The sequence below is a fragment of the Rhododendron vialii genome, chromosome 4a, assembly GCF_030253575.1.
Source record: "Rhododendron vialii isolate Sample 1 chromosome 4a, ASM3025357v1".
Classification (NCBI taxonomy): Eukaryota; Viridiplantae; Streptophyta; class Magnoliopsida; order Ericales; family Ericaceae; genus Rhododendron; species Rhododendron vialii.
Genome location: NC_080560.1, coordinates 6,987,527 through 7,130,802, shown reverse-complemented (window position 1 = coordinate 7,130,802; position 143,276 = coordinate 6,987,527). Strand labels below are relative to the sequence as shown.

The 143,276-nt window shown below is 38.8% G+C and overlaps 9 protein-coding genes and 1 non-coding gene across 16 annotated transcripts; 4 read left to right on the top strand and 6 right to left on the bottom strand.

Annotated features, from left to right (window-relative positions):
* Positions 1-4,198: 4,198 nt before the first annotated feature.
* Positions 4,199-11,104, bottom strand: LOC131322970 (probable LRR receptor-like serine/threonine-protein kinase At3g47570). Its single transcript, XM_058354583.1, has 3 exons — positions 8,262-11,104; positions 7,590-7,924; positions 4,199-5,834 (listed from the first exon to the last, which is right to left on the bottom strand). The coding sequence occupies exons 1-3, from the start codon at positions 10,987-10,989 to the stop codon at positions 5,799-5,801; spliced, it is 3,099 nt and encodes a 1,032-aa protein (XP_058210566.1). The 5' UTR covers positions 10,990-11,104; the 3' UTR covers positions 4,199-5,798.
* LOC131325028 (small nucleolar RNA SNORD56) lies at positions 9,725-9,804 on the bottom strand. The gene has a single exon (XR_009199594.1). It is a non-coding gene; the product is annotated as a small nucleolar RNA SNORD56 (small nucleolar RNA).
* A 25,451-nt stretch (positions 11,105-36,555) lies between the features above and the next one.
* LOC131322966 (probable lipid-A-disaccharide synthase, mitochondrial) lies at positions 36,556-42,361 on the top strand. Of its 4 annotated transcripts, none has more exons than XR_009199024.1 (9): positions 36,556-36,756; positions 38,329-38,575; positions 39,026-39,125; positions 39,268-39,373; positions 39,475-39,698; positions 39,881-39,959; positions 40,367-40,605; positions 41,581-41,927; positions 42,030-42,255. XR_009199024.1 is itself a non-coding variant. In XM_058354577.1 (9 exons), the coding sequence occupies exons 2-9, from the start codon at positions 38,340-38,342 to the stop codon at positions 42,214-42,216; spliced, it is 1,398 nt and encodes a 465-aa protein (XP_058210560.1). In that variant the 5' UTR covers positions 36,560-36,779; positions 38,329-38,339; the 3' UTR covers positions 42,217-42,361. The 4 variants fall into 4 exon arrangements, 3 of the variants coding, with proteins under 3 accessions (XP_058210561.1, XP_058210560.1, XP_058210559.1); XM_058354577.1 differs by having other exon boundaries at positions 36,560-36,779; positions 41,581-41,807; positions 42,030-42,361; XM_058354576.1 differs by having other exon boundaries at positions 36,561-36,756; positions 41,581-41,807; positions 42,030-42,361.
* A 6,934-nt stretch (positions 42,362-49,295) lies between these two features.
* On the bottom strand, positions 49,296-57,722 carry LOC131322965 (protein-tyrosine-phosphatase IBR5). Its single transcript, XM_058354575.1, has 5 exons — positions 57,123-57,722; positions 55,343-55,442; positions 51,129-51,186; positions 50,684-50,790; positions 49,296-49,948 (listed from the first exon to the last, which is right to left on the bottom strand). The coding sequence occupies exons 1-5, from the start codon at positions 57,357-57,359 to the stop codon at positions 49,644-49,646; spliced, it is 807 nt and encodes a 268-aa protein (XP_058210558.1). The 5' UTR covers positions 57,360-57,722; the 3' UTR covers positions 49,296-49,643.
* Positions 57,723-59,423: 1,701 nt separating this feature from the next.
* LOC131322963 (tRNase Z TRZ2, chloroplastic) lies at positions 59,424-70,017 on the bottom strand. The gene is made up of 8 exons (XM_058354573.1): positions 69,447-70,017; positions 67,133-67,295; positions 66,964-67,034; positions 66,396-66,491; positions 66,209-66,322; positions 60,606-60,674; positions 60,304-60,378; positions 59,424-59,683 (listed from the first exon to the last, which is right to left on the bottom strand). The coding sequence occupies exons 1-8, from the start codon at positions 69,807-69,809 to the stop codon at positions 59,594-59,596; spliced, it is 1,041 nt and encodes a 346-aa protein (XP_058210556.1). The 5' UTR covers positions 69,810-70,017; the 3' UTR covers positions 59,424-59,593.
* Positions 61,298-62,829, top strand: LOC131322964 (uncharacterized). Its single transcript, XM_058354574.1, has 2 exons — positions 61,298-62,431; positions 62,746-62,829. Exons 1-2 carry the CDS (start codon positions 61,984-61,986, stop codon positions 62,778-62,780), a joined length of 483 nt encoding a protein of 160 aa, XP_058210557.1. The 5' UTR covers positions 61,298-61,983; the 3' UTR covers positions 62,781-62,829.
* A 1,018-nt stretch (positions 70,018-71,035) lies between the features above and the next one.
* On the top strand, positions 71,036-79,782 carry LOC131322961 (uncharacterized). Its single transcript, XM_058354571.1, has 11 exons — positions 71,036-71,180; positions 73,450-73,583; positions 73,914-73,995; positions 75,345-75,415; positions 75,539-75,640; positions 75,752-75,841; positions 76,513-76,587; positions 76,685-76,717; positions 76,820-76,900; positions 79,123-79,179; positions 79,263-79,782. Exons 1-11 carry the CDS (start codon positions 71,117-71,119, stop codon positions 79,443-79,445), a joined length of 972 nt encoding a protein of 323 aa, XP_058210554.1. The 5' UTR covers positions 71,036-71,116; the 3' UTR covers positions 79,446-79,782.
* A 1,276-nt stretch (positions 79,783-81,058) lies between these two features.
* On the bottom strand, positions 81,059-123,111 carry LOC131322960 (protein IQ-DOMAIN 33). 3 transcript variants are annotated; one of them, XM_058354568.1, is made up of 7 exons: positions 123,108-123,111; positions 83,857-83,969; positions 83,235-83,585; positions 82,910-83,116; positions 82,105-82,218; positions 81,638-82,018; positions 81,059-81,373 (listed from the first exon to the last, which is right to left on the bottom strand). In XM_058354568.1, exons 2-7 carry the CDS (start codon positions 83,926-83,928, stop codon positions 81,233-81,235), a joined length of 1,266 nt encoding a protein of 421 aa, XP_058210551.1. In that variant the 5' UTR covers positions 83,929-83,969; positions 123,108-123,111; the 3' UTR covers positions 81,059-81,232. The 3 variants fall into 3 exon arrangements, with proteins under 3 accessions (XP_058210551.1, XP_058210550.1, XP_058210552.1); XM_058354567.1 differs by lacking the exon at positions 123,108-123,111 and adding an exon at positions 84,088-84,231 and having other exon boundaries at positions 83,857-84,012; XM_058354569.1 differs by lacking the exon at positions 123,108-123,111 and having other exon boundaries at positions 83,235-83,440; positions 83,477-83,585; positions 83,857-83,988.
* Positions 88,882-142,299, top strand: LOC131322958 (transcription initiation factor TFIID subunit 6). 2 transcript variants are annotated; one of them, XM_058354566.1, is made up of 13 exons: positions 88,887-89,263; positions 90,306-90,392; positions 91,583-91,684; positions 91,786-91,894; positions 92,000-92,106; positions 92,209-92,346; positions 92,438-92,533; positions 93,305-93,429; positions 93,516-93,648; positions 94,444-94,569; positions 94,663-94,774; positions 142,098-142,229; positions 142,260-142,299. In XM_058354566.1, exons 1-12 carry the CDS (start codon positions 89,138-89,140, stop codon positions 142,199-142,201), a joined length of 1,365 nt encoding a protein of 454 aa, XP_058210549.1. In that variant the 5' UTR covers positions 88,887-89,137; the 3' UTR covers positions 142,202-142,229; positions 142,260-142,299. The 2 variants fall into 2 exon arrangements, with proteins under 2 accessions (XP_058210548.1, XP_058210549.1); XM_058354565.1 differs by lacking the exons at positions 142,098-142,229; positions 142,260-142,299 and adding an exon at positions 95,198-95,667 and having other exon boundaries at positions 88,882-89,263.
* On the bottom strand, positions 98,803-104,055 carry LOC131322962 (two-component response regulator ARR18-like). The gene is made up of 2 exons (XM_058354572.1): positions 104,046-104,055; positions 98,803-99,660 (listed from the first exon to the last, which is right to left on the bottom strand). The coding sequence occupies exon 2, from the start codon at positions 99,633-99,635 to the stop codon at positions 99,189-99,191; it is 447 nt and encodes a 148-aa protein (XP_058210555.1). The 5' UTR covers positions 99,636-99,660; positions 104,046-104,055; the 3' UTR covers positions 98,803-99,188.
* Positions 142,300-143,276: the final 977 nt, after the last annotated feature.

The following is a 143,276-nucleotide window of genomic DNA, read 5'->3' as shown; positions in this document are numbered from 1 at the left end:
TATCAAGAATAGATTGGCTCAAGAGGATTTCAAAAGAAGGGATTACATGCTTAACCACTTATCTCGATCCAACGGTAGATTGCCAAAATGCAATGCATGAGTGCTCTACTAGGCTGAATAAAAAGAATAAAAAATTGCATGTACCGAAATCAATTTAAGGCATGAAAGCTACTAATATACTCTCCTAATCTAGATTCCATGAACAGCTAGCCTTATGCGTTAATCTCACCCCAAGAATTTGATTACCCGACTTTATTAAAATAACCCCAAACTCCATTCACATGCACACCACGACACAACTCACCAATACCCACCGGCTACACACAGCCACCACACATGCACACAACTCTCTCTCTCTCTCTCTCTCTCTCTCTCTCTCTCTCTCCTACAAATAAGAACCCAACCAATCCTACATATGCAAGAATTTCATTAACTATATTGATCAATAAAGGAAATGAACAAAAAGGTTGAAGAACCTACCTCACAAAACCAACAAGAGGAGTTGTACGCAACCGTGCCCAACGTCTCCCACTGCCGCTGCCCTCTTTCGTTCTCATCACTCTCTCACAGCTCTCTCTAAGGAAAAAAATAATAATACTCCTTAACCCTAGTCCCTCAATATTTATAAATGCATAAAGGGCCCTCTCCTCAATAATTAAATACATTCTTACTAACTAGCCTTGCCCGAGTTTAAAAGTTAAATCCAACCCAAATAAAACTAATGGGCCCAAAAATATAACATGCACACATACACACACACAAAAATATAACTTATTCGAGATTAGAAGAATTTTTGAAATAAATGCAGTTTATAATAATCTATGTCTTTTCTTTTACTAGAAAGAAGTTTGAAAAAGAAAAATGAAAGAATTACTGTAATTATTTGAGTCAAAAGTATTTCTTTCTTTTTTTTAAGGAAAAAGCGGGGTGTCACATCATTTCTCTCTTAAAAAAAAAATTTCTTCCTCGAAATTAGTAGAAGATATATACAAACTTATCAAAATGTCATGAATTAAGTATTAACAAACATAGGAGTATTACATTGAAAACTTTTACTTGAAACATCAAAAAAAAATATTTTAACAGATAGAATATATAGCTTTATTTCCTAGTCATGACAACAAAAAGATTAATACACATGCGACAATACACTTATCCACAATCTACTAGGAACCACAGTAACAATTTTTTTTTAAACCCCACACATATGTATCATGCCGTTGAAAAACATCATCATCATCATCATCGTCATCTTCTTCTTCTTTTCCTTTTAGCAAAAGCTAGATACAAATGATACTTCAACTAAAAATACTTATTGGACTCTGGGCACTTGGACTTCTACTAAGACAAGATGCAAGAGTAAAAATCGAAACCTAAGCTCTGATACCACTCTTGTCATGCCCCAAATCCAGGAGCATGATCAGCCGTGCACCATGAAGCAATCAATGGACACGAAGCCTAATTAAAAAAATATTTTTAATTAGGCTCCGTGTCCATTGATTGCTTCATGGTGCACAGCCGGTCATGCTCCCAGATTTGGGGCGTGACACCAGTCCATTATAAAATCGAATCAAGAGTACAAGTCTTTTCGTAATCTCTCTGAGACCTGCGTTTTCTCCCTGCGTTTTCTCTCGCCTCTCTGTATAAAAACACGTTAACCTAATTACATACAAACTGCGGTGTAAATAGGTCGGGTCCTATGTGAAAATTACACCCCAAGTCCTTGAAATATTATTTTCACTGCAGTTCGGTGGTCTTGGTCTCCCGAGAATAGTCTTGGTAGAAATAATTGATCTAGTCAAAACCAGAATATATGGCAATCTGGATTAAAGGGAAGTTTGATATCAAGGAATATTCCATTATATACTTCAAATAGAATCTGACAGCGATTAGGAAGTTATAACTATAAGGTGTTTTCAGCTTCTGGTTTTGGGTTGGGGCTTTTCAGGCAGGGTGGCTCTTTGTGTCTGGTATGGTGGGTGGTCCTGGGTAGGTTTAGTCTGCTTTGGGAGAGTTTTGTCTTTGGGTGTTGGGTTGTTCCTCTGGTTGGTGTGTCTTTTGGTTTGGGGGTGGGTTTTGGGGTCCTATATTTTGCTTTGGGTGTTGGTTGGTGGATGGTTGTGTGTCCGGTGGCTGTTTTTGTGTTTTTTATTTGTGTGTCTGTGTTTTGTCTTGTGTCTGTCTCTTGGTGTCTTGTTTGGTCTATCTTCTGTGTCTTTCCAGTCTGGTTTGGACCTGCAGTTGCTACTTACTCTTTCAACTCCATTTCTGGAGGGCTAAGAGTATCTAAAGAAGTTGTTGGATACCTCTTCTCAACTCCTAGTTTAGGAGGGCTAAGAGGTTTAACTACTGAGATCTCAACAGCTGTTATAGATTGCTGACTCTGCCTACTTCAATCTCTAGACTTGACCTGCTACCATGATTTGCGGTCTTTCTCGCTTGAAAGGAATCAATTTCAGTCTATGAGCTTGGATGGTGTGTGAGGTTGTCACGGTCAAGATGTTGAGGTGGTGTGTCTGTTACTCTTTCAACTCCAAACTGTGGAGGGCTAAGAGTCAAGGTTAAGGTCAAGGTAATTTCGAAGATCTTTCATCTCCAACTTTAGAGGGCTAATTTAGGTGTTCAAAGTTCATCCATATGTATGCTGGGTTTCCTATTTGCGCTATCAAGCTTTCTTGTGCAGTCGTTTTAAGGAGGTAGTATTTTGGTTATTTCAAATCCCGATTGTAACTGATGCTGTATCCCAAGTGTTATGTTTTTGCAACTTTTAAGTTTGGGAGGGTTAAGAGACAAAGGGGACCATTTGTTGTTTCCCCTTCCTGCTCTGTTGATGTTGCTAGTGCCGTGGATGGGTCCAAGTTAAGACTATGCCTGAATGCCCTTGATTGCTGCAGTTGTGCCTATGATTTCCATGGTGCTGGTTGTAAGCCGACTTGCTGCCATTGCTACTGCTGCTTTGTTAAGTGAAGGTCTGCCTAGGTTGCCTATGGAATTGGATGCCTATAGATGTGCCATTGTCTGCTTTATGTGGATTGAATGTATTTTTTTCACCTTTCTTTTCTTTCTTTGGTCTTTTACGTTACCTCATTCTCTGTTGTGATGCCCTGACTTTTATTTCCTTATCTATAGTTTTCCGTTTAGAAATTTGACTTTTATTGTTGGGGTCGATTTGCGGTAATGGCATTATTGTGGTTTTGGAGGTATAAGATTTATTTTAGTGAGTTTAGTTGTATAAGTTTACTGATTTATATATAGTGCGGGTGGATAGTGTTATTATCTTTATTTATTATTTAGAATGTTATAATAATCCATTGGCTATAAACGTGGGTTTTGGTTAGTCTCCCACGCATACACGTACGTTGAATTATAGGTTAGGGTTTTGGATCTGAAAAAAAAGGGTATCTAGAGAGAGAGAGAAAGAGAGACGTGGCGGTCGACTTCAACGATTTCCTCGGCTTCTCTCGAAGGTAAACTTGCTGTAATACTCTTCCCATTATATTAATTTTATTGTTGGTCGCTTTTGGTCATGGGCGTCGGTAGACTATTGAGCGAAAATGTGCTTGGAGGTGTCCTGTGTGGCGTGGATTTTGTGTCTTGGCGGTGGTAGTTCGATATAGGTGGTGTGTGGTGCACGATGAATGGTGATTTTGGTGTGCAAGAGAGAGAGAGAGAGAGAGAGATCTCGGCAGGTGCTGTGCATATGCTGTCATGGTTGTATAAGGTGAGATGGCACATTGATCTGGTGTTGTTGGAATTGGTAGTGTTGGAGATTTAGGGGAATAGTAATACTAGTTCTACATGTGGCAGAAGTGCTATTGGTGAGTAGATTATGTAGTCCTCCCTCGTCCCGTAATGTTTGGCACTTTTGTGCTTTTTCTTGTCTCATAATATTTGGCTGCTTTGAAAAGTCAATAGCAAAATTAGGTGAATTTCCCATTTTACCCTTTTTTTTGCACTCTAAACAACAATCTATTCAAAATTCAAAGAAACAAAAGTACACTTTTCAATTTGGGAGCCACAATTGCCGCCAAAACTTTTTGGTATCCGGCCCAAATTTGAAAATTTTCAAATAGTGTTGAAATTACATAAGGATAAAATTGGAAAATTAGCTCATCAATTGTACATCAAAATTTTTCTCTTAAAAGTGAGAATTCCCAAAAGTGCCAAACATTACGGGACGGAGGGAGTAATTCCTACGTGAACAAAGTCTATTTGATAAGAGTTTGGGAATTGGAACAGGTGGCGCATGGCTACGTGGGAGAGATAGTGCTGGGAACCGGAAATCAAAGTTGGATGTTATAGTTTTGGCTAGATACTGATTTAGTTAGTATCTTAGATTGAGGTTGGGTAGTTTATTAGTACATTGATCCCTTGCTAGTTTCATGGTTAGCGTTATATCTATTTTAGTTAATTATGTCCCTTTTGTTCAGGTTAACCTCATTTCATGTTGTTACATTATCTTTGGATTCAGGTGAGTAATTAAGTATGTTACGTATTTTCGAAAGTTCCCCGTGTCCCATAAAAGTATTTCCTTCAGAAATTTATAATGTTATTCGGAGACTCAAAACTGTTTATAAGTTGTTTTATAAATTGGCATGCGATGAATTTTCTAAGATCAATTGTTAATATTCCTTTTGGTGAGAACTTGGTGGATATTAATAGAAACATTTATTTCGGAAGTCCAGGAAAATTATTCCTTCTCGTGTTGGTCACCCTGGCCATTGGGGAAAAGACCGTGTTAGGCCGGTGACCCTAATGCTCAACGGCTTTCTTTCGCCGGATTGTCTTAGGGAAAAGTACCATGGGCTGCCAACCCTGGTGACTACTCCAAGTTCGATATTGGATCCAATTTTGATGAGATATATTTTGACCATGGTACTGTTTGATTGTAATTCCCCATTGTTGATGAAGTTAATGTTGTAATCACCACCAAGAATATTTATTTGGTTAAATGCTTCGTTGATTAATTTGTTATTCTATTGGACACCTCGTATGCCAAACTATGATTTAATGGTAAATTATTTTAATCCCCGCTTTCAACTTTATTTATTATACATACTTTCTATTCACTGAGCTCGTCAGCTGACGGATATATTCCAACTCCTTTTCCAGGCAAGTTGGGGATTTAGGCAAAGACTCTGGTGGCATCTTGGAGATTTCTTTTTATTGACCTCCATAGGATATTGCATTTAGTATAAAGATTTTAATCATCGCTTCAGCATTTTGTATAGCTTTTGAGTAAAATGGGATTACTATATTGTTGGTGGTAAATTTTTATTGGCTAGTTCATGGGATGGTTTTGCCCCATGTTTATGATTGGGATTTATTTGGCTTTGGATTTATTTAATAAAAAAAAAATCATTATTGTTCGACAACTTATTTTATTCTAGGCTACGTGTTCCATGAGTTGGCCTTGTGGTACACGGTCGGTCACTTATCATTTTTGGGGTGTGACAACGATCATCTGGCTGTGATCTCCTCTTATTACTTCGCCTAACTATTCACTTCCCCTAGCTGTCGGGGCACTGTTTGAACCACATGTCATTAATAGCGACGAATCCTAAATTATCCGTTTTCATATAAATCATGGCAAGTTTAAAAGATAGCATGCGTTTCTTTTTTCTTCACGTGGTTCAAAATCCTTATAAAATTTGGCATATTTGTAAGATAATAGCACAGGTGAAACAATAAGTTCTCCCATTAAGCCAAAACAAAGCATGCATGCTTCTCATCCGAAAATTCAAGCAAATTAAGGAAGGCAAATAAAAGACTCACCTAGAGTGTGCCGAGCAAATTTGTCAAACGTGCGAGCTTCGGATTCCCGATGTTCGGACCTAAACGCATGAAACCAAACCTATTAAGGTTTACGATACGTAAGTCACACACAAGTGATAAGTATGTTAAGCGACAAGAAGTTTATCTATAACGTGTAAGGCTCGAGCTATATGGTATGGTTTCTAAAATAGAGCAGTCTCGGGAAACTGATGAAAACCCAAATCAATTGAATTCAGAAGTTAATGTAATCCTACAAGGACAGGGTTAACGCTAGACATATTCGTGCATGTACCCATTTTCTCTCAATATTTTGTAAAAATTCAACTAGCAAATGCATTTCGTGTGCCCCAGCCTCTAGCATAAATAACATCATTACTAGCCACGCACACAGAGTCACAAAATTCTCTTTATATATATATATATATATATATATATTCTCTTTATATATATATATATATATATATATATATATATATATATATATATATTTATTTATTTATTTATTTATTTATTTATTTATTTATTTATTTAAAAACTTAGAAATACTAATAATTTCTATATATGCCAATAAAATACTGGGTGTTACAACCCAATAAAACTATGTGTACACCATTTGATGTACACTAAATGTACACCGCCTTCCTTGGGTATTCACTTCAAGGTCCCATATAAATAACCGGAACGGCTCGATATTCTTAAAACACTTTTTTAATGGTTTCATAAAAAAATCAGCTCTTTCTAAAATTGTTAAGGGCTTGATCAATTCTATGCCCAATTTGCTAGCACGGTATTGAGCAAGTAGTTGATCAAGCTCTTACCCATATTTGACTGAGCTTATTTTTTTGCAAGGACACTTTAAAAAATATTTTAAGAATATTGAGCGGCTCCGATTATTTATGTGTTATGCCGAAGTGGATCCTACCATATGTAGTGTACAAATGGTGTGCACCAAATGGTGTACCCATAGCAGGGCTTGTTAAGGAAATAGAATCTCACATTGCTTGGGAGTGAAATGGGTGATCACTTAATAACATCTGGAACCTCTTCACTCATTGCCAATTGGTCTTGAGTTGGATATAAAGTTTCTACATGGTATCAGAGCGGGGCCCGTTCCACCCCACATTTTAAAAATTAACAATCCACACCCCACGATAACAGACCAGCACAAAGGCTGCACGATGATAGGACCCAAAAAGTGGCCACACGTGACAGACCTCAAATGCGGCTGCACGTGAGGGGGGATGTTAAGGAAATAGAATCCCACATTGCTTGGGAGTGAAATGGGTGATCACTTAATAACATCTGGAACCTCTTCACTCATTGCCAATTGGTCTTGAGTTGGATATAAAGTTTCTACTCCAGCCACTGCACGCACAAAATTTTCTTTTTCTATATTTATGTATATATACATATAGATTTTAAAACTTAGATTAGAAATACAAAGAATTTCTAGCCAATAAAATACGGGGTGTTACGATCTATCTCCTTTAGAATAATTCCGTGCTCATAATTTAAAGTAATGTAGTCAAAATAGATTTAAGTTACACAAAATATTTTTAGAAAAAAAAGTTTTTAACCTATGTAACTAATTTAAACAACTCGATTACTAATTTAATCAATCCAAACACGGGTCTGATCCTCACAGTGCATATGCTGGTTCAAACACCTGAGTTACCAACAATGTCTAGCGATTAATGTTGCATTACAAAAATAAAACCATAGAGGATTGAAGCCGATATCTGAGAAAAGGAGAAGGTTCAAAACCATAAAAGAATGAATTTGCAAAATATTGACTAAGATCTTCAACTGCTTACCTTCAAAATATTGTTCTTGACCAGATGAAGCTCATGGAGTGCAGTATTTATATTCATTCGATCTTTTGGGGACTTTGTAGAGCATGTCAATCCTATCTTGATGAGGGAGGTTAGATTTTCCATCATTTTGCTGCCATTTGTCACCTCGGTTAAAAGCATAGGGTCTACAATCTCCATCACACGTTGAGGCAAGGCAATTCTTGCAAAGTTATGAAGATTAAGGTCTGCCTCAAACATTTTGTCAGTAGGTCTCTTCCTTGTTAACATCTCCAACAACAAGATCCCATAACTATAAACATCTCCGCTAGTTGACATCTCGCTTCCGAGACCATACTCTGCAATTCGCAAATTTCAAACTTTAACACCAAAGGATCCTGTTTTCGGATAACAAAAACGATACAAAAAGCAAGAGAAAACTTTCTTTCAACACACCCTGTGAGTTTTCTAATACAAAACTATGATATTTTACATTTAATACGTGACACTATTTTCTAACAAGTGAATATGATTTGTTTCACGATGAGACAAAACGAAATTCAATATCTTGAATGGCATGGACAGAGCACAAGCCATTTGACATTTTCGTGGTGTCTAACTAACTACCCTTGTGCTGAAATTTGGTGAGTTGATATTAAAGAAGAAAAAGGGACAACGAAGTTAATTTATTCTTACCTGGAGCTGCATATCCAATGGTTCCCCTTATTGTAGTTGAACTACTAGTACTTGGAGTGGTGAGCTCTGCACGAAATTTAGCTAGACCGAAATTTCCAACATGGGCAACCATGTCACCATCAAGAAGAATATTACTCGGCTTTAAATCACGGTGAATAATTGGCATTTCACATTGGTGATGAAGATAATCGAGTGCACAAGCCACGTCTATGGCAATGTCTACTCTTTGTAGAAGATCGAGTCCCACGAATTCATGTTCCACATTATTTGCTTCTTGAATAGGATGCAACCAATTATCTAGACTTCCATTCGGCATGAACTCGTAAACTAGAGCTTTAAACTCATTCCCTTGAAAGTCAATGCTAGAACAAGAAGTTATGATCGACACCAGGTTTCGGTGTCGAATATTCCTTAAGGCTTCACACTCAACCATGAAACTCTTGGTAGCGCCACGAGTTTGAAGGTCAAATACTTTGACCGCAACATCTAACTCCCCGTTTTGTTCAATAACACCTTTATACACACGGCCAAAACTACCAAAACCAAGCAGATTCGTCGAAGAGAAACCTTCAGTTGCATTGAGAAGTTCTCCATAAGAGACTTTCAAGAATGGATCTTTCAGTAATGAAACTGTAGGTTTGGTCTTTCTTTTCTTCTTGAACAAACTTATGATCAAAGACGACACTACGGATACACCCACGAGTATTGAAGCTACAGTGATTCCTAAAGTTCGTGAAAGAAACTTTCTATTTCTTGGTTTTTTCGTGGTGCACCGAGATAGTCGTAGTTCAGAAATTCCACCACAAAGCCTATAGTTTCCGGCAACTGATATTGCACTTGCATTTGTAAAAACACCATTCATTGGTAACTCTCCTTCGAAATTATTGAAAGACAAATTGAGATTCTTCAGGGCAAATGTCCCTAAAAATCTCGGAATTTGACCAGATAAGTTGTTGTGTGAAATGTCCAAATTTTGAATACCTTTCAAGGATTCCATTGATGAAGGAATAGATCCTTGAAAGGAATTTTCCTGCAAATACAAGTTTTCAAGGCTTCTACAGCTTCCAAGAGTCCCAGGAATTTTACCAGACAAACCATTCTCGGAGATATCAATTTTTGCTAAATGTTTGAGGTTTCCAATCTCAAGTGGCAAGGATCCAGACAAACGGTTGTGAGAGAGATCCAACGCAATTGATAGAGAAGAGACCATCAAAAGTTGTCTTGGTATGCTCCCATTAAGGTTATTTTTATTTAGTAGTATTTCTAACAAATTACGACAGTCCCCAAGACTCGACGGTATGGCTCCCTCAAGTCTGTTTTCCTCCAAGTAAAGTTTATTCATCACTGACATGTTTCCAATCGACTTTGGAATTTCACCTGAGATTTTATTGTTTGAAAATGCCAATATTTGCAACTTATGCAGATAACCTATGATACCGGGAATTGGGCCTGTGAATAGGTTATCATTCAGACCTAAGATTTCAAGATTCACAAGGTTTCCTATTGTAGAAGGAATAGATCCATACAATTGATTTCCATCTAGTGCCAAGAAAAAGACAGAGGTTGATAGATTGCCCACAGAGTCCGGCAATACCCCTCCAAATTGACCATTCTCCAAATCTAACCTCTTCAAGTGGCTACAATTGGTCAAAGAACTAAGAAAGGCAAGTCCATCAGATCCTTTGGTCTCAAAATTGTTATAACCTAGAATTATGAACAGGAGATTTTGCAAGTTTCCGAAATTGTTTCTTACTTTTCCATTGAAATTGTTATCACTCAAATCCAGGTTTTCCAACTCCGAAGAGTTGGATATTGAAAGCGGAATTGGACCATTAAATTGGTTTTCGTATAGACGAAGGATCTGAAGGTGAGGGAACATGAGACCGAAATTCGGCGGAAGACTACCCTGAAGTCGATAATTAGAAGGCACCGACAATATTTGTAGCAACGATAGGTTGTATAAGGAAGGAGGGATGGTACCTGAAATTTGAGTGGCATCCAATCCAAGTTTCTTTAGGTTTCTCAATTGACCCAAAGCATTTGGAATACTTCCTCCCAATGGATTTTCTTTGGCTCTAAAGTTTACCAGAGAAGAAAGATTCCCAATCTGTGGAGGAATCCCTCCGGTTAAATTGTTCTCATGAATGTAGAGTGATACGAGTCTCAACATTGAATAAGTAAGTTCTTTTGGAAACTCTCCAACTAGCTTATTTTTTTCTACACTAAGGAACCTGAGATTAGAGCAACGAGATAGGCTTGTTGGAATTTTTCCTTCGAAACCGTTAAAGCCCAGATGTAGTTTTTGTAACCTGAAAAGATTACCGAGTTCAATTGGAATTGCACCAGTGAAAGTGTTGTTAAAGAGGCTAAGCTCTCGGAGAAAACTGAGGTTTCCGATATAAGGAGACAAAGAACCCGCTAGACCTCTGGAGGTGAGGTCTATAATGGTGACTCGTTCGTGTCGACGGCCACATTTGACACCTTCCCAATCACATAAATGGAGAGATTCATTCCATGAGCTCAAGGCCGGTTGATATTCTAGGACTATATTTGACTTGAAGGCCAATAAAGCGTGGAAATCAGTCTCGTTGCTAGCATTATTAATGGTGTTAACAAGACTATTAGATGATGTTGTGTCAAGGGCAAGGGCTTTGATGTGAAGCAATGGGATGAGGGAGAGAAATAAGGGTAGGAGAGAAATAGAGAGAGATTTGGTTACGAGACTCATCTTGGTGTATGGTTTGAGTTCTCAATTGGAGTATGTTCGAACTATATATAGCAGGAACATGAACGCCCAAGTCCAACCACATAATTCTAGTCGTCTCATTGGTGCAAGTGTTTGCTTGGACGTGTAGAGTTTGAGGGAAATATCTAGTGGCTAGCTGGGGTGTCATTGATACTCCTATTTGCTCTCTCTTTAAGCTAATTGACGAATCATTGGATCATCTTCTTTTTGAGCGCTCCTTTTCTAAGCAAGTCTAGAACATTGTTGCTAAGTTGAGATAGTACATCCCTGCGGGTCCTACGCTTTACTTCTAGAAAGTTGCTTGTGGTTCTGTTCCAATTTTGAAAAGAGAGATTTACCTAATACTCTTAGAAGGCTTGCTAGCTCTAGATGCTATGGTCTGTTTCACTTGGGAAGAAAGGACCAACAGAATCAAAACTATTTTTTTTCCTTTTATCAGCAAAAGAAAATTTTGTGAATCTTTGAAAAGGATTACAAAGATTTAACGGATCAGGGACACACCAGCAAAACATTATCCAAGAACCAAACCCAAAGGAAGGCAAGGAGGCCAACCAAAACACCACAGTGAAAACCAAAACCGAAACCACTGCTGAAACAACCCAAAACTTACCAACAGAGGTTTTCTCTTTTCAGCCCAATAAAGATAAAAGACATTCATCTTGCCTTCGCTTGTGTTTCAGCCACTACGACACATTAAGCACGAAATGAATGGAGAAATACACCCACAGTACGGGATCATGGTGGCCATTGCAAGAAGATTGGATTCATGCTTGCTCCAATAGTTTTCTGGCTATCTATCCTATCAAGGTAAAACCAAAGGAGAAATTAAACCGAACGTCAAAACGACACTTTATGAATTCCATTGAAGATAGGCTAAACATTGAAAAAGACATATTCAATTATGTCCCTCCAAGAATCTTGTCCATTCAGCTCATGGAGCACTAGTTTGTTCCAGATTTGTATGAACATCCTGTTTAGAGTTGGCTTTGTCCGTGTTACAAGTTATTAGGAGTCGAGTATCATTGTTGGGGTTTTCTCATGGAAATGCAAAAGGGAGACATTGTTAGAGTAGATGGCAATTTTCTAAGTCATCCACCAATAAGTCCTCAAAGTCATGTTATGTGATTTCGAAATAAATTGAACTGAGGCACGCACCATAGTCTCTAACTATTCGGGTCTTTTCTAAATTAATGTAATCGTGAGGGGGGATGTTAAAGAAATAAATCTCACATTGCTTAGGAGTGGAATGGGTGATCACTTAATAACATCTGGGACCTCTCCACTCATTGCCAATTGGCCTTGAGATGGACATAAAGTTTCTACATTGTATCAGAGCAGGGCCCGTTCCACCCCACATTTTAAAAATTCACAATCCACACCCCACGATGACAGACCAGCAAAAAGGCTGCACGATGATAGGACCCAAAAGTAGCCACACGTGACAAACCTTAAACGCGGCTGCACATAAGGGGAGATGTTAAAGAAATGAATCCCACATTACTTGGGAGTGGAATGGGTGATCACTTAATAACATCTGCCAATTAGCTTTGAGATGGACATAAAGTTTCTACAAGAACATGTCAATTTTAGGTGATCTGTTGCCGTTTTCTGTTTTTCTACTTTGTGGTGCAGCTTAGTTTTAAAAGTCTATGGGGATCCGTCTGTGATAAAATTACAATGACGGCTAGCTGGGGACTCTTATGAAACCCGTAAAAGCGAGTTTGAAAGAGTGGGATGGGGTGATCTTGTAATTTTTCAAAAGCGAGTTTGAAAGAGTGGGATGGAGATACCATTAATATTGTAAAAAAAAAAAAGTGTCAAAAATGGGTGATTATTAAGAGCTCTTAGAGCCCACACACCATGTATGATGGGAAAAGTCTTTGGAGCACAATGTGACAGTGCTTAAGACACAGAAATTCTTCGCTGTACTTGTCAAAGACACTTCGAGAATATTGCATCAAGAATTTTCACAAATCTGATACCATGATATTAATGGCCAGTAGCATCTACAACTACCCAACCACAGGCGCCGCCGCACCGCGGTCAATATCTTCCCTCTCACCCACATCTAATCAAAGTTATTGGGTTGGATTTTTTTGAATTTGACCTAAACTAATAAGTGGAGCCACTTGGAAGATTCTACACCACCACTGATTAGTGAGGTCAACTCGAAAACAAATCGAACCCAATAATGTTGATCCTTTGTGGGTAAAGGAAAATATAACTTTACGCACCTGCCCCATTAACTAGTACTACAGTATATGTCTCTCGCTACATAATAAGATGTTTGAAATTATATGAGATAATGCTAATGACTATAATAGCACGGTAGACCATCTGAAATCAAACACTATCATGGCCTCTTAGTGGAGATGCCTATTTCAATTTCGTTATGCTGTGCTCTTGTTTTAAATTTGACGGTACAAGATGGTTTAATTCTAGTTGTATGTATGATAATCCCGTAGCTATTATGAGGAATGCAACTACACACATTCATCGTCCGCCAATGTAAACAAGTTTAACAAAAGTTATGTCAATAATTCATAATTTAAATGGGCAAATTTTCGTAGTCATCCCTCTAGTTTTTTGGTTGTCTCAAGTTCATCCCTCCAGTTTCAATTGCAACCAAATAAACCCTGTAGTTTGTTTTATATTCTAGATTGGTAAAATCGTTCACACCGTGAATGAAACTAATGGAAAAATTGGTTTTAGTTTCAGGGCTCTCTTAGGATGCCCATTGAAAAGCCTTAGAGCCAAAAATCCATTATGACCATTTAAGATAAAATGATCAGAAAAATAAGAGATTGATTAGCACCTAAGATTGTAAGATCGTGGTGCTAAAAGTCTCCTAGCTTGTGGTGTTTTTAATTAATGTCGTTGTTTTTATGCAATTTTACTCGTAAGGTAGTTTGTTCAGTGTTTCAGGTTAAACGTCTTTAAAGGGGCGTGTTTTGATCGTAAGACCAACCCCATGTTAGTTCATGTATCCACGCCCGGTGGAACTTATGCCCGGGAGGCCTAAGAGTGAAGGCGTGAGGCATTGGGCAAGGCAGGGAGACGTCGGGTGCCAAACTGGGAGGCTGGCTTGAAGAATTGGAGATAAGCTACGCGTATCGATACAGCTTTACTTTGTATCGATACGCATTAGCTTCGTGGCAAGGCAGAGTGTTGTGTATCGATACGGCCTTAATCCGTATCGATACGAGGAAGCTACGTGAAAATGGCCCTTTTCAACTTAACAGCGTGGTATCGATACTTTGATTATTTTGTATCGATACTGAGAGCCTTCGGCCAGATATTTGTTGCTTTTTGGACTTTCCACTTATGGAATAGTTGCCTTTAGTAGTCTACTTTTCAGATATTTGATGAGAGAGAAACCCATTTTGTATAAATAGGGGTGTCATCTCTCACCTTTGGGATCTAGCTCATTACATACTTAGGTTTTTTCTCCATTAATGTTCTTGAAGCTTTTCATAGTGTAATCTCTTAGAACTCAAGTAAGTAATTCTCATTTGTTAATTTCTCGTTTATTAAAGTTGTTCCTACGGACTAGATCCTTTATAAAATCAAGTTTATTTTCGTTTTTGTTGGTTAAAACCTATGTCTCATTTTTATGCTTTGATTCACGCTTTAAGTATGTGTGAGTAGTCGGTTGGCTAAGTCTCGGGATAATCTTTCCCAAAGACTTAGGTTGTTATTCGGTTCTCGAATCTTTGGGCCTAAAAACATGATTCTCGGAATAGGGCCTAACTTGCATTTTTGGTCTAAACAAAGGGGTGTTAACTCCTTGGTAAGGCGTTTGTCAAGCGGTCTTGGCAAGCGGCTCACCGAGAGCTTGTGGCCTCCTATGTGTTCGATAAATTTGTCAAACAAGTTGGCTCGCCTCCGTTTAATCACTTCTTTCATGTAACATAATCGTTAATGCTAAATTGCCCGGGCGTGAGCGCGCGGTCGTGACTCTCGCCTGAGTTATATTGAAAACCAGTAACATCCTTTGTCAAGGGTTAGAAGATCCTTAGACTTGCCTCCTTTAAGTTAATTAAGCGTTTTTCCTAGTCTTTTGTCTTGGCAATTTTCACCGTTTAAAGCAAAACCAAGTTGGCCTTCTTGAACGCTGCATTCTACCATTTAAAACCTACAATCCGATTAAGCTATCTTGTGAATTCCCTGTGGTACGATCCCGGTCTTACCGGTTTATTATGCTACCGACGACCTAGCCCTACGCTTGGGATTTTTCTCAACCTTATTTGAAGGCGAGGTTGGAAGGCTAAGCAGAGATCTTGGCACCGGTTCAAACAGATTGAAAATTGGACCACTTAAATTTTTAATTATACTTTTTAATATATAAACGGTGTAACAAAGATCATTTTACATCAGATATGAAGTACATAGAAGAAACCTGGGACACTCATCAATTGTGAGAGTCCACGAGGCAACCAAGCCCGACAGCTTAATCAATACAAGAAATATGCCCATTATAGGGTAGAAACAAAGAAAGAAAGGAAAAGTCTTCTAAAGGAAGAACACTCATACGCAGGTAAGCCCTCTAAGGGAAAAACACCCACACGCAAGTGGGAAGACTCGAACTCCTGACCTCCTAATGAGATCAGGGCCGGCCCAATGGGGAGGCCCAAGAGGCCACCGCCTTGGGCCTCCACATTTTGGGCAAAAAATGGGGCACCCATTTCTAGATAAGTATATATATTTTCCGTGTGCAATTATAATACAAACTTCTTTGGTGGTTCAGTGGTAGAGTGTTTGCTTTTCTACATAAGATGTTTGGGTTCAAATCCTGATAGGGTATTTTTTTGCAAAAAAAAATTCCTTCTATGTAGGGCACTATTCCACCACTTGGTCTAAGGCATCCAAATACCTTGGGCCGTCCCTGAGTGAGATGCAAGAGTTCTGGCAAACTGAGCTAGCCCCAGTTAGTTGTTGGAGACATTCAAGAGGATCCTATCCTAGTGTGGTTGGTTTTTTACTCGATCTCCTCCCTCTTAATGGAGAGGTTCTGAGTTCGAGTCTTCTTGAAGGTCCCGACTCTCGTTGTAACCACTAACAACCAATCTCTAACATCCTAGTGTTTGGCAAAAACAAAAAAAAAAAACTCAAAGAAACATATTGAAAAACTCAAAGAAACATATTTCCTCTAAGCTTTCTCTATATATTTTTCACTTAATTACTTGCTTTTCTCTTTTACTTTTTTTGGGGCAATGTACGGTGTTCCGGGTCAGCTTTCGCACACCTTAGACCAATCTCTACAGCTTCTTCTTTAGCTATTTCATAGGCTTATGCGTGGGGTGAGGTGACCCCAAGAGTTTGTGACAAGGAGGATCAAAAGAGACTTTGAGATGGAGCAAACACCTGAGTCTCAAGTCAAGACAACCAGGCTAATCCTTCGGGGGTTTTTCTCCTTTACTTTTTTCTCCAATTTCTTTTCTACTTATTTTTTATCCAATTTTCCAAACAGGATATTTTTTGCTCGAGAAACATCTCTGGAGTCGTAAAAATCGATGTCTGAAGTACTCCATTCTCTAATTTCTTTGGCAGTACATATTTTTTCCCTCAACTCTATTTAATTTTGTTTCCTTCTTCATTTGCACAAGTTTCAATCAGAGTGTCACTATATCCCCGCAAGTCCCCCTCCCCCATGCCATCGTTTTCCTTCAACAATGCTACATAAACAACATTCAACAATAATGCCAACCACAATACTCTCAGTTGGGATCCACATATGAGTTCAACATGTGGGTCTCAAATCTGTATAAGTATTGTAGTTGGATGTTGAGTACATATCTTTATGGTTCTTCTTACCATTTACTTACACCATCAGTAAGTCCTCAAAGTCAAGTTATGTGATTTCGAAATAAATTGAACTTAGGCACGTGCCGTAGTCTCTATCTAGCTATAAAAGGTCTTGTCTAAGTTAATAATGTAAGAACATGTCAATTTTGGGTGATCAGTTTGCCGTTTTCTGTTTTTCTAATTTCGTGGTACAACTTGTAGTAGTTCTTAAAGTCGGGGATCCGTCTGCGATAAAATTACAATGACCGGCCGCTAGCCAAGGACTCGTATGGAACCCTCAAAGTCGAGTTTTAGAGAGTGGGATGGAGATATCTTGTAATTTCAACATAAGTACAAACAAGTTTCGGAAATAAAAACTTCTTTAATTGTGTAAAAGATGAATGATTAGTCTGATCCCGTTTAAGTGTGGAAATACCTCTTATATTGTGGCAAAAAAAAAAAGTGCTAAAAATGAATGATTATTAGCTCCTAGAACCCACATCAATGTATGATGAAAAAGGTGCCTGGAGTTTACCAAAAACTTCAGTAAAAAACATCATAATTTTTTTTTACAATTCTATAAATTCAAAGCTCGAGTTGTAAGGAGTATTGATATTTCATTTTGGTTTCGTCCTTTTCATCGATTTAAAAAAAAAAAAGCTCGTTTTCATATTTTTAAAATTTGATAAACAAAACAATTAGTTTTTCGTCAAAAGTTTTAAGAGCTATCATTCATCTCACGAAAGGTATCATAAAAGTATTAAAAAATGAACTCAAGTTTAAAAATTCAAATAAGACGACACTAAACACCAAAAACATAGTTGTTTCAAACTTTTTCCGTCTTTAATGAACTTTTGGTTGTAAGTTTTTACCTTTTAGACTACTTTCGTCTAGACAAAACATTTGTGGGAAATGTATATAAAAAAAATTTCAGAAAAAGACGAAGGGAAAATATACCAAAACCAGTAACTTAGGAAGTGTCTTTTTTTTTTGACATGGAAGTGTCAAAACTTAGGAAGTGTCTTATGGACTGCTAATTTGCTAACTTCATTCTACCCGTCTCATTGGTGCAACGTGCAAGTCTTTATTAATTAATTTTTTGCTAAGTCAGTCTTTATTAATTATATTAGTACGCGTTGAAGTTGACTGAAATATATAGTGGCAGACAGGCATATTACTAGTAGTAAATTTGTAAATGGGCCCAGGGTAGGTGCGTAAAGTTATATCGAGTTGAGTTTTCGTCACCCCTCGAGAGGATGGACACTATCTTTCTTCTTCTAAAGTAATGTCATACTTATCAAAAAGTATATTGCATGGTAAGCATGACATTACTTTGTTGTGGGATCTACATTATTTCAACTAATAAGAAGGAGGATAATGTTCACACTCCTGTAAAAATGGTGAACAAAAGAGGATAAACTTTATCCTCCCTCTTATTGGTTGTCCGTCAAAAAAGGCTTTGGAGTTTCCAAATGTAATAAATTTCCACAAGTCAGTCAAAAGGGGTTTGAATTTTCCACACATAACAATTTCCACAAGCTCGTCGAAAACGCTTTGGTTAAAATATACCAAGAAATTTCACAAATCTGGTCACCAGTGGAACCATGATATTAGGCTCAGTTTTGTTGACATGAATAAAAAAATCAGGAATGCAGGCAAAGTCCACTAATACCTCCTATGATTTGAGCTATGAGCGGATACAGTCCCTCAGGTTCAAATTCGTACTTGTGAAAACGTGCAGATACATTCAATTCCGTCCATTTTCATGGTGGTGTGTCTGACATGTACACCTCTTCAATCTAGCCAAAATTTAATCCTAGTCGTCCATTACGTATTAAAGAAAGAATAAAAAGCATCTCCGTAAAAAAATTAAAAATGGTGAACAAAAGAGGATAAACTTTATCCTCTCTCTTATTGGTTGTCCGTCAAAAAACGCTTTGGAGTTTCCAAATGTAATAAATTTCCACAAGTCAGTCAAAAGGGGTTTGGATTTTCCACACATAACAATTTCCACAAGCTCGTCGAAAACTCTTTGGTTAAAATATACCAAGAAATTTCACAAATCTGGTCACCAGTGGAACCATGATATTAGGCTCAGTTTTGATGACATGAATAAAAAAATCAGGAATGCAGGCAAAGTCCACTAATACCTCCTATGATTTGAGCTATGAGCGGATACAGTCCCTCAGGTTCAAATTCGTACTTGTGAAAACGTGCAGATACATTCAATTCCGTCCATTTTCATGGCGGTGTGTCTGACATGTACACCTCTTCAATCTAGCCAAAATTTAATCATAGTCGTTCATTACGTATTAAAGAAAGAATAAAAAGCATCTCCGTAAAAAAATTAAAAATGGTGAACAAAAGAGGATAAACTTTATCCTCTCTCTTATTGGTTGTCCGTCAAAAAACGCTTTGGAGTTTCCAAATGTAATAAATTTCCACAAGTCAGTCAAAAGGGGTTTGGATTTTCCACACATAACAATTTCCACAAGCTCGTCGAAAACGCTTTGGTTAAAATATACCAAGAAATTTCACAAGTCTGGTCACCAGTGGAACCATGATATTAGGCTCAGTTTTGATGACATGAATAAAAAAATCAGGAATGCAGGCAAAGTCCACTTATACCTCCTATGATTTGAGCTATGAGCGGATACAGTCCCTCAGGTTCAAATTCGTACTTGTGAAAATGTGCAGATACATTCAATTCCGTCCATTTTCATGGCGGTGTGTCTGACATGTACAGCTCTTCAATCTAGCCAAAATTTAATCCTAGTCGTTCATTACGTATTAAAGAAAGAATAAAAAGCATCTCCGTAAAAAAATTAAAAATGGTGAACAAAAGAGGATAAACTTTATCCTCTCCCTTATTGGTTGTCCGTCAAAAAACGCTTTGGAGTTTCCAAATGTAATAAATTTCCACAAGTCAGTCAAAAGGGGTTTGGATTTTCCACACATAACAATTTCCACAAGCTCGACGAAAACGCTTTGGTTAAAATATACCAAGAAATTTCACAAGTCTGGTCACCAGTGGAACCATGATATTAGGCTCAGTTTTGATGATATGAATAAAAAAATCAGGAATGCAGGCAAAGTCCACTAATACCTCCTATGATTTGAGCTATGAGCGGATACAGTCCCTCAGGTTCAAATTCGTACTTGTGAAAACGTGCAGATACATTCAATTTCGTCCATTTTCATGGCGGTGTGTCTAACATGTACACCTCTTCAATCTAGCCAAAATTTAATCCTAGTCGTTCATTACATATTAAAGAAAGAATAAAAAGCATCTCCGTAAAAAAATTATGTTGATCAGACATCAATAACTCAGTGTCAGTGACCTTATATACTAGTAAAATCAAAATGTAATTTTAAATTCGAAAATTTACTTCGTCATAAGTTCCATTCGCCCAAAGAACGATGTCACCCTCCCCGTTTAACGTGGCCCATGCTAGTCACCGATAGAATTGGTCTTTCATTTGAAGTGAGAGTAAGTTAGCCTGAACACCCTGAATTATAAAGAACAAAATGTCATAGTAACACATGAATACTTGCGCTTATGTGATATGATCGAAATCTCAAAGCAAACGACGTATTTCAAAGTACAATCTCTTGGCTGAAGATGTGTCATGTTACAGAGAGTTTCGGGGACAAAAGACTGGGTGTCTAACTTGTCCAGCCATGACATATATAAAAGATGATCGAGAGATGAGGAATTTTTCAGTGCCGGTTGGGTATGACGTGGTGTCCGTTCGGCACATCGAGCCGTCTGATGCAATTTTGGAAGGCTCGGATTTAGATAAAAAAAAAAAAAGGAGAGAGAAAGAGGAGGGGAAGAGGAGAGAGAAGATTTTAATCTAAGCCATCTAAAAGCACATCGGACGGCTTGGGAGTGCCGAGAGGACAACACGTGGGATACACCCACCCGGCACTAAAAAATTTCTCTCTATAGATCTTTTCTTTTGCGCAATTAGTTAGAGAATAGTTATTACACATTTATATGACAACAAGAAGTATATTAATTAACTAGAACTGGACAATTAATTAGTTACTTTTGTTAAAATTAATTAGCAAGTGCAAGACACCAAACTTCATGAGAAATTGATCAGTAGCGGGCCGGGCTTGTGTTATAATCAGTGGTGAGTATCTATAGTCATGGAGCCTAGCTTGATCGACACGGTACCTATATATATTATTTAACGCTATAAAGACCTAACAATTCATCTTGTATTGGTTTATGTTGTGAGAGCTAGTGTGACTGTTGTGCCAAACACGAAATTGAGAATATAACAAATCAACAAGCGATAAACAAGAACACAAGGATATACGTCGTTTCATTCAAGCACAAAGCAAGAACGTACTCCACGGGGAAAAGAGCAAGAGGATTCACTATAAACGGGGAGAAAAATAAAGAACCGGCTATACCCGTAACTCTACTTGAAGCACCAAACAGATATCTAGGGACAAATTTCTGATGGAACCTAAAAGGAAGACACAAACCCTTGGTGGAACCCTAAGAGCATAAACAAAACCCTAATATCTAAGCCCTTGAACAAAAGACCATAACCCTAGGAACCCCCAAGGTCCCTATTTATAGGAAAATACTAAATAAACCTAAACCGAATAGGAATAGGAATCCTAGTCAATTTAGGAATTCTAGGCAATTTCCAACAAATCTCCACCTTGACTTGAATTCCATCGAATTCAACACTATAGGCAATCCTCTCCTTTAATCGCTCATCTCCCCAAAAACCCGCCCCCCCCCCCACCCCCCGCGGGGTGATAAGCACCCGAGAATGTAATGCAGGGTGCGCTAGTATTTAGTTTTAGTTAAATTTAGTTACTTATTAGTTATTATTAACGTTGTTTGCTCGTATAGTGTCTAGTCCTATTTTGTAGGTAAATCGCCAAAAAGGGAGCTTTCGTTGCACTAGACAAGGTTTTGCCCGAGCAGAAGTTGACTTGCCAAGGCGGAACCTGTCATCGCCCGAGCCGAAGCAGATTTGCCCGAGCAGAAGCCCGATGGCCAGAGCAGAAGTTGAAGTTGCCAAGGCAGGAACTCATTTGCCCGAGCAGAAACCCGATGGCCAAGGCAGAGGCAGAGTTGCCCGAGCAGAACCCATCATTGCCCGAGCAAGAAGCAGATTTGCCCGAGCAAGAGGAAGGCGGCCAAGGCAATGACCCACTATTGGCCTCGGCAGCGATGTAAACTTTTACATCCCATCGATGCCGATCCCCTTAGTGGCAAATACCCCTTAACCACTTCGGCAGCGATGGGACAAATCATCTTCCATCGATGCCGAACCCCATAGTAGAGCATTCTAAGGCCGTTGCCATCGATGCCGAGGGGCTTAAGAGCGGATTTTCTGAGCATCTTGGGAATATTCCAGGCGCGGACCTTCGGAGTATAAAAGCCTTTGTCATTATTTTGTACAAACAAGTAGACTTAGATTTGCTTACCTAATTTTAGATCTAGAATTAGATTCAATTTGCATTTTGAATTGTTCTTGCTGTTCTTCATTTTTCCAGCACTTATATTTTAATTTTCTGCCCTTAGTTGTTAATTTTTGTTATTGTTGCCTTAATTAAAGTTGTTTATTTTCTCCCGATCTATCTTAGTCTCTAGTTTAATTCAAGTCTTGTTATTTCATTATGGTAGCTAGATTTTTGCTTGCTCCTATCTCTCTAGATATGGGTGAGTAGTTTCAAGGGTTAGGTCATGGGATGATTAGCATCTCATGGCCCGGGCGAAAATTGCATTTTACACCCAATAAAGCTTCAAACTTTGATTTGAAAATTGATGTGGGGTTCGGGTTTGTTTGATAAATCACCGAGGTGTTAACCTCTTTGATCTTGTGTAGGTGGGAGCGTCGACTACCCACCACATAAGATGCTTAGAGCTCTTTCGCACGAGGTATTTGTCAAATGAATTCTAGAGCTAGCTTGGTTCTCAAATCATTCGATTTTCCGACTTGAGAACTTTAATCAAGTATCTTAAATTGTGTAATTGGGTGAAGAGTGTAGTTTAGCTCGAGTCTTGGGTGTTAATAATTCCTAGACCTAGCCTATCTTTTCCCTAGTTAATTCGCTTTAATTTAGCCCTTTTATTTCCACCTTTCAAAGTAAAACAAAGTTGGCCGTCTAAAGGCCGAAAGCCCTTACTTGCATCTACAAATCCGACCAAGCCATATAATATTTCCCTTGGGTACGATCCCGGATTTCCGGTTTATTATGCTTCAACCGACGTGTTAAGCCCTACGCTTGGGGTATTATTCCGCATTATTATTATCATCGGAGCGAACGAAGCATTTTTGGCGCCGTTGCCGGGGATCTCTTATTATGGCTTTCTTGGAGGTTCGACAAACCACTGTAAGTATCCCGCTTTCGTTTAGTAGTAGTAGTTTAGTAGTTTATGTGTTAGTAGTTCGTATTTAGTTTGGTGGATACCTCTAACCTAGTTCATCTAAACTTGAGGTGTAACGAAGCCAGGCTAAATATTGAATTTGTTTCTTAGTTAGTTTAGCGTAATTAATCTAGTTAGTTAGCTTTAATTTGATTGCATTGCTTAGCCGAGGTGGTGGCATAACCCCTCGCATATTCTGTTTGTTGAGTTGAGGTGGCGGGATGGCCCCTATGTTGTTAGTTAGTTAGTATATTTGCTTGTGTATGCGTGTTTACCGGAGCCCAATTTCAAATCGGCTTCATCGTTCTTCGTCTCCGCCAAAAATCCGTAGCATTGCCAGGGCGTATCCTGCCCACTCTCCGCCTCACAAATTAAATCGCAATTGCAAAGGCCCAATGGCCGAAGAAGTTCCAGTTCGTACTTTGCGTGATTATCTGAATCCAGAACGGGCTCCTCAAGTATCTCCTATCGTTATTCCGATTCCGACCGCTGGGAATACATTTGAATTCAAGGCTGAGTATCTTCGTATTATTCCAGAGTTTCGGGGGAGAGAATTGGAGGATCCGTATTTGCATATCCGGGAGTTCGAGAATATTCTGCACTCTTTTGTTACAGTTCCGGGGCAACTTGACCAAGCTCGTTTGAAGTTGTTTCCATTCACTCTCAAAGACAAGGCAAAACAATGGTTTAATTCTTTGAAGGCACAATCTTTGCGTAACTGGGGAGAAGTTCAGGATGCTTTCACTACCAAGTTCTTTCCAGCAAGCAGGACAAAGTTACTTATCGATCAGATTCAATGTTTCAAGCAAAGGGATGGAGAGACTTACCACAAGTATTGGGAGCGCTACAAAGATTTGCTTATGTCGGTTCCTCATCACAACCTTCCGTTGTATCTCAGAGTTAACTATTTCTACACCGGGTGTTCTCAAGAGAGTAAACAGCTTCTGGATACTATGGGTGGCGGTGATTTTATGGGGAAGACACCGGAGGATGCATGGGATTACTATGAGTCACTAGCTGAGAAGACTCAGTCTTGGCAGTTTGCAGATCCGGGAGATAGAGCAATGTTCAATCAAGGTCCTACAGGTTCAGGGAAGTTCTCTATTGCAGAGCATACAGCTTTTGAAACTCGTTTGGAGGAGATTGCTCGGAAACTTGACAAGTTGGAATTAAAGAGTGCTCAATCTCAAGAAGTGAAAGCAGTGCGCCAAGTGGAAGACGTGTGTGTTATTTGTGAGATTGTGGGCCATTCTACAGAAGCGTGCCCCAATATTCCTGCTTTGAAAAATGTAATTAATGGAATTGCTCCAGAAGAAGTACAAGCTGTCCAACGCTTTGACCCTTATTCTCAATCTTATAATCCGGGGACAAGGCAACATCCAGCTTTCCGTTGGAATCAATCTAATGAGGGGGGTTCTTCTCAAGCTCCACCGCCCGCTCCTCAATTGCCTTGGAAGCAACCTCAGAATGCTTTCCGTTTCCCTCAAGCTCAAGGTCCACCTGGTTTTGCTCCTTCTACTCCGTTCCCACATGCGAACCAATTTCAACAACAACCTGCTCAGTTCCACCAACAACCACCAAAGCGTTCTTGGGAAGATCAATTTAGTGCTCTCTTGCAAGGCCAAACAGCTATCAATGAGCAACAAACTCAAATGATGAATGACATCAGAAACCAGTTGGGCAAGTTGACAACTACGGTGGGTTTGTTACAACAGGAGAAAGGGAAGTTTCCTACTCAACCTCAACCTAATCCGCAACCGAATTCCAATCCTACTTCTCAAGGTCTTCACTTTGCTAGCTCTTCGGTGACTTTCCCCGAGCAAGCAAAGGCTATTATTTCTCTTCGGAGTGGGAAGATAGTTGATAACCAAGTGGTGATGCCTCCGGAACCGTCTTCCTTGCCTCCTCCTATCGAACGTTCAATTCCAATCATTGGGGAATCTCCCAAGGAAGCAAGTAAGGAGACTCTTGTTGAAGAAGAAGGAAAGGATAAAGGCAAAGCGAAGGAACAAAGTGTACCGGACCCTCGAGTTATTTCAACACCGGCACCGTTTCCTAGTCGTTTGAGGGCTTTGGCGAAACCAAATTTGAATGAGGAGTTGCATGAGTTGTTCAATCAAGTGAAGATTAACATTCCTCTTATGGATGCAATTAAGCAGATTCCGTCATATGCCAAGTTTCTTAAAGATTTGTGTACTCGGAAGCGCAAGCTTAATGTTCAAAAGAAGATATTCCTTACTGAGCAAGTGAGTTCTATCATTCAAACGAATATCGCGCCGAAGTACAAGGATCCGGGGAGCCCTACTATCGCTGTAACCATTGGAGAGAAGCGTATCGAACAAGCTTTACTTGATCTTGGTGCAAGTGTCAACCTGCTTCCGTTTTCTGTTTATCAAGAACTTGGGTTGGGGGAGATGAAGCCTACTCGAGTCACTCTCCAATTGGCCGATCGAAGCGTTCGTACACCGAGGGGAGTAGTAGAGGATGTTCTAGTGCAAGTTGGCCAATTTGTTTATCCGGTGGATTTTGTGATTCTCGATACCAATCCGATCGACTCTTCTGCTGCTTCTACTCCGGTGATTCTTGGAAGACCCTTCTTAGCCACGGCAGATGCAGTTATTAATTGTCGAAATGGACTCCTCAATATGACCTTCGGTAACATGAAGATGGAGGTCAATGTTTTTAATGTGGGTAGCCAAATGGGAGATGACGAGTACGTGAATGAAGTGAGCCTTATCGATACTCTTGTAGAAGAACACGTGGATGAATTGCTTTTCAGTGATCCCTTGGAAGTTACTCTTACGATTGAAAAGGATGAATTTCTTGAGTCTTCTGAAGTGAGTTATTTGAGTTCATTGCTTGGTAAGGAAGATGCAGCTTGCGCTATAAATTCTTGGACTCCAAAGTTTGAAGTGTTTGAGGAGCTTCCACCAATTGAGAAGAAGGTTCTCCCATCTAGTGTTGAGCCACCAAAATTGGAGTTGAAGCCCCTTCCTGATACTTTGAAGTACGTTTTTCTTGGAGACAACGAGACTTACCCTGTGGTTATTTCCTCCTCTCTTGGGAATCTCCAAGAGGTGAAATTGATCAATTCTCTAAGGCGGCACATGAAGGCTATAGGATGGACAATTGCTGATATCAAAGGGATTGATGCTACTCTTTGCTCGCATCATATTGCTTTGGAGGATAATGTCAAGCCGTCTCGTCAACCTCAACGTCGTTTGAACCCTATTATGAAGGATGTAGTTCGTGCTGAAGTTTTAAAGCTCTTGGATGTTGGAATCATTTATCCTATCGCCGATAGTAAATGGGTGAGCCCAATTCAAGTTGTACCAAAGAAATCCGGAGTTACAGTTGTGCGAAATGAGGAGAATGAGCTCGTACCTACTCGTGTTCAGACTGGATGGAGAGTTTGTATTGATTATCGTAAGCTCAACGCAAGTACCAGAAAGGATCACTTTCCCTTACCATTCATTGATCAGATCTTGGAGAGGATAGCCGGCCATGCATTCTATTGTTTCTTAGATGGTTATTCCGGTTACAATCAAATTGAAGTTGCTTTAGAGGATCAAGAGAAAACAACTTTCACTTGCCCCTTTGGAACGTTCGCTTATCGTCGTATGCCTTTTGGTTTGTGCAATGCTCCGGGGACTTTTTCACGATGCATGATGGGGATTTTTAGTGATATGGTTGAGAAGATAGTAGAGGTTTTTATGGATGATTTCTCTGTTTTTGGCGATTCATTTGATTCATGCTTGGCTAATTTAGAGAAAGTTCTAACAAGATGTGAAGAGAAGAATTTGGTTCTGAATTGGGAAAAGTGTCACTTCATGGTCACTCAAGGGATTGTCTTGGGGCATATTATATCGTCGGATGGTATCGCGGTGGATAAGGCTAAGATCAATCTTATTTCCAATCTCCCGACTCCAAAATGCGTGAAGGATATCCGTTCATTTCTCGGGCATGCCGGATTCTATCGTCGATTCATCAAAGACTTTAGTGCTATCTCTCGACCCCTGTGCCACCTTCTTGTCAAAGACGTTCCGTTTGAATGGACCGCCGCGTGTGAGCAAGCTTTTGTTAAGTTGAAGGCTAGTCTTACCACCCCGCCTATTGTGCAACCACCGGATTGGAGCCTCCCGTTTGAGCTTATGTGTGATGCAAGTGACTATGCTGTAGGCGCTGTTTTGGGGCAAAGGAAGGACAAGCATCCGTATGTTATCCATTATGCAAGCAAGACCTTGAATGATGCTCAAGTGAATTACACTACCACGGAGAAAGAGTTACTTGCGGTAGTGTTTGCTCTTGATAAATTCCGGTCTTATCTTATTGGGGGCACCCCTATTGTTGTGTATACGGACCACTCAGCTCTCAAGTACCTACTTACCAAGCAAGATGCCAAAGCTCGTTTGATACGATGGATCCTGCTTCTCCAAGAGTTCAATTTAACTATCAAGGACAAAAAGGGTGTCGAGAATGTGGTAGCCGATCATTTATCAAGGTTACAGTTCGAGGACCCTACTCCAAGCTTACCTATTGTGGACACGTTTCCGGATGAACAATTGTTTGCTGTTTCGAGTGCCCCATGGTTTGCGGATATAGTGAATTATTTGGCTACGGGACTCTTACCGCCACATTGGTCTCCTCAAGAACGTCGTCGGTTCCTTCATGAAGTACGAATGTTCTCTTATGATGACCCTTATCTTTTCAAGTATTGCCAAGATCAAATAGTGCGCCGTTGTGTCCCAGATTCAGATCAGCGAAGAATTCTTGAGTTTTGTCATTCAGAAGCTTGTGGGGGCCATTTCTCTTCTAAGAAGACTTCTGCTAAAGTGCTGCAATGTGGATTTTATTGGCCAACCTTGCATAGGGATGCTCATCACTTTTGTGTAGCTTGTGAACGTTGTCAAAAGCTTGGGAGTGTGTCTCGGAGGGACGAAATGCCATTGACCAACATTATGGTGGTTGAGATCTTTGACTGCTGGGGCATAGACTTCATGGGACCTTTCCCCGTTTCTTTTGGCAATTTGTACATCTTATTAGCAGTTGATTATGTTTCAAAATGGGTAGAAGCCATCGCAACGCGGACCAATGATGCCAAGGTAGTGGTGGAGTTCCTCAAGGACAACATTCTTTCACGTTTTGGGATGCCAAGAGCAATCATAAGCGATCAAGGAACTCACTTTTGCAATCGTGCTTTTGGGGCATTAATGAAGAAGTATGGAATCAATCACAAGGTCTCCACTGCTTATCATCCTCAGACGAATGGACAAGCTGAGTTGGCAAATAGGGAAATCAAACACATTTTGGAGAAGACGGTGAATCCGAACCGGAAAGATTGGAGTCTTCGTTTGACCGATGCACTTTGGGCTTATCGCACAGCATACAAGACTGTTTTGGGGGCTTCGCCGTATCGTTTGGTTTTTGGAAAAGCATGCCATCTTCCGGTAGAGCTCGAGCACAAAGCATATTGGGCAATCAAGACACTTAATTATCATCTACCAGCCGCCGGAGCGCACAGAAAGCTCCAACTCAATGAGCTTGAAGAAATTCGGAGAGATGCTTATGACAACACCGCCATTTACAAAGCCAAAGTCAAGGATTTCCACGACAAGCGAATTCACCGGAAAAAGTTTGAGGTTGGACAAAGGGTACTCCTATACAACTCTAAGCTTCATTTGTTTCCCGGTAAATTACGTTCTCGTTGGGCGGGCCCTTATGTTATTGAGCATGTTTATCCTCATGGTGCTGTTGATGTTATGAATCCGTTAAATGGTAAATCTTTCAAAGTTAATGGCCAAAAGCTTAAACTGTTTCTTGGTACTTTAGAGTTTGGCGAGCCGGATGAGGAGTTAATCGATCCAGTTTACACGGTTGATTAGTTTGTTTCTTAAAAATTGCACGGGGAGCGAAAGCGTAACCGCTGAACTTAACTGTTTGTCGGACCCGGCCCCCGGGTAGGGGGTACCCTCCATTGACTTGGGTATATGTAGCTTCGCACGCCGCTACCAAAAGAAGGATCGTGTGCCCAGCTCCGGTTCGAAGGGCAAATCATTTAATATCAGTGACATAGGGCTTTAATTAGCTTTTCTGATAGGAGTAATTCACAGTAAACCACTCACGTTTCCCAGATTAGCCCCACCGGGGGCGGTATAGATCCTTAGGTTTGGCCGTGATACTCCCGTGCTTGCGCACTTGGCTCTATCTTGTTTGCTTGCCTGGTTATGATCTTAGGGGACGCTGGACTTCATTGTTTGGCGGAGTCTAGCTGTGACTTTGACGCTCCGAGTTCTGATATTAAATTTGTATATACTGTGCATATTTCTTTCTTTCTTTCTTTCTTGCTTTCTTTCTATTTTAGTTTAGTATGCATGCTTTGTTTGTTATGTTTTGTTTGTTTTTGTTCTGTGTTTGCATCTAATAAAATCTTGGAGATACCTCACATGCAAAAGATTTCACCAATGTGTTAGTGAAAAAAGGGCTTTTATTAGTTCTTCTTGGTAATAGTTTATCGTTAATGATCCATGCTCTCCGCGATTGCCCCTAATCGGAGGCAACTTAGGTCTGTGAGTGAGGTTTGATATTGCCTAGAGTGCACGCTAGGTTGTATTGCATCTTGCTTTGTTTTGATCTTAGGGGACGCTGGACTTCATTGTTTGGCGAGGTCAAGCGATAGATTTTATTACGGGCGCTAGCATAACAAATTTTCGACGGTCTAGTATAGCCACCCATTGCTTACCCTAACGGTAAGAGATGGGAAGAAAAGTATGACTCGTGTGATCGCGTGATGATCGGGTGGTGCATCGCATTTCATTTTGTTTTGCATGTCTAATTTGTTCTTTGCAATTTCTTTATGTTCTGTCTTTTAATTTTGGTTTGGTTTGAAGCCGGATAACACGGGCCGGTGGTTCTAATGTCATTTGTTTTGTGGAAAGCCGTCCTATTAAGTCTTCTGCAGGGTTTATTTGCTACCACACCAGCCTTGGTAGTTTGGGCCTAAAGCCGGAGTGAGTGAGGCGTTCAGGAGCCCTAAGCATGGGTGTGGCTACGAGCCACGGTTGTTAGTCCGATAAAGCTTTGGATATGGCCCTGTGTGACTAGCTATGGTTCCGAGTTGGTAGAACCGAAGGAGTGAACCCTGGAAGCATCTAATCTGGCTGGAGCAAAACATTGGCATAAAATCCTCCTACTTGGTCGAGGTATTTAGGGGTTGACATTTCCCTTGGACGGTACATTCGCGCACTCTTCCTTTCTTCACTCTTGTTCTTAATGCTATGAGGGCATAGCATCGCTTTAAGTTGGGGGGAGGGGTTAGCTTATGTGCTATTTGGTTGATTTTTGTTTAATTTTTGCAAAAATTTTGAAAATTCAAAAACATTTGAAAATTTGAAAAATTCAAAAAAACAATAGAAAATTGAAAATTTTAAAAATAAATAAAAGGTTTTTACTTGCAAATTCTTCCTTTTGTCAGAGTTTTTAGTTTTGTTCAAGACTTGTTGCATGCTCAATCGTTGTTGGTTAGCAAGAATTCGTAGCAATCCTAAGAATTTTGCGTTTCTCAATTTGCATGCTTAGTTGAAAATTGAATGGTTTAAGTTTTGAGTTAAGTTTTTGAGCAAGTTTTGGCCCATATCCCCATCTTCCAATAAACATGCTTGTAGTTAGGTGAATAATCGCATGTCCATGCCTAATTGTGTTCAAATGTCGATTTTCAATCATTTTGGAATCCAAAGCGCACTTAGGAAAGGATACAAGGCATTCTTTGCATGATTATACCACATATGAGTCACCTTGTCCTATTTTGCATCCGGTTATTCTCCCATTCTTTGCTTAGCCTAGGAGACCGGTTGTTTGGAGGGTTATTTGGTTGAGTGCTCATTGCTTAAAAGGTGTTTTGGGGGATGCTAACTGAATTGTTGGAAGTTCTGAGGATCGAAGTGAAGCTAAACAAAAATTTGCTTGGATTAGTGGCTTCGGCATCGATGGATTACAAGAGCTTACATCGCTGCCGAGCAGCTCATCTCACCAGGCCATTAAGCATCTCGACATCGATGGACAAGGAAACTTTGCATCGCTGCCGAAGCAGCTATCTCATAAGGCTACTATCATGTTCGGCATCGATGGAACAAAAGGGTTAACATCGCTGCCGAGTGGGTTAAGGCGACAGATCAGTGCCAGACCAGTGCACGTTTCAAACTAAAACCCAAATCCATCTTCTGAACCCGATTTTCCCCTTTCTTCCCTCCATTAAACCACTTAAACCCTAGACCTAACTTCCAATCCACCACCAAATCCCCCATATTTCCACAGTAAACCCCCAACTCCTCCAATGCCCTCAAGAAAGGAGAAACAAGGGTCTTGGCTCAAGAAGCTATTTTGTCAAGGGGTTTCAATTATCAACTCTCAAAGAAAGGAGAAGGCTGAAAGGAGAAAGATGATGAGGGAACAGGAAGCACAAAGGAGAGAGATAGCCTGGCAGACTTCGATTTTAGAGCAGCAGCATGGGGTGAAGTATGTCCCCGAGCCAGTTGATGAGGGGGAAATGAGTGATGACTTTGCAGGATATGAGAGTGAGGAGTTGGCTGACTGAGTAGATGACTTGCTAACAGGAGGATGAGGTGGTGTCATGGTGATGATTTGATAGAGAGTCGGTGGCTTTAGAAATTCCCCTTACTTGGTCGGGGTCTTGGTTGGTTGACATGCCAACTATCCTATCCTTTTGTTTTGTTTTGTTTCATTTTCATTTCGTAGTATAACTTTGCACATTATTAGTTAGTAGTTGGTTTGGCCGGTTCGGCCTTGACTTGGTTCATTTCATATGTTGGCGGCGGTCACTCGGGTAGTTAACCAAGCTAGTAATAGACCGTCGCCCATTTTTGCTAACCTGTTCTTTGTAACCAAGGTCATTACAAGCTTAAAAAGTCCTTAGTTGATCTTTTGTGCGCTTGAATTCCATTTTGATTGACTGTCTGATAGTTGCATAACTAGTTAATGGCATGCTTTCCTTTCGTTATCCAAATATCATCTGCTAGTTTTCAATTCTGTTGAATAAAAGTGCTTTAGTTGTTTGAGGCATAGTAATTCTTGTTCGCTAATGCCTGTTGTTGAGCACTGATTCGGTGGATATGGTTTAGTCTGAATTCGCATGTTCTGTGTCCCGTATCCTCCCATTGTTCGAGGACACAGACCATTTTGACTTGCTCTTGGACTTGCTTGATACTTAGCCTGTTTAATTGCATGCTGAAAATGTGAGTTGTAGAAATGAAATAAAAAGCCGGATTGTTGAACTCTTGCTAGGTTACAGAATTGAGCATGTTCTAAGTTGTGAACTCGGAAGGATTGCATAGTGCTTATGTTTTAATTTTCTGCATTTCGTTCGCTAGGGACTAGCAAACCTTAAGTTGGGGGGCGTGATAAGCACCCGAGAATGTAATGCAGGGTGCGCTAGTATTTAGTTTTAGTTAAATTTAGTTACTTATTAGTTATTATTAACGTTGTTTGCTCGTATAGTGTCTAGTCCTATTTTGTAGGTAAATCGCCAAAAAGGGAGCTTTCGTTGCACTAGACAAGGTTTTGCCCGAGCAGAAGTTGACTTGCCAAGGCGGAACCTGTCATCGCCCGAGCCGAAGCAGATTTGCCCGAGCAGAAGCCCGATGGCCAGAGCAGAAGTTGAAGTTGCCAAGGCAGGAACTCATTTGCCCGAGCAGAAACCCGATGGCCAAGGCAGAGGCAGAGTTGCCCGAGCAGAACCCATCATTGCCCGAGCAAGAAGCAGATTTGCCCGAGCAAGAGGAAGGCGGCCAAGGCAATGACCCACTATTGGCCTCGGCAGCGATGTAAACTTTTACATCCCATCGATGCCGAGCCCCTTAGTGGCAAATACCCCTTAACCACTTCGGCAGCGATGGGACAAATCATCTTCCATCGATGCCGAACCCCATAGTAGAGCATTCTAAGGCCGTTGCCATCGATGCCGAGGGGCTTAAGAGCGGATTTTCTGAGCATCTTGGGAATATTCCAGGCGCGGACCTTCGGAGTATAAAAGCCTTTGTCATTATTTTGTACAAACAAGTAGACTTAGATTTGCTTACCTAATTTTAGATCTAGAATTAGATTCAATTTGCATTTTGAATTGTTCTTGCTGTTCTTCATTTTTCCAGCACTTATATTTTAATTTTCTGCCCTTAGTTGTTAATTTTTGTTATTGTTGCCTTAATTAAAGTTGTTTATTTTCTCCCGATCTATCTTAGTCTCTAGTTTAATTCAAGTCTTGTTATTTCATTATGGTAGCTAGATTTTTGCTTGCTCCTATCTCTCTAGATATGGGTGAGTAGTTTCAAGGGTTAGGTCATGGGATGATTAGCATCTCATGGCCCGGGCGAAAATTGCATTTTACACCCAATAAAGCTTCAAACTTTGATTTGAAAATTGATGTGGGGTTCGGGTTTGTTTGATAAATCACCGAGGTGTTAACCTCTTTGATCTTGTGTAGGTGGGAGCGTCGACTACCCACCACATAAGATGCTTAGAGCTCTTTCGCACGAGGTATTTGTCAAATGAATTCTAGAGCTAGCTTGGTTCTCAAATCATTCGATTTTCCGACTTGAGAACTTTAATCAAGTATCTTAAATTGTGTAATTGGGTGAAGAGTGTAGTTTAGCTCGAGTCTTGGGTGTTAATAATTCCTAGACCTAGCCTATCTTTTCCCTAGTTAATTCGCTTTAATTTAGCCCTTTTATTTCCACCTTTCAAAGTAAAACAAAGTTGGCCGTCTAAAGGCCGAAAGCCCTTACTTGCATCTACAAATCCGACCAAGCCATATAATATTTCCCTTGGGTACGATCCCGGATTTCCGGTTTATTATGCTTCAACCGACGTGTTAAGCCCTACGCTTGGGGTATTATTCCGCATTATTATTATCATCGGAGCGAACGAAGCACGGGGCCATCACCAACGGCACAAACGAGCAAGGCTCAAGCACACCTGCTTGACCTTGTAAACGCGACTCAGGAAACCCAACCGCACATGCCTCCAAATTGAGCCTCTATCTTCCAACGGGCACCTCCCACCCAACGCATCCCTCCCGAATGCACTCGAAGATCTGCTCAAACTCCACACGGAGTTAATTACCGACTCTACCACAGAGTTAAAAACCCAACACTGAGTCAACCTCAAATTCACTGATGAAAAACCCAAAAATGTAGCACCCACAATCGTACTACCATCAAGCACATAGAAGTTATTCGATTTTCGACCCTTCATCAAAACACGAGCACCCTTCAAAACCCTCAAGACTCCACCTTCAGCGGTATGCTTCCAACCCAAAGAGTCAAGAGTACCCAAAGAGATAAGGTTCCTCTTCAAATCTGGTATATGTCGAACACCAAACAACGTCCTCACAAACCCATCATGCATTCTAACTTTAACTGTTCCAATCCCAACAATTCTACAGGGCATGTAATACCCCATAAGAACTGTACCACAGCTGACCGATTCATAAGTATCGAACCAATCTTTATTCGGACACATGTGGTAAGAACATCCGGAGTCCAGAATCCATTCGGTATTCAAACAGACATCACCGACACTCACAGAAAGAACCATAAGTGAATCGTCGGAATCTTCTTCAACAATACCAGCAACAACCTTCTCTTCAAAATTATCCTTATTTTTCAACCTAGGACAATTTCTCACTATGTGCCTGTATTTCCTACAGTAAAAACACTTTACTTCCTGATTTGTGGAACGAGAGCCAGAAACCCCTCTACTGTCATAATCCCTTTCAAAAGTTCTTCCTTACACCATCATACCCTGAGCATCAAAATCACCACCCTCACCGGATACTTTTTTTCTCAATTCTTTCGAATACAAACTAGACTTAACGTCCTCCATGGAAATCGTATCCGTCCCATAAAGTAGGGTAGTAACAAAATGCTCATAAGATGCAAGCAAAGAACATAACACAATAAGGGCTTGATCTTCATCATCAATCACAACATCAATATTTTTTAAATCCATAATAATTCGATTTAACTCATATAGATGGTCTTTTACGGGCGTACCTTCCCTCATACGAAACGTATAAAGGCGCTGCTTCAAATACAACCGGTTGGTAAGAGACTTCGTCATATAGATGCTTTCCAACTTCAACCAAATACCGGCAGTAGTATCCTCCTCCCCGACCTCGCGAAGCACATCATCGGCTAAACACAACTGAATCGAACTGAGCGCCTTCGCATCGAGATCCTCAAACACACTATCCTGCATATCAATAGGCTTCTTCGATTTTCCCAACAAAGTCTTGTGTAATCCTTGTTGAACAAGCAAAGCCTTCGTCTTAATACGCCATAAACTGAAGCTAGTGCTCTGCCCATCGAACTTCGCAATTTCGAAACGAGTCGCCATTGAAACGATTACCAATTGCACAATACACAGCGGAAAACAAAAGCCTCGGATTGAAACCCGGAGCTCTGATACCAATTTGTTGTGCCGAACACGAAATTGAGAATATAACAAATCAACAAGCGATAAACAAGAACACAAGGATATACGTGGTTCCATTCAAGTACAAAGTAAGAACGTACTCCACGGGAAAAAGTGCAAGAGGATTCACTATAAACGGGGAGAAAAATAAAGAGCCGGCTATACCCGTAACTCTACTTGAAGCACCAAATAGATATCTAGGGATAAATCTCTGGTGGAACCTAAAAGGGAGATACAAACCCTTGGTGGAATCCTAAGAGCATAAACAAAACCCTAATATCTAAGCCCTTGAACAAAAGACTATAACCTTAGGAACCCCCAAGGTCCCTATTTATAGGAAAACACTAAATAAACCTAAACCGAATAGGAATAGAAATAGGAATCCTAGTCAATTTAGGAATTCTAGTCAATTTCCAACAGTGACCAGAATGAACAAAATATGAACCAAGTCTGGGTCAGAATTCACAGACCCAACAAGCACAACTGGGTTCTGTAGCTAGCCAGTAGACACACTAAACGCAAAAAGGAGATGTCAAAGATATATATATATATATATATATATATATATAGACACACACACAATAGATATGGTTGGGTTGTGACATGATGTGTTAAATGAAAATTTAAAATTTCAAAGGGTTAAATACATTAGGCCATCGTAGAGAAGTTGAGTATAATATACCGAGGGTGACATTGTTATTAATTTTGGTTACTAAAACGGGTGGGAGGAGGTGATCAGCAGAACAACCATCTAGGCGTGCCCATAAGAGCTTCTGACCTGCTGTGAAATGTCCGGTTTGTTGTCCGTGAGGACAGGCTGGGGTGACGTTGTTATTAGATTAAAAGTCTGTTGCATTTGAAAGGAAAAAGTACAACTAAGGGAAGTAATTTGTGACAAAGATCAAGTTCTAGGGTTTCATATGTAATTGTCGCAATCTCTTGTTCAAAACAAATTTTGTGAATTCGCGATATGAACAGGGGATATCCTGCGCAATCTAGGGTTTTCTCTGTCATTACTAATCAGCAACACTCTTCAGAAAAAATGTAATCAGCAACAGCCCAAATCGGAAATCGAGCAGGTACCAAATCGGAAATCGAGCAGGTACCCCTCTCTCTCTCTCTCTCTCTCTCTCTCTCTCTCTCTCTCTCTCTCTCTCTCTCTCTGTGTGTGATGAATCGGCTTAACGCAGATGCAGTAGTAGTTTGCATTGAAAGGAGTTGAGAATGGACAATACAATTGGGCTTTAAGCGGACGGTGCTTCGGGTGTAATTAATGGTTTCGGCACCGCGACGTGTTGCCTCAATGCCTTAATCCACTACACATTTTTTTTGGGACCTATATACTTATTACTGGACTCCTCAGCAATGAGCGGTGAATAAAGGTATATTGGGGCACCGCCATATTTTTTAGGACCTATATACTTATTACCGGACCCCACAGCAATGAGCGGTGAGTAAAGGTATATTGGAGCCCCAACATGTGGTGCCCCAGGACCACCAAACAAATTTCCAAGAACTGAGGGTTGTTAAGAAGTTAGTTAGGGCCTTAGGGGAATTAGTTAGGATTGGTTAATTTGATATGTAGTAGCTGATTTGTTTGAGTGGGAGAGGGAGTGTTGTGTGATGCCCAGCATTGCTCTTCCTCTCTCTTCTCCCTCTTCTCCCTCTTCTGTACTCCTTCAATAATTGTAACCTGCATTTCTCATGTAATTCTGGAATCTGGGCAGTTCTATCAATAAAACATTATCATTTCCCATTTTGATTTCGCAAGTCTATCATACATTTAGGGGCCCTAGGCCTTAATCAGGAAGTATTTTTACCCATTAGCACTCTTTAGTTTTTCTTGGTTTTGATGATTGTTGTTGGCTTAGACCAATCAGTAGTGTTTTTTAGCTTTTTTATATGCTGCCTGAATTTAAAAATCTGATCATTTCATTTTGTATCTCAAAGAAACAGAGGTAGTTAAAGAGTTAGTTAACACATCATCAACATTTGTTTAAACACATAATGGGTACATTGAGAGAGAGAGACCGCAACGCCACTCATATGAATCAATCCAAAATTCCAGCTTTGGGAGTGGGGTCTCTTATGGGTTGGAGGTACCAATTCTTCTCCAGATGCGATCGCCCTTTACACACCCCTTGGATCCATCATTACACGCAACACAGTACACACATAGACATAATATACAGTGAGAAAAGATCTTCTAAAGATTTAGTTTTGTTTCAAACGCAAAATGCCATTTTGTTCTTCCTTGAGCGGCCATTTTAATGACCTTACAAAACTCAAATCACAATTTCCATTTAAGCTCCACTACTTAAGATATTTAATGAATGAAAAAATAACATGATAAGAAAAAGACTCCTAGTAATGACACTTACGACTCCTTGTAAATCTCGCATGGTTTATGGACAATAATAAATCTGCAAATAGAAGTAAATTCACAAGTCGTAAACAATCTTACACATTGGGCAATACCTTGTTTCATTATGGTACATATTGGCGGATGCTAAAACATACATGTGTTTATGTGCAAAAAGTGACACAGCTTGATAGAATGTAGCATTTAGATTACCGTGAGACTTGTGTATGAAATTCTGGTACTTGAAGTTTGTGAACACAACCTTATCCTTTGTGGTCCTTATGCGCAGGAATCTTAGGAATGTTGCTCAGAACAGTCTTCACTCTAAAGAGGAGTGTGAATTTGGGTTTCCTGTTGGTAATGAGAAGATCTGTTTCAGTTTCAAGCATAGCTGCAATAGATGTGGCTGCTAAAGATGGGGAACTCAGGGTCTTTGTAGTTGCAGGAGAGGTTTCTGGGGACACTATTGGTTCCCGTCTCATGGCTTCTATGAGAAAGCTCTCTCCATTTCCTGTCCATTTTGCTGGTGTGGGCGGGTTAGCTCTCTAATTGCCTGAGACAATAATATCATGAATATGCATGTCCAATTGCCAATATTTATTTCTCTGGTTTGTCTGTTTCGATAACTGTTGTTATAAAGTAGTACTGCTTCAACAGGATCGATATTCTGTTTGTCATTGTTTTTGGAATTAGAACTCCAGTTTTGTCCATACCACTGTCTATGTCTCTATATTGTGGATGGTGGCTTGACCTTTTTTAAGGCCCAAACATTTGGATATAGGAGCTCTGAGATTTTAATTTGCTTTTGTCACCTTTTTCTTAGCTCCAAATATTTTTGTCTATCATGTGCAAGACTCTCTCTGTTTGTTACATGAGCTAAGTTATTTAGATCATATTTCCTTTCTGGGTTCTTTTTGAATTTTCGTTTTTTCTAGCTTGAAGACTGGAAGTTATTAAGGTTAGTTTGATTTTGCCGCATTGTTCAGGTCTATGATGTCGGACCAAGGGTTAAAATCTCTGTTCCCAATGGAAGATATTGCGGTAATGGGGATCTGGGAGTTGTTGCCGCATTTGAACAAGTTCAGAGTGAGTACTGAGCGAGAGTACTATTTTGTGCGCTTCCATATTTGGATGTTGATTTTTTGTTTTTTGTTCTCTAAATAGGAGTGTTGATGCAGGCATTGCATTTTTTGAACCTGATTCTTACATTGGGTATTTGAAATGACAGGTTAAGTTGAAGGAAACAGCACAGGCGGCCCTTTTGTTCCGGCCTCACGTTGTGGTTACTGTGGACTCCAAGGGGTTCTCCTTTCGTCTCCTAAAGCAGCTGCGCGGTAATTTTCTATGTAATTGTTGGATTTGAAAAGGACTGATAAGGATTTCACTTGTGAATACCAAAGCATGGTGTAGGAAATTGGGGAAACACTTTTTGCAGCTAAATACAGTCAGCAGGGATTGGTTAGTCCTCCACACTTTCACTATGTAGCGCCGTCTTTTTGGGCATGGAAAGGGGGTGAAGCAAGGCTCAAAGGGCTATCTGAGTTCGTGGATCATGTCTTGTGCATACTACCTTTTGAGGCAGAAGTTTGTAAATTGAATGGACTTGCTGCGACCTTTGTGGGCCACCCCATACTTGAAGATGTTTTGGAGTTGAATTTGGTACTTCTGCAATGTTCTGACATCACAATTATTGATGTTCGTTAATTCGGTTCCTATATTACGAGATAGGATTGTGCAGTCATTTAACTTGCTTTTTAATGTTAATATCCGTCCGGTTGACATTGTCCTAATGTCCTGTGTAGTAGTCCAAATACTTATTTGTGGATGGATTTCATCTTCAGGGGAAGAATAATGTAGAAAACGGATGGAAGGTGCAAGGAAGTTCTGACAAATTTCAAAGTAAACATGAAATATCTTCAGGTAAGGAAATTCTAAGCCCTTTTTGAAAGGGAGCCAACTCTCAGATTTCTCTCTAAAAGGTGGGCTACTTCACCGACGTACTCTTCAGTGTTTCTCTTATTTTATATTTCCCTGTACCAAGGCTTCCACAGAAGAGTGTATTGGTACGAAGCCCGGATTTTTGGTAATCCTCAAAATTTCTCTGTGGATTTTATGCAAAATAATTTGGCCACCCTCACCAGTTTTATTCTCTTTTCCTTTTTTGCCCACGCTTTTTGGTGTGTGTTTATGTACTTTCTCCATTTTCAACTCTTATAAGTGTTGTTCAGGAAATGTCTCCCATTGGAAAAAAATTACTGTAGTAGCTTATCCAGTAAATACTTGAACCTCATTATGTCTTTCTGATTTTCTTTTTCTATCTTTTGAAGGAGCCACAATTATTTCCTTGCTTCCTGGAAGCAGATTACAAGAGGTAAACCGCATGCTTCCAATCTTCTTCAGCGCTATGAAGCTCTTAAAAGACTGTTTCTCAGAGTTGATTATGGTGATCCATGTGGCACCAAATAAGCACGTGGAAGACTATATCAACAGAGTTGTCCATAAGTGCCCTATACCTGTGATTCTGATTCCAGGAGGATCACCTCACATGAAGTATTATGCGCTAAGTGTAAGATCTCTGTCTTCTTTTGCCAATGCACTCTTGATAGTTCATACTTCATATTAAACAGATTCTGTAGCAATGCACAGTAAGATACTCTTGAGAGTATTTATAAAACAGATTCCGTAATAATGCAGAGTAAGAATGAAGGGATATAACTTGTTGAGGTAACCATGTTTGTTTTGGTTCATTTTTTGAGCACTTGAAACTGCTTCGATCACATCTAGACTAACAGAAGCAGGGGAACAACTAATTGCATGAAATGCATGTCCTTGTGGAATATTATGGGTCAAAGCAAAGGAAGCATGCCAAAAATAAACCAATCTCCAAAGGTGTAAGCCGAGTGATATGAAAGCTTCTAGTTGAGCTGGAGGGACCCGTATTCCCACCGATCTTAGAGAGTTGCTTTGCTTAACTGCAACTCAATTAGGTACTATATGACCAAGCCAGACAAAACCCTTTCATGTTAGTCTGTTTGCAGATAAAGAGAAATTGACTGACAGACCCATTGGTAACAATAAAAGAGTTCCTCGTTTTAACCATTTTGTTCTGTACATATTTTGAGTGGGTACTCTTTTATGATACTTGGTCTTCTGAATTTTCCATGTAATCGGTCATGTCCCAGTGGGCATGACTGGGTCCCAAAAAGACTTGTTTATGAGGGTATGTGGATACCATCTTATTTCGCTCTTTTGTACTTTTTAGTGCATATCACCTTTGCTAGATGTTTAGGATATTGTCGCCTTTTTGGTACCGCTATCTGATGTTTCTCTTGTGACAAGGGCTTCTGTGTACAATCCATCATTAGGTGCCTACTCTTTTTCATGTGCATAGACAATAAATATAAGAAGTTAAATTTCCTGCTAGGATCCTCTGTTAGGCTTGTTTAAGGATATATTACTGTGCATTTAATGTGTATTAACTGTAGAATTGTTTTAGGTGAAAACTCATGATTCTTACATAGCTAAATTAAATGGCATGCAGGCAAGCAAGGTTGCTTTATGTACTTCTGGGACAGTCGCTGTGGAGATGCAACTCGCACAGTTGCCATGTGTTGTTGCTTATCGAGCCCATGTTCTGACTGAATGGTTGATACGTTATAAAGCAAAAGTACCATACATCTCCCTTCCCAATATTCTTCTGGATTCATCTGTAATTCCTGAAGCTCTCTTTCAAGCATGTACCCCTACAAAACTGGCATCATTGCTCATGTAAGAGTTTTTGTTTCCTTGGCCATACTTGCCCATAGACTTTCATCTGTTTTCACATTGAAGAAGTTAATTAGCTACCATACTCCAAAGGTTTTAGAAATCTTTGCATGAGATGATATAGTATGATTGCTTGTTTTATTTTGCATCGAGGGGTCATTGCTTCAAACTTCAAAGGGGCTAATACTCATAAGCCAAAATTGTTCCTTGGTAATGATACTGCAGGGATCTAATAGAGAATGAAGCTCTTCGAGAAGAACAAATTGTGGCTGCTGAAAAGGTTATTGAACTGCTACGCCCATCAGAAAGAACCATTTGCAATCCATCACCAGAGGAACTCGAACCCATGTTGCCCGATCACACCCCAAGTATGATTGCCGCATTTACTGTTCTATACTCCAGTAGGACATAATTACTAGATTTTCATAAATCGTGATATCTATCTAAACCATCTCCCGGCTGTTTTGTAGTCATTTTTGTTACAAATGGGACCTTTTTATTGAGCTTTAGGGTTGTCAAAATATTGGTGGATAATGTCACGTATTGTTCAAAGAAAAGTGTCTCCCTTTGGTCCTCTAGGTTCTCTTTGCGGAACTTTTTATAAATCAACTACAGGAACACTACGCCACATTTTAGCTTTAAGGGCCTTAAAAAACCGCCGGGATGTCGTCGCCGAGCAAAAAGGAAAAATAGTATCATAGAGAACATGTTCGACATTGAATGATTGTCCAGAACCATCCTGATGGAACATAACCACATGCAATAGAATCATAAAGAAGGATGTTAACATTGTCGCCGAGCGGAAAAAAAAAAAAAACAGCTTCCTATGGTTAGAGACCCAAGGCAAACGGCAATGCAACGACGTTAACATGTATCTACCTACCCCAGTCTTTTCAATTTTTGTTTCCCGACTATTATATCTCGTCCTCCAATTTTCCCTCAACATTTTCCCCCTCCATGAGATCGTTCTTTTTCCATCTGAACGGTACGCAATATACGACAAGCCATGTTTCCAAAATGTAGTTTACAAACATAACACAAATCCTTCGAAGGAATCTAAATTTGACAAGGCTGTTGATTTTGCCACTCTCTTTTTTGTTAACGTCACTCTCCTGCAAGTGTATTTTTGATGCAAAAATACACTTGCAGGGAAGTGGCATCAACAAAAAAGGGAGTGGCAAAATTATTTCCCATTTGACAAAGTAAAATTAGAACAAGAAAAAGACTCGTATAGGAGTGTGTGTGTGTGTGTGTGTATTGGACATCAATTCATTAAAGGAGAAGCAACAGAACTACAAATTGAGAGAACTTAAAAGAGAGAAATGTGGAATGTAGGCTCTTTCCTTATCCTGTCTAAGCAAAATAGACAACTCAATCAGGAGGAGAAGAGGATACCCCAAAACTAGGAAGAAAGGAAAAAAAAAAATTGCAGGCTTATATATCCGATCCGAGGCCACCGAATGTGCAACACGGTTGCAGCCCTTCTTCATTCTCGGCTGGATAAAATTCCTCACAACTAGTAAATGTGCAACACAGTTGCAGCCCTTCTTCTCATCCTCGGCTGGAGCATCCTCACAACTAGTACAGGAGTAGAAACCAACTAAGAAGAAACAACATGGGCGGGTGCCACAGGAATAGATTCAAAACTAGCACAAGAAACCGGCGAAAGGAGCAGAGCTGCAACCAACAGGTACGTAGAAAGTATACAAGTATCAACTAACTCAAAACTAGATTAATTTTGGGATGAACTACAACAGTAAGAGAATTCTACAACGGTCATGTTTTCCTATATATATCAATGACTCGAAGTAACTTGTCATATCATAACACATGTAATTGACACGCCAAAAACAACGACAAGCGATACTTTATTTATATATATTCTATGGACATGTATCACCTTTTTTGCCTGAGACCGGTGAAAGTCGTCATCAGGAAGAACTCAGCCCTTCTTCATTCTCAGCTGGGTAAAATTCCTCATCGTCATCGTCATCGTCGTCGCCATAGTCCACCTTTGCTCTTTCCCTCTCTAGTGATTGGGTTATAGTAAGAATTGCACTAGAGTCCACATGAGGGCTCATTTGATCGAGCGGATTATACATGGGACATTAATTATTTCGTAGGGTCGCGTTTATTCGGTATTTAATTAATTGCAATAATTGGTGAAAGATTAACATGTTAGACAAATTAACACTGAGATCCGTAATTTACAGCATTCTGGAATATGTGCGCCATTGATCAATTCTCACGGCTGGTAAAAAGTTCATATGCATTACCTCAACCTTTTCAGGTGGTCGATGTCTCGAATTTACTGACCTGTAATTAGTCGCATCTCACAAATATGATCTTTGGCCTTCAGTTGTAACCCTTTTTTTATAACTAAGTGTTTGTGCCAGCTTAATTACGCCCACCTCGGAGACCAGTCCTACCGTCTACTAGCGGGGGCGTCATTTAAAGCCGAACCAAAAAGCTGAACCTCACATTACAAAATCTAGTGTACGTAGTACTTGGCCAACCTTCGGTTTGTAGAATTTTACGGTTTTTTACAAACTGAAACCTCACATTACAAAATCTCAACTTAGTTAAAATGCCTGAGCCTTTCATTTCCCTCATTATCAAAACTACCACAAATTAGGAGCTTCCTGCCCCTATAAATTCCGACATCTACTCTTCAATAATTAGCACACCGTCACGTACAATTAGCAACGTATACATTGTTGTTGATTGAAAATCTTGTTCGGTGATTAATTTCGACAACAATGGCTACTGCATCCAAAGGAATGATGGTTTTCTTCCTCGGAGCGATCCTTCTGTGCTCACTCATGGTGACTTCAAACTGTAATAATGTCATCAGCTACGGTTCTCTGCACGATGGTGATCGCATCCCCGGGACCCCTAAGAATAAGGTCCCGGTCCCAGCCAATCCGTATCGGAGGGGATGTAATAAGATCGATAGATGCCGGGGCGATGAAGATTCGGCAAAGTGAAAATGATACAAGTGCTTTCAATCGGTTATATATGTTTTTTGTTCGAGGGAAATGTTGTTTGAAAGTATCTAAAAGGCCTTCTTTTCGTTAAGGAGTTTTGGTTGCAAGGGCATGTGTCAATACTATTAATTTTGAATAAAGGAATAATATTCGTCGAAATTAACTTGAGTTGCATTCTTTACTTTACAGTGCGAATGGTGATTTTTAGTGACATTATGGCTATTTCGAGTACGATTAATTTAGTCGATTACTATATCAATAGCCTCATTATTATTATTTTTGCCAATTTTTACCTAATAAAACATAAGGGTGTGGGGACCACACAAATACAAGTTGATCCAAGGGCTGGCAATGCATTCTCCCAAGAAATTAAAGTGCACATGTTTTTTACATATATTACAAAGCTACCATCAAATTACTTTTGCCCTAGTAGCCACCAGTTTGCACATTCCAAAATATTTTGTATTTCAAAACTTCTCTCTCTCCCCCTCTCTCTCTCTCTCTCTTCCAACGACGTCCACCCCCCACCACCACCCCCAAGATTTAGACTTTCGTCCTTGTCGCCATATCAAAACATTTCTTTACATTTCTGCTTCTTTGAGATATGATGGTATCTCTACCCATATTTGACGGGCAATTTCAGCCGGAATACGACGGGCAATTCCAGCCGGGATACGTAGTGCCGTAGGCACGGACAAACACTAGCATTATATACGTTAGTTCGTGCAGTACATACTGTACGTTAGTAAACTTAAATTAGGCAAAGGCCCAGCCGTTGGGCCACACCTGGCTCATTTGATTGATCGAATCAGATAGTGTGTGATTGCGTCACGGGTGTCACATCCCGGCTAACAATTTCAGCGTTCATTTGAAATCTTTGCTGGAAGAATCACATAATGGAGTCAACTATGGCCACATAGGATCGTTGAGGTCGTCCCTTTGGAGACATCCGATAAAATTGGAACGACACAACAAAGGTTCTTGGCAGGGACGGATGCACTATGGAGCACGTGGGGGCACGTGTCCTCACTCAATTCAATTTTTTTTCTTACAAAAATCAATCCAGAAATTAATTATGAGAGTTTTAGGCTCCGTTTGTTTCGATGTAAAATGTTTTACATATAAAATATTTTTTCAAAAAATAAACTTCAAAATTTTATTTTTCAGTATTTGATTGGCACTTGAAAATATTTTTCAAAAATCGATAAAATAGTGTAGAGAGATAGAGAGGGGACTTCAACGGTGGAGAGATCTAAGAATATTAGAATTGAACATGGGTCATGACTAACGATCGAGAAAACTAAGCAGTGAGAATTGCAGTAGAAGGCAACAGGTTCATTTCGGAAAATAACTTACGGAAGATTTAATAGTAAGTCATTTTCATCCAATTAATGAAAAATGTTTTACATGTAAAATGTTTTCCTCATTTTTTATACAACTAAACACCGGAAAATAGGTAAAACATTTTACCGGAAAATATTTTACGCCCAAACAAACGGAGCCTTAGAGCCAAAAATTAATCATGATTCTTAAGGATAAAATGATCAGACAAATATGATCTTCGCATCGGTTCGAACGGATTGAAAATTGGAACACTTAAGTATCTGTTCTTCATTTAGTTCTATGGCTCTCTTAGGGCTCTCAAATCTCATTTGAGAGCTCTAGAACAAAAAATTAATTATGACCTTCTAGGATAAAATGATCAGAAAAATAAGATTTTCGTACCGAACATGAGCATTGTTTTGGACAATGTTGTAAGCACACACAATCACATTATAAATAATTCACTAATGAAAAAACATGAGCATTGTTTTTTGCCAATTTTGCCCATTGATGGTGGCACTCATTAGAGAAGCCGTAAAGGGATTATAACCCTTTTTGCATTTATTTTTAGGAATTTTTTGAAACTATTTCCCTTTTCTCAAATGATGAAGTATAAATTTATATTGTGCTTGATTGTACATTTTTGTTCTTAGTGTAGTAAAAATCGGTGCCCCCACTTGAAAGAATTCCTAAATCCGTCCCTGGTTCTTGGAGGTCTTATAGCCTTCGGTTATAACCCATTTCTAGCGTTTTACTTGGCCAGCCATTGTTTTCCCATGTTATGCGTTTTTACAAACTGAACCGCACGTCACAAAATCCCAACTTAGTTAAAAAGCCTGAGCCATCCATTCCCTCATTATCAAAACTACCACAAATTAGGGGCTGCATGCCTCTATAATTAGCACACTATCACAATTAGCAACATACATTGTCGTCAATTACTAAGAAATTATTCAGTAATTAATTTCGACGACAATGGCTGCATCCAAGGGAATGATGGTTTTCTTCCTCGGAGCGCTCCTTCTGTGCTCGCTCATGGTGACTGCAGAAAGTGCCCCGGTCATCAGCTATGGCGCTATATCCCATGATAGAGACCCCAAGAATAGACCCCAGGTTCCAGCCAATCCGTATAGCAGGGGATGTGAGAAGGTTGCGCGTTGCCGGGGTGGCAACGAAGATACGGGAAAGTAAACAAGATACGAGTGATTTGAATCGTTGGTGTTTTTTTTTATTTGATCCACGGTGAAATAATGTTGTATGAATGTATCTAAGGCCTTTTGTTGTATGGAGATTTGGTTGCAAGGACACGTCTCAATATTAATAAGAATAAAGGAATAATATGTGGGTTCCGGATTAACTTGCGCATCCATCATACTAATCTATATAGTACTCTGATAGTTTTTTCGCAAACTTACGCATGAGATGAGGTAGCCCGAAGAGTTGCTCGCAAGGAAAATAAAACCCTGAGACCTTACCAGATAATGAATCGTAGAAGTTGGACAAGAATCAAGATTCATGGATATTCTTGATCTCTTCCTTCTTTTGTGAAATTTCAAGGGATAAAAAATTACATCGAGAAGTTCGAGGAGAAGGAAACATAATAATGAGCCTTACATCAATCATCATATCTCTGGTTTTTCTCTCTAAAAAGGAAGGGCAAAAGGGCAAAAAAAAAGCCTTACCATTGCAAAAGGAAATAATAAGTACAACATGAAAGAACACATACGTAGTGCTAGTGATGCTACAATTACTAAAAATGTGTATCAATAAATCACTTCTGGGCGACTTAATAAGATAATTGGCTTATTTTGTCTTTATTTAAAAAATAAAAATTTTCTTTTGTTAGTTTTGTTTAATCTCAACATGAGGAATCGGCAAAGTAGGAACAAAATGTTTGAATTCCGACATATTTGTAGAATTTTTTTGTAAAAAATTTCAAGTTATCAACCATTTTTTAGCTTGTGTATTAAATAAAATGACAGCTACGCATATACACACAATCTCGTTTCTTCCTCAGACATTTCAAGAATCAATATATACATGTGGCTCGGGTCTCTTCTAGGCACAAATTATGCATCCGTCACTGGTTGGGCCCATACCTCGCTCATTTGATTGATCAAATCAGATTATGCGATCGTGTTAGGGGTTTCGTATCCCGGTTCACAATTTCAAGGTTGTAAATTTTTGCTGGATGAATTTCATAACCCGTGAGACAATCAATCAATGCCGCAAAACATGAAATTTGCAACATCTCGGAGTCGGTGCCATCGTAATACAGCCAATATCAAGCCGGCGGCCGAGAAGAAAACTGTTGAAGTAGGGGGGCTCGGCCATGTTGAAAAAACTATTAAGTTATCATGAAGCACCGTCACATGGCGCTTCAGATCCCTCTCTCACCACACAATACTTATGTATATTCACGGGGCAGTCCCTGGTAGTTAGTCTTGCCAAGTTGTACAAATGTTCACCAAATCGAGTCATTTGTTAGTTATACCACGCCAAAAGGTTCTGCTAGAGAATCAAAATTTAGTTCAAGAATTAGTCTCAGAATTTGTCGAAAAAACCAAAAAGCACTGCAAACGGAAGGCTAGAGTTTCAAAATCTTTGAGGTCTAAAGCCTTCAGTTATACTATAGCTCATTTCATCTAGGGCTAATGCTTAGCCAACCATTGATTGCCCTCTAGATTTGTGAAAGCTTGGAACCCTGACTCTGGAACAGATATATTTTGGATCCCGAAATGAACCTGTTGGAACCCTGAGTCGGTTTTCTTTTTTGGAGTGGTCCTCGAGTGCTCACTCATGGTGACTTCGACAGGTGCTAATCAAATCGGCCATGGCACTATGCACCTAAATTTCGGATCCCGAAGTATAAGACCCCGGCTCAAGCCAATCCATACAGTAGGGGCTGTGAGAAGAACACAAAAATGTCGTACAGGAGAAATCCTTGAAAGTAAAACAAGTGTTTTCGGAATCAATGCTTTAGCCCAACAAAATTTGTATTTTCCAGCTCAGAACACTGAGAGACTAGAGAACTGCCAAAAAACACACAAACCAGCAGCCAACCAACCAAACTTACTCACGAACGAAAGCAACTTGTATATCCGCTCTCCAAACATCAAACAACAAAACGAATATCGCTTGCTTTTTCATTCTTTTCTCACTTAATTATATACTCCAGATGGGGAAAAATTAAACAGATATATTAAATAAAAACAACTAACAATGTCTTATATTTTCCCTTTCACTTATGCAATTGCCAATACGAACACGTTCATCCGACAATCGCGCAAAAAATTTCTAGTAATCCCGCAAAAGTATTGAGGAATGAGATCCTTCCATTTCCACAACCTTTGATTCAAGAAACTCACCCCATAATGTACTGCATGTCACACCTTAGAAACAAAAAGTCCAGCATTTTTTGCCACTTTACATTCAAACTTTTCGATTAAAAACTCATCAGAGTTAGGGCAGCACCGACTTCTGTTCAACCATTTATGTCGGGGAAAGAACGGAATGAAGAGCTGGGAAATCAAGAACCATCCATAGAAATATCGTTACTATTCGGATTTTGTTGATTTTCTGCGAAAGGGACTCCGGAAGAATTCATTTGAGTCTGGCCAGCTCCGAAAGTGAACTCATGAGGCATGCTGTCCGAATTTGGACGAGCAAATATGGATGTCGTGCCTAGATTGTTGAAAGTGGGGAGAGGAATCGCATCGTTTGGTTTCGGGAAGCCAAAGCTGAATGACTGGAAGACTGGTAAGACAGGATTGCTGTTGACATCACTTGAACCAAATATCATCTGCTCATACTCCTGTAATTGTTGGTACACGGCTACATTTCACGAATGAAAACAACTCAAGATCAGAGATTGAGAAATTCCGCTTGTCCAAATACCTTTCATTCCATATTTAGAACACATACCTTCCCTTCCATATTATTATTACTTCTACATAGTTTGGGTAAACTATGAAAATTTTGGTCATTATAGTCATTAATATGGACATTTTGTGCAAGAGTGAAAAGAACATCGCCTTATACTTTTTTCCAGGGCAGAAGTGCTTCACTTGACCAAAACCCACTATTGCTGCAGTAATGGGCTGCCCTGAATGTAATATAGGCCATAATGCATTTTAAGAAAAGACACCCGTAAAATAAGATGCCCGAACACACACTAGAAGTGGATAAGGGATCTTAGAAGACTTCAATATCGGGGTAATTACGCACTACTGAGGGCAACACGAGTTCTAGACTTAAGCCGGACTATGTTGCAAGGAGGATACGGATGGTGCAAGGTTGAGAATTCCCATTTACGAAGCGATGACCCAACACCCTATCCACAGTTCTTGTAATTTTTATTCATGGAAGATTTTAGAAAGCAATTTGTGGGGGATCATTAAGATGGTAAATCTGTTTTATCAATGAAGCTCGAGGAGACAAATTGATGTTTTCTCCCTAGGAATCCTATAAGCACACATGCAAACAAAGGCGCCTATCTACCACCAAAAAGACTAGCTTTCATAAGCTTAAAAGCACATCAATCTACTACTACATATCACAAGGACATACCTTGATTTAATTCAACAGATGGTCTCCGTTCCTTCACCCACTGGTAACTCTGTGCAAGTCTCCATCCTTTGTTCTTCATCAAGTAAGCTATGACAAAAGCTGGCGACCTGTTTAGAAATATAGTAGTAATCCAAACAAAAAGGAGTCCAATTAATACACATCCCCCATAAACGAGAGAATTTGTGATAAAACTCAGATGTTCCTTTTTAGTACAACTATGGCTGGTGATCCAAATTCCAATGGTATGCCTGTCCCTTGCAGGTGGTCGTCACAATACCAAGTACTATAAAGCTCTTTCACCGTATTTAGGAGATGATACACATTTTAGGCTCCTAATGGCGGACTATTGGTGCTGTGTGGATTCATGTATTTGTATCACTATGTTGAACAGTTCCTCATATCAAAGAAAAAGAACCCGAAACATAAGCACTTTAAAAAAATTCACCTGCTTTTTCCAGACATGCAGTGAACAAGAACACGTGCCCTGTCCTTTTCACACTGATCTGTAATACAAACATATGTTGCATGAAGCTCATTTGATTAAGCAAATTAAACTACACTAAACATAAACCAAAATGTCAAACAAAATAAAAGCAATCAAAGGTTATCACTTATCACAATTAATAAGTACTCTCATGCCGTGACAAATCAGATTATTATTCATATGTAATGGAACACGCGAATGAACTGAAGGGCAACAAAACCAAGCTAACGTGCAATTCTTTCCAAAATCTAACACACGCATAAGAAAAAACTGCACTGAAGTGAACATGTTCGCTTTCCAAATTACAATAAACAAAAACAAAAGTAGGGAAATCATCAGCAATTTACCAACCTCCTAAAACACAGGAAGCTCAAACCTTTCAAATAATGCAAGTCTTCGACATTCAATGGTCTCTTCCATATTCAAAGTTATTGTTCTTCTCCATAGAAGGGATAGTGAAGTTTTATGAGAAGCTTTATAAGGAGACTTGTGAGTAAAGGCCAGGCTTGACAGGATTGTGAAGATGAAGGGGAGATTGACAGACTCAAGGAGGCTTTGTCTAATCAGGAAGTTGTAGCCATATTGCTGCTATCAAGATTGCAATGAGTTTAATCAGAAATGGTGTAGGTGGATTCAGTGGTGCATTCTATGGTTAAGATTTTCAATTTTGGACAATGGGAAGCTGTCAGGCTTCTTCTCGAGTTCTTTAGGGCTGAAAAGGTGAGTAGGTGACCCTATATACCTTTCTATTGTTCCAGTGATGGAACTTTCAGAATTGACCACGACCGTTAACATGTCAGTCCAGACTCATGAGTTTTGTCAAAGGTTTTGAAATTCAGGCCAGAATGTTTTTGAAGGCAATACGCTTGTATTTGGGTGAGGCTGATTTTGAGCAACTCTTTCACCTTCAGGTTGTGTTGATCTTCTTTGGGGAAACAAGATCATTCAGGTGGGAGAGGTGTATGATTTGCAGGACCTTGGTAGCACTTAGGGGTTCTAAGTAAGCTCTCTTCTAAATAGTAGTTAGGGCTCCCATTGGATCCTCTCTTAAAGCTAAGAAAGTGCTCCCTCACTCATTGAAAGATTTGACCAGAGGCTTGCCAAGTAGAATCGACAATATTTATTGAAAGGGGGCAAAGCTATTCTTCTATGGAGTACATTAGATAGCCCTCACTCATTTTCATGTCCCTTTACGCAAGAAGTCAGGAGAACAGAGGTTGGATAATTTGCAACACTTTTCTGGGGTGGCTTGAGAGAAGAATTTAAATTCCATCTTGCAAGTTGGAAAGGGATGCATGCCAATGAAACAGGGGGTGGGTTGGGCATTCATAGGATCCGTCATTTAAATCAAGCAATGAAAGGTAAGTGGCTGTGGAGATACGCTGAGGAAGAACAATTATGAAGGACCCAGTTTGCAAATCATATCAATTACCGAAATTGGGAAAGGAAGGAGGATTCAACTTTGGCATGATATTTGGCATAATGTCCAGTTGCTTTTCCCGGATTTTAACTTGCTTAGCATCAATCTATTCTGGAAGTACTTACAGTAAATCCCACCCTTTGGGTTTTGACGGAGCCAGTCCATATCCTCAATAAAGCATCCAAGTTTAAGTTGTTCACAACTAGTAAATCTGATTTTCCTGCCTATTAAAATGATCTGAATCCCTAAAATTATTTCGCTACATCCTAAGTTCTTTGAAGTTTTAACATTTATCTCCATCCTACATCACTACATACCTAGAATAGAGGCTCCCTAATGCTTTGTTCTCACCACTCTAAATTCCATTTTAGCCCATTTCTAGATTTCTTTCGCATTCAAGATCTACGTGTTTGCCTAGCATTGCTAGAGGGCACACAAATAATTCAGACATCATCATTTGGTTGTAGAACGATGGTTTGGATGATAACCTGCTCATACTCAACCAGCTAGCATTGCCATCTATAGGACATTTGGCCTTCTAAATTAAACTGCTTTCTATAAAACCACATCCAATCCTCATTCTTCTTGCTTTTAAGTCCAAGAGCTAATTTCTTGGATTCCATTGCCTTCTATCCTTCTCTCTTCCATCTTTAGGTAAATGTGCTGTATGGCATTAAGAAGCAAATGAAAAGAAAAAACAATTAAACCAAACGAGGGCTCCCTCCAATCGAGTAGGAAAATGATAAACTAGTTGCCATACAGCAGAAGTCCACCAGCACTTCACCTACAAGGCCACATCTTGGAGTGCCCAGCAAATAAACCGACTGCCTGCAAACCCACCCAAGGTACGGTACGGATGGATACAGATCCTAATATATGAATTTTGGCAGATCAGGTTTGGTTTGGGCGGTTTGGATAATTTTCTAACGCCAAAACAGCCACCAAATTGCCCAAAACCATCCGCTGGGCAGCCCTAGCCACAAGTTAATGCATGATGGCACAGTGACACAATTCAAAAGAATAACAGGGGAGATGAGTCTAGCTCAATTGAGGAGAGCCGACCTCCTATTCTTCACAATAGAAAAATCAATATTAAACTTCTCCATTATTGACTCACCAAAGTAGAATTTATAGAAGAAAGACAATTAACCTATCGTCCTGCAGAAGAGGATAACTAGCTTATGCAGTTATGCCACTGTAACCCACTGTCCATACCGCCTACCATTACATAGGCTCCATTCTTTTGGCCTTAACTTAAACTTAACTTAAATCTGGAAATTGTCCTTTTTTGAAATTTTTTCGCATTTGTTGGTTTTGCGCCAAACTTTTGTAGGTTATTGATCGACGAGAGGAATCGGAAAAGTAAAAGTTTTTTACTTTTACCCAAGTATTTTGAGAAATAACCACTTTTTAGCAAGAAAAGTCATTTTTTGCGCTAAAAAATGGTAATTTCTCAAGATACTTGGGTTAAAGTAAAAAAAAATTTACTTTTCCGATTCCTCTCGCCAAGACGAATCAATAACCTACAAAACTTTGGCACAAAACCAACAAATGCAAAAAAATTCACACAAGGACAAAATTTTCAGATTTAAGTTAAGTTTAAGTTAAGGCCAAAAGAACGGAGCCTTAGTCTCCAAACACAAAATTATATAAGACGATCAAGAGGAAGCGAGATGCATTTTGTAGAAGTTTGCGTCCACATCAAGAATACTTCAAAACACTTTCGACTGCCTAGTGGATCGGGGCGAACACACAAAAAAAATCTTATAAATCATCCACAATGACATAACCAAAAGCAACATGTTTACAAAGTTAGCAATGTTGGCCTAAAAAATGGCTCACAATAGAATAACCAAACTAATCTCTTAACCAATAACCAAATTTGAGCCTTTAAATAACCAAAGTTAGCAACATTTGTCTCAATAACCACAAATAGTGGGTCCTACTCACAGAAGTTACTCTATATGCTTATTTTGGTTTGAAACTCACTCCCCATAAAGCAAATGCTTTATTGGTAAATGAAACTCACTCTCCACGCTAGCAAGTGGATGTGCATTTAACAATGTTGGTTACTTTATGGATTTTAACAAATACTCTCCACTTTCACTAATTTAAGGGTCTGGTGAAAGATCTTAAGGAAAAACAGCCAACCCTTCTAATCCTCTCCCGAGCTTGAGCTTCCGCAAATCTCCGTCTAGCCAACCACTAACGCTTTCCAATGACAATGTAAACCATTAGATTGAGAAGAAAATAACTGACAGTTGGATTTGAATTTTTGCCAGCTCATTTTGATTAGGACATTGTGGAGATTATGGTTGCTAACTTTAGCAATGCACTAAATGGATAACCAAAAGGTGATGTGCAACTTTTGGCTATCCAATTTTGGTTAGTCCATTGTGGATGCTCTTAGTCTGCCCACTTTTTAGCATAACCAACCGTGACAAAAGATTTACATGCTCAAGCCTCAAAGTACGTGTATCACTAATAAGTTACATAATATAAAACAGAGGAACAAAAGGGGCTTTTTCTCTACAGAATATTGTAAGGAATACTAGTAATATCCTATTAAGCCATCATTCTCGAATGGTGATTATACAATGTTTTCCTATACAAATCCCATAAACTAGATACTTTTCAAGTTTATATACATAAAATAGCAATGATCTGACCACTATGATAATACGAAGAACCATGTATATCAAATGAAGAAAGCCCTAACAACAGGCATTAGTTCAAAGGAAGTAGAGATGCGCACCTAGAAACTGGATGGCATCATCAAAGGGTAGACTTTTGTCATCTTGGAGACAATGATAAGTAAATGAGTTCTTGTAAAGATTTTGACAAGATGGTACCGTCTGCAGGAAGACAAAATAACCAACAGAAGAATATGGTTAGGTTACTCTTAATTTATCGAAGGCACTAATTCAAATTAGTGCTTAGAGCAAGACAAAAACTGAGGTACACCAATCACAATTACTTCACTTCCAAAATCTAGATGCCACTAAAATGACATTCAGTATTTCTGTTTCTAGAGGGAGATATTGCATCGAAGTGCTTTTCATTAACAGAAACATATTCAATCATCTGAAAAAATTGCATAGAAGTAACATCTTAACACAATAACTGTACTTTTCTCTATAGTAAACGGAAACATTTTTCATCCTCGCCGCCGTACAAGGATAGTTCTATCCTTAAATTGGAACAACCTTCTTTCCACCATAAGGTAAAAACAAACAGACCAGTTTAGTCCAGATTACTCGGGGCTGAGGGAGGTAGAATGAGAACAAACCTAACTTTTGGCCATTAGGATATAAAACGATGGCTCTCAGGTTTGAATCTACAACCTCAAGGCTGATAGGCCTGAGTTTTGACCAAAAAACACATGACCAACTATCTTGTCCACCTTACATACCAACGAAATAAGCAACCCATCCTATGAAACCACAGGCACAACCGTGCCAACTTTTTATCATTATACTCATAACAACTCTCCATACGAATAAAATCACTCTCACAGCCAAGAACAAGCGATGCCTTTTGATTATGCAATAATAAAACGGATGAATACAGTTAGTTTACGCATAGGATTGTAGATATTGGATGTATTGCTTAGACAGTTATCAAGCAGTTCCTTGACTTCAAGCTCAGAACCAGAATCATCCATGTTCCAGCAAGCATCATCAACCGTCAAACTTCTCCTTCTGTTGTTTTAGAACTCCTTTTTCACACTTCTTTTTGACAAAAAAAAAAACATGTTCCCATTGGGCATACTAAGTCAACGTAATTGAGATCCGCATGAGAAGACACAAATCTATGACAAAGGGCAACAGAAAAGCAAAATGAAATCAAATTGATCTGCAGAAACGTAAAACCACCACCCTAAAATCAAGATCGCCACATATCAACCAAAAAAAAAAACAGGCAGAAAAGGAGGAAACATAACTAGAGACTCAGCTACAAGGTTATACCATCCAAAGGACAAAATAAAAATACATGTACCATCAAAGTTTCTCTTGACATAAAAAGAACCAAATATCGCAAAACAAACCGTAGCATCAGTACATAAGCATGGGCGCCTAAGGATATTAAACAGCATTAAAAAAAAAAAAAAAACTCCTGAATCAATAAGAAAACGATATAAACCAACAACAACACTTAACCCCAAGGGGTTTCAGCAAACATTCCAAACGTTGGGCCACAGGAGGTTCACCCAGTGGTCAACTTCATTGCTCCGGGATCAGTCCAGGGCCCAGACATCCGGTTATCAGAAAAACAATATAAATTAATAGCAAGACTGTCCCCAAGGGGTTTCACCTAGTGGCATGAGACTGCAACTAAAGGGCTCGCCCTCCAAGACCATGGCCAAACATTCAGAACCTCGGGCCATGGGAGTAGACTTAGACACCCGGTTATCAAGAAACGAATACTAACAGCAACATGATCTAATGGATTAAACAACAGAAACTCGATCCAACCGATAATAATTCACCAAAACACATCAGCAAAAAAAGGGAGGGAAAAAAAAAAGAGCTCACATTCAGAATCCGAGAAATCCCCTGAGTCTTGAGAAGTTCGGACCTCGACGCATTGTCGTAGCTGCCCAGGTAAAGAAACTCCGGCAATATCTCGGACGGGAAAGCACTGAGTTGGAGCGAAGATTTTTCCGCCACGACCGGCATGCGGTGGCCGCAGACCCCGCATACCTCGCCTTCCTCGTACTTGTGGTAGTGCCCGCAGACCCCGCACGGGTTCTCCCTCTCTCTCTTCCTCATATCTTCTGATTCTGATGGTACACACCCAGATGAGGAAAAGTGTTTATAGAGGGAAAAAACGATGACCCAGATCAGGGATTTGGGCGTCGAGTAAAACCCAGATGCGGGAAGGGCTGGAGAGGAGTCTGGAAGCGTGTGGAGGCGGAGGAGGGTCAAAAGGGAATGGGGGGAATTGAAAGGATTGTTGAGTTTGTTTGTTGATCTGCTCTCAAGGAAGGTTTTGTGATTTATATTGATGCTTTCTTGGGGGGGGAGTATTGAAGATTATCCGAAGGCGAGATGGGGGTAGGCCGGTAGGGTTATAGAGGAACTTCCCGACGTGCGTTTTTCTATGTCAACGCTAACTTGGTGGTACTTAATTTTAACCTAATGGCATGTTTGGAAATTTTAACCTAAAGAAAGGAAAGTAAAAAGGCAAAAGTGTGAAAGGAAATCTACTGGACTTGATTTTTCTGTTGTTTTGTTGTGTGCTCTCAACCCAAATACTACAAGAAAATTATTCTCCCTTCCTTTCTTGTTTGGAACTTATCCAAACATAACTCATGTTTCCTTACTAGTTTGGAACTTATCGTTACTTTTTTTCCTTACTTGTTTAAGGGACGATGGTAATGAATCAGGAAAAAATTATTCTATGCCCGCAGTGCTTCAAATTCTTTCTCCACCACACAATGGGTAATAGAAAAAAGTTTGGGACACAACCACGTGGGGCTCCAGGAACGTGGAATAATTACTCATTGAATTAGATGCTACGATGTGGTTCTTAATTCATCTGGTTGTATCCCTTGCAAGGATCTGAGGTTCGAGTTTGTGGAGAGACATCGAACCTCCTCAGTTGTTAACACAATAATTTCCCGCTACCCGGCCCCATTGATGTGTACAATATTGAGGGGGGGAAAATTACAGGCTAGGATATTGTTATAACTATGTTTGGTTTGAATTGGGATGGGGGGATAGAAGTGCATCCGGATTAGTATAGACCCAACATGGGGTTATAGCCTTTATAGGGGTAGTTAACCCTAGATATTTTGCTTCATTCCAATAATGTCATGGTTCATCTTTTAGTACTCGGCAAAAAATAAAAAATGGTTCATCTCTAGTTAATTTCTGTTTTTTGGATTTTATTTTCCACTGGGTCATTTTCTTAGGTTAATGAACTTATTTAATCTTTAGTAATGTACTATTTTACGGGGGGGGAAATCCAACATGGTCTTTAATTATTCAACAATCTGTGCACATTGACCACGAGAAAAGAGCAATATCTACGAGGTGAAAAGTAATTTTGACTTCTGTTTAAAAAAAAAAGTAATTTTGACTTTAAGTAAAAAAGAAAAAGAAGAGAGGACTTTTAGGAAAAAGAAAAAGAAATTCATTGATAATATGAAAGCACAAGAAGCATACCCGAGGGAGAATTAATTAGAACCAACAAACAACAACTAACCAAAAAGCGAACCCCAAGAGGATTGCCAAAACAACACAGCACACAAAAAATATATAAACATCGCCAACCTTAAAGAATAGAAACAGCGAGACAAGTTGACGGGCAAGCATAGAAATAGATTGCTGAAGAAAAGGACTTGAACCAATGAAGTTGGTCCTTGAACAAATTTTTGATGGGCGGCGGTAATGAATGAGCTAAAGCTTTCCTTTTCATGGTCGTACCAGGAGGATCCACAAAAGATAACTTGTTTCTAGGCTCCAATCATAGAGCATGTGAATGCCTATCATACTCACAGCAAGACTGTTGCATTCATTGACATGCATTCATCAGCAAGGAATGGTTTCGTAGTACAAGTAGTCAAGTACAAACCTCATTGAGTTTCTTTTTTGTTTTCTTTTCTTTTTCCGGGCTTCTTACGGGTCAGATTTTGTTCATCCAAATTCGAGAACACTATTGGCCTTTTTCGGTTGCGTAAATGCTTTGAATGGGTTTCACTATGTTGAAAGAACGAATCACAATCGAGAATTGGGCGCAAGCAACCAGGAGATTGTTGCCATTATAAGCTCAAGTACTTTACAGCTGAAATGAGATGCCACATTTTATAGTGCAAGAAAAGGGGAAGCCGATGAGAATATTTACACCAACTAATAGCAGAAACTCAATATCCTCACATTCTAGCTATTACTCTACAAACATTGAACAATCTTGCAGGATCCAAAAAGGTATAGAAAATGGAAAACGGAAAACGCGGATTAGTTAAGTTACAGAAGGCAAACAACAGAGCTCAAGATTGTGACTATGAGTTTACAGACTTGAAGCCTTCAGATAGGGCAACCACTTTGGCTGTCACCTTTGGTTGCAATTTCGACACTGCCTGGCGAATGTCCTGAAATTGACACAAAAATACTCATCACATATACGTGAGGGGAAAATGATGAATGCATGTCACTAAAACACTGGACTTTAGCATTGTAACGTTCATTTGTTGAAGCGCAAAATAATGCAAACAGACAATGGGATCAACCCGGTTCCGCAAAGAAAAAAGGGATTAACCCTGGGCCTTTGTAATAGAATATGCTTAAGCTGGGTTTGAATCTTTGATTTCGGAAAAACTTACAAGAGGGAAGACACAATCAAATCCATCAAATTTCATTTTTCTCTTATCCCTTCATTTTCTTCCCTCTCCACAAATCTTGCCATAAATGAGAGATCCAAATGCTGCCTTACCATAAGATTCTAAACCATGTGATGTGTGTTATCCCTTTGTAATGGGTAAAAACTTCTATATTGGATAGCAATTAGCAATCACTAACACCAACAGTCCAAGTGATCATTTAAAGAATGCCGTTTTATTGTTTGGGGATGTGTAGCATACAGGCCTTGGCCTTTTGAGGATAGCAAGATTCACCACCCATTTAGAGGTTTTGAATATATAATTTCACTCATTGAATTACGACAGTGCCAGTCATTAGTGACATCACAAATGAGTTAGCTCATCAGCTGTACCTCCATATTATAGCGGGACGAGAAATGAGTGAGCAAAAAAGCTTTGTTTCGAATCCATTGAGCATGTTCTATGATCTGCAATTTGGGCAATTCATAATATCACAACAAACAAAATCATCATTAACCTGGCAACAAGATTTGATGGACGACCACAACCACACAAAAGAAGAAGGAGAAGAAAAGAAAAGAAAGAAAACCCTGTTTGCACAGGACACATTACGAATTTGAACAAATTGAGTATCTGCCAAATGGAGGTTTATAAAAGACAAAAGCATATTTTTCCTGATCCGTTTGCCTCATACCTCAAACAAATGAGTGTGGCCATGTTCACGTGCATGCTCAATGCTGCAAACGTCATCCAGGAACGTTGCCTGTTAAAAGACTAGTGTTATTAAATAAAGATGTGATTTCACCAGTTAATGGATGGCAGCGTAACATCACAGAAGTTGTACTCAATGGGCATCTTTGATTATATCATACAAGAAAAACAAATATGAGTCCATGAGCTATGTTTCTAAAATCCGTAGGACAAGACGAAGTTGTGTGCTTTCATGTGTGTGTGTATGGGTGGGTGGGTGGGTGGTCGGGTGGGGGGATATTTTCAGTATACTTGCTTTGCAACATGAAATTGTCCAATATGTTAGATGATGGATCTATTTGTATCTAGTGTAATTATGTGTCTTATCATGTAATTAGTTTAAGTATCTAGGACCGTAGTGTAATTATTATACAGTTTGTACATATATATTTTACGTTGAATGAAATTAACCCTAATGGGTTTTCTCTCTATTACGATTACCCTAAAACTGAACATGGTATCAAAGCGATAAAACCTGGGCGACCTACGACGTTCTTCTTGTTGCTGCGTGAACAGTACTCGCGTGAACAGTACTCGCGTGAACAGTGCTTCGATCAGATCTGCTAATGTCGCCGTTTTTTTTTCTCGCCGATCGGATCTATTTTTTCTTCTCTCACGAAGTTTCAACATTGTTTCAGTCAGATTCGAAGATGTCAGAAGAGAAAAAATAGGCTTCCGCTAGTGGCAAGGATGAGTTAAGTCGTGTAGGGACTCTGGATAACTCTTCACTGGATATTTGTCCCATCAAACTGGATGGCACAAATTATTTACTTTGGTCTCGTACTTTTACATTAGCTATTGAAGCTAAAGGGATGTCTGAGTTCATTGAAGGCCCTGTTACTGAGCCTACTACTGATGTTGAACTCAAGACGTTTAAGTCTCGTCGATCTTTAGCCATGACCTGGTTGTTTAATTTTATGAAGGCTGATATTTGTAGTCCTTTCTTGCTTCTTAACACTCCATATCAGATTTGGACTATTGCCAAACAGACTTATTCTTAGCAGGGCAATGATGCTCAGTGTTTTGAGTTGCGAAAGCGACTTCGTACTATGGATCAACACAATCGATCTGTTGCTGTTTACTTTGCTGATCTCAGTGGGGCTTGGCAAGAATTTGATTATTATTAGGAGTTTCAGGCAGTCTGTTCCGTTGATACTGGTGCTTGGTTAAAAAGAATAGAGAAAGAACGTGTGTATGACTTTCTTGTTGGTCTTGATGTGGAGTATGATCCAATTAGAGTGCAGGTGTTGGGTCGTGTTCCGTTTCCATCTTTAGGAGAGGCCTATGCCATTGTTCAACAGGAGGAGAGCAGAAGGGGTGCTATGTCACAAGCTCCCACTTCTGATCGTTCTGCATTGGTTGCTATTCCGCAGGGACAGTTTGGGTCTGGCAGTGGAAAGTCTCAGTATGGTACTACTAGTGGGACCATAGACCGTATGTCACTCCAGTGTGATTATTGTCACAACACTGGACATACCAAGGATTTCTGTTGGAAGTTACATGGTCGTCCTTCTCGTGGGCGAGGCAGTGGACGTGGAGGTCGAGGTCGTGGTCCCGGGCGTTCTCAGGCTCAGGCACATGTTTCAGAGTTTACTACCTTGTTTGATTCTGGGTTCAGTACAGGAGTTCAGTCACCTTCTGAATCTGTTGGCGGTTTCTCTCAAGGGGAGATGCAAGCTCTCAGGCGTCTTATGGCTCGGGTTGATTCTTCCTCTACTATAGCTCCTACTTCCACAGCAGCTCCTACTGCATCCTATTTTGCTCATTCAGGTATTCCAGCTAGTGCATTTACTGCCTCCTCCGTTATTCCTTGGATTATCGATTCTGGTGCTTCAGATCATATGACAAGTTGTTCTTCTGTTTTTTATTCCTATTCTACTTGTTCTGGTAAGGATAAGGTTCGAATTGCCGATGGGTCGTTCTCTGCTATTTCAGGGAAAGGTTCCGTTCGCTATTCTCCCTCTATCTCTCTCTCTTCAGTCCTCCATATTCCAAACTTTGCCACTAACCTTCTTTCAGTTAGTAGTTTTACCCATTCTGCAAACTGTTCCGTGACATTTTTTCCTACTCACTGTATCTTTCAGGAACTGGAAACGGGGAAGATGATTGGCAGTGGTAAAGCACATGGTGGTATCTATTATCTGGAGCATGAACCTCATCCACCTCAGCCATCTTTATCATGTGGACAAGCTCTACGGGCAGATATGAGTTCCACTCTTTCTTTGTTACATCGGTGGCACCGTAGATTGGGTCATCCCTCGTTTGGGATATTAGAGAAACTCTTTCCTATTTTAGTTAAACATTGTCCTAGGGATCAGTTTTTTTGTGAAGCCTGTGAGTTTGGGAAACATAAACGCTCTTTTTATGCACCTATTAATAAACGAAGTGATTCTCCATTTATGGTTATCCACTCTGATGTTTGGGGTCCTTCTCCTGTTACTTCTTTAAAGGGCTATCGATGGTTTGTTACTTTTATTGATTGTTATTCTCGTGCCACATGGGTGTACTTACTCCATTCAAAAAATGAAGTATTTTCCTGTTTCAAATCTTTTCATAAGATGGTGTGCACTCAGTTTGATACAAATATTAAAATTCTTCGGAGTGATAATGGGACTGAGTATATTGATAAGATTTTTCGGACATATCTAGATGATAATGGTATTATTTTTCAGACGACTTGCGTTGACACTCCATAACAAAATGGAGTCGCTGAGCGTAAAAATCGTCATCTTGCTGAGGTGGCTCGATCCTTTTTGTTCACTATGAATGTTCCCAAATACTTATGGGGAGAAGCTATTTTAACTGCCACATATCTTATCAACCGTATGCCATCCAGTGTCCTTAATTTTAAAACACCCATTGAGTGCCTGCCAAGCAGTTGTCGAGTTACGACTCTTCCACCTAGGGTGTTTGGTTGTGTGTGTTTTGTTCATGCATCAAAACCTTCTGGGGGCAAGCTAGGACATAAAGCCCACAAGTGTATTTTTGTTGGGTACTCTCCTACCCAAAAAGGCTATAAGTGTTACGATCCTTATTCAAGAAAGATGTTTGCCTCTATGGATGTTACCTTTTGGGAAATAGAGATTTTTTATTCTCCCTCCAAACCATCTCTTCAGGGGGAGCATCAGCAGGAGGAAGAGATGTTTACCTTTTATAATCATAGTGAGGGGGAGAAATTTTTCTATGATCATAGTGAGGGGGAAAAGGAAAACACTAGAAAGGAACCAGTATCTGTTGAAAGGGAAACACATGATATTGGTGGTGACATTGAGAAACAATTACCTGCACGACGACGACTGCAGGGAGCTGGCTTACAGAGGTATGCTAGACGGAAAAATGGGAAGTCTTCATGTACGTTACCACCTTGTCAATCACAATCACCCACTCCAGTTCCAGATTCCTCAGCTGACTCTTCTGGTAATGATTCTTCTCTTATTGAATCTCCTCCTATGGATCCTGACAATGTTCCTATTGCTATTCGAAAAGGTGTTAGATCTTGTACTCAACATCCTATCTCACAGTTTGTTTCTTATGACCGTTTGTTTCCTTCGTACCATGCCTTTGTCTCTTTTCTTTCCTCTATATCTATTCCACAGAATTGGCAAGATGCATTCAAGATACCTAAGTGGAAAGGAGCTATGGTAGAAGAGATGACAGCTTTGAAAAAGAATGGCACCTGGGATCTAGTGTCACTTCCAGGAGGGAAGAAACCAGTGGGCTGCAAGTGGGTGTTCACTATTAAACAAAAGGCTGATGGTACAGTTGAGAGATACAAGGCAAGGCTGGTTGCCAGAGGTTTTACTCAAACTTATGGTATTGACTATGAGGAGACGTTTGCTCCGGTAGCGAAGATGAATTCTGTGCGAGCTCTCCTCTCGTGTGCTGCCCACTTGAATTGGCCTCTTCAACAGTTTGATGTGAAAAATGCATTCCTCCATGGTGATTTAGAGGAGGAAGTTTATATGGATATTCCACCAGGTTTCTCTTCTCCTGCAAGTGAAGGAAATGTGTGTAGATTGAAGAAGGCACTTTATGGGCTGAAACAGTCACCTAGAGCTTGGTTTGGCAGGTTTTCTAAAGCTATGTTAAGTTTTGGTTACAAGCAAAGCCATGCAGATCATACGATGTTCATCCGGCGAAGTAATGGTAAGATTGCTGTCCTTATTGTTTATGTTGATGACATAATAATGACAGGCAATGATGTGAGTGAGATTCATAACCTTAAGTCTCGTCTAGCTCAGAAGTTCGAGATTAAGGACTTGGGATCATTGAAATACTTTCTTGGAATGGAAGTAGCGAGGTCTGATAGAGGTATTTTTATTTCCCAACGCAAGTATATACTTGATTTTTTGGAAGAAACAAGTATGTTGGGCTGTAGACCTGCAGATTCCCCTATTGAGGCGAATCATCATCTTAGTGGAGATGTGGGGGAGCATACTGATAAGGAAAGGTATCAGTGACTTGTGGGTCGACTAATATACTTGGCCCACACTCGACCCGATATTACTTATGCAGTAGGTGTTGTTAGTCAGTTTATGCATGATCCTCGTACATCACATCTAGATGCAGTTTATCGTATTTTGAGGTATCTGAAATCAGCTCCAGGAAAAGGAATTCTATTCTCTAATCATGGCCATTTGCGATTGGAGGCATTCACTGATGCTGACTGGGCTGGTTCTGTGGATGATAGGCGCTCTACTTCTGGCTATTGCACTTTCCTTGGGGGTAATCTGATTACCTGGCGAAGTAAGAAGCAATCGGTAGTCGCTAGGTCTAGCGCAGAAGCTGAATATAGAGCTATGGCTCATGGTGTTTGCGAGCTCTTGTGGCTCCAAACTTTGTTACTTGATTTGGGGTTTGCTGACAGTGTTCCGATGAAACTCTACTGCGACAATAAAGCTGCCATTAACATTGCTCATAATCCCGTTCAGCATGACAGAACGAAGCACATAGAGATTGATCGACACTTCATCAAGGAAAAGTTGAATGAGGGTTTGATATGTATGCCGTTTGTGAGATCTGGAGATCAGTTAGCTGATATATTCACAAAAAGGCTGGGTAGCAAGAGTTTTCATCCTATTGTGTTCAAGTTGGGCTTGATTGATATCTTCGCACCAATTTAAGGGGGAGTGTTAGATGATGGATCTATTTGTATCTAGTGTAATTATGTGTCTTATCATGTAATTAGTTTAAGTATCTAGGACCGTAGTGTAATTATTATACAGCTTGTACGTATATATTTTACATTGAATGAAATTAACCCTAATGGGTTTTCTCTCTATTACGATTACCCTAAAACTGAACACAATATGAATAGATGAGCAAATACTCCTGTAGTCCTTGTACAAAGAAGTTATGTTTAGATAGAGGTGCCAATTTACTCCACAATTTTGACCAACAATAGTTGACACACTGATACTTGGACCTTCTTTGTTGGAAACAGGTGCCTATATGACCAGACATGCACTTTGACCCGAAAAAACACCAACATTATGCATTATACAAGTGAAGCAAACACCAACATTATGCATGAAGACAAGATACTACCTCAGTTATAAGAACTTTTGCCCTCAAGGCATCAGCACTCCGGGGATCAAGAAAAAAATCCGACATTGTATCTCCAGTAAAGGCCACCTCTGGACACAATATAGTGTCTGTGATCTAGAAGAGAAGTTGAAGTGAGCCAAGCATAGAATGATTAAGAACATAACGGAAACTATTTTGCAATACAAACCTCAACTCCAGATTTCTTCAACTTCTCAATTTCTTTTCCGTTCAAATGCATGTACTTCTTCCTCAACTTTTTTCTGACCGAGTAAATAACGTAGCCCTGAACAAATTAAGCATGCAGCTTGAATGGTGAGCAATACCATGATGAAAACCAAGTGAATTTGTAAACATAAATTGGAACTTCCTATCTAATAGGAACCTCCATATCCAAATCCCAGCCAAAGATCAAGCTTTTGTTTGGTGACATCCGGCAGAAAAAATTGAGGCAAAATTTGTGCTCTACTTCGTAGGAAAGTGGATTTAGCACTACAAAGTAACAATTTATTAAAGCCAAGAGTCCTAAATCAACGCTCCCAAAGTTTTCAGCCTTTATTTTTCTGGTGCTAATATCAGGAACCAAAAGGCTTGAATATCATTGATTGTTGGATCTCAACGTCTTGATAAAGAGTTCTATGCAGAAAACAGTAGTGACATGGTAAGTTTTAAATGGTAAGTCTTATAGAGTTCTTAAGAACTACAATGCTGACTTTTCTTATTCAGATACATTTTAACACAATTTGAGGGAGACATACCTGGCTGGGAATGACATGGTAAGTTTTAAATGGTCGCACAACAAGATCATTCCGCATTTCATAAGTTTCTCCTATGTAAACATTTGAAGAAAGACAATCCACATCAACACCTATGAAACTCATCAACCAAAAAATTGCTAACACTGTCAAAATACCCAACACTACATACCTACATCTAATGCCACCAATTCAAGGTTCAGTTCCACCTGACTCATGTTCCTGTGAATGTCGAGTAACTTCTCCACATCCTCTTTAATGCAAGGAGGCACAAACACCGTTGGAGGTTTTAAGTTGTACAAAGCACGAGTTGCTATGTACATTGGGAGCCCACCCTGCATTAGAAGTAGCTCCGAGGTCAACTTACTTGTGCATTCTGACTTGAGTTTAACGAGTCATCTAAGAATGAAACAGTAACAACTTAAAAAGTTCAAAACGATCCCTTTTTCATGCATAAACATTTAGCCAAAATAGAACACGATCATATAGTGAAGTGTGTCGTCTTTCAAGCCATAAAATAATAATAATAATAATAATAATTGGACTTCATGATTCAATAAGCATAGCTGAACTGTAAATCCGAGTATTTATAACTGATTACAAACACCCATTTGTTGGTAACTTCAAATTTACAAGTGCAGCTATTTCATCTCAGCACGTATCATCTTGGTGGTACAATCAATATCAAACACTGCATAAACATTTCAAATTCGTCCTGGGCGCACACAAAATTACGTAAAAAAGAGAGCTAAAATTACGATGTGCGTAGTATTAGCCATTAAGAATCAAGATCCACAATGTATGTAGCAACTCTTACACTCAAACTTTAATTGAAACTTCGAACCAACAGTATAACGTTGGGATTTAAGTAAGTTAAGTATACAAAGTGCTGGAATAGTAGAGAACTATAATGGGTGTTCACTTATTTTTGTCCAAAAAATGTTATATTATTCAAACTCAACCGGTCATTGAAACATTCAAACAAAATTACAAGGGAAAGCCTATCCAAAACATATGCACTTTTCTATTTTACCACAATAGTTTATAAATAGTATCTTCATAAGAAAAACAGCACCACAAAAGCCTCACACAAAAATATAATGATTCATACAAACCAAACCAAACCAAACCGAGTCTTACGTCCCAATCACTTGGGGTCGGCTACATGAATCCGTTTCCTCCATTGAGCTCTGTCAAGGGCCACTTGTTCACAAAAACCCATTATATTCATATCTTTGCGCACTACAGCATCTAATGTCAATTTAGGTCTACCCCTCCCCGTAACATTGCTACCTAGAGCTATCTTATCCGTTCTCTTAACTACTGCAACCAAACCAAACCAAACCGAGCCTTACGTCCCAATCACTTGGTGTCGGCTACATGAAACCGTTTCCTCCATTGAGCTCTGTCAAGGGCCACTTGTTCACAAAGACCCATTATATTCATATCTTTGCGCACTACAGCATCTAACGTCAATTTAGGTCTACCCCTCCCCGTAACATTGCTACCTAGAGCTATCTTATCTGCTCTCTTAACTACTGCATCTTCTGGTCTACGGTAGATATGTCCAAACCACCTTAGCCTATTTTCCCTCAACTTCTCCTCTATAAATGCTACACCTACCGTCTCACGAACTATTTCATTTCTAATCTTGTCTCATCTAGTCTTATCACACATTCACCTCAACATTCTCATTTCCGCTACACTCATCTTCCTCACATGTTGTTTCTTAATAGGCCAACATTCTGTCTCATAAAGCATCGCTGGTCTTATGGCAGTTCCATAAAATTTTCTCTTCAATGTTGTGGGTACCCTCTTGTCACATAGTACACCAGTAGCGCTTTTCCACTTGAGCCAAAAATAAAATGATTCATAACAGACATAAAACCTTGTAACTACATCAGGATCCACTTTTGCATACGGTTCACACTTTCATAACTAACACTACGAAGTCTGTACCTTTGCCAAGGTACACTTGTGTTCATAACTTTTCCCAAATCGCAAACTTCCTCTTCTTCTTTTTTGATAATTGGGTGTCTAGTCACCTCAACTGATCCAGCTTACTTGCACCTCAACTGATCTACATTTTCGATTCGGCTAGTCCTAATCTCAACTAGTCCCAGGGCCCGAAAGTTAACAACCGGGCAAAACCCCAGTGACCTCCAGATATGGAACAATTAGTCTTTGTGAGATTCGACCTTCCGACCTCTAGAAGGGCAAGCCCTTTAGTTGCTGTCTCATACCACTCAGCCAAACACCTTGGAGTTTTCCCATATTACGAACTTCCTCGACTACAACTCCCGGAGACAAAGTGGGTGTTTTGTGCAGTAAAATATACCATCAACTCTCCCAATTTTGTACTATATAATCTTTGACTCATAAGCAGAAAGTACAATACATTGCAAACAGGTAGGCACAACTTTTGCAGTTACTAAACAATTATACTGGGAAATTTCCAGAATTATCGAAAACTTTAGGGACCTTACAATATGATCAAGATGAGCATGGGTGATGAACAAGAAATTCTGATGAACAGCCCTAGACAGGCACCTCCCAATGTCAAACACGGCCTTCAATTCCGGCACAATAACGCAAGTCTCGTGGCCACCAAGCGAAACCCCCTCGACCGAATACCCTCCCAAACCGAGCCCTTTACGGTTGACCTCGACCCGAGCTTTCCTGTACTCTTCGTCTTCGATTGCTCGGCCGATTGCGGACAGGAACCCAGTACTTTTTAGGGCGTTCAGAGGCCCGGTTTGGGTCATCTTTACGTGGGTGAGCTTTGGTCTTTGAGGTGGGGAGAGAGATGGTAAGGCTGAGGTCGTTGAAATGGGCGTGGATGGGTGCATGATTCGGTGTGGGAAGGTCACATATGGTACGAGAGAGAGAGAGAGAGTCGGGGGTTTTAGTGAGGGGTTTTTTTTGGAGTTTGTCTAATCCTAGCTGTGGAATGTGGATATGTCTCGGGCAACGCTGACGACTGACGAGCAGCTGAGAGGGGGCAGAAGAGAGGACAAAGCGTGTCTTCCAGTAGCGGTTCTAAATTTTCCTCCACGCTTCCTAACGCCCTGTTTGGTGCGTGTGGAAAGAAATATAGGACAAGGAAAGTTTAGGCAAATGATTTAGCATTCTAATTTTTTATGATGACATTCTAAAATTTGTCTTTTAGTATAAAAATTATACATAGCAAGTACACTAAAAAACAAATTTTGGAGTGCCATCGTCAAAATTTAGAGTGCTAAAATCATTTTCCGAAAGTTTATCGTTCATAATGAGCCTTTGTTTGATTATTTTCTTCTCTTTCTCCTCTCAAACCAAACAAAAGAGGGATTTTTTTTTGTTTTTTCCTTTCCTTTCCTTTCTGTAGGTACCAAACATTTTTTGGTTTAGTATTTTTATGGTTTTCTACTGAATTTTTGTTATATTGTTGTCATATATATTTTTTGGATTAATTGTTCTTTCTTTCAGGAGGAAAATCTCGATGATAAGACTCTAAAAGTAAAGAATATGACAAAAAATCGTTAAAGTCTTTTTTTCTTTTTGAAAATAATATTTTTTTATTGTTGTTCTATATGGTGTGCGCAAACTGGACCGAACATCCGTTTATCAAAAAATAGGATGAACCTAGCTGATTGTGTGTTTGCCAAAAAATTATTTTGAAGTAGATTTTTAGCTTTAGCTTCTAAAAATTAATTTAGAATGTTTGTCAAAAAAATTACAAACTGTTTTTTAGGATCTACAGATTCTGAAAACTTGAAAAAGAAATTCTCAAAATTTGAAAGTTGGGTTTGGGTGGCTTTTGGAATAAATTCTCATAATCTCGCAGCTGCAACAAACAAGTCTCTCAACTTTTACTAATATTTGAAATTAGTGCAGAATTTGAAGCTAAAATTCAAAATTTGTATCTACAGCTATTGCAAAACACGTCATAACTGGCTGTACAAATTGCCAGCGGATGATGGCGGATGGACTAGTTAAAATAGAAAATCGAGAAGTATCAAACTGATAAAAGTAAAAGTGTTAGGAAGCAATTGAACACTGTTAAAACCACAGGGACCAACAGTTTGATTCAACTAATCAGTCCTTAAAACTACGTACATCATTTATTTGCCTTTTTCGGCTGAAAGTTCTTCGATTCTATTTCTGACCCGAAAACATGGCTTTGCAGACTGGGGTTGCGGCCTCCAAAGTTCTAATCCTCGTCGGAGGAGTCGGAGCTGGTAATTTCTCTATACGCATACATATACATCCATACGTATACAGATACAGATATATACATATATATCATTGGCTTACCTCAACTTTCAGTTCATTGGATTCTGTGCCATTGCCTTCTTTGATTTGACTGAATAACCCATATACCCAATTCATTCATACCCATGAACCTTTATGAATCTTAAATGTTTTTGATCTACTTAAAAGCTTTTTATTTTTTGTTTTTGTGATTCTGTTTGGTTCTAGGATTGAGTTTTAGTTATCATGCGTGGGGATGCTGTTGCCAAGTCCATGACTTGGAAATAGATGAATTTTCCCTTTTCAATTCGCTAAAAAAATCTTGACTTGGGGGCACTTTTTTAACTTCTCAATGATTTACCATGGTCCATGGCAAAAGAGCCAACCGGGTAAGTTGTAGTCTTGTAGGCATGATTGTAATAAGATGGGTCCTGGTTAATTGTAAGTTTGGAAAAAAAAAAAACACATTTGAGTATGCTAATGCCATTGTGTACATGTATTGTAATGGCAAAGGGTACGAGGGTGCGAGAAGTTCGTATAGTTATTTGTTCGGGTACGCAACGTATTGCAGTCAAAAGTAAGAGATAAACACCCTGCCTATTTATAATCTTGTGCACCAATCAGTTAACAAGTTAATAACTCATAGTTCATGGAATGCCTGAAAGAAATTTAAACACTCAATCATTTGAACGTGTAAAGTTGTTAACACCTACACAAAATTATTCCAAAGAATCCAAACTAACAACAATAATAGGATGATGGCTCCTCTTTCCGGAAAATAGACGGCCTGGTGCTACCGCTTCTCTAGTTGCTAGCAATGAGTGCTACAAATGAAGCAAGCAATTGGTTTTTATGGGCTCAATGACTGGATTTGCAATTGGACTTTCAATTCAATGGAGGCTACAGATTGGGGGTAGTTGAGGCACGCACTAGGAAAGAGATGTATGGGATTAATTCATTGCACTTTGATACCCTAAGTAGAAAACCATTTATAACCAACCATGCTCAATAAAGACTATCTATCATTTGTTCACGTGTTCAACAAGAAAAAAGTTCACATGGGGAAAAATATTTGATATAATAATTTAAATATCTAAGCAACAAAGCGTTAGCGGAGAGGAATGAAGCTTTAGTGGCAATGCTGACAATGCAAAGCGATAGCGAAGCGTCATTCTCACAGTGGGGCGCTTCGAGTTAGTGAACGCTGTAGCGCCGAAGCCCTATGAGCTATAATGCTGAGCCAAGGATGCCATCAACATGCGGGTTGTCCACTAGGCCTCTAATGTAAGTGAACAGTGATGCTGATCTTTCTTCCGCGAAATGCTACATTTGTTTTGCTTAGTCATCAGACTCATCACCCGCTAAAGTCTGAACCATACTCTAGATTCACATTGTTCCAGTCCAGTGGATAATTCTCGTCATCGTGTTGACCCATCATCACCATCTACCAAAGGAGAAAGTCAAAAAGGTTCCCAAAAACACTAGTGAAACTTACTTCCATTGGTTCCAAAACTCTGAGTTCTGAAATATGTTGGATTTTATGCCATTTCTTTGCTAATTAGAATCTAATCTCCTCCATTATGGAGGGGCCGCAAGCAGTTGCAATCCATCTTCAACTTCCAAAATTGACTAGAGTTGGGAAATTATGCGAATCTAGTTTCACACGGATGGTTCAATTCCGTTTGTTTGTGTATTCTCTCTTCTTCGACAAAATTATGGCATTCGAGAATACTTTCCAGTTTCCAACTCTCATGGCCCCGCTGACTCATAGTTTGTTGCATTTTCATTCAACATGAGCAGTTCCAATATCTTTAATTACTGAAGACTCAATTTCTCCAAGATAAAGACCCGTTTTCTTCTCTAGAAGTTTCAAACGCATTCGTGGATAAAGCTCCTTTACGAGAATATGCAATAATAATGATGAAACCACACTGCTTTATATTACTCCAAATAGCATACTTGTGTGTGCAACCTGTCTCAGCCAAGTCATCTTAACCTGTGCAGTACGTGCCTCAACCTGGATTTTACCACGGGAACTAATTTTGCACAATAAGTTGCTGAACTTAGTAACTCTTAGTTGGTTGTAGCAGGCTGCTTTAATTAGTTGGTTGTAGCACTGCTCATATAAATTCTGCTTTGTCAGGAGTTGCTTCTGTTTGTATGACTTTCTCTGTGTTGTTCGTACCGAAATGTAGGAAATTGTTTTGTTTTCTTCTAGTTTACATCTATCTTCATCTGTTTCCAATTGCCATATAGGTCTAGCTGGTACAATTGTTTTGAGGAGCGGGCGCTTGTCTGATCTAATATCGCAGCTTCAGGAGCTAATAAGCGGTGTCAATGAAGCTGAGATCTCACCTGATAAGTATGATAGTGCACTTCTTGCCACACAGGTATTCTCATATCTAGGTGTTGTTTCATTTAGTAATCATTTCTTGGGGCTTGTGGTTGGTTGGAGGTACTTGGGTTTACCCTGCAGAGGTGGGTCGAAGGCAGCCTTCGAGGGCTTCCTCGTTATCCAGAAAACCACAAATATTAATACGTCGAAGACACTGTTCGGTTGTTTAATTGAGAAAATAACTTGGCAAATTGTCTGAGACACAAGGTTTTGTAGTTTTTCTCAAAGTTTTTGAACTTAAATTTACCAGCGCTTTTCATTTTTCATCAAGTTAGTGAATGCAATTATTATTCAGTTATAAAACTTTACTTTCTTTTGTCTTCAGATCCGTCATTTGGCACAAGAAATCAGGGAGTTAACAACATCCCGCCCTATAACCATATATAATGGCAACTCTACTTCTGGCGGTACGTTGATTTATAATCTTTTGTGTTGTACATGTAAAGATCTCTCTTCTAATATCTCCAAATTTGTCTCAAGACTCTCAACTACTACTTCATTATAGCTTGTTAATTATTAGGATTTTTGGAAATGTGTCCCTTTGAGGAAATGGTGGTTGATGGTGTTCTCCAGTTGAGTGCCTTAAGAGGGTATTTTGTTTCTTTAATTGGAGTACCAGAAGATTAAGCAATGGGTCTATCAACTTCTTTGGCAAGTACGTTAAAGATATTGACTCATTAAAATTACGTACCTTGCCATGTTATACCGTAACTTGGTTTTTGAGCTCACTATTCAACATTTTAGCAGGAAATGTTCAAGAAAATGAGTAATAATTTTCGAGATGGAGAGTTTTTGTTCAGAACTGGGCTGTGATTTCTGCTGAATTCATTTGTACATTGTATGACCCGGATATTTGGACCAGATATTGGGTGTAAAACCTCCACAACTTCTTTTCTGTTCCCTGTCTACCTTCCTATGAAATTTGGGAACGAATACCTGCGGCTGTGGTGGTCTTATCTTCTGTTCCCAATGCTTAAGCTTCCTCAAGGATTCTTGTTTCTATTTTTTGTGAAGAAGCATGTGTAGTAAGCTGGATAATTTATTGAATATGTGACCCCTTGAAAAGTTTGCAGTTTCTCTGCCATGGTATTCGGGCTCTAGGTGCGCACTAACTTTAACTACATCTTGATTCCAAAAATCCACAAGTTATGGTCCTTGGTGTGTGTAGGAGTGCACAAACTTAGCAATAACTTGATTCCAAAAGTCTAAGGTTGTATTCCTGAAGCAAACCTTCAAATGTCCCAGACCCAATAGATCTCAAATTCCTGATACTGGCAAAGACCGGCTTTTATGTTGATCGACTGGTCGTTGATGTGCATGGTGATGCTACTTTTTATTACGATGCTTCAGACTTGCCACTATGTGCTGAAGTCAAACCATTTGAGAATAAACCTGCAATTTAAAAAGTAAACCGAAAAGGGTTAGATGAGAGAATATTGTCATAACCAAATTGGTGGTGGAGATCTGTCCTGACCGACCGAGAAAATTCTTGTTGTAAAATTTTGAGCCTACATGAAAGTTTGTGCTCAAAAGGTTTTATGTACTCCTTTAAAGTTCAAAGCAATTAGCTGCTCAAGTGTCAACAGTTTCCAAGGTAAACCAAAGATTTTCTTTCTTTGGTGCATAAGGGCAGGATGCGCATTCCACCAAATCGTAGGTTCTTAATAAAATCATGGTTATTTGCATTGATGGAGTAGTCCTCTTTGAGGGCCTTCATGAATCTAAAATGCTCTCATGTTTTTGTGCATGCGTGCAGGGAGTTCTGCTTCTTACTTGCTGCCAGCTGCAGCACTTGGAGCAATGGGATATTGTTACATGTGGTGGAAGGCAAGAGTTATTGCTGGCCTTAGAAGCCTTTAGATTTTTTTTTCCCCGTGAAACTTTCAATTCCTTTTCATTATTTTTTTTTCCCCATGGGTGTCTTGTAAATATCTTTCCTTCACAACACAGGGCTGGTCACTATCTGATGTTATGTTTGTAACAAAGCATAATATGGCAAATGCTGTTGCAACTGTGTCAAAACAGTTAGAGCATGTATCTGAAGCATTAGCTGTAAGTACCAGAGTTATTTGCGCTAATGTATAATCCGCGATTTCGCTGTAGTAGTTCTGAATCATGGTATTTGCTATGCTGCTGATTTTGGCTTTAACAATGATTTTGCAGTTAACGAAGAGGCATTTAACGAAGAAGCTGGAAAACTTGGATTGGAAGTTGGATGAGCAGAAGGAAATATCTAAGCTCATTACAAATGATGTAGGTGACATTGTTTCTAGTTCAGATTTAGATACACGAGGGCTTGTAATTAACATGTATTGACATCTTGTCCACACAAGCTAGAGGGTCTTATTATCAAGTGCCACATAGTTTTGTTCCACTTTAGCATTAGCTTGGCTTTCATTGCACTAACCCACTAAGAGCATCACTTAGCTTAGAATTTCCTGTATTAGGCTTGGCTTAGAATTTGAGATATGTTTTGGACCTCCCAAATGCATGAAAGATTGAAGAAGAAGAAGCAAGTTACATATCCCCTTCTCCAAATCCCCCCTTTCATAACCAAAAAAGAACAATGAAAATTTGGCTCCTTACTACTTGTACCCCACTATTTGTACCGTGGTGTACAGGACCATAATAATTAAGAGATATATAGTTAATTAGGTCGTCAATTTTATCAATTTTACGTGGAATGTGAATACAGGTAAACTATTGGTAGCTAAATTGGAACCAGTTTGTTGTGTGTTGAGATTTCTTCTATTAATTCATCTACATCAATCTCTGCCAAATCTCTGCCAACCAGGATGGTGTTTGCATTTGGTGGAATTCAACAGATGGTGACACTGACATATAAAGTTGTGCTATGGCCATTGCCTCTTAGGTTTCCTTGCTATTACCATACGTATATTCATTTAGAATTTGCTTGTCTACAGGTAAGCGAGGCGAAGTCAAATCTTAATCAAATTGGCTATGATATTGATATAATCAATCAGATGTTGTTTGGGTTGGTGAGTAGTTAGGATTTTTATATTAAGCCTGAGTCGCAAAAATTTGACTGTAGTGGTATGATCGCTATTTCACTGATGTTGTAATTGTTGATCACAGGAAGGAAAGATTGAACTTCTTGAGAGCAAACAGGTTGGTTGGTTACTATCATCTGGTTCAATAAGAACCGTGATGCCTTCCATGTACTCTATTTGGCTAATGTTTGGGTGTTTCTTTATTTTCTACTCCACACAGGACATGACTAATGCTGGTCTGTGGTATCTTTGCCAATTTGCCGAAGGTGCCAAAGATGAGATGAATACTAAACTTTTTCAGGTCCGGTATTTTGCTATATGCTTGCACTTTATATGCCTTGGTGCCTTGAGGAGGATTCTTTGTGCTAAGATAAGTTAGCTTTGCGGTTGTGTTCAAATCCATTGATACAACCCAAACATGTATTTAGGCGAAAACAAAATCAGCATTGAGGGATGTTTGCAAGAGTAGTGTTCAAATCTGAAACATGACTCAATGCATAACGTATCTGGGATGTTGAGCATTTCGGGTAGCATTTGCTCAAATACTCTAGTCAATCAGTGTTCTCTCCATCTTTTCCTTGCCCAATAAGGTATATACAACCACCGCACTGTTGTCTATGGGCCTCCAAGTGACCTTGCCTCTGGTAACCACATCACCCTCATCTTATCTTAGCTAATTCGTAGGAAGAGTAGGAGTTTTTATTATTGAGTTGGACAAGATTTTTGGAAGAGGGAGAATACTACAGACGAGTAGGGAAGGAGAGTATTTGTATTATACTTGAACTCAAACTTTTTTTTTAGCTTGGTACAAAATGGCCAGAACCCATCCCTATTACTCCATGGAAGGCTTTAGTACAAAGATATTTTCATACAAGATAAACTTTGAGGTAATTCTAGAATTATACATGTGACTAATTTTCACAAAAAATTCTAGGTATTTCATAAGGATATTCTAGAGCTTCTAGAGTTATATATGTTGAGAGTCAGCACTTACTCTCCATAGTTTAAAAATATTCTAGAGAAGTTCGGAAGATTCGGGAATGTTTTGGAACATTTGAGAATATTTTAGAAACATGTAGAATAGTGGAGAAAGTTCTAGAACATTCTATAAGGTTCTAGAACGTGGGAGAACCTAGAGTGATCCGGAAGAGTCATGAAGACTCTAGAAGGATCAAGCACCTCACGCCATATTCTAAAAATATGTAGAGAATTCTAGAACATTAGGATAGATACGAACATGACATAAAAATCTAGAATGTTGTACACTAGTATAAATAGGTGAGCTTGGATTCGTATTGAGGTGGTGGTGACATAACCTTATTTGGTGAGGTAGGAAGAACCCCAAAATGGGGTATTATCATCCAAGTGTGAGTGGGTACAATTAAGTATATGTATAATCAATTGGACTTGTTTGGACTTAACTTTCTTGTGCCAAAATACTAAATTTAGTTTATGCTTCAACAACGTTAATCATAATTAATATACAATTAAAAAATAGATACACCTAATAACACAAACAAACTATGCTTACATTTAAAAAAAAAAAAGAATTTAAGATGCAAAATTTCAAGTCTCTCAACTAGGGCCTATTACATTAAGGCTTTCTGTTCCCTTTGTTAAGGAAAGAAAAACCAGGCAAAATACAATCATAAGTATGGTTCTTTCTTCTATAGAAGCCTACATTGAAGTTGAATTTCTATCAAATGGTTTGAAAGATGCCATAATTAGATCAAATGGCTTAGATTAATGCATTTGGGGTTCCGCTTCTTGAAATAAGGTCCGACTTTTTCCCAATAAGTAATCGTACGATACATACCAAATTAGGATACGTGTATAAATTGTAGGATATGCGATCGTATCGTAGGATTTATATAAAAAAAGGATATATGGTGGGACACGTATCGTTCTCCGAAGGAGACGATACAAATCGTAAGATACGTTTTTAACAACTATGGACTCCACAGACTCTTGATCTCCAATCAGGTATGGTAAAGGGCAGGAATATATAAAAACGAAGCCAATACATAAGGAGATTTATACTTGTAAAAATAATTTAAAACCTTACGAGTACGAGGTTTTAAATTATTTACATGTAAATGCATGAGTAAATGGAGTAAAAATGTATAGAAAGCTTTTGTCTGAATGTCAGAGTGTAGGAGCAACCAGGGAATTATGTTAGATTTCTTTAATGATTTTGAACTGACCTCTGGGGATGTGAAATGTTAAACGTACTTCCTAAACTGTTGACTTTAGATATAACTTTGTAATAGAAAACTTGTATAGTGGTGATTTATATTAAAGGGAGAAAAAGTTGCTACCCAAAATTAGGACCTTGTGAGATATAATTTTCTGGCACTAGTTTGATCATAATTCTTCCACATAATTACGACTGTGTATGAAAATGGGTAGTAATTTCATTTTTGTTTCCTGAGAACTCTGTGGGGGCGAGCATCTAGCTTGTAATGGACTTGCATCGAAGTTATTTATAACTAATAAGTTAGTTTCTTTCTTTTAATCGGACAGGATGTTGGTGCAAAGTTAACAGACTCTTCAGTGAAATATGAAGAGCAATCACTGAAGGTATGTTGAGTGCTGTAGATTCATTTTCTTTCTGGAATTCAAATGCATTTCACAGCTAACACTGTGCAACGATGATTTTTCAGGGGCTTCAGTTCCTTACGGAATCCAATAAGCCAAATGCGATAGAGAAATCAACAATAAACTTGCAGAAGATCGATGCTAGTGACATTCCTGCCAAAAGTGTCTCAACTACCAAAACAAGAATCCACAGGTCTTATCCAGTTGGAATTTCTTGGACACGGGACATCTTAGGCCCAGGCTTGTGATTTTTTTTGCACAATTTATATAGTATATAAAATGATGATTGATTCTTGGAGTGGCCTCCATTCATTTCTTGTTCCTTTCTCAAACAATAAAGGGTTTCAAAATTATCTTACGAATGGTAAGAAAGGGGATGCCATTGCCGATTCGTCTCGTCTAGATTTTTAGACGATCTCGGATTTTCAGCTGATAAGTGTTATCTGTTGTATCGATAGTTTCGTTGTTAGAAATTCCAAATAATGTGCTATGTCCTTGATTTCGGTGTATTGATGAGAGTGCTTTAGCAGAATGAGTTTCTTTATTTGGTGACTCCATCAATTGCCACACCTATCTTTGTTTTAATCTGTGTGACCCCTTCATAGATTCATTATCTATATTGCGGTTTTAGTGTAATTGGAAGATGGATGGAATATTGAAATAGTTTAGAAGTTAATCCTGATCTGCTAAGAAAAGTAAGTATTTATTTTTTAAATTAAATGTGATGTATTGTGAGAGAATTACATGTCTCGTAAAGTGGGAAATAAGTATTAAAAAATAAGAACCTTAGCGGAACGGGGCCAATCTACAGCCCTCAGCTTTTCAAGGTAAGTGAGATTTATGGTGAGTTGGGTTATGGATGTGTGAAGGAACTTGTGGGGGGAGAAAAAGAGAGAACAATACAGCCACAATGAATCTGGTCCATTTGGACAGACGCACGAACGTGCAATAAAAATCACTGGGGGTTAAATCTTTTCAACCCGACCCAACCTGCAAAATGTGGTTTTTAAAAACACCATGAATATTGTCTTCAAATTTTATTCTGATTTTGTTGTTAAACAGGCTCTCTAACATTCAATGATCTAAAGAATGTTGGGTCTTGCTTTTTTGTTTTTTGGGTAAGTGACTTGTTCTTGCTTTTGTTAAATGACTCTTGTTAATCTTGAACGTTTTTTTTTTTTGGTAAATGGATCATTTATAACCAACCAAGCCAAAAACAAAGGGTATAAACCCACCAAGTCAGAAGATATACAATTGAACCTATAACACTCTATATGTAACAAAACAAAACTCTAGGGATGAGTAGCCCCAAAAATTCTATGTGAGAGATTCCATTGATCCGCTAGTCTTTGGTTCTCCACAGTATTAGTAATGCATCTCCATGAACAAAGTCGTAATCTGATGTTGTCATCAAGGTTGGAAAGAACTGCAGCAGGATTGTTAGCCTTCCCAACGAAGATCCTGGCATTCCTTTCTAGCCATATGAGATAAACGCTAGCTGCCAAAGCAAGTCTAAGCAACATGGTTCTAAAGCTTTTCCCCCTGCAAATCTTGAACGCTTATTTTTTGCTATCCTGTTTTTGAATTCTCTAAATTTCTTTTGAAATTTACCATCTGTTCGACCCTCCTAAATCCTTGGTTTGAAACTCGGAGAAAAACTTAGTCAGCCCGTTTGGCTTTGAGGTTGTGCGGGTTGGTTGCGGACGGAAAATGTTCAACCTGTGAGAATTTGTCCCATAGTCTGCCAAATTGTTGAAGGCTCGATTTGGTTTGGTTTTTTTAGTCTACCAAATCATACACATCCTTGTTTCACTTCTGGTAATAAAATTACGGGCATGTAGTATTGCCTGTATTAACTGCATTTCAAGGGAATGGAAGTTATCCACTTTTGATTCTAGAATTTTCATTACTGAGAAAATGACAGTCATAAAATATACAAATTAGAGAAAATTCAACATTATTTTGAAGCCACTAGGAACACATTCCAGTACTATTGAAGAAAACCAATGGTCTCTCTAGAGATTTACTTCTCCAGTTAGGAGCTGCCGCTGGTCTTGATATCAGGCGATAGCTGAGTTGCAGCATCTTTGCATGTAATTTCTCTCTTAATTCCTTCCTGCTTTTGCTTGTGCTTTTGATCCTTTTCTTCCTCCCTTGGACAATCTTTCTTGGTTGCCTGAGTAGGTGGAATTGCGTAAAGAAACTGAATCTTGGACAAAAGATGCATCCATTTTGTTTCTCAAGTTCTTAACCGTTTTACCAATGTTTGCTGATTCAGTAGTTCAAATTTTCAAGGAAAAGAAACTAATATAGATCTAAAGAATTTTAAAGCTTGGGTAAAGCGACCGCCTAGGTTCATCTGCCCCTCAGTCTATCGACTCTATCCTTGTCTACCGTTCTAAGGCAATTGTTGTTCTAGTGTGTAGTGAGGAGTCCTTACCTTAGAATGCTCTCTTGGACAGTTATAGTAGCTTGGCACAGCTTTCCTTTTTGATATGCTTCTTGCAGCCTTAAGCCTATTTTTAGCTGGTTTAAGGCCATCTCTCTCTTTTGATTCATATACGGATGAAAACCTCTCAATTTGAGCAGAAACCTCATTAGATCCACAGCTCTCCTTTTCTTCCCCTCCGACATCAAACATGCTCTTATTAGCCACTGATCTTTGGTTAGGGTCAACCAGCTCAAACTGATTCATTGCGAAGCTCTCAACAGATGAAGTTTCTGGAATCCGGGTTGCCATCCACCGCTCGAGCCAGCTCCAACCCATGTTCGTTTCGGTTCCATCACATCTGTTCTGTTTCTTCTTTGCACATATTCTTAGCTGCAAAGAGATACGGTAAGAAGAATTATTTCAGTTTTTCTCCTTTCTTTCCGTTTCTCCTTTTCGAAAATATGTTCCTGATGTACCTGCTGTGAAAAGGCATATGCTAATGCTCTCTCACGCCTAGTTGTCGCCTCCAGTCTATTCTGAATCCTCATTTTAGATATGTTGCTACTCACTGTGCTATCATCCCAGTCTTCCTGCAAAATTGATAAAGTGTTGTGGGACTTTATTGAAGCTGAAGGGATTGATAGAAATGGTTATTCGAAAGTAGAAACCAAAAAGATCAAGATATAATGAAAAATTTTAAATAGAGCTGCTCAAATTTGATTGTTTTCCTGCTTTCCTAAGTTCTTTTTTGTCCACGAGCTAAAAGCAGAAGTTATGCCAAACAAGCTGAGACAACAAAAAACTATAAGCTGCGCATATTAAGACAGAGCAAACACCCCTATAAGCTGATTCAGAATGATCTAGTTCACATAGTTGTCTAAATGTTGAATGTTTTCAACTGATTTTCCAATCAGATCCAAAGCAAATGAATTCCCGTCCGGCATCTTACTAAATTATAAACGGGCAGGTTCAAGAAGTGTACATGCTGGTAGCCCCTCCAACTCTTTTTCTTTCGTTAACTTAGGGTGTCCGAGTTAGCTTGCGGGGCACCTCAACTAATCCTTGGAGATCAACCTCACGGGGCACTAGTTGAGGGGCCGATTGAGGCTGGGGCAAGTGCCCTATATGGACCGGCTCCATAAGAACTGATAGCACCTAGGAGGTTTCAAGTTTGAAACCTAGGAGGGTACGAACCCCTAAGTCCGGGGGACCACCAAACTAACTCCTTGCCCCTCCAACTCTTTTTTGGCTTTCGAAGAAAGAAATTTCAAGTGGTCTTACTTTTAGCTTTAATGCCGTAGTCCTGGCTTTCTGCTGTAACCGGTGGTGGAAAGACATGATTTCCTCCTTAGTTGAGAAAACTTCTGTAGAATTTCCAGTTTGGACTTCAATTGAAGTGCCCGGAGACTCCCTACTTGGACTTCCTCCTCCTCCAACACACTCCTGCTGTTTCGAGGACTGATCTATTCCTCCAATTCCACGCCTAGCCTGAAAAAATTGGCCACCAATCCCATGGTTAAAAACTTGCACAAGAAACCTGAATCTTGAATCAAAACAGCAGATAATTCATAAAAACTTGATCAAAGCACTATAGGAGGGAACTGACCAGATAGGCTCTAAATGCTGTTTGGATGGTTATTGCTGCATCTTCTTGGCAAAACTGTTTGGCCATACCTTTTCGCGTTTCCTCCGGTAATTTTTCAACTTGGCTTTGGATTTCTCCTGTGTGATTGAATTCCTCCGGCAGGGGTTGCGTTACCGTGGCCTCAGATTCCTCTACTGCTGTTTGTGTAATAGTCCCTTCAGAGCTTTCTTGAATCGGTTTCGAGAAAGTCACTTCAGAGCTTTTCACTGAAGCTGAATCCTCCTCTGCCATAACAGAATTGTATTCATCCCCACACAAGTATGACCTAACTGAGCTCCTCCACCTTCTCTTCTCCACTCCGCTGTTCCTCACCTGATTGTACAAGAATACCCAGAAACAGGTCATGGTTACGAAATTTAGACTGCGTTTGGATCACGGATTTCTAGAGGAAAAAAGGACAATAATAAAGAAGCCAAAGAACCGAATTTAGCTTCTTCACTTCGTTACCGTCTTACCGTCTTAATTTACTCTCTACACATCCATGGTCCAAAAAACAAACTAACAATATCAGTAGAGGCAGAACAGACTGTTCAAACTGAAATATAAGAGCCAAAACTACTGGAGGAAGATGCAGCAGACTCACATCGCTTTCGAGAGTGCCGACCGGCCGGCTTTTGGAGAAGACACTTCTCACTAGCCCTCCAGTGATACCCATCTCAATCCAGCAAACACTGGAGCAGAATTCCCAAATGGGTTAGCCTCCAAACATTCCAAAGGCCCTTATAAATTGCTGAGCTTCCTTTCAACAGAAAACGATAAACGAGAGATCAAGAAAAAAGTAGAAAATAATTAATGCTCAATAAGAATAACCCACATGTTCGATGGAGTTGGGTGAGAATCTGTAGGATTGCAGAACTTTAGAGCTGGAATTCGGCACTTTTAATCATAAAGTGGAGATTAGATAAAAGGGTTGGAGTTAGAGAAGTGCTTATTTCTATTGCTTTCTTTATGTTAACTTTTTGCACGTGTCTTCCAGCAGACTGGCCTCATAAAGTTTGCTTGCTATTTGGGCTATGTCTATTCCTTTGTCTTTGATTGCTCTTTTTTGCCATGCATCAGGTGGGTTCTGGACTTGCCCAGTTCATCTTGTTGTAACTTTGGCGACATGACTGAATCAAGGGGCTCTTTTTATTTCTTTTTTTAATAACCGGATGTCCGGGCTTACGCGCACCTCAACAAATTAGAAATTAAAGGGTTGTTTGAGGAGCCAAATTAGCTTAGAGGTGTCTAGTTGACTTGACCCAAAAGGGTTTCTCTGGAAATGGGGTTAAATCATGCAAAAAGCTCAAGAATACTTGAGTGTTCAAACAAGCTCTATTGGATTGTTATGGGGAGGAATCAAATACAGTGTCAGATATCTCTTTGCATTGACTGGAGTGCCTTATCAAGCATAGGCCCCCTAATTAGATGGTATCTGTGGGACAGAAAGTAGAAAAATAATTCGATGAAAATCCAGATACCTTTGAAAAGAAAATTACAAAAAAAAGTAGCAGCATCAAGTGCCTTATAGATCACTTATGAAAAGGATATGCTTTTTTTTGCACGTCGCAACCATCAAAACTCTTGTCACATAACCGGATAAATTTTATCAAATTTACCCGTAGCCGTAGTGAGCAATTGGACCGGCAGCTAAGTGGTGGTAGCGGCTTATACGCCCAAGTCCCATGTATTAGGACAGTGGTTCGAACCTTACCATACCCATTCCTATTTCCTCTAGCTATAACATTAACCCCTAACCCACCAATGTATAGATTTCCAAGACCAGAAGAAATGTTAATATGCATAGTGAAAAATGACAAACACCATTGTACTAAGATGGATAGGGCTAATGGAAATAAAAACTGAATGGATGAGGATTATTACAGTTAGTTGGTAGTAAGCCTAATCATAAAAGTTGGTCCTGGTATGAGAGCATTTTCTCATGGTATGCGACTTGAATTTGATTGGTTCATACTAAACGGTCAATCAAGAATTATTATAATTTTTTTTGTTTTTTTGCGTAAGAATTTATGGCGTGTCAATATGCAAATTTGCGATCGTCATGTAGCCAAGTCTTAAAGAAAATTCCTTAATTTTTTCATTCTTTTGGACCTCCAACATGGTTAGAACGGTGCTACTGGTACAGTTGTACAAACCCTTTTTTGTCTTGTTTTGAGTCTAAAAAAAATGTCGGAACCGCTCATTTCATTTAAAATACTTTGTTTACGGCTCCTAAAAAAAATAAGCTCAATCCGATATCAGTTAAGGCAGCTACAAAACGTTCAATTTTGTCCTAGAATTCAAGCCTAAATTTTAAAGCAAAGTTTGGATGTTTTGTAAATGCTTTTACTGATACCAGATTGAGTTTTTTTTTTCAAAGACCATAAGCAAAATATTTTAAATAAAATAAATGACTCCAATATTTTGTTTAGACCCAAAATGAGCCCAAAAAGAAATTTGTACCCACCGGTACATATTTAAAAACTGTACCCTTGGACTTTCTGTTAAAGTTGTACTCTGGATAAAAAGAGGAATAGCTAAAGTAAAGCCATTAAGTTTTCATGGAATTCATCATCCCAAATGGTGGTCCAAAAGATGGGTGTGGAATTTTTTCCGCGTTTGTTAGTTTTACACCAAATTTTTATAGATTATTTATTCGTCTCGATGAGAGGAATTGAAAAATCCAAATTTTTTTACTTTTATCTAAATATTTTTGAAGACATCCATGATAAAGCCCGAAAGAAAAGAAAGTAAAGTGATTGTTCTTGCAGGATTTTGGTCCACTTAGATGTTGAATTACTCCATTACATGTGCTGCACTAAAGGGCTCTATCAAGTACAGATTAGATGAGAAACCATTGCTAGCGTAGTTGGTTGTTTCATTTTCTCCCCTCCGGCCTCGGTTCGATTTCCGCGAAGGACAGATTTTGAAGAGTCAGGGTTATAAATAGCCTTTGAATTCTCTTGTGCTAACTCTAACATCCCACTAATTCCGTTAATGTATACAATCATGGCACACAAAAAAGTACAGATTAGATGGAAATAATTTTTTTTTTACTTTTTGGGTAAGTAGATGGAAATAAAGTTGTACCTCTGGAATTCATCATCCTAAAATGGTATTGCTTGATTGGCCCCCATTGTCACGAGGACATTATTGGAGATGATGGACCTCAAGGCAGGACTCTCTCTCTCTCTCTCTCTCTCTCTCTCTCTCTCTCTCTCTCTCTCTCTCTCTCTCTCTCCATATAGTACGTAGTACATAATTACGACAGCCGGTAGTGCTGTTACTTTCTTTTTTTTTTTCCCTCTCATGAATTTTTTTCATTGTCAGAGAAAGAAAAAGAATGGCATAGATAGGGGAGTTCTAAATTTTTAGAAAAAAAGGTATTATTTGGAATAACTGTAAAATTTCTAATTTACTCCGTGATATTTGATGTGAGTGTGATCTTATCCGAAGCTTGTATCAATTTCAAAATGGCGTGTTGCCGCGAACTGGGACCAAAATCTCCGACAAAAAAAAAAAAAACAATTGAGTGAGATGGAACGTTTGGTTGAAAAAAAAGAAAAACAAAACATCCAACATTCTTTTTGAATTTTCTAAAAAGTTAATGCAACAAGGACCTGGAGAGTTGAGAGATCTTGAGACCACTTTTTTTTCTTTTTTCTTTTTTTTTTAAACTCATGTCGTTGTTGAAATTTTATCTTTTTAATGGTTCCGTTTCTCGTGATTCAACATGCCAAGGACGAAAATTAAACCGATTCTTGAAAAATTATCTTTTTAATGGTTCCGTTTCTCTTGATTCAGCATGCCAAGGACGAAAATTAAACCGATATTGCTTAGTGTTCCATACGTGCTAATCACTCATCATCCCCTTCAACGATACTCAGACTCCGTTTTGTTTAACTTTTAGCATTTTTGAGATTTTGTTCTCATTCCAAAAAAAATTACGTTAGCTAATTTTGCTCCAAATTTTTGTAAATTATTGATTTGTCTCGACGACAGGAATCGGAAAAGTAATTTTTTTTTTTACCTTTTATCCAAATATTTTTGGAAATATTTAATTTTAAGCTAAAAAAACCAACTTTTTTGACTCTTTTTTATTCTTCTGAAAAGTGATTATTTCCCAAAATATTTGACGAGACGAAGTGGAAAAACAAAAAAGTGAGGCACAAAACTAACAAACATGGAAAAATTTGAATAAAAACAAAACAAAAAAAAGTTCTAAAAGTCCTAAAAGAATTTAGCCGAACAAGTTTTTTGGGTTTTTTTAAAGAGTTTTGTCCTTGTTAAAAAAAATATCGTTTGTTAGTTTTGCGCCAAACTTTTGAAAAATAACTACTTTTCAGCTATAAAAGTAATAAATATTGGTTTTTTCTTTGGGCTTAAAATTGGATGTTTTCAAAAATATTTGGATAGAAGTAAACTATTTCTCTCTCCACCCACTATCAAAACTAAACTAAACTCCCAACCAATCAAAGCCTCTTTTTTCAATTCCTCTTATCAAAACGAATCAATAATCCACAAAAGTTTAGTGCAATACTAACGAACATGGTTTTTTTTTTTTTTTTGAATAAAGACAAACTTTAAAAAATGCTAAAAGGCTAAAAAGCAAACGGGGCCTCAATTTATTATATTTGCTCTGCTACCAGGGCCGGAGGAGGGGAGGATGTGGCACATCCGTTCTTTTTTTTAAACTTAAGGTTGATTAAGTATCTATAGGTTTCCAAAAAAATACTAATGAAAAAAAATGGCAATTGATGAAAACAAACGATTTGAATTGTTAATAAAATATTTTAGTAACAATTCATTAGAAAATCACAAATACATGTAGGATCAAACAGAGAATAATTTTGTTTACCTTTCTTTAAGTAGGATGAATATTAGGATATTACCCACCATGTGATTGGTGAAAATTGTATAGGATTTACGGAATCAATTTACTTTTTGAAAATAATTGAGTGAATTTGTGGTAGAATCTACAAAATTTTCACCAATCACATGCATGATAATGTTCACTTTTTTTAAAGAAGGGTGAACAAAATTATTTTCTTGAATCAAACATGTATTATCTTTATGTTAGAAAGACAAGATCTAGAACAAAGCTGAATTTACCCCAAAAAAAAATTGCTAATGTTGAAAAGAGTTTATATAAGACAACGGTTTAGACAAAAAAGACAATTATAAATACCAAATTGCTAATGTTTAGTTTATGTTATAATTGTCTTTTTTCGTTTTGAGTAAATTTTTTTTTTGCTTTTAATCATAATTTTGTACTTGTTAGACTCTTCTTATCGATATGGATAATTAACCCAAAAAAGAATGATGCAAATTAAACAAAAATTCAAAAAAAAAAAAACAAACAAAACACATAAAAAGAGAATGACAAAAAAATTAAGGAGAATGGAGCCTAATTCTTACGAACAACCGAGACAAATACTATTTGACTTCTATCGAACAGAGCCAAAGTCTTGGGTTGCAAACGAGTCGTGCTGGGCAGAGCTTTACACTATTTGATCCGACTTGTTTATTAAATGAGTCAAACTTGATCCATAAACTAAACAGACTTGAGCCGAGCTTTATCAAACAGACTTGAGCTTTTTAGTTTATTGCAGTTCGACTCGTTTAAACCCACCCCAATCAGCAGACCCAAACAAACCAAACCCAGATCCTCAATTGAAGCCCTAGTCACACCTCTGGCTCAGTAACGAGTAACCTCTCCACCTCGTCATCGGAAGCACCGGTGATTTACATTCTCCGGCGACCTAGTCTTCGCAAAACTGGTATTTCTTCAGAAGATTACACAAGAATTGCTTTCCGTAACACGTAATTGTGTAGATAATCGGAGTGGTTCGTTCACTACTTACCTTCAGAAAGAGGGAGAAAACATGAGTATCGTGCCGAAGGAGACGATTGAGGTGATAGCGCAAAGTATTGGGATCAATAACCTTTCTCCAGATGTTGCACTTGCTCTTTCTCCTGATGTCGAATATCATATGCGGGAAATAATGCAGGTAGTTTGAATTTGTGGTTATTACTATCATCGTATGCCACTTTTTTGATAACCAGGAGTCTGGGCTAGCTTACGCGCACCTTGACTATCTTGGGGACCGTAAACCCACCATCTAGCGGGGGTTGACTTGAGGTTGCTCCATATGGACGGACCTAAAGGAGTTGATAGCACTGAGAAGTTTCGAATATGAGACCTTAGGATATGAGACCTTAGGAAGGAGTCCTACTATGATGGATTGCTATATATAGTTTCGATCAATTCTGTGGACCATAAACATAAACCAACCGTCCACTAGTGGGGGCCCATGCTCCGTATGGACTAGCCCCAAAAGAATTGATAGGCTGATAGCACCTGGGAAGTTTCGCATATGAGGCCTTAGGAAGGAGGCCTACTACTATCATAGTTTGCTTTGATATATGACAGTTTCAGTGGTTCATTGTTTAACTTTAGGGATCACATTAGTTAATGACTTGATAATCGAGATTTCTCGCGTTGTACGAGTTTAACGATCGAAGTGATTTTATACAACTTGCATTGAATTAATAAGTGCTGCAGTTTGCAGTCGGAGCACTATACGAGTGATGGATAAAGGTGAGATAAAATCTAACTGAACAAAAACTTTACAGAGGGTGCACATTGCACTATGCTTTTTAGCAAGGACCGATTGGACCGAATACCTTAGTTTGCGGGGAAAATTGTGACGACAAATTTTACTTTATCGAAGAGGGCCTATATCTTGCAATTTAGTATTTGATGAAGTTTTTGAAGAGCTGTCTTACACATTATCAACTAGATATATTCACAAGCATACCTAGCAAAGAAATGTATTAGTAGATATGATGGGTGACTTAGTCTCACTCCCTCTGTACCGTTATGTGTACCCCAAGCAGATGGTCAGGTAAGTAATGGCATGATAAAGGCTACTTCTTGTGAGATTTGTAGACTACCTTTGGGGATCCTGCCAAAGTAGGTGCAAGATATGGAGGACTTTCGAGGGTATGTGAATAAATCTGGGACTAATTGTAGTTATCCTGAAACTTCAGGAGGCAATTAAATGCATGCGTCATTCGAAGAGAACTATGATGACGACAGATGATGTTGATAGTGCCCTCAACTTGAGAAATGTTGAGGTAAATATCTATTTCGAGAAATTGAATTCTATACTTTTACATTGCACGTGTTAGGCTTATGTCCTATATTCAGGATTGTGTGGAAATAGTGATACCTGAACTTACTTAGGGTGCTAGTGCTTAACTAATCCTTGTAAGAAGAAGCAAACTATGTATGTTGGTTGGGTATGTTGAACTTAGTGTAAGCATGATTTAAGAGCGGATCTTGGTGATAATAACCGGTTAGAAAAGAAATTTCGATCAGACAAAAGCATCATGCGGCATTGTGTTGGTAACACGGAACGATGAGGCAACCCCCCTGCCGAACTAAAGAAAATCTATGTTGCTCATCCAGTTTGGTTACTTTGGTATGGCTGGGCTTTTTAATGTTTCAGACGTCGCTGCAAAGAAGTAAATGTGTTACTGCTATCCTTCTGGATGTTAAGAAAGTGCAGGCTGAATGTGCTCAGTAGTTTGTACTATGAAAATTAGATGTTCTTTAATTGAATGAAGAATGCATTGAAGGAGACATTTTTTAAATTCATGCGTAGAGAAAAGTTCAACTGCCGAAGTCAAAGAGAAGTTTCTTATTTCTGTGCCTGCGGTTACAGTTGCAGTAATAACTTTAAGTTTTCCAGAAGCTTATTGAGGAGTTAACATGGAGTTTTTTGAGCATCTTCTGAAGAGAAAAAGTCCAATCTGTTAGTATGGCAGAATGTCTAACCATGCGTTAGATGGATCGTATTGTGGTGAAAGATTCCTTGTACCAGTTAAACTTCTTGCTGTACTCCAATTTCGTGCGTATTGGTGACTTAGGCCAAGGAGATTCTTTTCACTTTTGCCTACGTTATAATAGTGATAACTTTCCGAAAGGATGTTTTGTTTGCAGCAGTTGGGCAATTGTTCCAAATTATTTTCCAAACCTTCTCTTTAACTCCTAGATTATTTTTCTTTGAAGTATGAGTCTTTGACCCACTGTTGATAAATGATGAGAAAAGGTTTATAGGGTTTCACACTCGTGACTCTTGCTAAAGTGACTAATAATAAAGTAATAGCTGAAAAAACAAATTTTAGCTTGATGACTCTGGTATTTTTTAACAGGCTTCTCATGTGGAAAATAGCCCTTTTTCAGATGTGTTAATTATTTCCCCTTCTTTCTGTACAACTTCATTGTTTCTAACCTAATTTTCTATATCGTATTGTCACCGTAGCCCATTTATGGTTTTGCCTCTGGGGATCCTTTGCGGTTCAGAAGAGCTGTTGGACACAAGGATTTGTTTTACCTTGATGACAAGGATTTGGATTTTAAAGATGTAAGATTTACCTATTATACCAACTCTCCTCCACTTGATTTTTTGGGTAGTATATATTTGTTCCTTTTCTTATTTGTTTGTCTGAGTTTTTTTACACTTAGGTGATTGAAGCTCCTCTGCCAAAAGCACCACTCGATACTTCAATCGTTTGTCACTGGCTAGCTATTGAAGGTGTACAACCTGCTATTCCAGAAAATGCTCCTGTTGAAGGTTCGTAAATCTAAACTAAATCTGCTCTACTTGAACAATTCTATTTTGCAGTGGCTTGAATGCACATTAGAGGAGCTTATATGTGTTGATATCTTGTAATTGTAGTCATTATTGCTGCTCCTCCTGATAACAAAAAACCTGAGCAAAAAGATGATGGACTTCCTGTTGACATTAAACTACCGGTTAAACATGTATTGTCTAGGGAGCTTCAGGTATATTAACTTCTTTTCCCCCCTACCAGTACACAAAATTTTATTTAATTACAACTTGTCTACCTGTTGAATTTGATTCTACAATCCTTCTTGCTGGTGCAGCTGTACTTTGATAAAATCACTGAGCTTGCAATGAGTAGGTCGGACTCAGTTCTTTACAAGGAAGCCTTAGTGAGTTTGGCCACAGACTCTGGACTTCATCCTTTAGTTCCCTATTTCACATACTTTATTGCTGATGAGGTACTTTCCAGGTTATCTGAGATGAACAACATTTGAAACCTTGTACATTAGTCTTGCTGATTTCCCTGCTTTTATCCCTGAGTAATATCAGGTTTCTCGTGGTTTGAATGAATTCCGTGTGCTGTTTTCTCTGATGCGTCTTGTGGGGAGTCTTCTCCAGAATCCTCACATACACATAGAACCTTATGTAAGTATGTCGCTTATTATTGATCTTTTTGGTTGGTCAACATTAATGTAGGGCTACGTACACTGTGGAAACATATTTTCTGAAACAGACTGTTTTGTGATGACCATTACAAGGGTCTACAGTAAATTGTACATGTGGGACACTCCAGTGTGGTAGTCGGTTTGCCCACCATTAGAGGTTTTGTCTAAATTGTAGCTACCCTGGTTAAGTGTACCATCAGCTGCAAACCATTTCACTTTCCCTGACTTGCTGACATGTACTGAATTGAAATTCTCTGGTAGGACGAATTCCTAATTCATTTCCTAAGTGATTTTACTTTTTTATTTTTAAACTGGGGAAACTTGGGAAGGGATATGAGTGCTTAGTTCAATCAACTTGGAATCAGAATTTGAACATGCAATGATAAAGCTAACCTCTTTGATGAATATCTCCACTATTATTATTGACAACTGGTTTGTGAATCGAGCCTGACATGAAAAGATGAATTCATCATCTTGTAAGTTGAATAAACTGAGTTTAGCTGGCACTTATACTTTCCTTTCAGCGGAGATGTCCGTCTCAATAGATTTCTTTTCCCTGATATATTAAAGTATTTGAATTAGGGGTAGGAATATGTAAGAAATCGTTTCTATTACCATCTTGGGGCTGGTGGTTAGTCCTGTACTCCTGTTGCTCCATTGCAAATTCTCAAGAAATGCTGAGCAGCATATAACCTTGAAGTTGCATAGTCTGTCTATTGTCTATTTAATGAGGTACTATTTCCTTCCTCAGCTGCACCAGTTGATGCCATCAGTTGTTACCTGCCTTGTTGCAAAGCGATTGGGGAACCGATTTGCTGACAACCACTGGGAACTTAGAGACTTCACAGCAAAGTTGGTTGCTTCAATTTGCAAGAGGTGAGACCTGAAATTTTAATACTCTTGAAATATCTTATTTGGTCTATATTTCAACATTGGATTAATTGTTTATGGTACTATTGCAGATTTGGGCATGTTTATAGTAATCTCCAGACGCGCTTGACAAAAACTTTGGTCCACACATTTTTGGACCCAAAACGGGCATTGACTCAACACTATGGCGCCATCCAGGGTTTAGCGGCTCTAGGACCTAATGTGGTATTCCCAGTTCTTGCCCTTGTGACATCTTATTATGATTAATAACTTGTTGGAACTACATGCTTTTTCGCTTCATATGATGAAGTTGTGATTATGGATCAATTGGTTTATCAAGCAAATCCATTGCTTGCATGCAAGAAAATAATTTTATGAAGTGACAAGGATTAAGTGGGTTTTAAATTTTCCTTGGTTAATCAGGTAAATGGTTGGGATCTTTGGCTAAAAGTTCCACTACTTGTTTGTACTAAATGCAGAGTCAAAGAAATATGATGTAGAATAAGTAGCAAACCCTAGATATCCCTGTACCTTAGGGTGAACAAACCTTAGGTATCCCTGTATCTAATGGTGAATTGGAATCCCTGTAACAAAAGGGAGCCCCTGTAAATAGGCTCCTACAAAGAGATAACAACTAACTAAGATATACACCCACCTAGCAATAGTGATAATCAAGCTAAAGCCACATCTAAAATAACAATCTATCTAACTAAATAGAATCTAATAAAATCTAGTTGGGCCCACAAATATCATCACCCAATCATAAGCACCCGAGTTGGGCTATCTTCTGATGCTGGCGCTCGTAGACTTGCGAGAAATGGGCTTGGGCACTGGTTTCGCTCCAACATAGAGAGATTTACAATCTTTCGTCAACTCTTGTGCTCTCTCCAGTTGTTTGTGGATTGGAATTTCGTTCTTTTCATGTTTGACTATTGCATACCATTTAACTTGTGGTTCAAAACTTTTTAGTACTTTTAATGGACGTCGAAGCAGTTTGTGATGCTTCTCAACTTTGGGTAGGTCCGCCTTCTTTTGCTGCCAAATCTTGAGACATATATGAAACTTCTTGAGCCAGAGATGCGTCTTGAACGGCAAAAAAATGAGATTAAGAGGTATGAAGCTTGGCGTGTCTATGGGGCTCTGCTGGTGAGTGTAATTTGTGGTATTGATTCTTGTATGTGTTTTGCCATGATCATTCTGGTAGATTGGTAAATTGTTCTAACAAGACAAGACTTTCAGCGTGCTGCAGGTCAATGTATATATGATCGGCTGAAGTTATTTCCCAATTTACCATCCCCGCCTCCAAATGTTGTCTGGAGAACCAACGCAAGAGTTATAACTGCAACCCCACGTAAGAGTATCATGATGTTTCTTGTTGACTTAAATGTAGTAAATGACATCCTAGTTTCTACTCACATATGTGTATGGGGTGTGAATTGCAATTTCTACTTGAGCAGTAAGTCAATCAAACAAAAAAGAGTTAAAAATTCAGATGAATCGAATATGCAATTGAAAAAGGGGTTTTAGGCGGGGGGAGACCACACCGACACACTTCCCTGCATCAGATTGAGATGTTCTGGTAGTCAATTTAATGGTTGGATTCGTTCTTAGTTCTCTTTTATGGCATTATTTCTAAAGTCATGTACTAGGCTTCCTGGGGAAAAGATGCTGCCTCTAACCAAGCAGCAGACCAAACGTTACTATTATTTAGCATTTGCGCTGGTTGGAAGATTTTCTGATCTGATCTGGATACCTTGTTTAAAATCTCATGAAGATAAAGGGAAAGCAACTATGGAGCACTTGGAGCACCAGCCTCCCCACAAGAAAGTTGCGACTGATGGCCCTATAAATATGCCTGCTAGCAATTCCTTGCCACCAGAAATTCAAGGTGTTCCAGGCACTCCAGCAGCTTTAGGTGATTCTGATGCAGGCGCATCACCATCTTCTAAACAGATGTCTGGTGAGGGAATTTCAGGTAGCAGAGGTAAAGTTGGCAGGGGTAATAAAAATCAAGCTCTGGATTCGTCGGCTATGCTCAATCAGGCTTGGAAAGATGATCTAGACTCAGGGCGTCTTCTTGTCTCGTTGTTTGAACTATTTGGTGAAAGTATTTTCAACTTTATTCCAACTCCCGAGATGTCTTCATTCTTGTAAAGAAATTCGCAGCATTGAACTGTTGTATAATTATTCATGTAGCCAATCCGGAAATCGCCAGAATGGAAATCACCAGAATGGTTGACCGTATTGTTGTTGTTATCCCCCTTCTTGTTGTATCTACTGCTGCCGGAGTTGTCGTTGGAGTGACCCTCGTGGACGCTCTTGGCCTTACTGCTTGACGCCTACGGCGGGGTCGGTGATCTACGTAAAGTGGATCGTTTATTACCGCCGTTGGGTGGATCAAAATGGTAAATCCGAGAGTCTCGAATAATTCTTGAATGAACTCCAGGGTAGGTCACAACTTGATCAACAAGTGTAGCATGGTCTCGGCATCTCTCTCTCTCTCTCTCTCTCTCTCTCTCTCTCTCTCTTTGTAACAAGTGTAGCGTGGTCTCGGCATCTCTGTTTCTCTCGGGAAACCCCACAACTACTCTTTGCCTTGCTTGGTTTAGCCAACTTCCATCTTGTAACACTTAACAAGCCACTATCATTGCAAAATTGCATCTTAATTTTCTCTTCGCAGGTAACCATTAGGAAACTTCTATAGATTCAAACTTTAGATTCATGTTAACATAATTTTAAAGAAAAGAAGAATCATCTTTCTAATCAACAACAGGAAAAGCATGAAGAGATAAGAACAATTTCTATTTCCTCTCTCCACCCTTTGTTTGACGTTTGTGACCGCTCGTTTTTCAAGTGCTAAAAATACAAAAGCAAATGTATTTTGTCTTTGAAAGCATTCAAACCCCTAATTCTAAGTTTCTCGATTTTTTTGGATTTCTTTTCTTTATAAAAAAAAGTGAGGTGGGGGAAGGCACCGTCACGTGGTGTCTTAAACTTATTCTCCATCACATGTGTGTTTTGCAGTACATAGAACGGAACACTATTAGCGTGAATCAAACGCAACTGGAACAAAATTAAACTATCTTTTATACCAACTAGCGTTGTGTCGGTTCGATATACATGACCGAAAAAATACTACTATTAATTTTTTTTTTATTCTGTTCATCGAACGGGCACAACGCTAGTTCAAGTGATGGGTGTGGATGTGTTGCTTGGTTTGAAGTACATCGTTGTCATATGGCCATGAAGGGTTTGGGTTGTTCCTATACGTGAGTTTCAAAAGCATATCCAAACGATAATAACTTGTTCATGGAAGAGCAGTGAATAAGTTATTCACGGAGGCGCTAAATCTTGATTGTTCAAAACACTTTTGGACAGTTAAAATTGAGCTCCGTAAAATTTATTCATGGAGGAATCTCTATTCAAATTCAGATTTGTCGCATCGATCCCAGTGGTTGACGTCGACAACCAATCCACAAAATCAATGGAGGTAAAGGAGGACCGAGGAGTCAGGAGGGTGGAAAGGGGAGTGGCTCAAGTGGGTCTGTACTCTGTAGTGAGAGAGAAGGATTGGTCAAAGATTCAAGAAATATTTGAGGGTAAAACAGTCAGATAGATAAACTGTTTGTGGCAGCAACAAAAATCATAGTGGCATTATCCATATACCCTTGGCGTAAATAACATTAGCTATTGCTTCTTCTTCTTTTTTTTCCCACATAAATATTAAAGACGATGGGGTTTACTCTCGATTGGTAATAAGTTTATCTCTTCGTTTGTTTTGATATATACAAAAAATAAAAGAAAATTTATATAAATGGTTTTCCTTGTTTCATTCGAGTCTCATTTTCTTCCTCCAAGTATTAATTATAACTCTTTTGACCTTCAAGTTTGGTTTTCGTACCAAATTAGTTCAATTGATAACTTTTGTCAGCTAAACTGGATAAAAAAATTAGATTGACGGCAGTTTGGATGTTGCAGTTCGTACCAAGTTGGTCCAATTGATAACGTCTGCCCTCAATCTGATTTTTTCCGTTCAGTTTGACTGATCGATGTTATCAATTGAACCAACTTGGTACGAAAACCAAACTTGAAAATCAAAAGAGTTGCAATTGATAATAGAAAGACGAAAATGAGACTCGGGTGAAACTAGGAGGGCCACGTCTATAAATTTCCAAACAATAAACATCAAAAGATTAACTCTGTCTTTTGACTTGCTTTGCAAGATACGGAGTAGCATATAGAGTGAATTAGGTAATCACAAACTCAAGCAATAATCAAGAGAGAGAGAGATAAGTGCATCTTTTTCCTTGTAATTTCAGTAAGAAAAAAGATCAAAGATGCTACTTACACAACAATCTAAACACAACAACTTACACAACTTCTCACATATATGTGGAGCCCATACATAGTAGTGTATGTGAAGCCCACATACATGTGAGAGGTTGCGTAAGTTGTTGTGTTTGGATTGTTGTGTTAGTATCATTTTTGAAAAAAGATTATACTAGAAAACTTAGATCTAGGCAGCTTTTTTCTGTTTGTCCTTATTCAAATTTTTTCTAATATGTTAGTTGCGTCAAATTTTTGTAAATTATTATTTCGTCTCGACAAGAGGAATAGAAAAAGTAAAATATTATAACTTTTTCCCAATCTTTCTTGGAAATATTCCAACTTTAGTACTTTTAGCCTACAGTTTCCCAAAACAAGCTTGGTCTTTTTTGTCCTTATTCAAAATTTTCTACATTTGTTAGTTTTTTGTAAAAAAAAAATTGAGCTAAAAGTGCTAAATTTTGAATATTTTCAACAAAAATTGTGTAAAAAGTCATAATTTTGTTACTTTTTGAATTTGTTCTCGTCGAGACGAAACCAACAATCCATAAAAGTTTGATGCAAATCTAACAAATGCGATTTTTTTGAATAAAAACAAAAAAAAAATTTCTTCAGAAAACTAGGCCTTAATTTCATTAATATCATGAAGTACATTTCCAACTTGCAAACAACAAAAAAAGACCAAATTGGATTGCATAAGTATACGTTTTGGAAAAAAATGAGTGGTATGCATTTTCTGAAGGAAAAACTCTGGGATTTTAATGTTGGGATCATTCTTTCTTAGTTTATACCTCAACAAACAAAACAAAAAATACAATAGAACTAATGAGATAATTGAGAGGTGTGCAAGGCCTAGCCCCCTCTTGCACTCCCCTAGGACTAGGACTGCCCCTGGTTTCAATGGGAGAATTCTACCTATTAATTGTGGGTTATTTTCTTTAGTGAACATTTTTGAGCTTTTGATAATCAATAATAATTTTACGCTTCCTATATTTTCTTCATCGATACGAATAAGTATTTCAAAAACCTTAATAAAAAACTAACAATTACCTGTAGGTATAAGACACACAATTTATATAGATTTCACACAATAAACAAGGTAGCGTTCATGCATACACCAGAACTTATAATTCATGCATATACAGGCCTCGTAAAGAAGCTAAGCCCTCGGCCTTATTTTCACACAGCACACATTGCACATTACACATTACAGAGCTAACGCTACAGACCCCGTATTTGTTCTCATAAAAACTACAGTACTACTTTCATAATAAAGTGACGTCTAAGAGTCGTAGTCGTCTTGCGTACGGTTCATCTGACGACACTTTTGAATATGAACCAGTCACTTTACTTTGTAGTAATTTTATGAGAATAGATATGGGTTTATTGCATTATTTGATTATTATATATAGTATATATACGTGCGTACGTAGGTAGGTTTATTTTTTCCTAGGGAGGAGCTTCTGGTTGCCCATCTTAGCATCGAGTTTGCCGTTGACGTTGTTATTATTGCCAGCACCGTTGGCGTGGTTGTTCTTAACACCGCCGAATTTGCCGACGTTGTGGTGGCCGCCCTTGCCCTTGCAAGGCGGGGCCGACTCGGAACCGTCACTGTCATCCTCGTCACCACTGTCGTCGTCCTCATCGTCGCTGCTGCTGCTAACGACTGCAGGTTTCTTCTTTGTGTTCGTTTTTGGCTTGGCGGCGTTGTCCGTGGGATGTTCGTCGCAGAGCCAGTTCTTTACGCCTCGAGCAGTGCCGTGAATGACGCTGTCGATGGGTTTCAAAGGCCACAACAGATGGTCGACCACACCGTGTGCTGCGTCGAGCCCTTTCTCGATACCATCCGCAATTGGATCGCTTTTCTTTTTCACCTGCCTCGGCATTCTCTCTCTCTCTCTCTCTCTCTCTCTCTCTCTCTCTCTCTCTCTCTCTGCTTTTGCTTACTTGATACAAAAACAAGCCAACTCCCATGCTATATATATAGACGAGGATATAAGGTTATGAGGGAAGAACCTTAATTAATTACTATTGTCAAGGTTAATGCATGCATACATGGAAAAATTAGAAAATGATTGAAGAAACATTGACGCAAAAGCAAAACTGTGAAGGACGTTGTCCTCTGGGACCCGAGGACATAATACGCGTGCACATGCATGAGTGAGTCATGAAAGTACAAACGTGAAGCGCATTTAAAATACATCTCAACCAATTAAAATTGAAGATTAATTAAGTCGGGGTGTTTTTTACTTTTTGGCAATTAATTAAGAAAAAATTAGCCATAAGTACAATAAAATAGTTTTCATTTAGGAGAAGGATGCTGGTAAAATAGTTTTCAGTGGAGATCTTTCAACTTTTTGAATTGTCGAGCTATAGGGTAGGGTACCCTACAACGGTTGTATGGTATCCTTGGTACCTTAGGATTTAAGCACTTTCATAAGATTTTAGAGTGCACTTTTAATGTTTTAGACATTTTCATAGGGTATGTTAGGGTTTTAGGCACTTTTATATGATATTATAAGGTTTAGGGTAGGATAGTTTAGGGTTTTAGCTATTTTCACTAACTTTTAGTTATTATTGAACCAAAAATTCTAACAGCAGAGATGATTTGCAGAGAACCACGCAGAGAAAAACGCGTTTGGCCCCATTTTGGGTCCCGAAAAAATCTAGAAAAATATTCATAAATTTTTGAATATTATTTTATGGGGCCCTGTAAAAAATCAGCTCCAGCGGATATCGGTAAGTATTACTTTTGGATTCGTAGGGGCGTTAAAATTTATGAATATTTTTCTAGATTTTTTCGGGACCCGAAATGGGGCCAAACGTGTTTTTCTCTGCGTGGTTCTCTGCAAATCGTGTCTGCGGATAGCAGGGTTGTTAGTGAACTTTCACTAATTTTGGATAAAGAGTATTTTAGTAATCATGCAGCACACTCGTCCTTATGTTTGATTGCAAAAGGTGTATTTTCTTGAACTTAAAAAATAAAAATTTGAGAAATTTTTGGCTAAGTAAAACTAAGAAACAAGGTAAAGAATAAATTAAATCGTCTAGGGACAAACCAATTCATTCATTCGGGAAAAAGATGAAGTTCTCCTAAACTTTTAAGAAAATAAGTTGGTTTTGTCCTTATTTAATTTTTTTCGCACTAAAGGGGAGTAATTCGCGAGTTTAAACAACCATGGATTGGGTGAAGGTCCCCCCCCCCCCCTCATTCAGACATGTCCACAGATGCACGAAGAGAGAAAGAGAGAGAGAGAGAGACCTCTGTTCGTCGAGTTGGTTGTTGCTTGTCGTTCGTCGACTGCTTCTCTCTCTCTGTGTGTTTGAACGACAAGCAGAGAAAAGGGGGAACGAGAAAAAAAATTCGGGGTCTAAAATCGATCGATCTCTAGCATTCTTCTGGTTCTTCGTTTCGTCGGTCGTTGTCGCTCTTCTCTTCTTCGTCGTTCTTCAAAATCGCCCTCAATCTCTCTCCGTTTGAAGCAAAAGCAAAGCTTCCACTGGAAGCTGGAAAAGAAAAAGGGTCCGCGTGTGGGAACCGGTTGACCTGATACCAATTTTACCTGACCCACGCCCCCATTTGACACGCGAGTTCAATTTTAAAATTCCAGATCCAACGGCTCAAAAAAGGAGTCCGCATCTCAACAAACTGCGTACGTCTGCAGTAGAAGCCTACTGTGTGTGTATATATATACATCTCATCTAAAAAACATCTAAAAAAACATCTCATAGTTTTCAATAAAATTTTTATACTCAGAGTCGATCAATGTGATCAAAACGTGATTTTAAGAGTACTTACAAGAAATCAATAAAATAAATGACCAGAAATGGCTTGATCTGAGCAATTTTTAGCTCAGTTTTGATGAACGATTCAATTAAAAACTGCTCAAAACAAGCATTTTTCGATCATATTTTTTGCTAATTTCTCGTGAGCATCCTTAAAATCACATTATGCACACATTGAACGGTTCAGATCATAAAATTTTAATCGAAAACTATGAGATTGATATTTGAGGTGTTTATTTAGGTGTTTCTTTAGGTGTCAGGGCGGTTCCGGGGACAACTAATTAGACACCTAAAAAATTACCTCATAGTTCCCAATTAAATTTAATAATCTGAGCTGCTTAATGTGATCAGAACGTGATTTTAAAAGTGCTCGCGAGATATAAGCAAAAAAAAAAAAAAAAGACCGGGAAGGGCTGGATCTAAGCAGCTAAAAACTGCAAAGATCCAGCCCTTCCCAGTCTTTTTTTTTTGTTAATTTCTCAAGGGTACCCTTAAAATCTCACTCTGTACACATTGAACGATTCGGATCATAAAAATTTAATTGAAAACTATAAAATTGAGATTTGGGATGTTTTTTAGGTATTTAATTGGTTGTTTACGGAACCGCCCCGATATATATCGATATATATACACACACTTATACACAATGAAATTTTCTACATTCAAAAAACAATCAAACTCAAACTATTCATGATTCAAAGAAAACCAAACTTAAATAATTCATTATTCAACTCGTTCTGACTCGTTTGATTAGAGAGATGGTACAGTATATGAAACTGTCCAGAAAAGAAAATGAATGGTCCAAATTTAAAGTACATTTTATTTCCTGAACAGTTTCATGCATGCTAACATTTTTGGGTTGATTATCCCTCTCGAAATCAAACTCAACTCTTACAAAATCATCCCCACGTCACTGTGCTTATGTAATCTTTGCATCTATGCAAGACTAAGGAATTATATATAAGGAAATAAATACACTTTTCCACCATGGTATCATATACTGATATCGGTCTACATGTATATCATATATGCTGAGAAGGACTGATGATAAGAAATTATATACTGCCTCCGTCCCTCGATAAATATTCGGACCGCAAATCTAGATTTTTAAAAAGATGCGTTTTTTCATTAAAAACTAAAAAAAATTCACAAATCAATAACTATCAATAAGCACTTTCAAATAGTGAAAAAAGTTTGAATTTTTTAATTAAAAAAATATTTCTTTAAAGGCTTAAATTTGCGGGTTGATATTTATTTATTTAACGACTGATAGAGTAATATGTTGGGGGTCGGATCTAGTCTAGTTAGTTTGGACTAGTTTAGTCCGTTGTTTGCATCCGAACCGTCCAAATTTTTGGACGGCCTCAGATGCAAACAAATGAATCAAATTGGACTGGATCATTCCCCAATGTATTGTGGCCATATTTAGTCCTCAAAAAGGCATAAAGAACTGCGGATAAGTGCAGTCCCACAAAGAACTTTTGCCAATTGATTCGATCCCATGATAACTTTTTGATGAGGACGAATTTTCTCCCCACGTGGAGCAGAATTTGAAGTTCTGTGCTTGGAATTAAAGCTATATATGGATAGGGACGTGCTTATTCCGATCTCGCTTTGGGTGGGGACGGTGGTTCGCCGGAAATGGGGCTGGTTGGAGTTGGGGTCAGCCGGACATGAACGTGCCGGAGTGGGAGGGATGTCTGTCGTGATGGAGGGAGGGAGAGAGAGATTGGGTGTGAGAGAGATAGAGGAGAGGCTGTAAAGTGTGATCGCAATCACATTAAATGTCGACCTCATAGTTCCGAGCTTTTCGGGTCATATTTTGATGATCTAATTCGTTCAATTTGTTGTAAACATATTTTTAAGTGTACTTGTGATAGAGAAATTAGCTCAAAATATCATCAGAAAGTGCTTGATCCAAATATTTTTTATATAGAATAATTTCTGTCAAGCTTTATCAATAATATTTTGGCACAATTTTTTTTTTTGACATAATCATTTCTCTCTGTATATAATGAATCTCATAGAACTTTTTCAGCAGTTTTCTTTTCTTTTGTGATTTTTTTTTCTCATGTAATCGTGGTTAAGTGAAGAGTGAGACCATCTATTGACAAGAACAAGTGAGAAAGTACGAAATATTCACCCATTTTTAGATCAGGAATGATAGGATACATGAAAGAAAAATATGAAGCTGTACGTTCATGAAACATGGGACGGTTGATTGAGTTTTAGTGGTTAGACACTTTCATAGGGCGTAGGTGTTTGGGCTAAATTAGCTTAATATTTGGCAAGATTATTATGTGAGAGCGTGCCAAAAAAGAATAGAATTTATTTTTTTTAGATTAATTCAAAACAACTAATTTAATCAGGCAATTGTGTTATCCGTTCCACTACCTCAATTAAGAGAATTTTTCTAAAGGTATCAATCAATAATAGATTGACGCTTTTCAATCAGAAAAGATAACTGAACATAAAAAAGCTTGAATTTAATCAAAAACAAGTTTATATACAATTACTCTTAAGATTTCAACAAGAATAATGCAAAAATATAGGCACACTTGAATTAAATCAAAAGCAGGCCTATAATCGACTACTCTCTAGTAAGAAAAAGATAGAAACAAATAAGATAACTTGAATTTAATCAAAAGTAATCTTACATGCAAATAAGTCTTCAAACTTACAAATACTAAACTAATTAATCTAAGTCCTAAATTATGATAGATCTTTGAGCAATCATACTTGTATGAATTGTCAGATGATGAATTTTTGTCAAGGTTTTCTTCTTCCATTGTTTCTTATATTTATAAACAAAGGGACTATCTTCGATCTGTGTTCTCCACGTTTTCTTTTGGCGCCCAAGTCGTCATTCAAATTTGATTTCAAATGCTCTTCTTTCCCTCTAAAAACGGTTGTAATGACATTTGAACGGTTGCTTGACTTGGTCTTTTCAAAAAACTTTTTTTTCTTCCACGTTCGTTGTTGCTGATCGTGGCTAAATTCTGGATAGTGGGTTCCTGTTTTCATGCAACATGGATTATTTAGATGATTTGACATAAACATAACTGATTTCTCTTGTGAAACGGTCATTGATGACACCGTTCTATAGTTTTAAGAGTTAATCAACGATTATGCTTAATTATCGTCTTAAGATCTATTATTTGTTGACCAAATGTGGTCGTTTCGAATCTAAACGATACCGTATAGTACCAAAATAACGTTATCATTAAACCCTTGATCTTCTGTGTCTCAGGCTTAATTACCGTGTGTTTTGATTGGACCTTACACTGTTTAATGCCACGCAGTTTTTTCATTGGGTGGCATATTTTAGGTATAAACAGTAGGTACTTTCATAAGTATATTTATAGCGTCTAAAATTTTATTCTAACACCCAAATAAGTGAATCTATTACTAAAGATATATCATAGATTTGTTTGAGCTTTAAAATGGCAAACTAAATTAGCCATAAGTACGATAAAATAGTTTTCATTTAGGGGAAGGATGCTAGTAAAATAGTTTTCAATGGAGGTCTTTCAACTTTTTGAATTGTTGAGCCATAGGGTAGGGTACCCTACAACGGTTGTAGGGTATCCTTGGTACCCTAGAATTTAGGCACTTTTATAAAATTTTAGAGTGCACTTTTAGTGTTTTAGGCACTTTCATATGGTACGTTAGAGTTTTAGGCACTTTTATATGATACCATAAGGTTTAGGGTAGGATACCCGAGGGTTTTAGCCATTTTCACTGACTTTTATTTATTAGTAAACTTTCACTAATTTTGGATAAAGCGTATTTTAGTAATCATGCAGCACACTTATCCTTATGTTTGATTGCAAAAGGTGTATTTTCTTGAACTCAAAAAATGTAAATTTGAGAAATTTTTGGCTAAGCAAAATTGAGAAACGAGGTAAAGAATAAATTAAATTGTCTAGGGACAAACCAATTCATTCATTCGGGAAAAAGATGAAGTTCTCCTAAACTTTTAAGAAAATAAGTTGGTTTTGTCCTTATTTAATTTTTTTTGCATTTGTTAATTTTGTGCTAAATTTTTGCAAATTTTATTGATTCATCTTGACCAGAGGAATCAGAAAAGTAAATTTTTTTTTTTACTTTTACCAAGTATTTTGAGAAAACAACTACTTTTTAACAAAAAAAAAGTGAAATAAGTTGATTTTATTTCCTGCTAAAAAATGGTTACTTCCTAATATATTTGGGTAAAAGTAATTTTTTTTTTTACTTTTCCCATTTATCATGTCAAGACGAATTAATAAGTCACAAAAGTTTGGCAAAAAATTAATAAATACAAAAAAAATTCAAATAAGGACAAAACCAACTTATTTTCTTAAAAATTTAGGAGAACTAGAAATATACTGCTTCGAACACCATGCTTTATCTTAGATATTTCTACTTTTTTACTAGTAAGAGTTGTAACCGGGACATGATTGAAGCTTGGGAGTTGAGCTCTTTTCGCTGGAAAAAACAAGAGAAATTGCAGGTTAAACTTTTTTTTGGAAAAAATAAGAACTGAAACAAAGTTTGGCTCAAATATCGTTGAAAACTTCGGTTTCTTTTTCACTTAACAGTGGTTTTATAGTATATCCTCTTAGAGCTTATTTACTTTGATAATGTGTTTATTCCTCATTGACGGTGAGCTTTAAATTATCTGAAAATTTTGTTTCAGGAAGAAAAAGTGTCCCCTCAAATTAATTTTGGCTCAAATGTGTTTATTATATATATATATATACGGGGCGGTTCCGGGGACACTGAAAAAAACACTTCAAATCTTAATCTCATAGTTTCCGATCAAATTTTGATGATCCGAGCCGCTCAATGTGTTCAGAATGTGATTTTAAGGGTGCCTGCGAGAAACTGGCAAAAAAACTAAACGGGAAGGGCTTGATTTGAGCAGTTTTTTATTGGACCGTTCAATAAAGTTCAATAAAAAACTGTTCGGATGAAGCCCTTCCCGGTCTTTTTTTGGCTGATTTCTTGGCGGCACCCTTAAAATCACGTTCTGATCACATTGAGCGGCTCGGATCATCAAAATTCGATCGGAAACTATGAAGTGTTTTTTTAAGGGTCCCCGGAACCGCCCCGATATATATATTACAAAATAGAGCGATTTTTGTAACATTTCGTTGCAAGAATCATTTTTAATGTTAAAGGAAAACAATATTCTAACTTATGGGAAGTGGAGTTTTAAAACTGTTCATTTTTTTTTTTAATAGTTGTTGGTTGACCTATATTGGATACGGGTGTGATTTAAGTATTGATTGATCGTGATAGCTGTTAACGAATGGTTGTGCATAAGTTAGTTACAAATTTTATTTGGGTATGTGCTCCTACTTTTTCAATGGGTGTGGTATTATTTGTTGTGAAACTATTTTTAGAAGAAATTAGTTCAGTTTATCCTATTTGAAGAGAATTTTAAAAATAAATTCTAAAATTTACCATTTGGGTTTGTTAAGGATTATTAGAAGGGAAGGATAATATTGTTTTAAGTTGTAATAAAAAAGTGTTGTGTCATGCCTTTTTTTTTGTTCGGCGTGTTGTGCCTTTAGGCACAGACAATCACTAGTGTGTGTGTGTGTGTATATATATATATATATATATATATATATATATATATATATGGCACCCTTAAAATCACGTTCTGATCACATTGAGCGGCTCGGATCATCAAAATTCGATCGGAAACTATGAAGTGTTTTTTTAAGGGTCCCCGGAACCGCCCCGATATATATATTACAAAATAGAGCGATTTTTGTAACATTTCGTTGCAAGAATCATTTTTAATGTTAAAGGAAAACAATATTCTAACTTATGGGAAGTGGAGTTTTAAAACTGTTCATTTTTTTTTTTTAATAGTTGTTGGTTGACCTATATTGGATACGGGTGTGATTTAAGTATTGATTGATCGTGATAGCTGTTAACGAATGGTTGTGCATAAGTTAGTTACAAATTTTATTTGGGTATGTGCTCCTACTTTTTCAATGGGTGTGGTATTATTTGTTGTGAAACTATTTTTAGAAGAAATTAGTTCAGTTTATCCTATTTGAAGAGAATTTTAAAAATAAATTCTAAAATTTACCATTTGGGTTTGTTAAGGATTATTAGAAGGGAAGGATAATATTGTTTTAAGTTGTAATAAAAAAGTGTTGTGTCATGCCTTTTTTTTTGTTCGGCGTGTTGTGCCTTTAGGCACAGACAATCACTAGTGTGTGTGTGTGTGTGTATATATATATATATATATATATATATATATATATATATCTATATAATCCTTCGAGGTCTTTTTTTTTTTTGCTGATTTCTTTCGGATACCCTTAAAATCACATTTTGCATATATTGAACGGTTCGGATCATAAAAATTTAATCGGAAACTATGAGAATGAAATTTGAGGTGTTTTTTAGCTGTTTAATTGGTTGTCCGCGGAACCGCCCCAATATTCATCGATATATATATATATATATACACACACACACACACACACACACTTATACACAATGAAATTTTTTACATTCAAAAAACAATCAAACTCAAACTATTCATGATTCAAAGAAAACCAAACTTAAATAATTCATTATTCAACTCGTTCTGACTCGTTTGATTAGAGAGATGGTACAGTATATGAAACTGTCCAGGAAAAAAAATGAATGATCCAAATTTAAAGTACATTTTATTTCCTGAACAGTTTCATGCATGCTAACATTTTTGGGTTGATTATCCCTCTCGAAATCAAACTCAACTCTTACAAAATCATCCCCACGTCACTGTGCTTCTCTAATCTTAGCATCTATGCAAGACTAAGGAATTATATATAAGGAAATAAATACACTTTTCCACCATGGTATCATATACTGATATTGGTCTACATGTATATCATATATGCTGAGAAGGACTGATGATAAGAAATTATATACTGCCTCTGTCCCTCGATAAATATTCGGACCACAAACTTAGGTTTTTAAGAAGATGCGTTTTTTTTTTTTGTTGAAAACTAAAAATATTTCACAAATCAATAGCTATCTATAAGCACTTTTAAATAGTGAAAAAAGTTTGAATTTTTTAATTAAAAAATAATTTCTATAAAGGCTTAAGTTTGCGGGTCGACATTTATTTATTTAAGGACAGATAGAGTAATATTTTGGGGGTCGGATCTAGTCTAGTTAGTTTGGACCAGTTTAGTCCATTATTTCCATGGGAGCCGTCCAAATTTTTGAACAGCCTCACATGCAAACAAATGAACCAAACTGATTCTACCTAACTGGATTGGATCCTTCCCCAATGTTTTGTGGCCATATTTAGTCCTCAAAAAGGCATAAAGAATTGTGGATAAGTGCAGTCCCACAAAGAACTTTTGCCAATTGATTCGATCCCATGACACCTTTTTGACGAGGACTAATTTTCTCCCCACGCGGAGCATAATTTAATTTGAAGTTCTGTGCTTGGAATATTTTGAATTGATCGATGCTGACTAAGGTATTCAAATTTGTTGCCGTTGAGGTCAATAAAATGGCCACATTCCCGGATAAAACGGCATTGATATCAAAGAATCTAGAGTGCTTCAGTTGACGTGCTTTGTTCCAGGCCAATTTTGAACTTTCTAATTTGTACTTGACAAAACGTTGTTCCCGCAAACTTAAATATGGTATGAGGCGCTGGACCTTTTGAGCTTTGCTTTACATGGTTTGGCATCCGGTAGCAGGGGATTTGATAGGGACGTGCTTATTCCGATCTCGTTTTGGGTGGGGACGGTAGTTCGCCGGAAATGGGGCTGGTTGGAGTTGGGGTCAGCTGGACATGGACGTGCCGGAGTGGGAGGGAAGTCTGTCGTGTTGGAGGTAGGGAGAGAGAGATTGGGTGTGCGTGAGATAGAGGAGAGGCTGTAAAATGTGATCGCAGTCACCTTAAAAGCCAACCTCATAGTTTGGAGTTTTTCGGGTCATATTTGATGATCCAATTCGTTCAATTTATTTTAAACATATTTTTAAGTGTACTTGCGAGAAAGAAATTGGCTCTAAATATCATCAGAAAGTACTTGATCCAAATATTTTTTATATAGAATAGTTTCTTTTAAGCTTTATCAATAATGTTTTCGCAAAAAAAAAAAAAAAAAATTTATTTGGCATAATCATTTCTCTCTATATATAATGAATCTCATAGAATTTTTTCAGCAGTTTACTTTTGTGAATTTTTTTTTTTCTCATGTAATTGTGGTTAAGTGAAGAGTGAGACCATGTAATGCCCCGATTTCTCAAGGGATTTCGGAAGCAGTAACCTTAAAATACACTGAATTTTACAAACTGTAACAACTCCGATTTTTCGTGCAATAAAAATCTTGTTGTTATTGAAATTTCTTAATTTCTCGTTGATGTTCTTATTTGATTTTCTTGTGGTTTGTATTTAAGCAATCGATCGCCTTATCATCGTAATTCTCGACTAGAAACCCTAATCACACTTTGGACCCTCGAGAATCGTTTCTCGACTATTTAGTCCGACCTAGCAAGCCTAGTTAGCTTCTAACCGGCTCGATGGAGTAACCAAACTAGAAAGTCACCTAGTTACGTTTCCCTAACCGAAGATGGACCATTTTGCCCATGTTGAACCTTTTGAACCTTTTGAACCCTAGACTAGTAATTGTTTAATTATTTTCTTTTATTATTTTGGTTTTATTCTTTATCCATTGGACGATAGATGTTAGGGGAATTATTATCCATTGGATAATAGAAACCCATTTCTTTATATTAAAAGGATTTTTGAAAGATTTGAACAAGTACTTTGATCTTTTAAAGAAATGACATTTGAAAAGTACTTTTGATTATTTTTTCTAATAAAAGTACCCAAGTAACCTTGGACCATTGGATAATAACCATTAGGGTAATCTTTACCCATTGGACAAAAGCCTTTTCTTTATTTAATTGGTTAAGTACATATATATATAAACACATGGGATTTTACAAAAGGACATGTAGTCTTTCCAAAAACTTATTTTAGTATATAAAGTACCCGTACCTTATTATCCATTGGATAATAACCATTAGGGATTCTATTAACCATTGGGTAATAGGCTCATCTTTCAACCAAAGTACTTAACCCATTAAACTAATGTTTGTTAAGATTCCCGGGAGTACAAAAGTACATTATTATATTAATTAAAGTACGGTACTTTTTGTATTGGTTTAAAGAGTGAATCTTGACCCTTAAAGACTAAATTACCCTTTTGTACAAAAGTACCTATTATTTATTTGTATTCTTTCATGTTAGTACATACATATATATACATATATAGTTAGTACATGAGAGAGAGAGAGGGAGAGAGAGGAGAGAGAGGCCGAGAGAGAGGAGAGGAGAGAGAGGCCGAGAGAGAGAGAGAGAGAGAGAGAGAGAGAGGGAGAGAGAGAGGAGGAAAGAGGAAGGAAGAAGAAGATGGATTTGATGTGTGACATTAGTCTTTCAAAGTACTTCAAATCTTTGGTGATTCCTTTCCTAGCCAAATCTTAACCCCATTAACCTCCTTTGTACCAATTTCATTTGTTGAAACCAAGAATCTTGTACCCATGTCTCCTCCATGGCAACAAATCTTCCAAGAATCCCATCCAAGGACTAAACTAGCCATGCAAGCCTACCAATTTAGCTTCCAACCTTTCAATCAAAGCATGACATGTGAAATAAAGTGTGACATAGAGAGAGAGAGAGAGAGAGGGGCCGGCCAAAGAGGGAGAGAGGGAGAGCCTTGCCTATAAATAGAAGCTCACTCCAAGCTTAAACTCACACCTTCTCACTTTGCTCCAACTTCTCTCTAGAATTTCTTAGTGTTCTTGCTTCCAAAGTTCTTCTTTTCTTGAGTTCTTGAGTGTTCTTGAAAGAAACCACCAAACCACCTCCCAAAACCACCGTTAGATCTTTTAAAGTAGCTTAGTTAGTTAGAAAGTTGTTTCTAGGAAGAGAAAAGATCAACTCTCTTCCTTTCGAAGCAAACCAACGCCGTTACGCCGCCGAAATCCAAAACCGACGACCGAATCTTCTTAGCCAACTACTACCGCCAAGAAGCAAGGTAGGATTTCCTTAACTTCCATCCCGGTAGTAACTTCTTATCTCTATTCCTAAGTATAAGTAGTTTTGTATCATAACTCAAAAATAAGTTCATTTGAAAGTAACTTTGTTCATTAAAGCTTATGTAGATAAGGTTATCTTTGTTTAAAAATGAATGGGATGCATGATGTTGTTGTTGTGATTCAAACATGTTATGTGGTCAAGAGTTGGATAATATTGTTGTATTCATTTTAATTTTATCAATGCTCGTTATGTGGAAAGTCCTACACCACGGAGTCTATGTATGTAACGTGACACGAAAACCAAGAAAATAGAGACATGGCACCTAGGGTGTGTTAACGAAGATAAAAATATGTATCCGAGGGAGGAAATATTTTGAAACTACATAATGACCGGTTTTTGGGTGCATTATGTGAGTTGTGTGTGTGTATGCCAATGGGAACCCGGCGCGGCGGAACCATTGTGAGGATACTCGGGAACCCGGCGCGGCGGAACCGAGGTTGGGTGTGTGCTTGGTTATCCGCGGTACGGAGCCAATGCGGTTGTGTGCCAATGGGAACCCGGCGCGGCGGAACCATTGTGAGGATACTCGGGAAACCGGCGCGGCGGAACCGAGGTTGGGTGAGTTAAAAAGGAGTTTTTGGGTAAAAAGGAAAGTGAAGTAAAAACACGGTCTACGATAAGTCCAAGTAATGAACACAACGTTAGTCAAGTAAGGATTGTAGAATCGAATATTTGTATGGACTATATGCATGATTTAAGTGGAATTGTTGTTATTATGTTCTTCGTTCATAAGTTAAGGGTTAGAGGGTTTGGATAGTTCTATTGAGCTTTTTGGCTCACGGTGTTGCCTTTTTGGTGACCCTGGCATATTATACCGGTGGCGACGCGGGTATAATATGTCAGATCTCATAGATGAGCAGGGCGAGCTTTACACCTTGGAAGCCTTCGGAGCCGAGGAGCTAGCGGTGATGGAAGAACAAGCGGAGCTGTAGATTAGGAGCCTTAGTTTCCTTCCGTTTGTAATAAAAGTACTCCTTTTCATGTTTTTGTTGTAATAAAAGAGCCAGACTCAGTTTTTATTTCAATAAAATGTTTTATTTAACGTACCCAAATTTCGGGGCATTACACAAACTATTAGGCCCCTATTTATCCTTATACAAAAATTACAATTTCAAAATAATACAAAATCTATGTTTATTTATTTAACAAAAGCAACTCCAGAGCGACTCTAGTTTTGACACGAATTTCCAAGCAATGTTGGCCCAGACTCCGTTTCAGGGGTCCCACCTGTATCAACTGCTCCACTGTGGAATCCTACACATTCTGGCAAATTGAACGCCGAAATAAACGATTTGCCAGGATACAAACGTATCCTGAGTGATAATTCACTAAGTAGAAATCCTAAAACCCAATACCACAATATGCAGATCAACAATATAATAATTCATAATACATCGAAGGTACAAAATAATAACACATCGTCTTTTTCTTTACTATTCATCATCTTACATGTAATCTAAGGATCATCTCCGCGAGATCCTTTCCTCCCACATCCACTAACTACAATCGTCTCATGGGTCCACCATTCCTCTTGCTTATCCTGCACCAGGGTCCTAGGTGAGTGCACCTAAGTTATGTACCGAGTATGTTCTCACTTAAGACCATAACAGGAGGATCGAGTCATCCCATGACGTATCGTACATTAGGGTCGGATATCCACTACCCCACGCTAACTATAACCGTCTCATGGGACCCATTCTCTTCCTCAAAGAGAAACTTCCCATGACGTATCATATATTAACGTCTCACTAACTATAATCGTCTCAGGGGACCCATTCTCTTCCCCGAAGAGAAACTTCCCATGACGTATCATACGTTAGTGTCACAACACTGGGCCCCGCAGGTAACCCATTTCAACACAGGGCCCCATAGGTTACCCTTGCCATCGCCATCGCTCAATTCACAATCCACACAGTACTCATACTTTCAACACTTTATCATTTTCTATTTACTTATCATCGTCTACATTATTCACTACTCGTAACCACCCCGGGAATCTATTTGTCCAATCTACAGCCACAACAAAATATTACACGATTCAACATTTCAATTAAAAGTACTAACAACACATAACCATACGATAAAATTAATCCTGTCATAAAATTAATCATGCGAGTAACAAAATAATATTCAGTCAAACAATTAATTACTACACTTAAAGTTAAGTCTATTTCTCTCATTTAAAAATTTTATAAAACATTTCTACTATTTAAATATTTTTTTTAAATCTCATATTATTTATAGATTTTACAACTAATTTTTATTGAAAAATACTTATTGCTAAATTTAGTATTTACTAACTATATTAAATATTAATATGAGATTTTTATAACAACAAAATTATGCGAGGCTATTTTAGTCAATACTCCCTCCGTCCCAAATTGGATGTCAATTTTTGATATCCGTGTCAATTTCAATTCCTTATATCTTTCAATATAGATCTCAAAAAATATGCAATATGGATCTTGTTTGATAGTTCTTGATTAGTTCTATTATACAAAGTTTTCAAACTCATGAAAAACATTATAGATTGAAAGATATAAGCGATGAAAAATGACACGAGTTTCAAAAATTGTCATCCATTTTGGGACGGAGGGAGTATTTATTAGAGTTAAAGATTAACTAATATATAATCTAAAATATTTCTTGTTTACAATCTAAATAAATTTTTACTAGTAAAATATTCTTGTGAATATTTCATAAACATTTATCTACCCCAATAATTTATTAAACACGTAAACGTCCACTCAAATACAAATCAACAATGCATCATTAATAGTAATTTCGCAATCAAACACTTGTTAAACGATCATAAATTTTCACAGGGTATAACACTAATCATTCCAGCACAATCGGACTGAATTTTAATATAAACAGGATTAAAATAAATTAACAATTTAACAGCAGGTTATCATCTTTAATAAACTTTAAATCTAAGTCCTAACTCCATTAAAATGCAGATTAAGGTTTCGGGTTTCTGGAAAACTACCTTAAACGCGATTTTAAGTCCGGATAAGTGTTGTACGGTGTCCGTAGATCGCCATGGTGGTTTTGAAATCTCGAGGCAGCATCCGGCGGCACTCCGACAGGGCCCGCAGCAGCGGTGTGCCCACGAAACTCACGGTGTGCACACACCTACGGCCACAACTCTCTCTCTCTCTCTCTCTCTCTTTATTCTAAACTCAATAATAGAATTGGAAGTGAAATAATATACTGATATTCAATTTTCGGATTTATGTGGGTATGTATGATGAGAGAGAATAAGATAGTAAGAAGGTGAGAGGATAAGTGTAGAAGTGGTGGAATGAGGAAGGAGAGTGATACTGATAATGGTAAAAAGATAGGGGACAAGTGCCACATTTGGGGGAGGGTTTCAATTCTAATGTATGCGAACGCATGTATGTACATGTGAGAATGTATCTGGAAGCGTATATGTATAGGATGAGAGATAGAGAAGTGGAGAGTTAGTTTGAATAGAGTTCTACTAAGGATTTAGATAGGAAAGATAAGAGATAAATATGAATCACTGATTCCTTGTATATCTAAAGTTTAAATACATATCTTATACAATAGTGCAAATAATATCAATTGTACACATAATAATATATTTTAAATATTCAATCTAATTAATTATTGAATTAGAAATTTAATAATATAAATTTGTATAAAAAAATTTGGGTCAAAAATCAGGGTCGTTACAGACCATCAATTGACAAGAACAAGTGAGAAAGTACGAAATATTCACCCATTTTTAGATCAGGAAAGATAGGATGCATGAAAGAAAAATATGAAGCTGTATGTTCATGAAACATGGGACGGTTGATTAAGTTTTAGTGGCTTAGACACTTTCATAGGGCGTAGGTGTTTGGGCTAAATTAGCTTAATCTTTGGCATGATTATTGTGTGAGGGCGTGCCAGAAAAGAATAGACTTTATTCTTTTCAGATTAATTCAAAACAACTAATTTAATCAGACAATTGTGTTATCCGTTTGACTACCTCAATTAAAAGGATTTTTCTAAAGGTACCAATCAATAATAGATTGACGCTCTACAATCAGAAAACATAATTGAACATAAACAAGCTTGAATTTAATCAAAAACAAGTTTATATACAATTACTCTTAAGATTTCAACAAAAATAATGCAAAAATATAGGCACACTTGAATTGAATCAAAAGCAGGCCTACAATCGACTACTCTCTGGTAAGAAAAAGACGGAAAGAAATAAGATAACTTGAATTTAATCGAAAGTAATCTTACATGCAAATAAGTCTTGAAACTTATAAATACTAAACTAATTAATCTAAGTCCTAAACTATGAAAGATCTCTGAGCAATCATATTTGTATGAATTGTCAGATGATGAATTTTTTGTCAGAGTTTTCTTCTTCTATTGCTTCTTCTATTTATAGTCTTCAATGTGTGTTCTCCACGTTTTCTTTTCGCGCCCAGGTCTTCATTCAAATTTGATTTCTAATGCCCTTCTTTCCCTCTAAAAATGGTTGTAATGACCTTCGAATAGTTGCTTGACTTGGTCGATCTTCTCAGAAAACTCTTTTCCTTCCATGTTCGTTGATGCTAATCGTGGCTAAATTCTGGATTGTGGGTTCCTGTTTTCATGCAACATGGATTAGTACTTCAACATGGATTATTTAGATGATCGATTTGATATAAATATAATTGATTTCTCTTGTGAAACGGTCCTTGATGACATTGTTCTATGGTGTTAAGAGTTAATCAACGGTTATGTTTAATTATCGTCTTAAGATCTATTATTTGCTGACCAAATGTGGTCATTTCCAATCTAAACGATACCGTATGGTACAAAAATAACATTATCATTAAACCTTTGATCTTCTGTGTCTCAGGCTTAATTACTGTGTGTTTTGATTGGACCTTACACTGTTTGGTGCCACGTGTAGTTTTTTCATTGGGTGGCATATTTTAGGATATAAATAGTAGGTGTCACACCCTCGATTTTTTAACATAAATATAAATGATTTCCATAAATAAAACCTCGCCATAATCCGTACGATAACCAAATTAATATAGCATTCCAAAATATTAAATATTTGGCTCCGAGGCCCAAATTAACACAAGTACTGAATATTCAAGAGTTAAGGATTACAATATTCCATAGTCAAAAGATTTACAAATAAAGTTACAAATACATCTTCAAAAGAGATTTACAAAGATGCCTAAGTAACTCCTCAATCGTTAGCTTTCGAAAATAATTCCACCTCCAAGCATTTCAACCATGCACGCTATTGCCCTATGTTAGTACCTGAAAATGATAATAGGCTTGAGCTACACTAGCCCAGTCGGAAAGTCTACGCTAACATTATATGCAAGAGAGATGTAAGGATGATCACAAGGCAAGAACGGGATGGAGACCCAACAATAGGCAATGACCAAAGTTCAACAATCCAATATACTCGATACGAAATCTAGTAAACACCTCAACCTTCATTCATCTCAACTTCCCATGTGTCCGATGTCACTTCGCATTATGTGTCATGAGTCGAAGCTCCTGCTGGGCTAATTATGGGACCCCGATATCCCTTGCTAAGCGTCCGCCTATAAGGTTGAGCCTTGAGTGTTCAATATGAGCATTCGCTCTTGCCAGGCTAATTATGGGACCCCAATATCCCCTGCCAGGCATCCACCCGTCGATGGGCCCCGAATGTTCTCGTTGTGTCGACAAGTGTCCAAGAATCTCATCTTCACATAACGTGACATTTCCATTTAATCAAAGTCCATATGGAAATCAACGTCCAATTATACCAAACAAGGGGCGAGGGATGCAAAGATACTCCACAAACTCAACGAATATGATTTACAATGTTATGGAATGATTTGGTGATGATTAGAACAAGTTAAAAGTGATCGGGGGTCAAAACGATGGAGTTCGAAACAAGGAACGAAACCTGACCTTAGGCACTGTTGTATAGATACTATGAATTTCAGTATCTATACATGTTTCGTCTCAACCTAACCGTCGAAATAGGTTGAATTACCCCGAGCGTAGGGCTAGGTCATTGTCAGCATAGTATCCGGAAGTCCGGAATCGTTCCCACAGAGATGGTCTTTATAGCTTGCTAGGATTTTTAGATGTAAGGGTTTGCGGCGTTTAGACGGCCAACTTTTGATTTTGCTTTGAATGGTGATAAACACTTATGAAAGTGACTAGAGAATGAGTTAAACTTAATTTAACAAGCGGCAAGGCATAGAAGTTCGTAACGCCCGTAACTTAGGCCAACTAACCATTCTCAACGAAAACACGGTTGAATCGCACGGCATAGGCTATCAACCGGAAGATTTTGCTATGAAACCATTAAAGACTAGAAATTAAGTATGGAGAACAAGCGAGCTCTTTTATTCTCTTGGCAAACACGAGGCGAGACATAGCTCACGAAACCATATGTGCAAGCGTATGATCACCGGAGGTTAACATCGACAAGTTTTGTTACATAAAAAAATGAACCACGCTCATTTTCCATACCGAACCTCAAGTATTTAGTTGAGAAAGGTAAGATTAACATAAGTCACATGACGTTAATCACTCCGTAGCCAAGCCTAATCAACTACTCATGCATATTAAGAAGACTAGAAAGCATGCTAGATTTGACAAACATTTTTTAACCAATTGAAATGGAAACAAACTTGATTTTATAAAGGATCCAAAGCATACGAACAACTTTAATACACGAGAAATTAATGTAACGTAAATACCTTAATTGTTCTTGAGAAATTACAACTTGGAAGATTAAAAAGACATTAATGGAGAAAAACTAAAAGTAGTAATGTGCTAGGTAAGTAAGAGGGAGAGGGGTAGTCCTATTTATACACAAAGGACTCTCTCTCTCCTCAAAAGTCAGGAAAAACCCCAAAAAGTAACCCATAAAAAGAAACTTTCCATAAGTGGGAAGTCTGAAAAAGCAAGAAAAATATCTACACGGACAAAAGGTTATCGATAACATTGGGATTGTTATCGATAACATTACTCTAATAGGCACCCAAGGCAACAATGTTATCGATAACAATGAACAAAAGTTATCGATCTCCTTGCTTCTGGACAAATTCTGGACCAAAATGGTGAAAAGGTATCGATTACTAGAACAGAGTAATCGATAACTCAGGGTCAAGAGTGCTCGTAGAACAGGAATGGGGCAATGTTATCGATAACATTACTCTAGTGATCGATAACATTGTGCAGAAATGAAGATCTAGCTTGCTGAACTGGTTGAGCTTCATATAAGACTTTGTCGCAAGGTCCAAGGATTTGGCGGCACCACTTCTATGGACTAAAGTGGTTGGACACCAATGTACTACCCGAACATCCTTTGGCACGCAGAACCGCCTTAATCGCTCGTTTTACCTGAAAGGCTCAGCAATACACCTTACGTGCAAAATTTGACTTTAGCGATCAAATGAGCATAGAAACGTTGCAAATTGAAGGATTTGAGCACCCAAGATCTTACAATCTTGTGTGCGTATCACACCCCCCAACTTGAACATTGCTACGTCCCGAGCAATACAAACGAAACAGTAACATAACTAACAATCCTTCCGACAAAATAGCTAAGGCACGTGCTCCCCAACTAAACAACTTAGCAAGAGTTCCAAAAACAAATTTTATTCAAACTTGCAACTAACAGCTGAAAACCAAAGTAAATTACTATCACCGAGCATGTTCAGAGCAAATTACAAAAGTTCGTATCCCAATTCAAAAGAGAAGACACGGCTATCACGAATGCAATCTCATGCTACGAACCACATCCCAAGGAATAGTGCTCGGAAATGGGCAAAGGGGGAACAAAAATACCCTGCCTTTACGAGGAGAGCACCTTGAATAGAGTTTTCACAATTATAATGCCAAAAGCTAAAGTACCGAAAGAAAGCATGCTATGAACTAACTATGCACAACATCACAAAACGAATCAAGACGGAATAAAGGCGTACTACGGATCAACTAAGGACTTAATAGCATGTATTGACCTTGGTTTAAAGAAAGAACGGTTAGCAAAATGAGGTGGCGGCTATATACTAGCATGGTTCAACTACCCTTTTTCGCCGCCACCAACTCAAACCAACAAGTCAAAGCCACAACACGGCCTAAACAAAAACTTAACAACTCCTAAATAAAAGTTCAACTACTTAAGACAATAAAGAGATAGAAAGGTGGGCTGCCAACCACCAAGCACCCCGACCAAATTGAGGGATTTCAAACTACTACTACGATCATTGACGCTCAACAACCTCCTCACGGCCCGCCGGGATCAACGCCCGGTCCAAACAACACCTCCTCCTCACTCTCGACTTCCGCAGCCCTAAGTGGTGCCTCATACTTCTCATCCGCTGTACTTTCAATGTACTGAGTGTGCCAACCCAGCTCGTGCTTGAGTTCCCCAACCTCTCTTGCCAACTTCCTCCTCTCTTTCTTCTCCTTCTGAATGCAATTCCAAATAGCTATGTTCTGGCAGCAAAGCTTCCGCCAGATACTCTCATTTGATGCCTTAGGATTAGGAACTGACCATAGAGATGGCTCGGGCGGAGCAGAAACCGATTGTCCTATTGATGTTCCTGCTACAACTGCCTTGGATTGAGACTTGCTCTTCACAAGCACAGCCTTGGTGATGATGCCAGGAGATGGTTCTTCGAGTTTCTTATAGACCCCTTTAGAAATTCCTTTCTGCCTTAGGAAGGCGGTGATCATGCATGGAAAAGGACAACGGGCTGTGCCGAAAGTATCCCCCTTGAAATCCACAATTTGCCAAAAAATGAACTTCGCCCAATCCGCTCTATAATCAGCATCATTCATGAACACATACATCACCTCCGCACTCTTCCTCAAAGGTTTATTCTCTGCCCCCCGGGGAAAAAGATTGTAATGCACCACTTGATTCAAAACCCGATAAGTATCTCTAAACTTCCCCGGTTTGTGCGGAGGGACCCTAACATTAGGAACGGTAGGATAAAGATCTCCGATAACCACATCCGAATCAATCGGATCAGTACAAGGGTAGTTGACCATATCTCCATCGGGCCTCTCGTAGCGCAAATACATAGGTCAGCAACATCAACCACAATAGCTTTACCATTTACTTTAGACTTAATTCTCTCTTTGGTCAACGCCTCACTAGTATCCAATTTCTGGTAGAATTCGATGACACCTTTGGCATTATAACCATCAAGAGCTCTAGTCCAGAAACGCAAACCTTGATTTTCGAGTTGAATGATGATATTGCTGTCATTGCCAAAACTTCTCCGACTAACTTGCCGCTCACTCTTAAAACCTCTGCCTGGTATTTACTCCACCCAATTTAACTTAGCATCCGCCTCCATCTCCTCGGGCGTCCTACGCTTGCGACGTTTCTCACGCTGGCCTGTTCGGCTCTCCAAAAGGGCAGAGTCTTCCTCACTAGTATCCTCCTCCATCGAATCATGTTCACTCTCTTCTACAATGTCATCCTCACTCTCCTGGCGAGATGCAGAAGCAACATTTTTGCCCTTAGCACTTGCGCTCACCTGCTTTGTTCTTGCCATCGAAACAAACAGCCCCCACAATAAACAAAGCTTCGGATCTGAACAACACAACTTCAGTATGCAAGATTCAGTACAACTAGGGTAACAAAACAGTGCCTTACCAGTACCCAATGCAACCGAAAATTCAAAAATCCAGGATAAGAACCATGGGTGATTTCAAACTAGGGGTTAAGTTGTATGGTGAACTGGTTCAAATTGAAAATGGATGGAGGTATAAGGTGGGAAGAATTGAAAGAAAATGAGAGGAAGAGAAAAGTATACTTCTGATTTTACCTTGGTCTGGAAGATTCGGAACCGGCAAGACTTGTTAATTCTTCAAAACCCTTGATTAGATGGAGAAATCATGATGAATGTGAAAAGGGATGAGAGAATTTACAAGTTTTTGGAGGAAATGGAAGATATTGGGAGAGGTGTGAGAGTTTGGAATTGCAAAGGGTGGGAATAGGAACGGTTATGGTCGTGTAGAGAGAGAGTAGGTATATATCAGTATGTTTTTATTCGTGCCTTTTCAAATTTTAAAACCGCCCGTAACGCACAGGTATCGATAACTTTAGTGTAGTTATCGATAACAATGATCCTGGGACACCACTGAACTCAGAGTTATCGATAACTTAGTAATTGTTATCGATAACTAAAGGCATTTTCTGGAAAACAGCAGCTCTTCACATGTTTTCCATTTCCAACCACCAGACACATCCCATATTCTCCAAAACAGCTTCTTAACATTGAACACAACCTCCAACAGCCCTCCAAGCATCCAGTTTCCTAGGTTAATGAACAAAAAGGGAGGACACGGACTAGGATACAAAATAGGACGAGGGAACAAATAAGTGGTATAATCATGCAAAGAATGACTTGTATCACCTCCTAAGTACGCCATATATTCCTTAACGATTCAATAAAGACATCAAAGCACACTTAGGCATGACATGAGATTATTTACCTAAACTAAGAATGTAAGGAATGAGGATGTAATATGGATAAAACTTGATCAAAACATACTCAGATATCGTGAATTCCACCCTAGTCCATTCATGCAAGTTGCAAAACACAAAATTTGCGTAAAACGAACTCTTGCCAAATACCACTTAATGAGCATGCGCCAAGCTATTTCAATCCACTAACTTTGTAATAACGGAAGGATTGCACTACTAAGAAAATGAAAAATTTAAACAAAAAGCATAAAACATAAATATCCGATTTATGTCCCTCCCCCCAACTTGAAATATGCTATGCCCTCATAGCATGGAGAACAACAGTAGGGAAAAAGGAACAAAAGATCGTACCTACGGGGGAATGTCAACCCCCTTATACCTCGACCAAGTTGGAGGCTTTTGCGTCATTGCTTCCTTTCGTCATCCGAACTGCTTCCAAGGTCAACTCCTTCGGCTCTTCCAACGGAACCATAGCTAGTCACACAGGATCATGGCCAAAGTTTTATTGGACTAACAACCTCGACGCGTAATCGCACCCATGCTTAGGGCTCCTGAATGCCTTACTCACTCCGACGTTAGATCCAAACCACCAAGGCTGGTGAGGTAGCATGTACACCCTGTAAAAGACTGAAGCTCGAACTACCTACTAAGGAACAAATGACATTAGAACCGCCCGGCTTGTGTTATCCGGGCGCCAACAACAGGTAAACACAGGAAAACAATCAGAGAACACCACCCGATTTTCACGCAATCTCACGAGTCATACTTTTCTCCCCGTGTCGCACCAAGTAGACAAGACATGGGTGGCTATACTAGACCATCGAAACTTGCTACATCATGCCCGAAGTAAAATTCACCGCCTGACCTCGCCAAGCAATTAAGCCCAGCGTTCCCTATGATCGAAACAAAGTGAGGCAAGACAGAGCCTTGTACCAAAGCATGGGAATATTAAGCCCCACCCAAAGACCTAAATTGCCCCTGATAGGGACATATCTTGTGAGCATGGATCATTAATGGCGAACTACGACAAAGAAGGACTAACGAAAGCCCGATACAATGATGCATTAGTGAAATCTCTTGGTGTGAAAATCCTAAAACTAAACAAGCATGCAAATATGTACAACAAACGAAACATTGCCCTTACTAACCGGAGCTGGGCACACGATCCTTTTTTGAGTAGCGGCGTGCAAAGCTACATACACCCAAGTCAATGGAGGGTACCCCCTACCCGGGGGGCCTGGTCTGACAAACAGTTAAGTTCAGCGGTTACGCTTTTGCTCCCCATGCAAACATAAATCAAACAACCGAATCAAACAACAAAGGCAACCGGATACACCGGTGAGACCAATTCCTCCTCAATTTTCCCCACTGGAAAATTTTCCAAAAATGGCTTAAGCCTTTGCCCATTGACCTTAAAAACATTCCCATTCATAGGGTTCTCGACTTCAATGGCCCCATGAGGGTAAATTTTATGCACAATGTAAGGACCAATCCATCGGGAACGCAACTTGCCGGGAAAAAGATGAAGCTTGGAGTTATATAAAAGAACTTTTTGACCAACTTCGAAATTTTTCCTTTGAATGTGCTTATCATGGAAATCCTTTACCTTGGACTTGTAAACATTAGTATTATCATAGGCATCTCTACGGATTTCCTCAAGCTCATTCAATTGAAGTTTACGGTGAACTTCGGCATCGGGCAAACGATAGTTCAACTGTTTTACAGCCCAATATGCCTTGTGCTCTAATTCCACCAGAAGGTGGCATGCCTTACCATATACAAGCCGATAGGGCGAAGCGCCCAAAACGGTCTTGTATGCGGTACGATACGCCCAAAGAGCATCAGTCAACCTTAAAGACCAATCCTTCCGATTGGGATTTATCGTTTTCTCAAGAGTACGTTTTACCTCACGGTTGGCGAGCTCGGCTTGACCGTTGGTTTGAGGGTGATATGCGAGGGAGACCTTGTGCGTTATACCATATTTCATCATCAACGCGGCGAATGGCCGGTTGCAAAAATGAGAACCTTGGTCGCTAATAATGGCACAAGGGACCCCAAACCGAGACAAGATATGCTCCTTAAGAAAGTCAAGCACTACTTTGTGATCATTGGTACGAGTTGCAATGGCCTCAACCCATCTTGACACATAATCCACTGCCAAGAGAATATACAAGTTGCCAAAAGACATCGGAAACGACCCCATAAAGTCGATACCCCAACAGTCAAATACCTCTACAACAAGAAACTTGGCTTGGGGCATTTCATTCCTCCGGGTCACACTGCCCAATTGTTGGCAACGGTCACACGATTTGCAGAAGGCATAAGCATCTTGGTTCAAAGTTGGCCAATAAAAACCACATTGTTGGATCTTGGCGGTGGTCTTCCTTGCAGAAAAATGCCCTCCACATGCTTCGGTATGGCAAAATTGTAGGATTCCACGTTGGTCAGAATCAGGAACACACCGGCGGATGATCTGGTCAGGGCAGTATTTGAACAAATATGGATCATCATAAGAAAAGTGTTTCACTTCGGCAAGGAATCGTCGGCGCTCATGAGAGGACTAATGGGTTGGAATCAAGCCCATAACCAAGTAATTGACAATGTCAGCAAACCACGGGGCTTGGGATACACTGAAGAGCTGCTCATCGGGAAAAGTGTCTCCAATGGGTATGTGAGAAGTACGGTCTTCAAAATCCAAGTGTGACAAATGATCGGCACCACGTTTTCTACCCCTTTCTTATCTTTGATGGTGATGTCAAATTCTTGCAACAAAAGGATCCACCGAATCAAACGTGCCTTTGCATCCTACTTAGTGAACAAGTATTTCAGTGCCGAGTGGTCAGTGTAAATCGTGATTAGGGCACCAACTAAGTAAGAACGGAATTTATCCAAGGCAAACACTATGGCAAGAAGTTCCTTCTCCGTAGTGGAGTAGTTCATTTGAGCATCATTCAGTGTCTTGCTTGCATAATAAATCACCCACGGATGCTTGTCCTTCCTTTGGCCAAGAACGGCCCCGACGGCATAATCACTTGCATCGCACATCAATTCAAATGGAAGATTCCAATCGGGCGTTTGAACAATGGGCGGCGTGGTGAGACTAGCTTTGAGTTTAGTGAATGCCAACTCACATGCGGTAGTCCATTCAAAGGGAACATCTTTGGATAAAAGGTGACAAAGCGGCCTTGAGATTGCACTGAAATCTTTGATAAAACGCAGATAGAAACCGGCATGGCCAAGGAAGGATCGGATGTCTTTGACGCACTTTGGGGTAGGGAGGTTTGAAATGAGGTCAATCTTGGCCTTGTCTACCTCGATACCCTTGGCCGAACAATATGCTCGAGCACAATCCCTTAAGTGACCATAAAATGGCACTTCTCCTAATTCAAAACCAAATTCTTCTCTTCGCATCTTGTTAAGACCTTCTCCAAATTGGCAAGACAAGACTCGAATGAGTCACCAAACACGGAGAAGTCATCCATAAAGACTTCGACAATTTTTTCAACCATATCACTGAAAATTCCCATCATACACCTAGAAAAGGTGCCAGGAGCATTACACAAGCCGAATGGCATGCGTCTATAAGCAAAGGTTCCGAATGGGCATGTGAACGTTGTTTTCTCTTGGTCGGACAAAGCCACTTCTATTTGGTTATAGCCCGAATAACCATCAAGGAAACAGTAAAAGGCATGATCGGCGATTCTCTCCAAGATTTGATCAATGAAGGGAAGAGGAAAATGATCCTTGCGTGTGCTTGCATTCAACTTGCGATAGTCTATGCACACTCGCCACCCGGTAGTGACACGGGTCGGAACGAGCTCACCTTTGTCATTCGGCACCACGGTCACCCCCGCCTTTTTAGGGACAACTTGAATGGGGCTCACCCATTTAGAATCGGCGATGGGATAGATAATCCCAACGTCAAGCAATTTAAGAATTTCCGTCCGGACAACATCTTTCATAATTGGATTGAGCCGGCGTTGAGGTTGGCACGATGGTTTAACATCCTCCTCCAAGTAAATGTGATGAGAGCATAGAGAAGGAGAGATGCCTTGAATATCCGCGATAGTCCATCCTATGGCTTTTTTATGCCTCCGCAAAATTTTCAACAATTTCTCTTCTTGGAGTTTCTCCAGGAAAGACGAAATGACCACTGGAAAGGTATTACTCTCACCAAGGAACGCATATTTCAAAGTGTCCGGCAGTGCTTTCAACTCAAGAGTAGGCGGCTCAACGCTAGAAGGTACTATTTTCCGCTCAAGAGGAGGCAACTCTTCAAACTTTGGAAACCATGGTGTAACTCCGCAAATTCCCTCATCGCCCTCTTTTCCATTCAGCAAGGAAAAGAGAGACTCCGTCTCCTCGGATTCAAGAAAGGCGGCCTCTTCAGAGGTAAGAGCTACCTCCAAAGAGTCTGTATACAAGAATTCACCTACATGCTCTTGAACCAATGTATCCACAAGATGGACATTTTGACAATCGTCATCATCGCCCATTTGAACTCCAACGTTGAACATATTAACCTCCATCTTCATGTTACCAAAAGACATGTTCAATAGTCCATTCCGACAGTTGATTACGGCATCCGAGGTTGCTAGAAACGGCCGACCAAGGATAACAGGAGTAGACAATGGTGATGAAGATGACGAACAAGTATCCAAGACAACAAAGTCTACGGGGTATACAAATTGATCAACTTGGACCAATACATCTTCCACCATACCACAAGGAATTCGGACACTCCTATCTGCCAATTGTAGAGTAACTCGCGTAGGTTTCATCTCCCCCAGCCTGAGTTCTTGGTATACCGAGTATGGTAGCAAATTCACACTTGCTCCCAAATCCAAGAGAGCTTGCTCCACTCTCTTACCCCCACTAGTAATTGCAATTGTAGGACATCTGGGGTCTTTGTATTTAAGTGCAAGATCTGTTTGGAAAATTTGGCTAACTTGCTCGGTGAGGAGCACCTTCTTGTGCACATTGAGCTTGCGCTTCTGAGTGCATAGATCTTTCAAGAACTTGGCATAAGAAGAAATTTGCTTGATAGCATCCAGCAACGGGATGTTAACATTTACCTTTTTGAACACGTCAAGAATATCGGCATCCTTAAATGGGTGAGTCGGCTTTTTCAGTCGAGAAGGATAGGGTGCAGGAAAGGGAAAGACTTGTGGGCTTGGAGTGGTGTCGGCCTCCTTTGAAACTTGAATGGGAGATTCCCCGTCTTTCTCTGGAGTTTGCTCGATACGTTCCTCCGTTGATGTCGATGATGGCTCGAGAATAGGTGTAGCCGGTGGATTGACAACTAGATTGTCAACCGCCTTGCCACTCCTCAAAGTGATGATCGCTTGAGCTTGCTCAGGTGGAGGCCTCGAAGAACTACCAATGAGAAGTTGACCTTGTGGATTGGCTTGTGGCTGGGTCGGAAACTTGCCCCTTTCTTGTTGGAGAAGCCCTATAGATGTGGTTATCTTTCCCATTTGGTTCTTCAACTCCCCCATCATTTGGGTGTTATTCTCGTTGTAATTCGATTGAGCTTGCATGAAGGATTGGAGAGTATCCTCCAAAGATCGCCTTGGCAGGGGTTGATATTGGTTAGATCCGTGAAACGGGCCGGACAGTGCGAAACCTGGCGGGCCTTATGGAAAACGAGGCTGCCCTTGGCCTTGAGCAGGCCGCCATGGTTGCATTTGAGAAATGGGAGGTGCTTGAGATGGTCCGCCTTCAATTTGATTGCTCCAACGGAATCCCGGATGTTGTCGTTGACTTTGGTTGAAGTTTTGGGGAAAAGATTCAAATCGTTGGTTCACCGCACTAACTTCTTCGAGCGGGAGGTTGAGGTTACTGTAATGTTGCCTGAGAGTGGGAATAGACAAGCAATTGTCGGTGGAATGACCCAATGTTTCACATATAGCACACATCTCCTCTACCGCTCGCACTGCCTTAACTTCCTTTACCCCTTTCAACTCCAACTTCTCCAACTTTTGTGCTAGTTGTTCCATCCGTGTTTCGATAGCATTGTGCTCATTTATGGAGAACTTTCCGGAGCCACCGGGACCTTGGCTAGCCATAGCTCTATCACCAACATCTTCATAATTCCAAGTCAAAGACTTCTTGGCTAACTCATCTAAGTAATCCCAACCATCATCGGGTGACTTATTCATGAATCCTCCGGAGCACATGGTGTCGAGCAGTTGCTTGCTTTGTTGTGTGTAGCCCATATGGAAGTAGTGAATCAGTTCATACAAGGCAAAGTTGTGGTGAGCAACCGCAGAAAGCAAATCCTTGTAACGCTCCCAATACTGGTGGAAAGTTTCACCCTCACGTTGCTTGAAACCCTGGATTTGATCCATCAAGAGCTTGGTTCGGCTCGCTGGGAAGAATTTCTTATGAAAAACATCTTGTGTAACGCCCCTCAATTTTGGTCAATAAAAATTTTCGTTAAATATTTGAATTTTATTTAAATTACTTATTTTCTCTTGAGTGGCTATATGATTTTTTGTTTTCGTCGTAGTTAGATTTTTGGTGTAACAACTCCGATTTTTCATTCAATAAAAAAAACACTCGTTGTTATTCGAAATTTCTTAATTTCTCGATGATTTTCTTATTTGATTCCTAGTAGTTCGTATCACTGTATTCCTCGACTAGAAACCCTAATTACACTTTAGCCCCTCAAGAATCGTTTCTTGAACTTTAAGCCCTACCTAGCAAGCCTAGTTAGCTTCTAACCGACTTGTTGGAGAAACCAAACTAGGAAGTCACCTAGTTACTTTTCCCTAACCGTAGATGGACCATTTTGCCCATCTTGAACCTTTTGAACCTTTTCAAACCCTAGACTAGATATTGTTTAATTATTTCTTTTATTGATTTGGTTTTATTCTTTATCCTTTGGACGATAAATGTTAGGGGAACTATTATCCATTGGATAATAGAAACCCATTTCTTTATATTAAAAGGATTTTTGAAAGATTGGAACAAAGTACTATAATCTTTTGGAAGTAGACATTTATAATTATTGTGAAAAATACTTTTCGATTATTTTACTAATAAAAGTACCCTAGTAACTATGGACCATTGGACAATAACCATTAGGGTAATCTTTACCCATTGGACAAAAGCCTTTTCTTTATTTTATTTGGTAAGTACATATATATATAAACACATGTGTATTTTCAAAAAGGACATGTAGTCTTTTTCAAAAACTTAGTTTAGTAATTAAAGTACTAGTACCTTATTATCCATTGGACGATAACCGTTAGGGGAATTATTATCCATTGGGTAATAGAGTTATTCTTTCACCAAGTACATGGGTTCATTAAAATAATATTTTTTCTTAAACCCCATGTGATAAAGTACACATTACTTTATTATTAAAGTACTTAGTAGCCTTAATAGCCTTTAAGGCCTAAGATTCTTAAAAGTACCCTTAATATTATTTTGTATTGGGGTTTTGTACCCAGTTGGATTTGTTTAAAGGGAGGTGTGATCTACCTAGATTACAAACTACCCTAGTTTATTTATTTAATCAACATGTGCCTAATTGTATTTCTTTAATAGGATTTTAAATTTGGAAATCTTGTACTTTCTTATTCTTTCTTGTTTATATATATATATATATATATATATATAAGTGTACTAGGGAGAGAGAGAGAGAGGGAGAGGGAGAGAGAGATTGCCGAGAGAGAGAGGAGAGAGAGAGGGCCGAGAGAGAGAGAGAGAGAGAGAGAGAGAGAGAGAGATAGGAGAGAGAGAGGGAGAGATTTGTTTGTACTTCCTTGATCTTTCTCATCTTTTCAATCCATGGGTGATATCTTCCTTCCTAGCTAAGAAACTTCCTCCATTGTACTTCTATGCTTGTTTCAAACCAAATTTTGTACCTATGTCTCCTCCTTTCCAACATATCTTCCAAAAATCCCATCCAAAGTACTAAGAATAGCCATGCAAGCCTAGATAGCCCCATGGCCAAACCCATCATGCTTTCTATCAAGTATGACAAGTGAAAGAAATCAAAGATGTAGAGAGAGAGAGAGAGAGAGAGAGAGAGAGAGAGAGATTCGGTTGAGAGAGGGAGAGGAGGAGCCTTGGCCTATAAATAGAAGCTCACTCCAAGCTTAAACTCACACCTTCAACCATTGCTCTCACTTCTCTCTAGAAATTTCAAGAGTTCTTATTTCCAAAGTTCTAGTTTTCTTGTGTTCTTGAGTGTTTTTGAGAGAAACCACCAAACCACTTTCAAAACCACCTTTAGATCTTTTAAAGTAGCTAAGTTAAGTTAGGAAGTTGTTTCTAGGAAAAGAAAGTACAACTCTTTTCCTTTCGAAGCAAACCGACGCCGTTACGCCGCCGAAATCCAAAACCGTAGACCGAATCTTTATAACCGACTACTACCGCCAAGAAGCAAGGTAGGATATCCTTATCTTCCATCCCAAGTAGTTATCTTTACCTATTTTCCCAAATATAGTCTTGTACCCAATTATAAGTTCGTTAGGAAGAAACTTTAATCATGCCATTTAAAGTAGATAATGTTATCTTTTGTTGAAAGTATATGAAATGCATGATGTTTGTTATTAAGTGATTCAAGCATGTCAAGTAGTTTTAAAATGGATGATCTTGTTAGATTGAATAGTATAATGAATGATATCGTTTGTGAAAAGTCTCACTGCGGAGTCTATGCATGAGAAACGAGACACGAAAATCAAGAAAGTAGAAACATGACACCTAGGGTGTGGATAATGATGAGATGTGTTTTGAAACCGCAATGTGGCCGGACTTGGTAGCCCATTGTGTGTATGGAAACCCACGATGTGGCCGGACGTGGTAGCCCATCGTGTGGATTGTGAAAACCGCAACGTGGCCGGACTTGGTAGCCCGTTGTGTGTATGAAAACTCGTAATGTGGCCGGACTTGGTAGCCCATTGCGTGGATTGTGAAAACCACAATGTTGCCGGACTTGGTAGCCCATTGTGAAGATTGCCAATGTGGCCGGACGTGGTAGCCTCATTGGTAATATGGCTTGGTTATCCGCGGAGAGGAGCCAATGCAAGTTTTTTGTGCCAATGGGAACCCGGCGCGGCGGAACCATTGTGAGGATACTCGGGAGACCGGCGCGGCGGAACCGAGGTTGGGTGTGTAGCTTGGTTATCCGCGGTACAGAGCCAATGTAAATTGTGTGAGTTAAACAAATGGTTTTTGAAAGGTTGAGTTGTAAATGAAAATGTTGACACAGTCTACAACGAGTCGCGTAGGAAAAACAGGGAAAATCTTGGACACCAACGTATATTGATATTCGAATATGGATGTGTCAATGTTAGCTTTGTATATACGTATCATGTGGAAATCGATGTGATGTTATAACCTGCTGTTTGTTAGTTATGGGTTAGCGGGTATAGGATTTTTTTTCTATTGAGCTTTCGTAGCTCACGGTGTTGCCTTTTTGGTGACCCTGACATATTATATCGGTGGCGACGCTGGTATAATGTGTCAGACTTTGTAGATGATCAATGTGAGCCGTACACCTTGGAGGCCTTTGGAGCTGAAGAGCTGGCTCAGATGGAGGAGCAGGCGAAGCTGTAGTTAGGAACCTTAGTTCCCTTCCGTTTGTAATAAAAGTACTCCTTTTAAGTTTCTGTTGTAATAAAGAGCTTGACTCAGTTTATTTTCAATAAAATTACTTATTTAATGCCCAGACTCCATTTGATTTTATGAATAAAATGTCTTTTTAACGTACCCAAAATTCGGGGCGTTACATCTTGCACTTCCCCCCATGTGTTCAAAGATTGAGGCTTCAAAGAGTAAAACCATATCTTAACCTTATCCTTCAAAGTGAAAGGGAAAAGCCTCAATCTTGCTTGGTTGAGAAGCACCTCCCCGCTAACGAACGATTGGAGAACTTCCTCAAATTCCTGGATATGTTGGTACGGATCCTCGCGCTCCATACCATGGAAGAATGGAATGCAACGATGATTGTTTGATTTGAACACGAATGTGTTTGCAACAATGGTGGGCCGTGGAAAAACTATCGGTGACAATTGAGTGACCCGTTCCGGATTCAAATAGTCCTGAAGAGTCCTAACCGGAGCAGCTTCCTCATCTGCCATTGATGTTCTTGATGGAGAATACGGCCAAGAATATCTACTTGGTGGAGAGTAAGCTCGGAGATTTCTGTTTCTTACGCGAGGTGGCGAGCTAGAGTGATGCAGTCGGTTTGAGCGAGGACTACGATAAACCATAAGCATAAACCTCTGCTTGTAACGATTAAGAACTATGGAACCGCTCTGCAATAAGAAAAACAGACTTGAGGGGCTATGCTATACCGCCACCTCTCTCTCAAGACAATTCTGATGGGCTATGCCGCCGCCTCAATATACATGTACAAGACAAGAAAACAAAAGGCAATAGATACCAACACTAGCTTCGTTACACCTCAAGCTGATAGTATGATCGGTTAGAGGTATCCACTAGAATTAGTATGCAATGCACAAAGGAAAATTAAATGGAATACTTACAATGGTTTGTCGAACCTCCTAATAAGCTATATAAGAAAAATCTCCGGCAACGGCGCCAAAATATGCTTCGTCTCAACCTAACCGTCGAAATAGGTTAAATTACCCTGATCGTAGGGCTAGGTCATTGTCAGCATAGTATCCGGAAGTCCGGAATCGTTCCCACAGAAATGGTCTTTATAGCTTGCTAGGATTTTTAGATGTAAGGGTTTGCGGCGTTTAGACGGCCAACTTTTGATTTTGCTTTGAATGGTGATAAACACTTATGAAAGTGACTAGAGAATGAGTTAAACTTAATTTAACAAGCGGCAAGGCATAGAAGTTCGTAACACCCGTAACTTAGGCCAACTAACCATTCTCAACGAAAACACGGTTGAATCGCACGGCATAGGCTATCAACCGGAAGATTTTGCTATGAAACCATTAAAGACTAGAAATTAAGTATGGAGAACAAGCGAGCTCTTTTATTCTCTTGGCAAACACGAGGCGAGACATAGCTCACGAAACCATATGTGCAAGCATATGATCACCGGAGGTTAACATCGACAAGTTTTGTTACATAAAAAAATGAACCACGCTCATTTTCCATACCGAACCTCAAGTATTTAGTTGAGAAAGGTAAGATTAACATAAGTCACATGACGTTAATCACTCCGTAGCCAAGCCTAATCAACTACTCATGCATATTAAGAAGACTAGAAAGCATGCTAGATTTGACAAACATTTTTTAACCAATAGAAACGGAAACAAACTTGATTTTATAAAGGATCCAAAGCATACGAACAACTTTAATACACGAGAAATTAACGTAACGTAAATACCTTAATTGTTCTTGAGAAATTACAACTTGGAAGATTAAGAAGACATTAATGGAGAAAAACTAAAAGTAGTAATGTGCTAGGTAAGTAAGAGGGAGAGGGGTAGTCCTATTTATACACAAAGGACTCTCTCTCTCCTCAAAAGTCAGGAAAAACCCCAAAAAGTAACCCATAAAAAGAAACTTTCCATAAGTGGGAAGTCTGAAAAAGCAAGAAAAATATCTACACGGACAAAAGGTTATCGATAACATTGGGATTGTTATCGATAACATTACTTTAATAGGCACCCAAGGCAACAATGTTATCGATAACAATGAACAAAAGTTATCGATCTCCTTGCTTCTGGACAAATTCTGGACCAAAATGGTGAAAAGGTGTCGATTACTAGAACAGAATAATCGATAACTCAGGGTTAAGAGTGCTTGTAGAACAGGAATGGGGCAATGTTATCGATAACATTACTCTAGTGATCGATAACATTGTGCAGAAATGAAGATCTAGCTTGCTGAACTGGTTGAGCTTCATATAAGACTTTGTCGCAAGGTCCAAGGATTTGGCGGCACCACTTCTATGGACTAAAGTGGTTGGACACCAATGTACTACCCGAACATCCTTTCGCACGCAGAACCGCCTTAATCGCTCGTTTTACCTGAAAGGCTCAGCAATACACCTTACGTGCAAAATTTGACTTTAGCGATCAAATGAGCATAGAAACGTTGCAAATTAAAGGATTTGAGCACCCAAGATCTTACAATCTTGTGTGCGTATCAATACAACCATGCTTAAAAACATTCCAGAGACTATTGTATTGATAGTATCGATACAACAGTAACTTAATTCGTTCCAGAGATTCCTATATCGATACTGAACAGATCAGTATCGATACAGATGGGTGTTCGACCAGATTTTCTGCAGATTTCGATGATTTCAACTACAACAATAACAACAACCATAAAGAACATGATTTAAGGCTAGAAAACACTTCTATTACATATATTGACAGGTAGAATCCCTACCTTGAGGCCGAAGAACGAAATCCACGAAAATACGAGCCCTAGCTTTCCAAAATCAAAACCAAGAGCGATACGACTCCACCGAGCTCCAACCGGCGAAATACGGATCACAATACGCGTAGAGGGTGAATGATTGAAGGTTGTTTTGAGTGGGTTTTGGGTTATTTTGGTGAAAGTTGGAGAGAGAGCAAGAGAGAGGGAGAGAGCCGAGAGAGGGAGGAGAGAGCCGGTGAGGGAGATGAGAGGGAAAAATGATTCCATGCTCTCCCACCCTCCTATATATACTCTCATATTCACAAATCACACCTTAAACCCTTTCACAATCAATTCTATCACTTTGACCCCAAATCATATAAACACCATTATTCCTTACTTCTTTCTCAATAAACATTTAAAATTAATTAAAATAAATACGGGTCTTTACAGTAGGCACTTTCATAAGTATATTTATAGCATCTAAAATTTTATTCTAACACCCAAATAAGTGAATCTATTACTAAAGATATATCATACATGTGTTTGAGCTTTAAAATGGCAAACTAAATTGAATACAGACAAAGGATTACTTTCATCTTTAGTAATTTTTTATGATTTTGATCATAATTTTATGTCTTTTAGATTCCTCTTGTCGAGACAATCCTATAATTCAATCAAGGGTAAAATTCACTTACCTCTCCTAAGGTTTGTGAAAATTACAAACACCTCCCTTCAGGTGTTAGAATAAAAGTGCCTAAGCCACTAAAACTAGGGCCTAAGCACGAAACAACATGAGACAACCCTAGGGCATAGGCATTTTCATCGAGTTTTAAGGTACACTTTCATATTATAGAGTTTTAGTAGCTTAGGGACTTTCATAAGGAACCCTATGGTTTAGGTTTAGGCACTTTCATAGGGTATACTAGGTTTAGGTTTAGGTCCTTTTATGGGATTTTAGGATGCACTTTTATATTATAGGATTTTGGTGGTTTAAACACTTTTATAGGGCCAATTTTGAGAAAATATTTCAGAAATCCTTAACGGTGCAATTCCGTTTTTTTTTCTGGAGTGTGCGGGAAAGAGAGGGTCCAAAACACGGGTTGCACGTAAAAGCCTCTTTAATACACTTTTCAACAATGGTATCATATAATGATCGATAACCGTTTATAGGTATATCATGCTGGGAAGGACTGTAGATATTAGGTCGAAGTGTGCGCAGCTAATCTGAGACACCCTATATTATATAAAATTATATAATTCCTCCGTCCCGATTTGTTTCTCTTTTCTCTATTTGAAATCACCTATAAAATTGTCTATTTGTTTCAATTATAATGTTTTATATATGCAATGTGGATCTTTTTTGATAAATCTCAATTAGTTCTATAATAAGATGTTTTCGAAATTATGTAAAAATTATTAATTGTGATGTATAGATAATTTTTTGAAAGATACGGATGTCAAAATTTGATAAACAGATTGGGACAGAGAGTAAAGTTTTGTGGACATATTTAGTCCTCAAAAGGCACAAATTTTTTTGGATAACTACTGTCCCGCAAAGAACTTTTGCCAATTGATTCGATGCCGCAAGGTTGAATTTTCTCCCTCCGTGGAACATAATTTGAAGGTCTGTGCTTGGAATTAAAGCTTTTTTGAACGAATATATCCCTATCGCAATCAGTCTCATAAAGATATTGCTGCTTTCGTATAATTTTGGTAAAATAAAAGTAAATTATTCTTAGAAATTGATTTTCGATAATGGACTTGATTTTTGCGTTCTCCTTTTGAAATGTAGTTAGAAATTTGGAGAGTGCGAAAATTACTGCCCTTATTCTTTTATGATTTATTTTGATGATTTCCATGTTGGTTGACTGATGGCAGTGCCGGCTCATATTTTTTGGAGGCCCGAAGCAAATTTTGTATATCTCACCCTTTACATATTCATGATTTTTTTTAAAAATGATAAAAGTACAAAAAATAAACTAAAAAAATATAATTATGAGAATATAAATGTAAAAAAGATATGCTTGTAATTATGGAGATGCATGAGAGTCGAAGCACACACTCACAATAGCATATAGTATTATGTAACCACTAAACCAAGTATTTAGTTTGTGTTTTTATTTAAAAATATTCTAATAATAATACATAAGTTACATTGCAATAGGGCCTCAATTTTGGACCAAAATTCGGGAGTCAGAAGTGGTTGCTTCCCTTGCCTATCCTATAAGCCGGCCCCGACTGATGGTGAGGGAATTTACGATGCTGATCAAGATATTTGTTGCTATAACAGAATTCTGTTTTGATGAAATTTTAAATTCAAGTAAAAAGGTTAAGTTATGGGAGATTTAGCAATAAATCCAACATATTTTATATAATTTTTTAGGGGAATGACACGCGTATTTTACAACTGAATATAAGGACAACAGTAACCAAAATACCTCAACAATTTTGCGAGCTCGCCACCCAAATCCTCGCCGACTCCGCCCCGCCTTAGATCTCCTCAATCCGCCAGCACCATCTCAGGAAAATTAGTGAAAAACAACAACTCCGGTGACCCCCAACACCAGCCCGCGATCCTAAAAGTTAGTGAAATTTCCCTAATAATTGAAAGGAATTGCACCTGAATTTTGTACCAAATGTCACAGAGACACCTGAATTTAAGTTTATTTCAATTAAGCACTTGTACTAGCAAAATTTCCAAATTTAGATCCAAAAAATTATTGAAGCGGCATCTCTTACCCGTTTAAGTGGCCTCATTGCACATGTTTCCACCAGGAAACCATGCACCCAAGCCAAACTCCTCACTTTATCTCACGTTTTGGAGGGAAAATGACCTTAACCTAATTGATTTTCCTCCATTTCTCTCTCTAGAAGTCTGTCTATTGTTCCACCATCTCCCTCACTTCAACCGTAGACCTAAAGCCCTTCCTCCGTTGTTCAACAGATGATAAAGAGAACACTAAGGGTCAATTTGGCTTCAGAGCATGTGCACCAGATTAGATTCATTTTGAGCCAAAAAAGCTATTGAACAATGCACTTTTTTCTTTTTACCTATTCATATTTCTTTCAATCACACACCAATCCTCTCTATTATTCTCTATATCCTTATAAAATACTAATATATATAAAATACATACATATATATATATATATGTATGTATGTATACACACAAACAAGAAAGTATATCTGTCATAGTAGATCCTGATTTTTCCATCCATCTTTCTGCACTTTCTGATAGGTTCAACTTCAATTGAAAGCAGAGGTTCCCTTCTTCGCTTGAATTGCTTTTGTTTTAAATCAAAATCGAGTTTTTCCTTCTACATTTCTGTTTTCTTCAAATCGAAATCAAAGGTTCTGTTTTGGATTTCACCGAGCTACCAAAATACGCCGGCTCAGGGACCAACAACGGCAGCAACAAAACCACAACCAGACTCCGATCTGGCTCCAGATGCAAGAATCTATCAGAGAGAGAGAGAGAGAGAGAGAGCAGATGACAAAGATGATGAAAGAGAGAAGTGAAGAAGAACGGGAGAGAGAGTGGAGGAGGAGAGAGAAACAATCATTGTTTAATATACCCCTCTCCTACAGTCGCTTGGTACTAATACCGATCCATTTCATCCCAAGCAATTTTACCTTTTCATTTACCTCCTCTGTTGTGGCTTACTTTTTTGTGTTTCTCCTCGGTAGAATAGCTAAAAAGTCATTTTATCTCCTCTGATGTACATGCTCTTAAAAGCCAAATAGTGACTTATTTTTTTGTCTATTCAAAAAAATTCACATTTGTTAGTTTGCGTCAAATTTTTGTAACTTATGAATTCTTCTTGACGAAAGGAATCGGAGAAGTAATTTTTTTTTATAGAAACTCATAATTTTTTTAAAAAAGACAAAAATAAGTCAAATAAGTTGAGTTTCGATCAAAATTTTTACTTTTCTGATTTTTCTCGTCAAAACGAATCAATAAGTCATAAAAATTTGATACAAAACAAACAAATGCAAAAAAAAAAATTGAATAAAGACGAAAAAATAAGTTACTTAACTTTTCAATCCAACCCACCCTGAGAGTTCTACCATGAAGACCCAAAGGAATTCCTAACTTTTTTTTCTTTCTGCTCAGGACCACAAGGAAAAGATGAAGTAATGGGTAAAGTGATGGGTTTCTCTTGAGTGCATCATCCCTTATTGGAAACATGTGCAATGGGGCAACTTAAACGGGTTGGAGATGTCATGTCAGTAATTTTTAGGACGGAGTGGATGAAGTATGACAGCAGGGGTCTAAATTTGGAGATTTTGTTAGTATGAGTGTTTAATTGAAATAAAGTTAAGTTCAAGTGTTTCTGTGACATTTGGTGCAAAGTTCAGGTGCCATTTTAAAATTTTCCCTAATTGAAAAGATTAATTTTCCCCAAACTAAGCCACGAGATTCCTAATCAACGGATTTGGCCGCTTCCATGGCTGCATATCCTAATCTCACTAACCCTTTAGCTATTCTTTGAAAGTTAGTCAGCACATACTAATTTTTTTTTTGGTTAAAATGAAGCTTGGTGCGTCCATGGGGCTCTGCTGGTGAGTGTAATTTGTGGTATTTATTCTTGTACGTGTTTTGCCATGATCGTTCTGGTAGATGGGTAAATTGTTCCAACAAAGACAAGACTTCCAGCGTGCTGCAGGTCGATGTAAAGAGTTAAAATTCAGATGAAGCGGATATGCAATTGAAAGGGGTTTTAGGCGGGGAGAGACCACACCGATTGAGGTGTTCCGGTAGTCAATTTATTGGTTGGATCCATTCTTAGTTCTCTTTAATAAAACCACCAATGTGATTGTTTTTTATCCCATGCATCGAACGGGTACGGACGCAGTTCATGTACTAGGCTTCCTGGGGAAAAGATGCTGCCTCTTGTTTGGATTAAACGCGGAAGCACCCAAGAACCGAGATTTGAAACGCAATCACAATCGCAACCAATGGAAGTACGATGAAAAATAAAATAGAGAGAGACACACAATAATAACGTGATTTGGCAAAACACGCCTACTTCACGGAAAGGATCCCGTTCTTTCACTATGAGAGAATTAGTACAAGAGAACACCCAAGTTTGAAAACCCAAACTCAACCCCTTATACACCCACTCTCACCAAGAACTCACTCTCACACCAAGTACAAGACTTGACTTTTACACTTGCACACACACTGTTTTTACACCTCTCACTCGCTCTCTGCCGAAAACATCTCCTCCATGCAGCCCTTATAAATACAACTACTAACCCATGTATTAATACCACATAATACATGTTCCCATGATGAGAAGACAGAAGGACACACGGCAAAAAAGAACCAGCTAGCACAACAACTAGCACTTCGGGAAAAACAGAAATTGTGAACCATGTGCAAGACTTTGGGAATTTTCATTTATTGGGAATTTGAACCAACCCAACAAATCTCCACCTTGGTGAAAATTCCACGCATCACCGCACCACCACCAAGCCTTGAAAACGGCAGCTACACATCCCGAATCAAATTAAGATCCAACAATTTGATTCAAACCACACGGCCAATTCACGTGTGTAGCCGCCCCGTGCCAATAATCAACAATTGACACGAGAGTAAGACCTCGACGCGTCCTCTCCACCAACAGGATTTTCACTCTCACAAACATTGGCATCTTGGAAACATAACTTTGTCTTCGCCGCAAAAGACTCACACATTGGGTACCCATTTCCTTGTGCACACCGTTTCCAAACCTTCGTCGAGTAAACAGTTTTGCCAATCAACCGATACAACCCTTTGCACTTCTCTCCTTTCATTAGAATCTTACCGTCGCGTGTGATTTTCATGGCTCCACCTCCAGCAAAGTACTTGCACCCAATGGGGTCCATCTGGCTAAGTGAAATTAGATTCCTTCATAACTTCGGGACATAAGCAACACCACCCAAAGTATGAACCACTCCATCAAACATTTTTATCTTTACATTTCCAAAACCTCGAATTTCACATGGAGTTCCATCGCCTAGAAACAGCGACCCACCAATTTTTTCTTGGAATGTATCAAAAAATTCTTCCTTGAGCAAATATGCATAGGGCAACCCGAATCTAAAATCCACTCACCACGAGAAGAAGTGTTTATACCTTCGGAGATTGTGAGAAGATCTTCATCATCCGCTACCACCAAAGAACTAGCACTCGAAGCATCATCAAATTTCTCCCCTTTGTTCTTGCGCAAAGGACAATCGTGCTTCACATGGCCAAATTCTTTGCAACTGTAGCATTGTACACCCTTTCCTCTAGAACTAGACCCGGACCTGTTGTTCCCTCCGGATCTACCATCAGATGTCCTTCCCCGATTCTCACTTTGAACCGCAAGTGCCGAATTTTCTCCACCCTCAGAACTTGATTTTTTCTAAGTAAAATGAGAAACCAACGCCGACTGCACCTGCTCCAAACTCACTGTATCTTTCCCATACAAGAGAGTCGTCACCAAAGTATCATAGGAAGTTGGAAGTGAAGTAAGAAGCAAAAGGGCCTTGTCTTCCTCTTCGATATTTGCATCAATTTTTCGAAGCTGATCCAAATAACCATTGAACACGTTCATGTGCTCCATGAGGTTCCCACCTTCCTCCATCTTCAGCTTGTACAACTGCCGCTTCAGATGCAACTTGTTGGTCAAGCTCTTCGCAAGGTAGAGCTTTTCCAACTTCTCCCACAAGGCCGATGCCGAATCCTCATCCATGACATGGTTAATAATATTATCAGCAATACAAAGCCGAATAGTGCTCACACACTTCGACTCCAACTCCTCCCAATCATCATCTTTCATCGTCTCCGACTTCACATCATTTCCCTTCAACACCCTAGCCAAACCTTGTTGAACAAGAATATCCTTCACCCTCCTTTGCCATAGAGTGAAACTACCGCTTCCATTAAACTGCTCAAGAGAAAACTGAGAGTTGATCGTTGCCTTCATTATGGATGTAACGGAACCCGAATCTCAAACACCGGTCAAGAACCAAGCCGGCTCTGATACCACTTGTTGGGATTAAATGTGGAAGCACCCAAGAACCGAGATTCAAAACGCAACCACAATCGCAACCAATGGAAGTACGATGAAAAATAAAATAGAGAGAGACACGCAAGAATTACGTGGTTCGGCAAAACACGCCTACTTCACAGAGAGGATCCCGTTCTTTCACTATGAGAGAATTAGTACAAGAGAACACCCGAGTTTGAAAACCCAAATCCAACCCCTTATACACCCACTCTCACCAAGAACTCACTCTCACACCAAGTACAAGACTTGATTTTTACACTTGCACACACACTATTTTTACACCTCACTCTCTCTCTGCCGAAAACATCTCCTCCATGTAGCCCTTATAAATACAACTACTAACCCATGTATTAATACCACATAATACATGTTCCCATGATGAGAAGACAGAAGGACACACGGCAAAAAGAAACCAGTTAGCAAAACAGCTAGCACTTCGGGAAAAACAGAAATTGTGAACCACGTGCAAGACTTTGGGAATTTTCATTTATTGGGAATTTGAACCAACCCAACACCTCTAACCAAGCAGTAGACCAAACGTTGCTATTATTTTGCATTTGCGCTAGTTAGAAGATTTTCTGATCTGATTTGGATTTCCTTGTTTAAAATCTCAAGAAGATAAACGGAGAGCAACTATGGAGCACCAGCCTCCCCACAAGAAAGTCGCGACTGATGGCCCTATAAATATGCCTGCAAGCAATTCCTTGCCACCAGAAATTTGAGGTGTTCCAGGCGTTCCAGCAGCTTTAAGTGATTCTCCAGGCGTTCCAGCAGCTTTAGGTGATTCTGATGCAGGCGCATCACCATCTTTTGGGCAGATGTTTGGTGAATGATGTAGTTTTTGGCTCATTTTGGACTTCTCAACCTCCGTAGTCCAGACCAAGGCCTTGGTGGTCCGGACCAACGCGTGTTCTACGTTTTTGGAGCTTGCTGATTTTTTGGTCCAGCCCAGCACACACTTGGTCCGGACCAGGACAAATTAGTATATAAGCATATTTTAGAGTTTTTTGCTTATGGTATTGCATTCACATCAGCTTTTCTGTGAGAGGCAGAGAGAGGAACTCTGAGAGATCTCATCTGTAGCCCTTTGGGCATCCGATTACTTCCGTATAGTGAAACCCTTGATCATCGTCTGACTGCCCGTGGAGTAGGTATTCATTACCGAACCACGTATATCTTTGTGTTCTCTGTGATTGCTCTCTCTCTCTCTCTCTCTCTCTCTCTCTCTCTTTCTCTCTCTCTTTTCTGTGGTTTGTTCAATTACAAAGCAATTAATCACGTCCATTTCTAAGTTTGTTAACGCTTCCGCACAACAAACTGGTATCTGAGCCCTAGGTTTTCGATCTAGGGTTTGTTTCTGGTGATTTTTGCTTTGTTATTGAAGAACAATGTCTGAAGAATCCGGTAAAACTGGTAAAACTCCAAAAGATGGAGAATCCACCAAAACTGAATCAAGTTATCGGCCTGGGGCTTCGAGGCCAATTATGTCGAGTGCGAAGTTTGATGTGGAAAAATTTGATGGCAAAAATAACTTCGGTATGTGGCAGTGCGAAGTTATGGATGTTCTGATCCAACAGGAGTTGGATTTCACTTTGGAAGACAAGCCTGAGGACCTTGATGCAAGGGATTGGAATCGGATCAACCGTCAGGCGTGCGGTTTTATCAGAATGTGTCTTGCCAAAGATCATAAGTATTTTGTTATGCGGGAAACGAATGCGAAGGTCCTATGGAAAAAGCTCAAGGACAAGTACATGACCAAGAGCGTGGAGAATCGCCTTTATCTGAAGAAGAAACTCT

Coding starts and splice junctions, on each gene's coding strand:
- LOC131322962 (XM_058354572.1), bottom strand. CDS start 99,635: ATGCCGAGGCAGGTGAAAAAGAAAAGCGATCCAATTGCGGATGGTATC.
- LOC131322961 (XM_058354571.1), top strand. CDS start 71,117: ATGGCTTTGCAGACTGGGGTTGCGGCCTCCAAAGTTCTAATCCTCGTC. Junction 75,641..75,751: donor ATGTATCTGAAGCATTAGCT/GTAAGTACCAGA, acceptor ATGATTTTGCAG/TTAACGAAGAGGCATTTAAC. Junction 76,718..76,819: donor AACTTCTTGAGAGCAAACAG/GTTGGTTGGTTA, acceptor TACTCCACACAG/GACATGACTAATGCTGGTCT.
- LOC131322963 (XM_058354573.1), bottom strand. CDS start 69,809: ATGCACCCATCCACGCCCATTTCAACGACCTCAGCCTTACCATCTCTC. Junction 66,323..66,395: donor TGAAGAAATCTGGAGTTGAG/GTTTGTATTGCA, acceptor CTTCTCTTCTAG/ATCACAGACACTATATTGTG. Junction 59,684..60,303: donor CGTCCCGCTATAATATGGAG/GTACAGCTGATG, acceptor TGTCAATTTCAG/GACATTCGCCAGGCAGTGTC.
- LOC131322966 (XM_058354577.1), top strand. CDS start 38,340: ATGTTGCTCAGAACAGTCTTCACTCTAAAGAGGAGTGTGAATTTGGGT. Junction 39,374..39,474: donor TCTCCTAAAGCAGCTGCGCG/GTAATTTTCTAT, acceptor CACTTTTTGCAG/CTAAATACAGTCAGCAGGGA. Junction 39,960..40,366: donor TAAACATGAAATATCTTCAG/GTAAGGAAATTC, acceptor TATCTTTTGAAG/GAGCCACAATTATTTCCTTG.
- LOC131322970 (XM_058354583.1), bottom strand. CDS start 10,989: ATGAGTCTCGTAACCAAATCTCTCTCTATTTCTCTCCTACCCTTATTT. Junction 7,925..8,261: donor CATTGGATATGCAGCTCCAG/GTAAGAATAAAT, acceptor TGCGAATTGCAG/AGTATGGTCTCGGAAGCGAG. Junction 5,835..7,589: donor TCAAGAACAATATTTTGAAG/GTAAGCAGTTGA, acceptor TCATGCGTTTAG/GTCCGAACATCGGGAATCCG.
- LOC131322958 (XM_058354565.1), top strand. CDS start 89,138: ATGAGTATCGTGCCGAAGGAGACGATTGAGGTGATAGCGCAAAGTATT. Junction 89,264..90,305: donor ATATGCGGGAAATAATGCAG/GTAGTTTGAATT, acceptor CTGAAACTTCAG/GAGGCAATTAAATGCATGCG. Junction 92,534..93,304: donor ACATACACATAGAACCTTAT/GTAAGTATGTCG, acceptor TTCCTTCCTCAG/CTGCACCAGTTGATGCCATC.
- LOC131322964 (XM_058354574.1), top strand. CDS start 61,984: ATGTCACAAGCTCCCACTTCTGATCGTTCTGCATTGGTTGCTATTCCG. Junction 62,432..62,745: donor ATCCTATTTTGCTCATTCAG/GTATTCCAGCTA, acceptor TGTATCTTTCAG/GAACTGGAAACGGGGAAGAT.
- LOC131322960 (XM_058354568.1), bottom strand. CDS start 83,928: ATGGGTATCACTGGAGGGCTAGTGAGAAGTGTCTTCTCCAAAAGCCGG. Junction 83,117..83,234: donor CAGCATTTAGAGCCTATCTG/GTCAGTTCCCTC, acceptor CAATTTTTTCAG/GCTAGGCGTGGAATTGGAGG. Junction 82,219..82,909: donor CTACGGCATTAAAGCTAAAA/GTAAGACCACTT, acceptor TCAATTTTGCAG/GAAGACTGGGATGATAGCAC.
- LOC131322965 (XM_058354575.1), bottom strand. CDS start 57,359: ATGAGGAAGAGAGAGAGGGAGAACCCGTGCGGGGTCTGCGGGCACTAC. Junction 55,443..57,122: donor GGATTTCTCGGATTCTGAAT/GTGAGCTCTTTT, acceptor GTCTTCCTGCAG/ACGGTACCATCTTGTCAAAA. Junction 50,791..51,128: donor TGCATGTCTGGAAAAAGCAG/GTGAATTTTTTT, acceptor ATTTCTAAACAG/GTCGCCAGCTTTTGTCATAG.